Consider the following 144,179-nt stretch of genomic DNA (forward strand, 5'->3'; position numbering starts at 1 on the left):
GCCATCGGCCATAAGTGTTGGCCGATCGGCATTCTTTTTGGTTGATTGACCATATTTTTGAGTCGAGACCTTTTCATCTTCTTTTTGCAGATATTTTCTGCTAGTTGTGACAACTGGTGGGCACAATTCTCATCCTCCATACACGTGTATGGAGGGATTGCATTCAAGACTCAAGCTTGTTGAATAAGCTTGAGAATTGAAATTCTATAAGAAGGGAGCCCCCCTCCCTTTCCAGAGGTTCTGAAAAGTGTATATACAAGTTCTATATCTATCTCTCTCTATATTTTACCTCTCTCTTTTGTTTTGCTCTTGTTTGTGCTCAAAATGGTAGAATCTTCATACTATTGCACACAAACACCTAGTAGAACACCATCCTTTGGTTGTTGAGGTCCTTAGGAGTTGGTTTTAGAGTTCTTGGAGTGGTTTAAGCTCAAAAAAGGTGCTGGAGTTTTGTTCTTGAAGGTGTTCTTCAAGGGGGAGTAAACTACCTTTTAATCCCTCATTTTGGCTTAAGCTTTTAGACCTATTTGCATGTTGATTTAAGCTTAACTTTCTATTGAAAAAAGTTATAATTTTGTATGTTTAAGATGTTTTTTTAAGGTCACTTTTGCATTGGGGATTGTCTTTATTTGGCCTTGTTTTGTGCCTTTCCTTTTGAGCTTTGGAACCATCTTGTTTTGACCTTCTCACCACTGAAATCCAGAGGATTTTCAGTGGTGGAGAGGTGGTTTTGGAGTCTTAAATAGGAGAGGGACACCCCCCTCTCCTTGTGTCTCATTTGCTAATATAAATGGCTCATATTGGTAGCATGTTTGCTTAGCATATTTTGGCTTCATTTCAGCAAGTATTGGGTGTTATTTTGCCATGCTATACCTCTGTTTTAAGTTGGTTTGATAGCCTCTTACATGCATCATACACTTGTAGTGTAATCCTCTCTATTGCCTTAACATGCACCCTGCATTTGCATTATCATTCTTGCGTGTTTTGGCTCAACTCTAGGAATCTTTTAGTCTTGTTTTACCATGCTTAAGCTCTGATTTTTGTTGTTTTGGCCATGCATATACTGTTTTGTATAGCCATGGTTCAATTTAGTGCGTTAGCTTTGAGTGTCCAAGTCATTAGCATGCATTGCTTAGACCATTTTCATGATTTTGCATCATTTCATATGTGATTTTAGTCTATGTAGTGTGGCCATACACTTGCATTTGTCACCCTTTTGATGCTTTGGAGGTTTGGTGTTTTATGCCTCAAGAATGAGTCATTGTGCATGCTATCATACTTGGGCTTTTGGGATGCCATCTTAGTGGGTTTTTGAGCTTATTTTGACATGCCATAACTCTGTTTTTCATTGGTTAAGTCATGCCATGCTTGGTTGTAATAGGTGTAGCGTAACACCCCTTGTTAGCCTTGCATGCCTCATACGTTTTGGACTTTTGTTCTGGCTTGTGTTGGCTAGGTTCAAGCTTGTTTTTGGTCTTGTATTGACCTGCCTTGGGACTGTTTTGGGTGCCCTTGGCCCTTTGGGGCTTGCTTTGCATGGCCATGGTTTAAGTCCCTTTGTTAGTTTCAAGCTTTGAGCTTCCTTGCATGCCATACTTGCATTGTTTGGTTGATTTGACATCATTCCTAACATGATTTTAGAGCTTATGGTGTTATCACATATCCACGCTTGTCACTCTTTAAGTGTGCTTAAGAGTTGCATCTTTATGCTTTAGTCCTTGAGCCAATTAGCATGCATGCTTGTCTTGCCTTTTCATGCTTTTCATACCATCATTTCAGCACTCTTGGCCACCGATTTTGGGCATGACTGAGGTCTGTCCATCTTTAGTTTAAGTCCATTTACCATGTTGTTCAAAGTTGCTACTTCACATCATGCTTGCATGCTTGAGTTGCATGACATTTGCATGCTTGTCCATCTTTGCATGTCATGCATGTTTGTATGTTTAGGTTGCATTTTGCATGCTTGCTAGTTTGCATTTTGTCACATGCTTGTTTAGGTTGCATTGCATTTGGCATGCTTGTTACCTTAGCCTTGTGTGCATGTTTGAGTCATTATTGCATTCGGCATGCTTATCTTGCATTGCATAGCTTTTCCATGTTGCATGCATTGCATTGTGTTTGGTTTGGGTGTTAAACCAAACACGAGGAACGAGGGACGTTTCATACTTGAAGTGATGAAACGTTCCTCAATCCTCGGTCGCCGACACTCTTGACCCAACATGATAGAGTGTGAGGAATTTGTGTGTTTTTGTGCATTCATTCCATATTGATGTGTGCAATTCGACCTCTTTCGCCATCATGCATCAAAATGCGTGATTGATGGCTCGAAAGTCGAACACTACACTTCTTTGAGTCCCAAACATGACAAGGGGTGTAGTTGAACAACATTATCTTGCAAATGTATTGCCATGCCCTTGCTTGTCCTCTGCTGCAGTAAAAGGAGCAGTCTGCGGGAAGAGATGGCCGATCCGCTATCTGGAGTGCAGATCGGCTAACAATGTTTGGCCAATAGACTAAAAAGTGGTCGATGACCCCTTTCCCTTGGCCGATAGACATATCTTTTGGTCGATGGCCTCTCAGAGTGTCCATGAGGTGGTTCAGAAGCATCACAGAGATTTTCACAGTTTTCAGAGGTGCAAAACAGTGCAAACAGAGGCAACATGGGGCATGGCAACGGATTTCCGAGCGAAGCCGATCGAGCATGCATTTGTCCTTCTTCTCGAGGCCGTCTTAACTGTTTTGTAACTTAATTAATTTGCTTAATTAGTTAAGAGTTTTGTAATAATTAATTAGCTAGGATAGTTGATTAATTAGTTGGTTTGTATTATTTATTCGGACCCTCCGTCGAGAGGGCGAATTTTGTAATAAGTGTGCGTGAGTGTGTGAATGTCTTCCAACCCCACGTCTTTCTCCCTTTTACTTATCTGCTTTCAGTGGTTAGTTTTAGGGCATATTTTAAATTAGCATCCTTATGCTTGCATGTTTGCATTCATTCATCCGTATTGCATGCACCGGGCTCGGGGCATCATACTAACTGCATTGTATTTCAATTCCTACTTGAATACGTGTTCAACAGCATGTTATCAAGTTGCATTTCATATGCCATCTTAGAATAGCCGAGCCTATTTTAGTTGCATTGTTGCATGTGTTGCATTAGCCATCTTAACATAAACTAGGATGATGCATGATTACTAACTAGTTGTTGTTTTGGCTCGGAGTACACTGTAAGTGTTTATGCTTTAGCATCTTGCATGAGTGTGAGTGATTGCCATGATAGCATGCTCGCCATGAGGCTAACTGCTTATATGATATAACTGCCTGAATGCCTGTGGGTGAAGGTTGGATTGATTGAATTGGAACAATTCATTGAAATGCGAGTTTTAAGCCCACTTGAGAGTGACAAAATCATGTTTTCCTAAGCCCACTTGAGGGTGGCAAAAGCCATGTCTTAGCCTACTTGCGAGTAGCACTTTCAAACCATTTTCAAACAAACATGAGATGTTTTGTTCCAATTTAGGTGATCTAGTCAATACTTGAATGCTGTGAGCATCACATAGTAAGCTAGCTAATAAACTGGGATAAGAACACATGTGTTTTCAAAAACAAAATATCATGCTTAGTACAGGCTGATCTTTGATCGGGTGAGCGGGGGTGCTCATTGCATGACCTTCCCCTCTCATACCCAAGTTCCCGAGCCAAGGCAACTTTGGTGATGACGGACACGTGGCCTTAGGCACGAGTCAAGGTTTCCTAAATTTCCTCCAAAATAAAGTATTTAGGTGGCGACTCTGTATCTGGCAAAGTAGTCCATGTTTGACACTTCTTTGTAAAATCAGTTTTCCAAAACGATTTGCCAAATTTGGACTCTTTGGTGATTTATCGATCTTGCATTGTACTTTGCGAGATTAGATTCAGAACCGTGACGTTGAGTCCGAACTGTAGTGTGACACCCTTGTTCCGTAGTATGTTAATTGGTCCTTAACATGATGTGATTATGTATTTTGATATGATTTTGTGTTCCACTATGTGAAAATATGTGGTTTGAAATTTTATCTGTTCATCGTAGGAATATCTGTTTGAGTAGTCCGTTTTGGAAATTTAATTGAGGGCCTTATCGGCCACGGAACCCGAAATTGACTACGCCATTGTGGTTGGCATAATTTTTAGGGCCTACGGTGAAATTTAATTGAAATTTGATTCTGGTCAATTTAAACTGATTAAATTGATAAATTAAGCACCCCATTATTTTATATTAAAATAATTGTTAGTGGGGCTTGTTGTATATTTGCATTGCACTCCCCTTTAGCTCTCTTAAAACTCAAAATCTGAGTTAGACAATTGAGAGGGAGAGAGAGGCCGGCCATGGAGAGAAAAAGGGAGAGAATTGTGTAATTTGGGCTCAAGACTTGGGAATTCGAAGATCTAGCTCAAGATTTGGCTAGAGCTTGAGTGTTGAAGCTCTTGGGTAAGTGATTTCTTGAACTCTTACTTGTAATTTGTAAGTTCAAGGGTTGTTTGTGATCAAGAACATGTAATGAGTCGATTTTGTTGAGATTGAAGTCTTAGAACTCATGCATGTAAGAAATTACTTGAATTTGCATGTTTGAGCTTGAAACACATGATTCATGTGGAGTTTTGGGTAAAGCTCATGTTGTAGTCACCATTTGTACCATCTAAGTTGAGAATGATGAGCATCTCCCACATGCATGTACAAATCATGGGAGTATAAGTCTTGAATGTTTGAATTTGAGCATGTTGAGGATGGGTTTGAGACAATTTGGGACATGCATGTAGATAATTCATGTAATTGAGCTTCCTAATGTTGTAATCTGCATTAGTAGCATGTTAGCATGTGTAAATGTGTAATTTGAACCATTGCATGCAAGAAATGTAGATGGAAAACTGATTTGGAGCTCAAGAACACGATCTGGGAAACCCAGATTTTTGAGGTCCGCTCGAGCGGGGTAATGGCCGCTCGAGCGGGAAAATCGTGCTCCCAGCATTTTTGCAGAGTTGGATGCCCGCTCGAGCGGGACATTTCACGCTCGAGCGTGGATCTTTGTAGACGGACCTTCAGCTCGAGCGCATCTTTTGTGCAACCAGTACCTTGCAGGCCTTAAGGGTCCGCTCGAGCGGAGAATCTTACGCTCGAGCGGGGACCCTGTTTTCTGGAATTTTGTTCATACATTCTGTGATTCGTTTTCCGTTCTCTTTCACTTGTAAGCACTCTTAGGCATGTGTTAAGCATTGTAAATGAGTTAATGAGATAAGAACAAAGCCTAAAGAGGAATATGTGAATTAAAGAACGAATTGAACTGTTAGTGACCCTTTTGTATTCATGAAATGTGTAGGGTCAAGCTCCAGGGCGCATCCACAAGCCGATCACTGTGAGTAATATCAATATTTGAAAACTTGTCAATGTCCAATTGTTATTCCCCTATAAATATTATGAGTTGTTAATTGGGATTGTGGACAAAAGTTTGACATGAATGAATGGGCCAAAGGCCGTTTGACATGAATGAATGGGCCAAAGGCCGTTTGACATGAATGAATGGGCCAAAAGCCGTTTGACATGAATGAATGGGCCAAAGGCCGTTTGACATGAATGAATAGGCCAAAGGCCGTTTGACATGAATGAATGGGCCAAAGGCCGTTTGACATGAATGAATGGGCCAAAGGCCGTTTGACATGAATGAATGGGCCAAAGGCCGTTTGACATGAATGAATAGGCCAAAGGCCGTTTGACATGAATGAATGGGCCAAAGGCCGTTTGACATGAATGAATGGGCCAAAGGCCGTTTGACATGAATGAATAGGCCAAAGGCCGTTTGACATGAATGAATGGGCCAAAGGCCGTTTGACATGAATGAATGGGCCAAAGGCCGTTTGACATGAATGAATGGGCCGAAGGCCGTTTTGCCATGAATGGAAACCCGGATGGGCCAAAGGCCAGAATGTTTGGAACTACAATTACTTGACTTGCATTTCGTATAGTTATATATATTTTGCTGTTAAACAGAAGTATGAATTGGGCCCAAGGCCGTTTGGAGCATGTTGTTCTACATATTGTTATGTAACTGTTATATTTGATATTATTCACTGGGCTATCGCTCACGCTCATTCATGTATTTGTAGGTGAGCCAAGGGAAGTCCAAACCCAGCCCCAGTGAAGTCTGCTAAGAACAACAGGAGTTTTGGGAGAGTCAGCCTTGTGCCTCGCGCATGAGACCATCCTTGCCCTTTTACTATGTACCTATGTTTTGTCTTGTTGGCAAGGACCTAGTGCATGTCTGTACATAGTCTGTTATAGGTTGACTCGTTTTGGACGATCCTGTCTGTAATGAATTTTGTGAAACTGTACTTTTGATGTGAGTTATTAACGTATCTGAGTATGGTTTGTTTGATGTGCATATAAGCACGGCTCTATGGACAAAGTTTTTAATTTTGCTTCCGTTTGGCCCCCATTAACTCTGTTAGAATACGTTTAGAACAGTTTGAGGCCGTAGGTAATCTCATGATTACTGGCCGGTTACGTCCTTAACCCACGGGGGCGGGTTCGGGTCGCGACAGAGTGGTATCAGAGCACGAGTTAATAACTCACACACTTGTCCAAAAAGAGCAATAAGCGTCTAGATAAGATCTAGGATGCATTCATGTGATAAATACGAGTTTAGAAGCATTGATTATGTGCTTAAATGTTTTGTTATGAATAATTATATGTGTAAGTTGTGAACTACTTGCATTACGAATTATCTGGAAATATGTGCTCCTTAGTGTATGTGTACTTGTGTACCTTTGGTATGGAATATAATGCAAGTTTAATTAGATGGTGAGAACCAGAGGTGATGAGTTAGAGGAATCCTCTGCTGCCAGACTGGACAGAATGGAAAGACTGATTCAGGAAATGGCAGAAGCTTTGAGACAGCAACAGGAGTGGCAACAACAGTGGCAGCAACCACATCCGCCACCTCCACCTCCGGCACCACCTGTGCCAGATAATCAAAATGATGATCGGATAATCGCCCTCACCAAGGAGTTCAAGAAAATGAAACCACCACAGTTCCATGGTGGACTAGATCCCTTAAAAGCCGAAGCTTGGGTACTTGGGATTGAAAAACTGTTTGAGGTGTTTCCGTGCTCGGATACACAGAAAGTGCTTCTAGCCACCTTTATGCTAGAAGATGAAGCGAGAAGATGGTGGATGTTGATGAGGGAAAACCACAGAGATATTGATTGGGCGAAATTTTTGGAAATCTTCTATGACAAGTACTTCCCGCAGTGTGTCCGGGACAGGAAAGTGGCAGAGTTCATGGAACTCAAACAAGACAGTATGACTGTAGCTGAGTATGAGGCCAAATTTACTGAGTTGGCCAGGTTTGCACCACACGTAATTGACACTGATTATAAGAAGGCAAGGCATTTTGAAGGTGGGCTCCGAAGTGACATCCTAGAGCGGGTGAATGTCCTGAAATTGGAGACCTACATTGGAGTGCTTGACCGGGCCATCATATCAGAGGCTAATATAGCTAGACAAGCTAAGCCAACAACCGAATGGAGAGGCAACAAAAGACAAGGCTTCTTTTCGAAGAAGAAATTTCTGAAAAAGCAAAACACGGGCTCCTCAACTACCTCAAGTTCTTCCCGAGACACGACTCCCATGTGCAACACTTGTAGCAAAAGGCACCGTGGAGTTTGTTACCGTGCATCGGGAGCCTGTTTTAAGTGTGGGAAACAAGGGCATATAGCCCGAGATTGTAATCAGAATAGTGGGAAGATAGCTGCTAGCTCCACTGCATCGATTCCGAAGCCGGGAAACACTTTGAGATCTGCTACTACTGGGGATACAGTGAGACAAGGGAGAGTCTTTGCACTCGTTCCGGGTGATACACGGAATGCCAATGCCGTTGTCTCAGGTACTATCTCGATATGTAATCAGGATGCTTTTGTGTTAATTGATTCTGGATCAACGCATTCATTTGTGACATATGCATTTGCATCTAGACTGAAAAGACCCCTAGAATTGTTGCCATATTTGTTATGTGTGTCTGCTCCATCGGGGGAATCTGTGTTATGTGACTATATATATCGGTTTTGTGACATGCATATTGAGGATGCTACCCTGTATGTAGATTTGTTGCCCTTAAACTTTAGGCACTTTGATGTAATTTTGGGCATGGATTGGTTGACCAAATACTGTGCCACTATAGATTGCGTGACAAAGAGGGTTGTATTTAAACCACCAGAACAGGAAGAAATTGTGTTTGTGGGAAATGGGGTAGTACCTCCACCATATTTGATATCTGCAATGAAAGCATGTAAATTGATCAGGAAGGGATGCCAGGGTTATTTGTGTTATGTATTGACTGAACAATCCGTGAATGTTGAATTGAATGATATTCCCATCGTTAGAGAATTCCCAGATGTGTTTCCAAATGAATTACCAGGGGAATTGGTAGACAGGGAGATAGAGTTTACTATTGAAACTGTGCCAGGCACCCAACCTATTTCTAAAACTCCCTACAGGATGGCTACAGCCGAAATGAAAGAATTAAAAGAACAGTTGCAAGACCTTCTTGATAAAGGGTTTATCCGGCCCAGTACTTCGCCTTGGGGCGCACCAGTGTTATTTGTAAAGAAAAAGGATGGTACCTTACGCTTATGTATTGATTACCGGGAATTGAACAAGGTAACGATAAAGAATAAATATCCCTTACCCCGTATTGATGACTTATTTGACCAGTTGCAGGGATCACAGGTGTTTTCTAAGATTGATTTGAGATCCGGGTATCATCAGCTGAAGGTTAAGGCAGAAGATGTTGAGAAAACCGCATTCAGAACGAGGTATGGTCATTTTGAGTTTCTTGTTATGCCATTTGGAGTGACTAATGCTCCGGCAGCATTTATGGACTTAATGAATAGAATTTTTAAAACCTACCTTGATGAGTTTGTTGTTGTCTTCATCGATGATATTTTAATATACTCTAAAGATAGACTTGAACACGAACATCATTTGAGGACTGTTTTACAAATACTTCGGGAAAGAAAACTATTTGCTAAGTTAAAGAAATGTGAGTTTTGGTTGGATGAGGTTATTTTCTTAGGGCACGTGGTCAACAAGGAAGGAATTTCAGTGGACCCGCAGAAAATAGAAGCAATTGTGAATTGGCCTACACCAACTAATGTGACAGAAGTTCGCAGTTTCATGGGCTTAGCTGGGTACTACAGAAGGTTTGTAAAGGACTTTTCGAAATTAGCTGTGCCTCTTACCCAATTGACACGTAAAGGACAACCATTTGAGTGGAATAGTGAAAGAGAATCAGCCTTTCATGAATTGAAGACAAGATTGACCACTGCACCAATTTTGACACTACCTTCAGGTACGGAAAATTTTGTGATTTTCAGTGACGCATCTTATAAGGGTTTGGGTTGTGTGTTAATGCAGAACGGAAAGGTTATTGCTTACGCCTCCCGACAGTTGAGGCCACATGAGAAGAATTATCCAACACATGACCTAGAATTGGCCGCAGTTGTTTTTGCTTTGAAAATCTGGCGGCATTATTTGTATGGGGCAAAGTGTGAAGTCTACACAGATCATAAAAGCCTAAAATACTTCTTCACGCAGAAAGAGTTGAATATGCGTCAGGGAAGATGGCTGGAACTGATAAAAGATTACGACCTAGAAATTCAGTATCACCCCGGAAAAGCTAATACAGTGGCTGATGCCTTGAGCAGAAAATCAACAGGGAGTATGGCTTGCTTGCTTACTGAACAAAGGGAGATTTTGCAAGACTTTGAAAAGTCTGAAATTGAAGTGGTAGTGTGTGAACAGGGCGGATTGATAGCCGCTATTACAGCCGAGCCGGCGATTGTTGATGAAATCAAGCAAAAACAGAAAGAGGATGGGTTCCTCAGAAAGGTAATTGATGAATTTGAAGTCAGCCCAAAAGCAGAGTTCAGTATCGAGAATGGAATGTTGAAATTTCGAAACCGAATATGTGTTCCAGTTATTCCGGAGCTAAAGAAGAGGGTCTTAGACGAAGCCCACAGATCCGTATTTGCTATGCATCCGGGTAACAATAAAATGTATCGGGATTTGAAACAAACCTATTGGTGGCCTAAAATGAAGAAAGAGATTGCAGAACATGTGTCCAAGTGCCTTCAGTGTCAGCAAGTTAAGGCTGAACATCAGAAACCAGGCGGTCTACTTCAACCTCTCCCCATTCCTGAGTGGAAGTGGGAACATGTGACTATGGATTTCGTTGTTGGCCTACCTCGGACTTCCCGCGGTATGGATTCTGTTTGGGTTGTAGTTGATAGACTGACTAAATCTGCACATTTTCTGCCTGTCAAAACTACATTTACTGCTTACAGGTTGGCTACTATTTATGTTGATGAAATTGTCCGCTTACATGGAGTTCCAGTAACCATTGTGTCGGATAGAGATCCGAAGTTTGTATCTAGATTGTGGAAGAGTTTGCAGGAAGCTATGGGAACAGAACTAAGGTTCAGTACTGCATTCCACCCACAGACAGATGGGCAGTCAGAACGAACAATACAGACTTTGGAAGATATGCTTCGCATGTGTGCTTTGGATTTTCAGGGGAGTTGGGAAGATTACCTGCCACTTGCAGAATTTGCCTATAATAATAGCTTCCACTCCAGCATCGGTATGGCACCATACGAGGCTTTGTATGGTAGGAGGTGTAGATCACCTATTTGTTGGACAGAGGTCGGGGACAGAGCTTTGCTCGGGCCTGAAATTGTACAAGACACCTCTGAAAAGATCAAGACTATTCGGCAAAGGCTCAAAACAGCTCAAGACCGACAGAAGAGTTATGCAGATGTCCGGAGAAGACCTCTTGAGTATGAGGTCGGCGACCATGTGTTCATCCGTGTTTCTCCAATGAAAGGCCAAGTCAGGTTTGGGAAAAAGGGCAAGTTGACGCCCCGTTATATTGGGCCGTTTCAAATTTTGGAGAAACTTGGTCCAGTTGCTTATAGAGTTGCTTTGCCACCGGGATTTGAACAAATCCACAATGTGTTTCATGTGTCAATGTTGAGGGGTTACCTCCGAGACCCGTTGCATGTGATTGATTATCACCGGATTGCTATTGATGAAAATATGGAATATGCTGAATGGCCGGAAAGAATTGTTGACCGACAAGTGAAAGAATTGAGAAACAAATCCATTCCAATGGTGAAAGTGGAATGGAAGGAACACTATGGGACAGATGCTACATGGGAAAAAGAGGAGGAAATGCGTCTACGCTATCCACATTTGTTTCCCGACGAAGGTAAGTTAAGTTTGGAGGACCAAACTTCCTAAAGGGGGGAAGACTGTGACACCCCTGTTCCGTAGTATGTTAATTGGTCCTTAACATGATGTGATTATGTATTTTGATATGATTTTGTGTTCCACTATGTGAAAATATGTGGTTTGAAATTTTATCTGTTCATCGTAGGAATATCTGTTTGAGTAGTCCGTTTTGGAAATTTAATTGAGGGCCTTATCGGCCACGGAACCCGAAATTGACTACGCCATTGTGGTTGGCATAATTTTTAGGGCCTACGGTGAAATTTAATTGAAATTTGATTCTGGTCAATTTAAACTGATTAAATTGATAAATTAAGCACCCCATTATTTTATATTAAAATAATTGTTAGTGGGGCTTGTTGTATATTTGCATTGCACTCCCCTTTAGCTCTCTTAAAACTCAAAATCTGAGTTAGACAATTGAGAGGGAGAGAGAGGCCGGCCATGGAGAGAAAAAGGGAGAGAATTGTGTAATTTGGGCTCAAGACTTGGGAATTCGAAGATCTAGCTCAAGATTTGGCTAGAGCTTGAGTGTTGAAGCTCTTGGGTAAGTGATTTCTTGAACTCTTACTTGTAATTTGTAAGTTCAAGGGTTGTTTGTGATCAAGAACATGTAATGAGTCGATTTTGTTGAGATTGAAGTCTTAGAACTCATGCATGTAAGAAATTACTTGAATTTGCATGTTTGAGCTTGAAACACATGATTCATGTGGAGTTTTGGGTAAAGCTCATGTTGTAGTCACCATTTGTACCATCTAAGTTGAGAATGATGAGCATCTCCCACATGCATGTACAAATCATGGGAGTATAAGTCTTGAATGTTTGAATTTGAGCATGTTGAGGATGGGTTTGAGACAATTTGGGACATGCATGTAGATAATTCATGTAATTGAGCTTCCTAATGTTGTAATCTGCATTAGTAGCATGTTAGCATGTGTAAATGTGTAATTTGAACCATTGCATGCAAGAAATGTAGATGGAAAACTGATTTGGAGCTCAAGAACACGATCTGGGAAACCCAGATTTTTGAGGTCCGCTCGAGCGGGGTAATGGCCGCTCGAGCGGGAAAATCGTGCTCCCAGCATTTTTGCAGAGTTGGATGCCCGCTCGAGCGGGACATTTCACGCTCGAGCGTGGATCTTTGTAGACGGACCTTCAGCTCGAGCGCATCTTTTGTGCAACCAGTACCTTGCAGGCCTTAAGGGTCCGCTCGAGCGGAGAATCTTACGCTCGAGCGGGGACCCTGTTTTCTGGAATTTTGTTCATACATTCTGTGATTCGTTTTCCGTTCTCTTTCACTTGTAAGCACTCTTAGGCATGTGTTAAGCATTGTAAATGAGTTAATGAGATAAGAACAAAGCCTAAAGAGGAATATGTGAATTAAAGAACGAATTGAACTGTTAGTGACCCTTTTGTATTCATGAAATGTGTAGGGTCAAGCTCCAGGGCGCATCCACAAGCCGATCACTGTGAGTAATATCAATATTTGAAAACTTGTCAATGTCCAATTGTTATTCCCCTATAAATATTATGAGTTGTTAATTGGGATTGTGGACAAAAGTTTGACATGAATGAATGGGCCAAAGGCCGTTTGACATGAATGAATGGGCCAAAGGCCGTTTGACATGAATGAATGGGCCAAAAGCCGTTTGACATGAATGAATGGGCCAAAGGCCGTTTGACATGAATGAATAGGCCAAAGGCCGTTTGACATGAATGAATGGGCCAAAGGCCGTTTGACATGAATGAATGGGCCAAAGGCCGTTTGACATGAATGAATGGGCCAAAGGCCGTTTGACATGAATGAATAGGCCAAAGGCCGTTTGACATGAATGAATGGGCCAAAGGCCGTTTGACATGAATGAATGGGCCAAAGGCCGTTTGACATGAATGAATAGGCCAAAGGCCGTTTGACATGAATGAATGGGCCAAAGGCCGTTTGACATGAATGAATGGGCCAAAGGCCGTTTGACATGAATGAATGGGCCGAAGGCCGTTTTGCCATGAATGGAAACCCGGATGGGCCAAAGGCCAGAATGTTTGGAACTACAATTACTTGACTTGCATTTCGTATAGTTATATATATTTTGCTGTTAAACAGAAGTATGAATTGGGCCCAAGGCCGTTTGGAGCATGTTGTTCTACATATTGTTATGTAACTGTTATATTTGATATTATTCACTGGGCTATCGCTCACGCTCATTCATGTATTTGTAGGTGAGCCAAGGGAAGTCCAAACCCAGCCCCAGTGAAGTCTGCTAAGAACAACAGGAGTTTTGGGAGAGTCAGCCTTGTGCCTCGCGCATGAGACCATCCTTGCCCTTTTACTATGTACCTATGTTTTGTCTTGTTGGCAAGGACCTAGTGCATGTCTGTACATAGTCTGTTATAGGTTGACTCGTTTTGGACGATCCTGTCTGTAATGAATTTTGTGAAACTGTACTTTTGATGTGAGTTATTAACGTATCTGAGTATGGTTTGTTTGATGTGCATATAAGCACGGCTCTATGGACAAAGTTTTTAATTTTGCTTCCGTTTGGCCCCCATTAACTCTGTTAGAATACGTTTAGAACAGTTTGAGGCCGTAGGTAATCTCATGATTACTGGCCGGTTACGTCCTTAACCCACGGGGGCGGGTTCGGGTCGCGACATGTAGTATGCTAATGAACAAACCAGATTTTGCGCCCATTTCGCGCGCGGAGCCGGGACGTTCGGGCACGTCTATAGTTGGTCTTTTTAGGTTTATTGGAGTTCAAGTTTTTTAGCACATACCTGTCTCTTCATCCTCTCTCTCTTCATTTTATAGAGCCCCTCTCCTCGAGACTTAATCCATGCAACTTAGCTCTTCATCATCATTTTGTCAGGGCCCACCTCTCTACTGTACTTCCTTGGAAGGGACATTTTGGTCCCATCTAACGGGTTAATGCTGATTCTCCCTACACATTCGGCCCTATTTAATCGGCAATGGTACCCGTAATTCGATACTCCATGCTCTATTTCTTCGAATATCTACTCAGAAATGACGTGGGTCCTGACCTTATTCAGTCCATTTTGTTTGGGTTTGGAAGCTCTATTTTCCATTTAGATTTATCATTTGTTTGGCTTCCACAACCACCCATCACTTCTTCCTCCGACTGCATTACAACTACATTCTATCTTCCCATTGTTTTTAAATCTTTATTTTATTTTTATGGAAGCAAGCAACCAGATTCCTCAACCAAACTAGCAGACCCCCCCCCCCACACACATAGTTATATAGACATATACATATATACATCTATAAACCATGGTTCTTTCCTCTCTTTCAGTTCACTGCAATGAAGACCCACACACACACACACACACACACACACACACACATACACGCATATATATATATATATATATATATGTACATATTTCATGTATGCTCGGTGGGAATCATCACAGCATGGTTGGGGAATATAACACTGACATTCGTGTCTATATTGGCTAATGAAAGGGTTTTTTACTGTGGGCACAAATTGAATAATGAAAATGTCTATTTTGATTATCAAAGAACTAGAATGATCTCAATTTGTTATAATCTCTATGAACAATTATGAAAATTCCAAATCAATAATCCATTTCAGTGGCTTTGTTATTGGGTAAACTATCAATACGTCCTAATAGTTTGACTTAATTCCCATTAAATCCTATTGAAAATTAATTATAGTAAAATTGTTGTTAAAAATAATTTTTTGTAATGATTTTTTACATATGTTGTTGAAAATTGACAATCAGTAACTTCTTTTTTTTATTTATTTTTATTTTTTATCATGATTTTTATAAATTATCGCTAAAACCTACAACTAGTGATGTTTTTATGTGACAAAATTTTCAAACTGTCGCTGAAAATTGAAAATTAGTGGCTTTTTGTGACAATTTTTTTAAAATGTCGCTAAAACTTATAATTAGTGACATTTTTTGTGACAGTTTTTAAACTATCGTTGAAAATTAACAATTAGTGACATTTTTTAATAGTGTTTGATAAAAAACGCCATTAATTATTATAAGATATATTGGACAATAAGTCTACCTATTAGGACTTAAACATAAGTCCCCCATTGTCATTTGTGTTCTACGGTGAGGTAGTGGTCCCATGGTGGCTTTGGATTGTTGAAGGAAGTGAGGAGAAAGAAAAGGAGATGAGAATGTGGAGATAATGTGCTGTTGATAAAAGAACATGGAAGATAGATTTGGTCACCATTGTGCAATGGTAGAGAAGACAAAGAAGGAAGAATAAAAGAAAATAAAATAAAAGAAAAAACAGAAGCAACAAAAAAAAAAAGAAAAGAAAAGGATAAAAATGTTATTTTTTAATTATGGACTTAACATAAATGCTTAATTTAGTGCATGTTATACATGTGCTATTAACATAAACAGAATTCAAAACTTTTACATTTCCCTCCAAACTAGAGGGAGGTTTTTATTTTTATTTTTATCAGCAAAGAAAAGGAAAACTTTATTGATGGGATGAACAGATACAAGAAAAAACTAGAGGGAGGTTAAATATATATTTATAAACCACATGAGTAATGTGTTTTTAAGCTAAACTACAAAGGGATAAAATGTAATTAACCCAGGAATAAATGATGAGTGCTTTTATTAGCACTCCATTTATTATTTTGGACCCCCAATTTCTATTACAATAATAATCTTAAATGAAATTATTAAAGAGGGCATCAATCATTTTGAGATACCCCATCTCACAATTAAGCCCACACACCCACTAAATAATGAGATAGGGTTTATGAGAGTACCCACTTCCATCACTACCCAACTATCTTCCCCAAATCTCACCCTCAAAACCTTGAGAACCTTCCAGTGGTGATCCAGTAGCAACAATGGCAACCATTCAATTACACACACATTTTCGACAGTGGTAATGGATGGAAGTTTTTTCGACAATCACAACTTAATGAGATGAGAGAAGTACAACAATGTAAGTTTAGAGCCAGTTCATACCTTTCATGGTATTCTTAAATCAGAGTAGGTTGGCTTTGTAAGGGTAAGTCTCTTGAAAAACACGACAAAAATGATGAAAAATGTTTGTATTTTTTTTCAATACTGAACTCTTGAATATATGACTAAAATTCGGAAACACAAGCCCGAATATTGGTTATTTGTTCGAGAACACAGGTCCGAACATGGAAATTTGATACACTTTGACGAATTAAAATTGTTCACATTTGTAGGAGTTTTCGTTTTAACAAGTTTGGGAACATAGGTCCGAACATTGGTTATTTGTTCAGGAACAAAAACCCGAACATAGCTTTTGTTTGGGAACACGAGTTCGAACATTCTCAGTGAAAAGAGAGAGGAGAGAGACTTTGGGAGATTGGGGAGAAGCAAGATTCAGACTGAGCAAAATGCGGATTTGCTATCTTTGAACTATAAATACATATAGATACACACACACACATACATATTTATGTGTTGTTTTTAGGGTTTTGAGTTGATCAAATAAATAGATGGAATTGAAGGAAGATATATGACCTGATGCGAAGAAAAAAGTGAAAATTGTAGAAAACACATTCTTTACACCAATCGATTCACTTCAAAATATTTTTTTTCCACCATTATGAGAGAGAGAATAGGTTGTAGGGAGTTTTTTTTTTTTTTTTTGTTAGGAGTTTGGGAGATAATGGTTTTTAGGGTGTGGGAGTGTGCATTTAAGAGTAGTGAAATTTTCATAAGGATAATTTTGGGAGATAAAAGACATTTTAAGGGTTTTTATATGAGTGTTGCTATTAGCACCTCATAAATTATTTTGGACCCCCCAATTTTTAAATTTTTTTATTACAATAGTAACCTCAAATAAAATTACTAAAAAGGACATTATTAATTTTGCGACACCCTATCTCACAATTAAACCTACACACCCACTACATTATGAATTAGTATTTATGAGAGTACTCACCCCATCACCACCCATCCATATTCCCCAAATCCCACCTTCAAAAACTACACACCCTCAAAACCTTGAAAACCCTTTGACGACAATATTCCGGCGGTAACAGTGGCAACCATTTGACTACCTACACTTCTCCAACAATGGCAATATTCCGACGGTAACAGTGGCAACCCTTTGGCGGAATACAGCCCCAAACATTACTTATTTGTTCGGGATGGCGTTCCCGAACAAATAAGTAATGTTTGGGAATGCAGGTTCAAACATGGAAATTTTTTCACACATTGAACGGTCAAAATTGTTAACGCTTGCAAAAATTTTCATTTTTTCAAATTCAGGGAATATAGACCCGAAAATGTTCAGGAATGCAGGTCCGAACATGAAAATTTCTTAACACATTAAACATTAACACATTAAACAGTCAAAATTGTTAACGCTTGCAGAAGTTTTCAGGTTCGTTTGGTTTGTATTTCTGAAAAAATTTTGGGAAATTTTCTCTACAAATAAGTTTTTAAAAGTAATCAAACCAAACAAATTTTCCCAAAAAAAATTCTCAAAACTTGTAAACCAAACAAGTTTTCCAAACAAATCTCTCTCACACACACATCAAATCAATCACTTTTTCCAAAACTCTCTCTCAAAATAATTTTCCAAAACATCTTTTGAAAAAAAACCAAACCAAACAACTTTTCGTACTTTTTATCTCTAAAACACATCTCTCAAACACAAACCAAACATACCCTTCATTTTTTCAAGTTCGGGAATACTGGCCTGAGCATTACTTATTTGTTCAGGAATGCAAGTCCGAACTTGAAAAATTCTTAACACATTGAATGGTCAAAAGTTTTAACACTTGCAGAAGTTATCGAAAGTAGCTCAAATCCATTATTAGGTTCAAAAGTTATTCTTTTATCATGTAACTTTGATAATATTGCGGCGTAGTTTTCTGCTGAACTCACAATTTTATAATATTTACTAATAAAACCAACCAAACCAATTATTATAATTTTTTCCAGCAAGAGAAGAAAATATTACGAGAAAACTAAGAAATTATGTATATATATATAGAGAGAGAGAGCATACCAATCGTGACAATGGTAGATGAGGCAGCATAAATAGTAATCACATTAGCTCTTCTTCTTCTTGGTGGGTTTTGTTAGAGTTTTTTGGTAGAGGGATTTTTTTGGGGTGTGGATGTGCATTCAATGGGTGGAATGTTTTTACAAGGATAATTTTGATATTATTTGGAGAGGAAAAAGAAATTTTGAGGGTTTCAAAATTTGTAAATGGGGGTCCAAAATAATTTATGGGGTGCTAATATCACCACTCTTTATATTCATAAGAGTCGAAAAAAATAGGAGTCTAAAATAATAAATAAGGTGTTGATAACCGCCCTCTAAATGATAGGTATAATTTTAAATATTAATCTAGATATAAATATGATTAGATTAAAAAGTTATCGATATTTAATTAATTTAATTTGTTTTTTTTTTACCACAATATACTAGTGGACAGATTCTAAAACGATCATCAAGACAGAATCCAAATGAGTTCGACGGGGAACAACCGAAGGATCCGTTTGTTTTCCAAGTTCAACCTCTAACAGTGAGCTTCTCCTCACTAGATTCATGTTTGTTTTCCTTTTTGGCCAACGGAGTCACAGTCCCAACGGACTCTGAATCCCCTCCAATGAGTGAATTAGCATATATAGACGCAGGGGACTTGGTATTAGAGATGAAGCTATTGGTAGTACAATGTGAAAGATAATTTTGCCCATAACAAGATTTAGCCACATCAATGGTATTTCATAGTTTCCAAAATTGAAATTTGCAAGAAGGAATCTCTACTGATGGATAATGGATGAAGCTTTGCAAGAATTGAAATTTGAGGGTGATGATCGGTGTCGGTGTTGGAGCCATCGTTGGCGGTGATGATCATGGCGTGTGTATCGAAAGAAGCTCTGCTGATGGATGGATGAAGAAAAGCAACAATAGTGGGCTGATGGATGGATGAAGGCAAAGCAATACACTGTTTTAAAACCATGGACTGATTTTTTTTATTTATTTTTTGATTCTCTCATTATTTCATAATTATGTTTTATAAAAATAATTTAATATAGTAATATTTTTATAAAACATAATTTTTAATATTGAAATATATTACAAATAAATACAATTTTTCATAATCCACTGTCAATTCCCAAATTTGATAGAAATGAGACAAGGGTAGTTGTGGAATTTTACTAGTTAATTCCACTCATATCTCTCAAAACAAACATGAATTATTGTTAATCTACGGGTTATCAAATGAACACAAATTTTCTTAATTCCCTAAGTATTAATCCCTTCATTTACAGCCTTCTCACTAATAATCCTCTTACTAATAACCTCCGTCAATCTACCTTTGAAATTAAACGGACCGAAATTCCTGTGCAAAGAGCAAAACAGTTGTATTGGCTTTTAATTTTTTTAATTATTTTGACTAAAATATTGGGCTTGTTTGGTTTACTTTTAAAAGAGTTTATTTTGAATTTTTTTTAAAAAATTTTGTTTAGGTTGTTTTTTTCAAAAAATTTTCAAAATCACTTTTTCTGTCTCATCTCTCAATCTCAATAACTTTTTCTCTCAAATATATTCACTCAATTATAATAAAATATCAAGTCGTTCTAAATTTCTAAACTCCAAAATTATTTTTAAAATATACAGCAAAATAAACTAAAAAAATTTATAAACTCTCTCTAATTTTTTTATAAAAAAAATCACTCTTTCAAAATAAACCAAACACACCCGCAATGTTTGTCAAAAGAGACGCTAATATTTTTTTAGATTAATGGCAGGGACTCAATATTTTTAAATATTTTGTATGAGCGTGTAATCATATGAACCTGCAGTGTTACATACATGTGAAATATTTTTTTTCATTTTTTACTTTATCCAGCAATGATTGGTAACATCAGCGTAGCAGAATTCCAGTGAGGACAGCAGGGTTGTCTCTCTTTCCATGGCGACGTTGCAACAACATCCACATGTCTTGAACACCAACCACCATTCAACAGGGCCGGTCCTAGTCTAATTTTGATATCAAATTAGGGCTTAGATATCAAATTTTGACCAAAAAATAGGGCTCTTAAATTTAATAAAATGTTTTAGGTCTAATATTTGTTTTTTTTTTTTTTTTTGGTTTTAGGATCAATTTAAAGGGTCTCAAAATATTTTATTAGGTCCATATATAGTTTAACTTATATTTATTTATAAGTGTAGTTTGACTCATATTTATTAAAATAAAAATATATATTAAAAAAAAATGTTTGAGCTTAAGAAGAATAATACATATAATATATAGGCCCTAATTTTTTTTTAATCTTCTTTATCTATTAGATTTTAGTAGAATAAATAATTTTACCTTAATTTTTTTACCCAAGTCTTTATCAGTTATAATTGAATAATTTTTTTTTACAATTTTTTTGCTATAATATTGTTTCATTAAATTATTTTATTTATAATTTTAATAATTATATGTGCAAGTGAAATTTTTTTGGTGGTTACAAACAAATAAAAAAAAATTATAACTCATCGTTTATCATTTTTTGGGTAAATTACACTGACACCCCTGAGATTTATATTTATTACAGTTCACCCCTTTACATTTGGGAAATTACACTGACTTCCTGTTAATTTAATTTTATGTATGATGATCATTACGGTGAGGGGAAGAACTGTTATGAAACTTTAAATTTTAGGGGGCAATCTATAATGAAACTTTAAACTTCAGGAAGAAAATGTAGTTTTTAAAAAGTGAGAGGAGAAACTGTAATAAACATAAACTTGAGGGTGCCGATGTGATTTACCAATTTTTTTTTTTTTTTTTTTAATTCAATGTAACGTCTCTATTTTCGAAATTCGCCTTTAAGTCCTAAATCTCAGGCCGGCCCCGCATTCAAATGACTCACTGGAACAACCCTTTTACTCGACTACTACCACTCACAATCGCCGAACAAGGCGCCTAGTACTAGTAATCTCCAAGAACAACAACGATGAAGCTTGGATGGAGAAGAATCTGGGCTTCGTAGACTCGACAAAGGTATTCACAAAGACAGTGTTGAATTGAGTGGTCTCCGTAGAGTAAATCAGATGTACCCATGCACTACAGGCTTCGAGTCCAAGGCGATCGATTCCACAAGCATTGGACCATCACGCAAGTGGTTCACAAGGTTTTGGAGCTCAATCATTGGCACGACATTCAAGGATTGCTCAATCGTTGGCTTGGAAGGTTTGCCAGAAACAACTTTCCTCTTCTTATCAGGGTAATCTAAAAGTATCACTCCTTTCTCTCTTTCTGTTTAACTTGAATAATTTTTATTTTTATTTTTATTTAATTTATTTATTTTTAACACTGTAAATATACAAACGCAGACATTTGGGAATTACTTAAAATAATTACATATATTGGTATTTGTATGCATATATACATATTTTATATCTAGGGATTCATATAATGGCATTTAGAAATGTAAGATTTGTGACCCAGCCCCTATTTGAAAGTATTGCCTGCTATGGCTCAGGTTTTACGGATTGGGATTTCGGACTTCCAATACTGTCTGATATTGACTGATATATGACTGTATCATTGATACTGATATATATTTTGATACTGTTAGTTATTTGAAACCTTGAACCTAACAGCCTATCTCACGGGTTGCCTATTTGGGCTCCAAGCCCAAGAGGCGACTCCAAAATAGGAGTGTTATGCACCATCTTCTAAGTCAAATCCTGGACATCATTTGCATTGATGCCAATTGGAAAGGACCCTCTTGTTCTTAAGCGGGCAATTTAAATGAGCATTTTTTTCCTCTTTGTATATATATAGAGAGAGAGATAGATGGTTAGATATGATGAACACATATACAGATGAATATTATGATAATTGGAAATTGTAGGATGGAAATTAGGTTGGTGATAAGAGCTGTTTTATGTTTTGATCGCTCTTATAGTAGTGAAATGGTCTCTGTGAAGACAGTAATCTTGTTTGTCTCTAAAATTTGGTGATTAGCACCACTTTTGGTCATGGGAAGATATAATGTTATTGCATTGTTGACTCTTCCTACTAGGTGCCAAAAGCTTTTGTGAAAAATTATTAACTGGAAAGAAAGGAGAAACTTGGCTTTTAAAAGCTCTTTGTGGGGTAGATCTATGTGATTTTTTATTATGTTTATTTGAAACACTAAAGCACCATAAAATTGTGCCTAGAGGTGAGTGAATATTCCAAGTTTTATCAAATTAATACAAATTTTAATGTTAACAATTGTTTACTTGGTCCCTAGACGTTTGAAAACACAATCAATTATCCAATCAATCCATCAATTCATCAATTAAGTAGTTGTAATAAAAATAATTTGCCAGTTTCATCAAAATAGAAATCAATCAATCACGAGACTCTAGATTTGACATGGAAGCTTTATAGAAACCCCCATCTATAGGGAGAAAACAACGCTCCCGACACCCAAAGTCGATCCACTATTGAATCTAATGGGTACAAAGACAAAGTTGAAGGAACTACTGCTTCTTAATCAAGTTTATCCATAATTGAGTCCACCACAAGCTTGAACGAGCTTGATCTATGCTCCAAAGCTGCCTTGACACATCAAGTACCATAGATCCGAGTCTCATCATGAAGCTCCTTGATCCGATTTTTGTCTTCAACATCGCTGTTGCTCAAATGACCATGGTATTATAGGCATATGAAGTAAATGGTGAAGGTTTAGATGTGTACTAATTCAATCTAGGTGAATTGAATGGTTTCAAATCATTTGAATTAAAGCTCTAGATTGAAATAGAAGTGAGATTCATCAATAGTCTTGATGAACAACTCGTGAAGCAACTATAGATAGAGAAAATAAATCTAAAGCTTCAATAATTGTGATGCTTAAAAAGCCGAAAATGATGGGCTTGTTTGGTTTGTTTTTGGGAGAGTTGTTTTTGAAAAAAAATTTGGGGAGAGAGTTTAGAATTTTTTTTGGTTTGTTTGGTTGTATATTTTGGGAGAGTTGTTTTTTTTAGAGTTTGGGATGATTTGATATTTTGGGAGAATTTGAGTAGATGTGTGGGAGAGAAAAAGCGATTGAGAATGAGAGAGGAGAGAGAAAAAGTGATTGATTGATGTGTAAGAGAGAGAAAGTGATTTTAAAAATTTTTTGAGAAAAACTCAAACCAAATAATTTTTAAAATTTTTTTTTCTAAAACTCATCTCCCAAATGCAAACCAAACATACCCGATGAGTTTTAAATGTTGAAGGGCAAAATGGTTATAAATTTAGACCTCAAAACTCACTGCTAGTGCTTGAGCGCATGTCGAACGCTAAGTGAGCCCCTTGTCAAGTGCTAACCGAATGGGCTTCCAAGAGCCAGAGCCCGACCACTTGTAAAGTGCTGTGCAAGAAGGCTCAAGTGAAGCAAGGATAATGAAAAAAAATGGAAGTACAAAAAAAATAAAGTCCCAATGAACCCAAGATGGGTTGGTGAAAGTGCAAGTACGATTTGAAGTAGTGATGTACAAGGGGTTCAGATGGATCTTGCACCTGTTATCAACGAAACCAAGTATTGCATCACTTCTCAAAGAAGATCTTTCATGTGGTGAACTCAATCTTGCTAGCACAACTAAAAATCCTTCCAACCCAAAGCCTCAGAAGTACAGACTTCGGAGAATTTGTTCAACTGAAATTGCCAACTTAGCTAAAATGATCATAACATTATCAATTGAAAAACACGATGAAATGCTGTTTTTATGACTTCTATACAATTGTTTGCTAAGTTACAAAGTTCGAAATATTTAATTTCCAAGTAAAAAGAGTTCATATGAATTATTAGTATTGAAAGGGAATACGGTGTATTGAACAGTAGTTGTATGATTCTTAGCTTCACTCTTAGTTTTGTTGGTGTTTATAGATAGCAAAATCATTAAGTGGAGCATGGTTAGATCTCAACTTGTACAAGTATGACAGTCTTAGTTAAACCCCTTTTGTTTTTTGGTAATTTTCTTATATGCCTTAGGATTTCAAGTTTCTTAAAAAAAATAAAAATAAAAATAAAAATAAAAATAATCTTGTCTACATGAATGTATAACTTATCTTGATTGATTGTAAGTAATTTTGGCTTTTGGTTTTTGTTAGAGATAAGATTCGCAACGTTAATCGTATATTTGGAGATTGGTAGATGATGATATTCTGAAGACATAAGAAATTTCAAAACAATCTTCTCTCTATTGCTATAATTTTATAAATATGGTTGAATCCTTAAATTTGTTTTAAGGTGAGTAACATAGTGCTATCGACTTCCTCATGCGGATGTAGGCAATACAATCCAACCATATAAACCTTGTTTATTCTCTATTTCTCTATTTTCTTTTATTCTATATATTTCATTACTATTTTTATATTTCTACTTGGTACCAGAGTTGTCAATCTCGTCTTGTACGGGCCAGTACTTACCGTATTGGGAGAAAAACAAGATGCAATTAACCAAGTTCTGTTTCGCCTATAATCTTGCCCTAGTCCAGTGTGTTTTGGTCATACCGGAAAAATACTGGCCACAAGCATGAATCTCGTGGTATACCAGTACTCGACATACAAGATTTCTGTTATATAAAAATAATAAAAAAAGAAAAGAAAAGTAAAAGAAACAACTTGACATACAAGGTCTAACTTCTAAAACTTTTCCCTAGACTCCAAATATGCTTCAGCTGCTCACTGTTTACTGCGATCAACATTCAACCTTCATCGGCCGAAGAATCTCCAAATTTCGGCTTCAATGAAGCAGCCACGATTGAGTAGCCATAAAAATAAAAATAAAATAAAATAAAGGAAGTAGCAAGCTGGAAGAGTGAAGGATCATGGCTGTATTCCCATGGTTTCTTCCTCTCTCTCTACTTCTTCCTCTCAAACTCATATACAAAGAGAGTGTTTTTCCCCTTCCTTTGTTGCTTGATTAAAATGAACAATGAAGAAGACCCATTGAAATGTGTATGGGTTTATGGGTCATAGATTAAGGGGGTTTACCGTAATTTACCCTTATTATTATTATTGTTATTATTTTTTGAAATTGCTTCTGATGTGATTTTATCTTGCATATGTCCCCAGTAAAGAATTTAATTAGTAAAAGTGAATTAATAGAAAACAGTGCAACAAAGGTACAAAACCCTCATTGTATTTTACTTGGTGTAGGAAATAACTCAAATGGGTTCTATTGAACATAGCATTCATTTTTTTCCGCTGGATGAAGAGTCAGAAGAATTATTGTGCTTGAAGGGATATTTACAACATGATCATTAGGTTGCATGCCAAAGATAATCGAATAGACCAAACACGCAGTTTGTTTTTGAGATGCATGAGTGGAGGTATAGTTGAAGTGTAAATGCATGGAAAACTTTGTTTAGGGCTAGAGAGAAAAGGAGAGAGAAGGAAGAAGGAGAAGACTGTATATATTATTACACGTATGCTTCTTGGTTCCTTTCATAAACCTAAAAATATCAGCAAATATAGAGAATACAATATCACTATAGCACCCTCACTCAACACAAAACATAACATATATCACTATATATTTTAACACTCCCTCAAGCTGGAGCATAGAGATCGAACATGCCCAGCTTGGCAGAGAGACGCTGAAACAAAGAACGAGCAAGTGGTTTGGTGAAGATATCACCCAATTGATCATCAGGGCGAACATATGGTGTCTCAAGTTGTTGACGCAACAACAAATCGCGTATAAAATGATAGTCAACTTCAATATGCTTCGTGCGCTCATGAAACATGGGGTTATTGGCAATGAAAATAACAACTTGATTATCACAACTCATGCTCATAGGAGTAGGAACACGAATCCTAAAATCCTGTAAAAGATAATAAACCCCTAACATCTCAGAGGCGGTATGCGTCATAGCACAATACTCAGCCTCAACACTCGAATGAGCGACAACTGGCTGTTTCTTGCTATGCCAAGTAACAAGGTTACCTCCAACAAAGGTGTAATATCTAGATGTAGAACGACAGTCAGTTCGACTGTTGGCCCAATCAGCATCACTAAAGCCAGTGACAGTCAAGGAAGAAGGACGATAAAGTAAACCGTGACTTGGAGCACGTTTGAGATAATGCAAGATTCGACACACAGCATCAAAATGGGGTTCACGAGGAGCATACATAAATTGGCTAACAACACTCACAGCATAAGTGATATTCGGACGAGTGACAGTAAGATAAATCAACTTCCCAACTAAACGACGATACCGACCAATATCAGGAAACAACTCTTCAGTATCACTATCAAGTTTAACCGAGGAGTCCATAGGAGTATCAGTGGGACAAGTGCCCAGAAGACTAGTTTCAGCAAGAAGATCAAAAATATACTTACGTTGAGAAAGAAACAAACCCTGAGAGGAGCAAGCAATCTCAGTCCCAAGAAAATACCCGCAGATTACCCAAGTCCTTGTGTGAAATTGCTTACCCAAATAAAGCTTCAGATCAGCAATATCGGCGGAGTCACTGCCAGAGATGATGATGTCGTCCACATAAACAATGAGAACAATAACCCCAGTAGATGAGTGGCGAACAAAAACAGAGTGATCAGAAGTGGATCGACGGAACCCATAAGCAAGCACAATGGTACTAAAGCGATCAAATCAAGCATGAGGAGATTGTTTGAGACCATACAAAGCCTTCCATAACCGACAAATCATATGCGCATGACTAGGAACAACATAGCTAGGGGGCTGATTCATATAGACCTTGTTGAGATCGCCATGACGAAAGGCATTCTTTATATCAAGCTGATATAAATGCCAAGACTGACTAACAGCAACAGAGAAGAGAATCTGAACAGAATTAAGGCGAGCCACATAAGGAGAAGTTCTCCAGATAATCAACGCCATAGGTTTGAGTATAACCTTTGGCCATGAGATGGGCTTTAAGCCGCTTAACAGTACCATCAGGAAGATACTTAACAATATAAATCCACTGACAGCCATCAATAGGTTTCCTAGAAAAAAGAGGTGTAAGTTTCCAAGTCTGATTCTGATGAAGAGCACTCATCTCCTCATTCATAGCATGTTTCCAACCCGACATCGACATAGCCTGCTAATAAGATGGAATAGAAAGACAAGAAAAGCTATATGCAAAGGAGTGAAAGCTAGGGGCAAGACGAGCATGAGAAACAAAATTAGAAATAGGATACTGAGTACAAGTATGTTTACCTCGACGCAATGCAATGGGTAAATCATCATTAGATGGCACAGGTAGAGGAGGGGCAGGAACCTTGGATGGAAGATGAAGTAGCCGGGCCCAAAGAAACCACACGACGGGCTTGGGACCGCTGATAAACCTGTAGAGGAGATAACGGAGAAGATTCCAAACCGACGGAAGATGATGGGGGAACAAAGGGCACCGGAAGAGTAGGAGCTGGAACGGATGTCTCTCCCTCACAACAAGAGATAAGATCCTTTGACAACTGCTGACCAAATGAGGAGAAAAAAGAGATGGACTAAAAAAAGGTAACATCGGCACTAATAAAGAACCGATGAGACTTAGGATGATAACACCGATAATCTTTCTGTGTACGGAAATAGCCGACAAAAATACATTTGCCAGCACGGGGAGATAATTTATCCAGCCCCGGATCAAGGACATGGACAAAGGCCACATAACCAAAAACACGAGGAAGAGGAAAAAAAGAACAATTGGGGTGAGAGAATGGAGATTGCAGATTATATAAAACAACAGAGGGCATGCGTTTAATAAGGAAACATGCAGTCAACACAGCATCACCCCAAAATGGTTTAGGAACATGCATGTTAAACATCAAGGTCTGGGCAACATCTAGCAAATGTCGGTGTTTCTGCTCAGCAACACCATTTTGTTGGGATGTATGAGCACAACTAGTTTGATGGATAATACCACGAGCATCACAAAAATCATTCACAATAGATTGCACATATTCTAAGGCATTATCAGACCGAAATATCTGAATGCGTTTCCCAAACTGAGTAAAAATTTCATTATAAAACTTAGAAATTATTTAGGGCAAGTCAGAACGTTGCCGTAATAAAAACAATCGAGTCATCCAAGAATAATCATCCACAAAAATAATAAAAACCATTCACAGTGGAAGTGCGAGAAGGACCCCATATGTCTGTATGGCCTAAATCAAAAGATGTTGACACATGACTAATACTACGACTAGAAAAAGAATTACGGTGATGCTTGTCGAGCTGATACGCTTCACATTCAAGCTAAGACAAATGGCATAAACCCGGAATAGCTAACTTAAGTTTGGCCAAGGATGGATGACCTTGATGGAAATGCCATTGCAAGGGAGACACGGTAGCACTCAAAACAGCTGAACTAAAAGGAGGAGAACCAACCTTGTCCAAAAAATATAAGTCATCCTTCTCATGCCCAAACCAATCATCTTCTTGGTCTGGAGGTCCTGTAAAACACAAGAAGAGAGAGAAAAGGTTACAGAACATTGTAGAACTTTAGTTAACTGACTAACAAAAAACAAATTAAAAGGAAAGGACGGGACATAGAGACTAGAGGGTAAGGAGAGAGATGGAATGGGCTGAAGAGTGCCCTGGCCACTTACAGGTCAGGAGGATCCATTAGCGAGTATAATATTGCAGGTAATAGGACGAAGAGTATGAAAAAGAGAAGAATTACCAGAAATATTAGAACTAGCGTCGAGTCTAAAAGCCAAGGTTGAGGGGATTGAGCCATGCATGCAATATTACCTGAGCTAGCTAATGTAGTAGTAGAAGATGAAGGAAAAGTAGTACGAAGAGAATTGACTATCTCAGTAAGCTCGCTAATCTGTGTGGTGAGTGCATCATGAGAATCGGCTGGGGAAGCACTTGCTCCAGAGGGAATTGAAGTCGACGGAGAGGATGGAGTATCTATAACCTGATTCACATGATCAGGTTTACCATACTTCTGCCAACACCAAGGTTTAGAATGACCCAAGGCACCACAATGAGTACATTTCCGATCACCCTGAGATACAACACCAATACCATGGCCACCACCACCATGAGAACTATTAGAATAACGACCACCATGAGAATTACGTGAACCAGTATGGGATCCACGAGAATTAGTGCTGCCAAGAAAATTACCTTGATGAGGCCCTCGATCACTACTGTTAGAGATCAAGGTAGAAGAGGACAAGGGCTGAGAAGAACTAGACGTGGAAGAAGCCTGTCCCAAAGAAGAACGCAACAATCGAGAATAGACATTAGTAGCAGAAGGTAAAGTCTTACTGGCGAGAATTTGATCTTTGAAACCTTGTAGATCAGAATCTACGCCCATAAGTAAGGATGTCATCATAAACTCCTCCCAATACTTATTTTGTTGAGCCAAATCAATAGTAAAAGGTTGGTGCTGCAATAATTGATCCCACAAAGTCTTCAGGCCACTATAATAGTCAGGAAGAGGACGGCCAAATTGGCGGGTAGCAAAAATCTGTTCATACAACTCATAAACTCTAGAGACATTACTCTGATTAGAAAATGACTCAGCAAGGGAGTCCCAAATGGTCTTAGAGGTGTCACAAAATTCAATGGTAGTAGCAACATTAGGCTCCAAACTATGCCAAAGCCATCCCATAACACAGGAATCCTCCCTCAATCAATCATCATAACCTTTATCATCCTCAGCAGGTGGAAGGTCAGTAAGAAAATGCGACTTCTTCTTGCCACGCAAGGAAATCTCAAAGGTATGAGCCCAAGCTAGATAATTCAGACCGTTCAATTTCTTAGTGGTAATAGACTTGGGGAACTCATCATCCTTAGTTATGAAAGATTTCACATCATGTTTTGGCTTAGCCATGATATGGAGAACAACCAGCAGATGCGAAGGGAAAAAAACAAAACGCAAGGACAATCAACCAACAAGAACAGAGTGGAGTAAGGAAATTACCAACCAACAGTAACCAACAAGTAGCCAAACAACCCAAAGGAAGAGCCAAAATGATCAGCCGAGGCCAAAATAGGGGTGCCGAACAAGGCAAATCCACCAGAAATCGCCAAAAATTGACCCAGCAGCAACACGAAGCAAAAACAATCGCAAAGATGGCTTCCTAGGGCTATTTTGACTCTTAAGAAAGAGGTTTCAACAAGCAAAAACTCTGGGTAAGGAGCTTTATCGCAAATCAGAAATATGGCACCATTAAATCGAAAATCTTTCAAAAATAGAAAACTCACATTAGATGGTCTAAAAAAAATCCACAAAATCATCGTTGAGATCAGAAGAGAAACACGACCAAGAAGGGGTCACCTTGTCCATACAGTCTGTGATGTCATGCTGACGCAATCGTACGGAAGATGACGTCAGCACATCGTTGTCACCTCAAAGGAATTGCGAGTAACTAAAGAACACTTTGATAAGGTTGAATTGAAGCTCTGATACCAAGTTGAAGTGTAAAAGTACGGAAAACTTTGATTAGGGCTAGAGAGAAAAAGAGAGAGAAGGAAGGAGAAGACTATATGTATTATTAAACGTATGTTTTTTTGGTTCCTTTCATAAACCTAAAACATCAGCAAATATAGAGAATACAATATGACCATAGTACCCTCACTCAACACAAAAAATAACATGTATCACTATATATTCTGACATGGTCATTTTTTTCCCATTTTCTGCACATCCATTACTTTTGCCTTAGGTTTTATAAGAAAAAGAATACTTTCTTTCAACTGTTCCAATAAGACATTTTTAGATTTTGTGTACTAAGGTCTAAAATGTGTTATTGGAATAGTTGAACTAACATTTGTTTGGTAGATATGATAGAAATGTGACTAAAAATATAATAAATAGTAACTTTTGTTAGCAAAATATGTTTTCTATTTAACACCCGCACATCTGGAAAATATTGGTTTTTTGTTTTCTTCAGTGAACAAAGAAAAATTGGAATGCAAATAATGTTGGTTTTTTCTTTTTTATTTTTGTGTACCACTATTGCTTGATATCATAGACAATCTTATTTCAATGCATATTAATTTTTTTGGGTACATGCAAGGTTCTGAAAAGCGGTTGCGGTCTCCGTAACGGTGGCGGTGGTGCAATTGCAGGGTGCAAAGGCTGTAGCGTAACTGTTGCGGTAACCGGAACTGTGAATTTGTTTTTAATTTTTGCACAATTTAAAAAAAAACTTACCGATACGTATATATTTATTTTTCAGGATCATATTTATTGGGTTTTAAATTAAACTTTGATGAATTTTTGATAATTTTTAAGTATGATCCAATATATTTCATATTTTTAAATCACTATAAAATGAGTTTTTTTATTTTTTTTTTATTTTACATTTTATTTCAATAATTAATGACTTTATATGTCGTAAATCCATATTACACTTGTGGCAAAAATTTCTTTTATTGGACTTAGATGTATAAAATTATTTTTAATGATTATACTTGTGGAAACATATGTAGATTTTAACTTAAATAGTTTTAAAAAAGTATACATCCTTAATGGAAGAATCTGACAAAGTACATAACATCATAGCACAATTCACAAATAACAGAGATTACATTTTACATAATGTCTATGAAGCATGGACACTCCAAAATTGGTGCCATGGTGATATTTGACGTGGACATGCCAGGGACAAGAGGACACGCCGGGGACATGTACGGGATTCAGATTGTTGAATTTGATAATGTTACTACTAAAATTGCATAATGTCACCACCAAAATGAGTGACGTGGTGCATCTTGGGATTCAGATTGTTGCGCTTGATTGTTGTTACTACCTTCACCCCACCAAAATGAGTGACGTGGTGCATCTTGGGATTCAAATTGTTGAGCTTGATTGCTATTACTACCTTTACCCTATCTAGTAGGAAATATGTAAGTAAATGTTGTCATCATATCATCCCTTTCTGTTTGGTGCATTGGGAGAAAAAATGGATATCTTGGCTGGAAAGGATCAACATACTCTTCTTGGGCTTGTAGATAATTTGACAAAGTGTATCCTAGACGACCATGTTGTTGAGGGGGGCCAAGGGTAATTTTGTTGAGGTGGGTAAGGATAGTTCTGGCTATCACTACTATAGGATGGGTAAGGGTGATATGGATAACTCTGACTACCATCAAGTGAATCAAACTATTGTTCTCTGCTTCTTATTCTTCTTTCATCCCTACGTATATCACTACCACAAAACCTCGTAGGTAGTTAGGGTAAAAGGGCAACAGGTTCTTCAACATGATAATGTTCTCCAATATCGCATAATTCAAATCCTCCAATAAAATCTTCACTTCCTACACCAAAACTAGTACTATCACCACCATTGTCGCTGCTACCGTCACCGTGAGAAGTGCCTCCACCGTCACCACCATCACGTTCATCGGATGGTGTTAAACCACCACTATTGTCACTTTGAGTTGGAGTAGGAGTTGAGCTTTGAGAAGTGCGTTAAGCTTGATATCTATGGGTGCCACCGCCATTGTTTCCATCGCTGCCATCGCTATTGCCGTCGCCGCCACCAACACCACCACCATCATCATCTGAGACCAAATCTAACCATTCAGAATTATCAATACCATCTAGTAAAGGATTTTCCCTTCCTTCTATCCATGGACTTATTAGATCCTCTTCAAATATGTAATCCAAGTTAATAGGATTAAAGCTCCTATCAATCTCCACTTGGCTTCTTCTTTTAACGTCTTTCAATTTTAATCTCATATTGTAGGTGATGAAGACTAATCTTTGGATTTTCTTATATTTCAATGTATACCTCGTCTTCGTTTGGATGAGACTAAAAGTAGTAGTTCAGTGAGATGATGTGGTGGTTTGACTTGACACTTTCACAGTTATTTTTTGAAGTTCAGGAGCACAACTACCATGAACAATCCACCACTCAGCTGCACAAAATTATATTACATTAGATATAAGTCAAAATAAGATAGAAAATTATTTAAGTATTCATGTATTGTAAATTCGTAATTTTGAAAATAAAATATGGATTTGATTGTTTCCATGCTTTTTTGTGCTAAAGGAGTGCCAAAAGTTTCCTGTATATCTCGAAACAGCAACAACTACAATTTGGACAATCATTACAAGTAACATTTGCAAAAGTAGATTATTACTATTACAATGTAAATATTTGGTACGCACTTGATTTGTTGCTTTCACTTGAGCATCTATATTAGACTCTAATCTGGTAATTACTTTTTTAAGTTCATCCACCACTTCTCTTATTATTTCATTGGATGAGGTAACACCATATTAGAATTGAGGATTTAAAAAATATCCTTCAAAAATAAAAAGACAATGAATAATTGGAAGTAAATATACATGTTATAATTGACATCGTAACACTTATCACTTGCATGCAAATCTTGATACAATTGAAAAGACCATCGAGGATTAATAATTTTCCAATACTCGGTATAATAGCGGCAATCTCTTTTATTGCCAACTTTGCTCTATCTATAGCTTCATATATGAAACCCATTATTGGCTTTTCATCCCCATCAACCAACCTCATTACTCTGACTAGTGGTTCATGAACTTTACAAAGCTCTGTTGCTTTCTGTCAAAACGCCTTTCCCAAAATAATTTTTTTGACCTTGTAAGGCTACCCAGTCTTTACCTTCCCCCATCTAGAATTCTTTCACTCATCACTATTAAACATAGCTCTCAATTGTTGTTTATATCTAACAATACTCTCATTGGCAATAAAATTTGTAGCAAATTGAGTGATGGCAGGTCGAATCAATTCTCTATCTCCAGTGAATTTTCTCGTAAATCCACCACCCATCCACTATTATAAATGAAATTGGTGGTGGTTTTATCATCTTCAATCACCTTTGCTACACTTTTTTTATTGGCTATGTCTTTTAGCATGAGATCGATACAATGTGCCGAACAAACTGTTCAATATAAATGTTTCATTTTTCTCAAACATTTTGCCGGCAACTTTCAGTGCAGGTTCATTATCAGTCACCACTTGAACAACGTATTGCTCTCCAATTTCATCAACAACTTTATCTAACAACCCAAAATAATATTCAGTAGTCCTACTAATAATATTAGAGGTATCAATTGATTTGTGAAATATAGTACCTCTATTACAGTACACTAAGAAGTTGATGGATGTGTTGCCGAGTTAGATTGCTCCAACCATCACACAAGATGGATACACTTCTCTTAGCCCAAATTCCCTTGAATGATCCTATCCATTCTGTCATTTCATCATGCTCCATGCCCAAATATACTTCAAAAACTTCATAACCACTAGGACCCTTTACTCCTGGCCCTACTTTAGTAGCAACATCAAGCATGGGTTGTGTATACTCTAAATCAACTGCATTGAATGGAATACGATTATACAGTATAAACTTGGACACTGCCCGTCCCAATCTCTCCCTTAACTTCTGTAAATTCATTGTAGAGATTTTTTGCTACTTTGTACTCTTGCTCTTTTGGAGGTCTACATCCATTGCTCTCAACCTTGCTTTAGGAGCATTGGGCTTAATCCAATTACATCCACTCCCATCAGTTTCACGAACGGATTGTGATCGACGAAAAACATTAGCAATACCTGACCCTTTTGGGATTCTTTCACCACCACCCCCTACACCAGAACTACCACCTGTATCGTATTGTGATCCATGATCTGCAGCACCTTGTCTAAATTTTTGCTTTTCCTCCCATTGTTGTTGTGAACGAATACTTGCTTGTCTAGCCCTGGTCATATCTGGATTAGAGTCAGAGTCATAATCTCGATGATCTACAAAATCTTCTTCTTCATCCTAATCATAGAGATCATCTCCCCTAATATGTGCTTCCAATTCAGCTTTTCCCTTTTGTTTGTCAACTTTACTCATTTTCGTATCTTGTAAATGTTTCATCATTTCTTGCATCACGTCTCTACTAACATTAGGACAAGAATGCCCTTGCCCCGTTTGATGTGCTAAGTGTTGTTTTAAACGTGTAATCCCACCTTTAATGAGATGTTCACAAAATTTGCAAATAATATGATGCATAGTGCCTTGAACTGGAGTTCCAAATTTCCAACCAATATCATCACTTGGGGGTTCATCATTGGCGCCTTTTTGTTGTGGCATTTTCGAATTTGAATTCTGCATCATTGATACATTTTTTAATTTATTTTAAATGTTTACAAAATTATTTTTGAGCAAAACTTTAACTAACTAAATAAAAAATATTTAAAATTATTAAATGAAATGATTGTAAAAAAAATGCAACCACTATTTATATATTTGGATTTTACATGCTAATGTAATCATATAAAATTTAAAAAATAAATTATAAAGAATTTTTTTTGAACTATTGATTTTTTTTTAAAAAAAAGATATTTTTTTAAAAAAGAAATTTTGCCATAAAAATTGTTGTCACAACTCATTACAATAACAAAATAAAAAAGGGAATTTTTTTTAAGGTCCCTGGTATTAAGATTTTATAGCATAAAGGACACAAAATATTTTCATAATGTCTAAGGTCCCTCAACATCGATCCAGACAAAATTCAACCCAGAGAATTTCTCTGGACTTCCCAGAGATTTTTTCTCCAGAGAAAATTTCTCTGGACCTCCCAGAGATTTCTATCCAGAGAAATTCTCTATTTCTCTGTACTTCTTAGAGAATTTCTCTGGATCTCCCCGTAGATTTTCTTTCTAGAGGAATTTCTCTGGACTTCCTAAAGAATTTCTCTATGTTTTTGACCAATTTTCTCTAGTTTGCTCATAATTTTCTTTGTGTTTTTGATCAAACCAGACTGTAAGCCATTTAGACAGCAACAAACTTGAGAAAATTGAACAACCACCATTTTGAACAATTTTCTCGGAGTACCAAAGAAATCCAGAGAAAATTGTGCAGAGAAAATTTGTGTGGCTTTGTGTGGCTCTATCCAGAGAAAATTGTGTTAGAGAAAATTTGTGTGGCTTTATCTAGTGAAAATTGTGTTAGAGACAATTTGTGTGGCTTTGTGTGGCTTTATCCAGAGAAAATTGTATAGAGAAAATTTGTGTGATTCTATCCAGAGAAAATTGTGTTAGAGAAAATTTGTTTGGCTATATGTGGTGTGGCTCTATCTAGAGAAAATTGTGTAGAGAAAATTTGTGTGGCTTTGTCTAGCTCTATCCAGAGAAAATTGTGTTAGAGAAAATTTGTGTGGCTCTATCCAGAGAAAATTGTCTAGAGAAAATTTGTGTAGAGAAAATTTGTGTGGCTGTCTAGCTCTATCCAGAGAAAATTGTATTAGAGAAAATTTGTGTGGCTCTATCCAGAGAAAATTGTGTAGAGAAAATTTGTGTGGATTTGTGTGGCTCTATCTAGAGAAAATTGTGTAGAGAAAATTCGTGTGGCTTTGTCTAGCTCTATCCAGAGAAAATTGTGGTAGAGAAAATTTGTGTGGCTTTGTGTGACTCTATCCAGAGAAAATTGTGTAAAGAAAATTTGTGTTTTTGATCAAACCAGAGAAAATTGAACAAAGAACAGTAACATAATAAATGTGGAATGTTCAACGGATAACAAAACAGTAGGAATGGTCTTACCATAGCATTGCCCCATCGAAGCCGAAGGTTCTTTGACTCTTCTTGAGTCGCGAAGCTTCCTCTTGATTCAGATTTTGTTCTCTTGAATCAAAATGAAAACCAGGCTCGGGAGGTCGCAAGCCCTGTTCGCAGTTGTTCAAAGTTGCTCGTAGTTGTTTGCAGAGCCCGAGAACATTGACCTAGGTCAATCTTGCAGCAGTTGGGTTGTCATCGAATCGAGTTCTGTTTGTGGATTCTCTTGTCAATCGACCTTTGTAACTCGCCTTTTGCCCTAGATCTGAGTTCGCAATTTGATTGCGATCTGGATTCAACTTCGCAGATTGAACTCAGACAGCGATGAAATCGACTCCGACGACGATGGTATTTGTGGTGGTGGTGGTGGTGGCAGTGGCCATTGAAGAGAGTGAAGTGAGGTTTGGATTTAGAGAGAGAGAGAGAGAGAGAGAGAGAAGGTAGAGAGAGAGAGAAATGAGGTTTGATGTGAGAGAGTCAAATTTCTCTGTGATATATGAGTGTGCGGTGGAGGGACCTTTGTCACGCCCCAAGCTCCGTGACAACGCCGCATACTCATTTAAGTGAGCATGCAAGGCTAAGAGTCCAACACATAACCAACAATGTAAAATACTCTAATTAAATCCTAAATTATCATAATGCTAAAATCCATAAAAATTGATTATTTTTATCATATGAAATTATCCACCAAGTCCACTAATAAAATCCATTAACAAAACAATAATCCAAGTACTTAATTCAAAGTCTCACTTTCGGCACTCCCACATGTAAAAAATCCCGCGCAGCTCTACTCTTCAGAATCTGAAAAAAAAAATAAGGGCAAGCTAGAAAGCCCAGTAAATAACCATCACTGCTAGCTGGATCAAGTATAAAAAAATTAATAAATAAATCGATAACCAATAAATATAAATTTTTCTACAGTTCAATAAATGAACAATTATTTGTAAGATGGTTTCATAGCTAAAAATAAACAATGTACAATACATTTTAAATGAAAAGTCAACAAGATAATTCAAAGTAATTCATTGTTCAAATCGATGGTTCGATATTCAGATGGTTCAATGATTTGATTCACAAAACCCAAGTCTTAATAACTACGGTCACTTAGCCCGTGACAAGGCCCAGAACCACACATAGGCCGGTGGTAAAGCCCCAAAAGACATTAGTTTCTGTGCCAATAAATAACCCCCATTGGCTAGGGTCCAAATCGTAGTCAGACTAGAGTGATGTTCAAAATTCAAACAATAGACAAATTTTAAATAAATCATTCGATATTTTCAGAATAAACGTTTAGTACAGTTTTCAGAATAGTTCCACAAAATATTCAAATAATTTTCATAATAATATTCGATGTTGTTTTATACTTGACCCATATTTTATTTTAAGAGAACAAGAAGGCTATAAATAAATACTTATAATTTTAAACGATTCAATAGGAATAAAAAATGTACCAACAGTGATAGAGGGTTACTTACCTCAAACAGCTAAACTAATATTTCCCAAACTAATCTCAAATACACTCCACCACTTCAATCGCACGAACCTAATAAATATAACCTCAAACAAATTAATATTTTTGTGTCTTTCACATATCTACAAGAACCCACCGCATATATGAGATGCTTTAATATACAAGAAATATCAAATCAATTCCCTTAATTTAATAGTTAAACACACCTTATCTAATGTACCAAATTCTATTGCAAATAATTTGCACTGTTTCCAATAACCCATACAATTTCACATACATGTTGCTCCATGCATCCAAACTCTCAATATTTAGGTATCCACACAAATTTCCTTCCCAAAACCATCTGACTACCTATTGACCCCTGTACATAACATAATAAACAATTGATCCCTTTACATAAAGTAAACAATGGGGCAAAAATACCTCAGTCAATTGGGCAATCAAGAACATTCAGTGGCTTCAATTTCCAACTGTCGTTCCTCCTAAGGATGCACTACGCAGTCGTGATAAAAGAAATATGAAACCCCCTTTTCCCCTCTTTTTATTTATTTATATATATATATATATATATATTTTAGGGTTATTAACCTAATTTCTTAAAATTACAAAATTACCCATCTCAGTAATAGAAATTATCATGCCACCTCATAACTAATTCTTGATATTACTAAGTGACCCATATAAATTAATGTAATTACCAATCTATCCAAAAATAATAATATTCAAAACTTGGGTTTTACATCATTCCCTCCTTAAAAGAAATTTCGTCCTCGAAATTTGACATACCTGAAGTCTCAAAAAGTTGTGGATACTTTCGTTTCATTTCATCCTTGAGTTCCCAAGTTGCTTCTCTTTCTGAGTGATTACTCCATTGAACCTTAACATAGTGGATGACTTGACGCCTCAAAACCTGTTCCTTCCTATCAACAATTCGTATAGGGTGTTCCTCATATGTCAAATCCTCCTTAAACTGCAACGGTGCATGATCAATCACAGGACTAGGATCTGGTATATACTTCCTTAACATTGAGACATGAAAAACATTATGAACTCCAGCTAGTGAAGGTGGTAGAGCAAGTCTGTAAGCTACCTCTCCAATTCGATTTGAAACCTCAAATGGTCCAACAAATCTAGGACTCAGTTTACCACGAACACCAAATCTCATTACTCCTTTCATAGGAGACACCTTAAGAAACACATGGTCTCCAACCCCAAACACCAAATCGCGTCTCCTGTTATCTGCATAACTTTTCTGTCTACTTTGTGCAGTGCGAAGTCGCTCTCTAATAAGATTGATCTTGTCTACTGTTTGTTGCACAATCTCAGGCCCTAACAACTTTCTTTCGCCCACATCATCCCAACAAATAGGTGATCTACACTTCCGTCCATATAAAGCCTCATATGGTGCCATCTGAATGCTCGCATGATAACTGTTATTATAAGAGAATTCCACTAAGGCCAAATGCTCATCCCAAGAACCTCCAAGATCAATAACACAAGCCCTTAACATGTCTTCCAAGGTTTGAATAGTTCTCTCTGACTGTCCATCAGTTTGAGGATGAAAGGCAGTGCTAAAATTCAAACTAGTACCCAAAGCTGCATGCAAACTCCTCCAAAACATAGATACAAATCTGCTATCTTTGTCCGACACTATGGTCATCGGAATACCATGCAACCTCACAATCTCTTTGATATACAGTTTTGCAAACCTCTCTAAGGAGAACCCCACCTTAAAACCTAGAAAGTGAGCGGATTTGGTCAATTGATCAACGATAACCCAAATAGCATTGTTACCACCTTGGGTCCTAGGCAACCCTGTCACAAAATCCATGGTAATATGTTCCCACTTCCACTTGGGAATAGGAAGAGGTTGTAACTTACCTGCAGGTTTATGATGTTCAACTTTCACTTGTTGACATACCAAACATTGAGCAACATACTGAGCAATTTCCCTCTTCATATTATTCCACCAAAAGTTTCTCTTCAAGTCTTTATACATTTTAGTGCTCCCTAGGTGTACCGTATATCCTGAACTGTGAGCTTCTTTCAAGATTTCTCTCTTGAGCTCCAAATCATTAGGCACACACAACCTCTCTCCGAACCTCAAGGTTCCATCTTTATACATACAAAATTCCATTTGTAGCCCTATTTCCATTTCAGCTTTAAGTCTTTGCAACTGAGGATCTCTTCCTTGAGCATCTTTAATTCTATCAATCAATGTGGGTTGAACCCTAAGGTTTGCCAACTGCACTCCATGGTTATGCCATCTAATCTCAATATTCAACCTCTGCAAGTCCTCCAAGATATTCTTTTGGTCAATGATCAAGGTAGCCAAATTACTCGGGGTCTTTCTACTCAAGGCATCCGCCACTGCATTGGCTTTTCCTGGATGATAATTGATAGTCAAATCATAGTCCTTTAATAGCTCCAACCATCTCCTTTGCCTCATATTCAATTCTTTTTGAGTGAAAATATACTTCAAACTTTTATGATCAGTGAATATCTCACATTTCACCCCATACAAGTAGTGCCTCCAGATTTTCAATACAAACACCACGGCAGCCAACTCCAAATCATGCGTAGGATAATTTTGCTCATATGGCTTCAACTGCCTAGACGCATATGCCACTACCTTATCATTTTGCATCAGGACACAACCCAAGCCCATCTTCGATGCATTACTATAGATGGTAAAACCTTCATCTCCGGACGGAACTATAAGTACTGGAGCACACACCAATCGACTCTCTAGATCTTGGAAACTCTTCTCACAATCATCAGACCACTCAAATTTAACCCCTTTTTGTGTTAAACGAGTTAAAGGCATAGAAATTCGGAAAAATCCCTCAACAAACCTTCTATAATATCCTGTTAAACCCAAGAAGCTATGAATTTCAGTGACACTAATAGGCCGATTCCACTCCACCACCGCCTCCACTTTCTTGGGGTCAACAGGCACCCCATCTTTAGATATCACCTGACCCAAAAATGATACACTCTCCAACCAAAATTCACACAACTTTAATTTAGCAAGTAACTTCTTCTCCCTTAATATCTGCAACTCTATTCTCAGATGTTCTTCGTGCTGCTCTTTACTCTTCGAGTACACAAGAATGTCATCAATAAAAACTACCACAAACTGATCTAAGAAGGGTTTAAATACTCTGTTCATTAAATCCATAAAAGCTGTAGGCGCATTGGTCACCCCAAACGGCATCACTAAAAATTCATAATGCCCATATCTAGTTCGGAAGGCTGTCTTAGGTATATCTTCCGCCTTAACCTTCAACTGATGATAGCCAGAACGAAGGTCAATCTTAGAAAAGACTTGTGCTCCTTGCAACTGATCAAATAGGTCATCTATCCTAGGCAAAGGATATTTATTTCGGATTGTCACCTTGTTCAACTCTCGATAATCAATGCAAAGGCGAAAACTACCATCCTTCTTTTTCACGAATAAAACGGGCGCACCCCAAGGAGAAACACTAGGCCTAATAAAGTCCTTATCTAGTAACTCTTGTAACTGTTCCTTCAACTCTTTCAACTCTGCTGGAGCCATTCGATACGGAGCCTTGGAGATAGGACCCGTACCGGGTATCAATTCAATGGCAAACTCAATCTCTCTATCTAGTGGCAACCTCGGTAACTCTTCAGGAAAAACATCGGGAAATTCCTTCATAACTAGAATATCCTCTAACTTTAATTCAATCTCATGGGTATTGTAGAAATTTAATGTATAAAGAAAAATAGAGAATTGTATTATTGATTTATGTATGTTTTTTTTGATACAATGATTCATGATTCCTATATATAGAAGAGGGTGAGTGTGTAGTAGGTAAGGAGTAGGTGAAGTGGAGGTGGTAGTGGTGTAGTGGGTTAGGTTTAGTGGAGTAGGTGAGGTGGTAGTGGTGTAGTGGGTTAGGTTTAGTGGAGTAGGTTTGGTTTAGTGGAGTAGGTTTAAGTGGGTGAAGTAGGTGGAGAGTAGGTGGATTTTAACAGCCCCCCGCAAACTCAAGGGGGATAGGAACTAACCAACTTGAGTTTGGAGAAACAAGAAAATACAGAAAAATAAAAGAGGATAAGAGACACTGTATGGTCGTGTCAGACCATTGGTGAAGACACTGGATGGTGGTGTCATAACGTTGTAGAGGACACTGTATGGGGGTGTCATAACCATGTAGAGGACACTGTATGGTGGTGTCATAACGGTGTAGAGGACACTGGATGGCGGTGTCAGACCGATGTAGAAGACAGTTTATGGGGTCATGTCGGACCGTTGTAGCAGACAATGTTGTGACAGTTTACGGAGTCTTGCTGGACCCTTGTAGAAACTAACCGGAATCAATGTCGGGACAGTTTACAGAGTCTTGTCGGACTCATAAAGAAGCTAACCGGAATCAATGTCGGGACAGTTTACAGAGTCTTGTCGGACCCTTGAAGGAGCTAACCGGAATCAATGTCGGGACAGTTTACAGAGTCTTGTCGGACCCATTGTAGAAACTAACCGGAATCTATGTCGGGACAGTTTACAGAGTCTTGTCGGACCCTTGTAGAAACTAACCGGAATCAATGTCGGGACAGTTTACAGAGTCTTGTCGGACCCTTGTAGAAACTAACCGGAATCTATGTCGGGACAGTTTACAGAGTCTTGTCGGACCCTTAAAAAGTCGCACCCTCAAAAGGTGTGCCCAATTTTTCAAAAGGCGTGCCATCAAAAGGCGTGCCCAATCCATAAAAAGGCGTGCCATCAAAAGGCGTGCCCAAGTCATAAAAAGGTGTGCCTGACATGATGGCGAGGCACGTGGGCGCCTTGGCTTGCGCGCCCGTTGGTCGGCTGTCGGCAAGTGGCGCGCGATGCGCGGATCGGCCCTGGCTATTTAAACCAAGGTTGAGGCAGAGGCTGAGGCAGACAAAAAACTTCTGAAAATCCTCTGAAAAAACTCTTCCTTTGCTGAGAGAGAAACTCTGTAATACTCTGTAACCAACCCGTCTCTGAAACACTCAGCAACATGGCCTCTTCTTCCCGTCCAGCTACCCAGAACATGGCCTCCTCTTCCCGTGGGCTGCTCACGCTCTTTCCAGAACTGAACGAGTACACAAGAGAAATAACTGGTGCGGGAGCCAGTGAACCTCAACCAAACACCTCTGGTTTTGCTCCGTTGAACTTTCCGATGCGGTCGGTGGAGCAAAAAATGGCGGTGCAAACTGATATTGAGGCCAATCAGTATACTCTGAAGTCATGTGTGGAAACCATGACTGCGGTCACAAACTTGTCGCACCGGCTGCAGAGCAGGACAAATGAGGTGCAACAGTTAAACTCCCAGCTGGCTCTGCTCCAACGCATGTATAAGGATGCGCGAGCAGAGATAAGTGTGCTAAAGACAGAAAACAAGGAGCTGAAGCGGAAGGCCACCGTGATGTTCCGATTTGGAGGTCCACCGTATGCTGTAGTGGAGGAGCAGGGAGGAGGCAACTTGCTTGGTGGTCTAGGAAGCACGGAGGCAACACCGTCAAGGGCCGCACAGGACGGAGGCAAGAAGAAGAGACCGGCGGCAGAGTAGATAAGAAAAAATCCCGCCTGTGGATGTGTTGTTTGTTTTTGTTGTTTGTTTTTTTTTTTTTTTTTTTTTTTTGTAAAATTGTGATCGGGGTTGATCCCTGAGATGAATAAAATATGGTTTGTTTTGCAAATTTGTAAATTGTTTTTTTTTTTTTTTTTTTTTTTTTTTTTTTTTTTGAATGGAAAAATTATGTGTTGGAAAAATAAAAATAAAATGAAAGAAAACAAAGGAGAAAGAAAATAGATAAAAAAAAAATATTTATAGATAGATTATATGAAAAATATCAGTGTGATTGTTTCAAAATAAAGTGGGGTATTTAAAAAGGAGGAAAAGTGATTTGGAAAAAATAAATAAAAAATAAGTGATTTTAAAATCAAATGGAGGAGAGTTTGAGTAATAGAATATAATAAAAAGAGATATATATATATATATATAAAATAAAGAAGGTGGGGAACAACATGATAAGGGTGTATTTTAAAATGATAAACAAAAGAAAGTTGAAGACAACATGATACCGGTGTGTATGAATGTGATAATGAGAGTGAAACAAACTTGGTGAGTGTGATTAAATAAATAAAAGAAGAATGGGTGTGCTTTCCTTAGTGCTCCTCTCTCTGCCTTCAAAGTCGAGATTGGTCTCTCCAAACGAAGGCTCAACATTCAAATCATTGTAGTCCTCTGAAAAGGTTCTAACCATGTGCCACAAAATTGGCCCCACCATTATTTGCCTGATAGATAGATGGCTGGAAGCCCTTGACAACACCAGCACCACATATGGCACCAAGGCACTGCATCACTATGTAGAAAACAGCCCTTGTTAGGGACAGCTTCCTTGCCAGAAACAATCCAAAGGTCACTGCTGGGTTAATATGTCCTCCTGAGATACCAGCAGTGCAGTAGACAAGGGCAAAGATCATACCACCAAAAACCCAAGCAATCCCTTGAATACCCACAGAGGCACACTTGGTAGGTGCCCTAACAACACCCATGACAGTCAAATTACTATGCATTTAGAGGCCATGAGGTGTACCAAACACCATTCAAGGAGGGGAAGAAGAGAGGGCTGAGAAGCTTGATCAGAAGCAAGTTGGCCATAGGAAGTCCATTGATACATTTGGACAGAGGACTTCACAGTATAGAGTTGTCACAAGGCATAGATGGACTGGTAGATATGAAGCCAATCTATGGGACAACAGTTGTAAGAAAGTTGGAAGATGCAGGAAAGTGAAGGTATGTGTACAAAATTCCAGCGGGCAGCGAAGGCAAGGTTGCCGGCCGGCTGCCCGCCGGTGAGAAAAACAAAATACGGGCCTAAATCTTATGGCTCTGATACCATGTAGAAATTTAATGTATAAAGAAAAATAGAGAATTGTATTATTGATTTATGTATGTTTTTTTTTTGATACAATGATTCATGATTCCTATATATAGAAGAGGGTGAGTGTGTAGTAGGTAAGGAGTAGGTGAAGTGGAGGTGGTAGTGGTGTAGTGGGTTAGGTTTAGTGGAGTAGGTGAGGTGGTAGTGGTGTAGTGGGTTAGGTTTAGTGGAGTAGGTTTGGTTTAGTGGAGTAGGTTTAAGTGGGTGAAGTAGGTGGAGAGTAGGTGGATTTTAACAGGTATCTCTCACAGAAGCTAAATAGCCCTCGCAACCATTCCTTAACAACCGTCTAGCTTGCAAAGCTGAGATTACCAAAAGAGGAGTGTTAACTCCACTACCCACAAAACAAAATTCTGGTTGATTAGGAATCTGAAATACTACCCTTTTTCCTGGACAATCAACAGAAGCATAATTGGTTGCCAACCAATCCATTCCAAGAATTATGTCAAAGTCCCGCATATCTAAAACAATTAAGTCTACAAGCAATTTTCTGTCATCTATACTAACCACACGAGATTTGCAAATTAAGTCAGCAACCATAACACCTCCTATTGGGGTTTCAACACATAAGTCGATCTCTCTAGAGACACATTTCCATCCATGTTTCTCAACAAATCCCATAGACACAAATGAATTTGTAGCGCCAGAATCAAATAACACATGTGCATAAACAGAAGACACTAAAACAGTACATGACACCACCGTGTTGGAAGTCTGAACATCTTGTTGCGTGAGTGCGTACACTCGACCCTGAGTCTTTGGCTTATGACCTCCATTTTTCTTTTGACTTCCTGAAGACCCTTTGTCTGTTGATGCTCCTTTATTTGTCCATGTTTTCTGTTCAATCTCATGCCCCTTCCGGTTAGGGCAATCAGCTATCCTGTGCCCCTGTTGCCCGCAAGAGAAACAAGCCCAGTATTCCAACGACACTCACTATCCCGATGGAATCCATTACACCTAGAGCATTGTACCCGATCATTCTTCTTATCAACACTACTACCCATAGTTCGACTTCCCCAACTCCCAACCGAAGAAGTGTTTTGTCTCTTAGCATTGCCCTTCGAGCTGTTAGTTTGGAAGTTGGAAGAACTAGGCCTCTTCTTATAATTCTCTTCTTTCTCTTCTTGGGCTCTAGTGAGGCCACTCTCAACCAACAAAGCCTTATTCAACACTGCTCCAAAAGTAGGTAACTCGAAAGGAACCACCTGTTGCATAATGTTCGTTCTTAGTCCACCTTCAAACTTTCGTGCTCTGCTATCCTCATTTGCTTCAAATGCTGATGCAAATTTAGACAACTTCGTAAACTCAGCTTCATATTCTGCAACCGTCTTATTCCCTTGCTCTAACTTCAAAAATTCCCTCTGTTTTTGTAGACGAACACTCCTAGGGAAGTATTTCTCATTGAATGCATTCTTAAACCTTTCCCATGTATAGGGGTTGGCATCATGCTCGTGTATGCGCTTCTCCACCTGCCACCAATCATTAGCTATCCCTTGTAGCATAAACGTAGCATAGGTCACCTTCTGATCATCCGTACACTCAAAAACGTGAAACAACTTTTCCATTTTTGTCAACCATTTTTCAGCCTCCAAAGGGTCTGTGGCTCCGTCAAATGCCAAGGCTATCTTCTTAAACTTAGTAATGTTACAACGTGGCCTTGGTTGTGGCCCAACACCTGGCTGCATCCGCTGTTGTTGCTCCATAAGTCTAGTCAAGTTAATCCCTATGGTGGTTTGTTGTTGCACCACCCCGGCCAACGTCTGAAGCACTTGAACCATTTCAATTGGATTGGGGATTGCAGCTTGTTCTTGTTGTCCCAACTCTTGCCCTTGATTTCCTCCGATTGCTTGAGAACCACTACCATTATTAGTCACATTCCCTCGCCGATTGTTACTACCAGTCCGTCGATTCATTTGACCCTGACGTGTATTCCTAGCCATATTTGCCAATGTCTCCTCATGTTCCATCGCAACCTAAATGCATCAATAATAAAACCTCATCTTATTCTATTCTTAAGCTCCTAAAACATAAAATAAAATAAAATAAAATAAAATAAAATAAACATTATATCAAATTATAAGCGTTCCCAATCCTACATCTACCCAATCTCACCACTATTCTATACCAGCCTTTAAAATTAAAACCTGGCTTAAATGAGCATGCAAGGCCAAGAGTCCAACACATAACCAACAATGTAAAATACTCTAATTAAATCCTAAATTATCATAATGCTAAAATCCATAAAAATTGATTATTCTTATCATATGAAATTATCCACCAAGTTCACTAATAAAATCCATTAACAAAACAATAATCCAAGTACTTAATTCAAAGTCCTACTCTCGGCACTCCCACATGTAAAAAATCCCGCGCAGCTCTACTCTTCAGAATCTGAAAAAAAAAATAAGGGTAAGCTAGAAAGGCCAGTAAATAACCAACCATCACTGCTAGCTGGATCAAGTATAAAAAAATTAATAAGTAAATCGATAACCAATAAATATAAATTTTTCTACAGTTCAATAAATGAACAATTATTTGTAAGATGGTTTCATAGCTAAAAATAAACAATGTACAATACATTTTAAATGAAAAGCCAACAAGATAATTCAAAGTAATTCATTGTTCAAATCGATGGTTCGATATTCAGATGGTTCAATGATTTGATTCACAAAACCCAAGTTTTAATAACTACGGTCACTTAGCCCGTGACAAGGCCCAGAACCACACATAGGCCGGTGGTAAAGCCCCAAAAGACATTAGTTTCTGTGCCAATAAATAACCCCCATTGGCTAGGGTCCAAATCGTAGTCAGGCTAGAGTGATGTTCAAAATTCAAACAATAGACAAATTTTAAATAAATCATTCGATATTTTCAGAATAAACGTAGTACAGTTTTCAGAATAGTTCCACAAAATATTCAAATAATTTTCATAATAATATTCGATGTTGTTTTATACTTGACCCATATTTTATTTTAAGAGAACAAGAAGGCTATAAATAAATACTTATAATTTTAAACGATTCAATAGGAATAAAAAATGTACCAACAGTGATAGAGGGTTACTTACCTCAAACAGCTAAACTAATATTTCCCAAACTAATCTCAAATACTCAACTCCACCACTTCAATCGCACGAACCTAATAAATATAACCTCAAACAAATTAATATTTTTGTGTCATTCACATATCCACAAGAACCCACTGCATATATGAGATGCTTTAATATACAAGAAATATTTTTGTGTCTTTTACATATCCACAAGAACCCACTGCATATATGAGATGCTTTAATATACAAGAAATATCAAATCAATTCCCTTAATTTAATAGTTAAACACACCTTATCTAATGTACCAAATTCTATTGCAAATAATTTGCACTGTTTCCAATAACCCATACAGTTTCACATACACGTTGCTCCATGCATCCAAACTCTCAGTATTTAGGTATCCACACAAATTTCCTTCCCAAAACCATCTGACTACCTATTGACCCCTGTACATAACATAATAAACAATTGATCCCTTTACATAAAGTAAACAATGGGGCAAAAATACCTCAGTCAATTGGGCAATCAAGAACATTCAGTGGCTTCAATTTCCAACTGTCGTTCCTTCTAAGGATGCACTGCGTAGTCGTGATAAAAGAAATATGAAACCCCCTTTTCCCCTCTTTTTATTTATATATATATATATATTTTTTTTTAGGGTTATTAACCTAATTTCTTAAAATTACAAAATTACCCATCTCAGTAATAGAAATTATCATGCCACCTCATAACTAATTCTTGATATTACTAAGTGACCCATATAAATTAATGTAATTACCAATCTATCCAAAAATAATAATATTCAAAACTTGGGTTTTACAACCTTAGACATTATAAAATAATATTGTGGATCTCTTCCATTACTAAAAATGGGGGGACCTTAAGACTAATTTTCCCTATAAAAAATATTTATAATTAAATATTAAATGAAATGATTATAAAAAATATGCAACCACAATTTATACATTTGGATTTTACATGCTAATGTAATCATATAAAAATTAAAAAATAAATTATAAAGAAAAAATTCATACATAGTTGTTTTTTGGGTTTGAATCACTTAAATATTTGTTATCTTTTTGAATAACCTGCAAATAAAAAAACAAAATAACAATAATCAATAAAAACTGACATATATTAAGTGTATTAATATAATTATAGTTGTTATGATTTTTAGATATTATAAATAAAAAAAATCAATCACTAATTATTATATATAAAATGCTAAAAGTGCTTAGCTATATATATTTTAAAATTAAAATTGCTAAATATATCACCATAAATTTTTTTGCTTACAAACTAGTTGGAGATCATTAATCAAAAAAAAAAAAAAAAAAAAAAAGAGCCAGTTGGAGACCACACAAACAAAAACAAAACAATATTAAACATCTTCCAAAGGCTGCCAAGCAGCCGGCAGCCGGAGACCATTGTTAAAAAAAAAAACAGTTGTAGACCACACAAACAAAAGAAAATAATATTAAATATCTTCCAGAGGCAGCCATTGTTCAAAAAAAAAGGAAGTAGAACAAAACTTTTACTTACATAGTCACAGGTTTAACACAGGTTCTTCATCTCCTTACAGAGGCAGCCAATATTATTCATCTCTTCTTCATCTTCAACATAGGTTCCTCATCTATTCCCTCTTCTTTTTCTCTATTTCTCACTCTTCCGTATTTCCTCCTCTCTATATCCCTCTTCCCATGAATTACTCTTCTTTATTTTTTTATCATAAACTCAGTTGAAGATGGTTGAAAATTTGTGGATCTGAAGATCTAAATCTTAATTGGAGTTTCTAAAGACTAAAGGCTGTGGATCTATTTTGAATATTATTGAATCTCACTTCAAAGTGGTTCACAGGCTTCAAAGAACTAAAGACAAAATCTGTACAAAATTTGTTTAACCATAAAGGTATGTACAAAATCTGTTGAATATATATATTTTTAGATTTTTCTTTTGTTTTTTCTTTTAAAAGAATCAGCTCAAAAGTGGTTCACCGTTATGGCCGCTATGATAGCCACTACGGCTGACACACCTATGAATCTCAATCACACTGCAAAAGCGGGAGTAACACATGGTGCTTACCGCCACAACCGTTACGTAATGGCCGCAACCGTTATGTAACACCGCATTTTGAAGCATTGGGTACATGTAAGAATATCATGTAGTTTATCTAAACTGCTATGCGTTGCCTTAACTTTTTGGGGGCATAATAAAGTTTTGCCAAATTAAAAATATGAAAAGTTGCTTTTATTGAGGAATTTAAAGTAAAACTTAGATGAAAACATGCCTCTTGTTTCTAGATACCAGCACAATGTTTCAAAATGCAGTGTTACGTATCGGTTGCGGTGGTAGGCACCACGCGTTACCCCTGCTTTTGCGGTGTGATTGAGATTTATAGGTGTGTCGGCCGTAGCCATTGTCGTAGTGGCTGTAACGATGCTGTAACGGCCTGTTACGCACCGTTACACACTGTATTGAGCTGATTCTTTTCAAAAAAAACAAAAGAAAAAGCTGAAAATATATATATTCAACAGATTTTGTACATACCTTTATGGTTGAACATATTTTGTCTTGAGTTCTTTTCAGCTCGTGAACCACTTTGAAGTGACATTCCATCATATTCAGAATAGATCCACAACCTTCAGTCTTTAAAATCTCTCCAATTGAGATTCAGATCCACAAATTTTCAACCATCTTAAACTGAGTTTCTGACAAAAAAATAAGGAAGAATGGTTCATGGGAAGAGGGATACAGAGAGAAAAGGAAATACAGAGGAGTGAGAGATAGAGAGAGAAGAGGGAAGAGATGAAGAACCTGTGTTGAAGATGAAGGAGATGAATAATATTGGCTGCCTCTGTAAGGAGATGAAGAACCTGTGTTAAACCTGTGACTTTGTAAGTAAAAGTTTTGTTCGACTGCCTTTTTTTTTTGAACAATGGTCTTTAGCTGCTTGGCTGCCTCTGGAAGATAGTTAATATTATTTTGTTCTGTTTGTGTGGTCTCCAACTGGCTTTTTTTTTTTTTTTTGAACAATAGTCTTCAGCTGCTTGGTTGCCTTTGGAAGATGTTTAATATTGTTTTGTTTTTGTTTGTGTGGTCTCCAACTGGCCCTTTTTTTTTTTTTTGAATAATTCTCACTGGTCTGTAAACAAAAAAAATTATGGTGATATATTTACCAATTTAATTTAAAAATATATATAGCGAAACACTTACTTTTAGCATTTTATATATAATAATTAGTGATTGATTTTTTTATTTATAATATCTAAAATTCATAGCACCTATAATTATATTCATACATTTTATATATGTTTGTTTTTATTGATTATTATTATGTTTATTTGCAGTTATTCAAAAAGATAACGAATACTCAAGTGATTCAAGCCTAAAAAACAACTATGTATGGATTTTTTTCTTTATAATTTATTTTTTAATTTGTATATGATTACATTAGCATGTAAAATCCAAATGTATAAATAATGGTTGCATGTTTTTCATAATCATTTCATTTAATATTTAATTATAAATATTTTTTATTTTGTTATTGTGATGTGTTGTGACAACAATTTTTATGGCAACATTTTTTTTTTCAAAAATATATTTAAAAAAAAGAAAATCAATAGTTCAAAAAAAAAAAAAAAATCTTTATAATTTATTTTTTAATTTTTATATGGTTACATTAGCATGTAAAATCCAAATGTACAAATAGTGGTTGCAATTTTTTTATAATCATTTCATTTAATAATTGTAAATATAGTTTAGTTCAAGTTTTGCTCAAAAATAATTTTGTAAACATTTAAAATAAATTAAAAAATGTATCAATGATGTAGAATTCAAATTCGAAAATGCCACGACAAAAGGGTGCTAATGATGAACCCACAAGTGATGATATTGGTTGGAAATTTGGAACTCGAGTTGAAGGCACTAGGCATCATATTATTTGCAAATTTTGTGGACATCTCATTAAAGGTGGGATTACGCGTTTCAAATAACACTTAGCACATCAAATGGGGCAAGTGCATTCTTGTCCTGATGATAGTAGACACGTGATGCAAGAAATGATGAAACATTTACAAGATAAGAAAATGAGTAAAACAGACAAACAAAAGAGAAAAGTTGAATTGGAACCACATATTAGGGGAGATGATCTCTATGATGAGGATGAAGAAGGAGATTTTGTAGATCTTCGAGATGATGACTCTGACTCTGATCCAGAGATGACCAGGGATAGACAAGCGAGTATTCGTTTAGAACAACAATAGGAGGAAAAGCAAAAAATTAGACGAGGTGTTGCAGGTCATGGATCACAATATGATGCAAGTGGTAGTTCTGGTGTATCCATCTTGTGTGATGGTTGGAGCAATCTAACTCGGCAACACATCATCTTCTTAGTGTACTGCAATAGAGGTACTATATTTCACAAATCAATTGATGCCTCTAATATTATTAGTAGGACTGCTGAATATTATTTTGGGTTAGATAAAGTTGTTGATGAAATTAGAGAGCAATACGTTGTTCAAGTGGTGACTGATAATGAACCTGCACTGAAAGTTGGTGGAAAAATGTTAATGAGAAAAATGAAACATTTATATTGAACAGCTTGTTCGGTACATTGTATCGATCTCATGCTAAAAGACATAGCCAATAAGAAAAGTGTTGCAAAGGTGATTGAAGATGGTAAAACCATCACCAATTTCATTTATAATAGTGGATGGATGTTAGATTTAATGAGAAAATTCACTGGAGATAGAGAATTGATTCGACCTGCCATCACTCGATTTGCTACAAATTTTATTGCCATTGAGAGTATTGTTAGATATGAACAACAATTGAGAGCTATGTTTAATAGTGATGAATGGAAGAATTCTAGATAGGGGAAGGCTTACAAGGTCAAAAAAATTATTTTGGGAAATGAGTTTTGGTAGAAAGCAACAGAGTTTTGTAAAGCTCATGAGCCACTTGTTAGAGTATTGCGGTTGGTTGATGAGGATGAGAAGCCAACAATGGGTTTCATATATGAAGGTATGGATAGAGCAAAGTTGGCAATTAAAAGAGATTGCCGCTAGTACACTGAGTATTGATAAATTATTGAAACTTGATGGTCTTTTCAATTACATCAAGATTTGCATGCGGCTGGTAAGTGTTACGATTTCAATTATAACATGTATATTTACTTTCAATTATTAATTGCCTTTTTTTTTTCCTTGAAGGATATTTTTTAAATCCTCAATTCCAATATGGTATTGCCTCATCCAATGAAATAATAAGAGAAGTGATGGATGGACTTAAAAAAGTAATTACCAAATTGGAGCCTAATATGGATGCTCAAGTAAAAGTAACATATCAAGTACGTACCAATTATTTAAATTTTAATAGTAATAATCTACTTTTGCAAATGTTACTTGCAATGATTGTCCAAATTGTAGTTGTTGATATTTTGAGATAAACAGGAAACTTTTGGCACTCCTTTAGCACAAAAAGCATGAAAACAATCAAATCCAGGTTTTATTTTCAAAATTACGAATTTACAATACATGAATACTTAAATAATTTTCTATCTTATTTTGACTTATGTCTAAAGTAATGTAATTTTATGTAGCTGAGTGGTAGATTATTCATGGTAGTTGTGCTCCTGAACTTCAAAAAATAGCTGTGGAAGTGTTAAATCAAACCACCACATCATCTCACTGCAGTACTTTTAGTCTCATCCATACAAAGATGAGGAATAAATTGAAATATAAGAAAATCCAAAGATTAGTCTTCATCACCTACAACATGAGATTAATATTGAGACACGTTAAAAGAAGAAGCCAAGAGGAGATTGATAGGAACTTTAATCCTATTAACTTGGATCACATATTTGAAGAAGATGATCTAATAAGTCCATGGATAGAAGAAAGGGAAAATCCTTTACGAGATGGTGTGGATAATTCTGAATGGCCAGATTTGGTCTCAGATGATGATGATGGTGGTGGTGGTGTTGGCGGCAGCGACGGCAATGGCGATGGCAGCGATGGAAACGATGGTGGTGACAACTATAGATATCAAGTTCGACGCACTTCTTTAAGCTCAACTCTTACTCCAACTCAAAGTGACAATAGTAGCGGTTTAACACCATCTGATGGAGGAGGTGAAGATGGTGACAGTGGAGGCACTTCTCACGGTGATGGTGGCGGCGACAATGGTGGTGATGGTACTAGTTTTGGTGCAGGAAATGAAGATTTTATTAGAGGATTTGGATTATGCAATATTGGAGAACATTATTATGTTGGAGAACCTGTTGCACCTTTTCCCCAACTACCTACAAGGTTTTGTGGTAGTGATACGTGTAGGGATGAAAGAAGAATAAGAAGCATAGAACAACAGTTTGATTCATCTTATATTAGTTAGAGTTATCCATATCACCCTTACCAATCCTATAGTAGTGATAGCCAGAGCTATCCTTACCCACCTCAACAAAATTACCATTGGACCCCTCAACAACATGGTTCTCTAGGATACGTTTTGCCAAATTATCTACAAGCCCAAGAAGAGTATGTTGATCCTTTTCAGCCAAGGTATGCATTTTCTCCCCTAGTGCACCAAATAGAAAGGGATGACATGATGACCACATTCACTTCTATAATTTCCTATTGGATACAGTGAAGGTAGCAGCAGCAATCAAGCTCAACAATCTGAATCCCAAGATGCACCATGTCACTCATTTTGGTGGGGTGAAGGAAGCAACAACAATCAAGCTCAACAATTTGAATCCCAAGATGCACCATGTCACTCATTTTGGTGGGTTGAAGATAGCAGCAACAATCAAGCTCAACAATCTGAATCCCAAGATGCACAACGTCACTCATTTTGGTAGTGACATTATGCAATTTTAGTAGTAACATTATGTAAAATGTAATCTCTGTTATTTGTGAATTGTGCTATTATGTTATGTACTTTGTTAGATTCTTCCATTAAGGATATATACTTTTTAAAAACTATTTAAGTTAAAATCTACATATGCTTCTGCTGGAAATTGTGTTCATGCATATAATATGATAGTGGTGTTGGTGGTAGATAGTGGCATGTATAGAATATGATAGTGGTGTTGGTGGTAGATAGTGGCATGTATAGAATATGATAGTGGTGTTGGTTGTAGATAGTGGCATGTATAGAATATGATAGTGGTGTTGGTGGTAGATAGTGGCATGTATATAATATGATAGTGGTAGATAGTGGTAATATATAATATGTAAGTGGCATATAATGGGTTATGATGATGTTTGTAATATCTCCTATATAAGGAGTGTCATTTGGTCTTGTAAGATAAGAAGTTTTGAATATAACAGAAATATATTCCTTCTTCCTCATATTTTCGGAGTTCTTCTTCTTCATATTTTCTAAGTTGGTATCAGAGCAACAAAAAACACAGCAGCCCTAAAACCGTCATAGCCATGTCGGAAGTCACGTCCGGAACCACTTCAACCCCTGCCGCTGCCATTCCGGTGAAAACGTCCAACTCTCACTCTGTCCAAATCACCACCATCCGCCTAAATGGTGATAATTTTCTCCGCTGGTCACAATCTGTCCGGATGTATATCCGTGGGCAAGGAAAGATCGGTTACATCACTGGTGACAAGAAGGCTCCTGCTGTTAATGATCCGCTGTTCGACAATTGGGACGCTGAAAACTCCATGGTTATGACATGGTTGGTCAATTCCATGGAGGAGGATATAAGCTCTAATTACATGTGCTATACTACTGCACAAGAATTGTGGGATAATGTTAGTCAGATGTATTCTGACCTAGGAAATCAATCTCAAGTTTTCGAATTAACTTTGAAGTTGGGAGAGATTCGTCAAGGAGATGATTCCGTCACCAAATATTTCAATTCGTTGAAAAGGTTGTGGCAGGATCTTGACATCTTCAACACATACGAATGGAAATCGGTTGACGACTGTAACCACCACAAGAAAACTGTGGAAGACAGCCGTATTTACAAGTTTCTTGCCGGCCTCAACATTGAGTTCGATGAAGTGCGAGGAAGAATTATTGGCAGACCTCCTCTCCCATCCATTGGCGAAGTATTTGCCGAAGTCAGAAGGGAAGAGGGCCGAAGGAGCGTCATGCTTAAGAAAAAAGGTAATGGTGAATCAATTGAAATTTCTGCTTTAATTAGCGATGCTGCGGCCAACAAGGCTGCAAATTACCAGCGCAGGTTTGATGATAAGCCACGGGTCTGGTGTGATTTTTGCAACAAGCCTCGCCATACACGCGAAACGTGTTGGAAGATTCATGGCAAACCTGTCAACTGGAAAAGCAGCAAACAAGGAGAGAAGAATCGTGGCTTTCCTACCGCTAATGAAGCCGATTCAGGTCCCTTCAACAAAGAGCAGATTGATCAACTCTTAAAGCTGATAAAATCCAACTCCTCAACCGGTACTCCTAGTGTTTTGTTGGCACAAACAGGTAGAAATCCTAAAGCCTTCTCTTGCCTAAACTTCTCTCCGTGGATCATAGATTCCGGTGCCTCCGATCACATGACTAGTTTTTCCCATTTATTTAGTATCTATTTCCCTTGTTCTGGTCATGACAAAATCAGAATAGCCGATGGTAGTTTTTCACCTATTGCAGGAAAAGGATTTATTAAACTAACTGAGAAAATTAATCTCAATGCTGTTCTTCACGTCCCCAACTTAGCCTGTAACATTTTGTCTGTCAGTAAACTATCTAAGGATTCTAATTGTCGTGTTACATTTTTTGAATCCCATTGTGAATTTCAGGACCAGAACTCGGGGATGATGATTGGACGTGCTAGGATGCTTGAAGGTCTTTACTACTTTGATGAAGTACCTGTTAGTAATAAAAAAGCTCAGAGCTTTAATAGTACCAGTTCAATCTCTATTCGAGAAAAATAATGCTATGGCACTATAGGCTAGGACATCCTAGTTTTCTTTATCTGAAACATTTATTTCCAGAATTATTTAAAGGGATTGATTGTTCTTCTTTTCATTGTGAAAGTTGCATTTTTGCAAAATTTCATCGCTCTACTTATTTGCCAAAACCTTACCAGGCTTCAAAACCTTTTTATTTGATTCATAGTGATGTTTGGGGCCCTTCTAAAATCATTACTCTTTCTGGTAAAAGATGGTTTGTTACATTTATTGATGATCATACCCGCTTATGTTGGATTTATTTGATGAATAAAAAATCTGACGTGAAAAATTTATTCACAAATTTTTACAATATGATTGAAAACCAATTTCAAACCAAAATTGGTATTTTACATTCTGATAATGGAACAGAATATTTCAATGAGCAGTTGGGTGAGTTTTTGGAAAAAAAGGGGATTTTTCATCAATCTACATGTCGGGATACCCCTCAACAAAATGGCATTGCAGAACAAAAAAATAAACATCTACTTGAAGTAGCACGTGCTATAATGTTTTACATGCATGTTCCTAAATATTTATGGGGTGAAGCAATTTTAACAGCCTCTTATTTGATAAACAGGATGCCTACAAAGGTGTTAACATACAAAACACCTTTTGATTGTCTCAAAACTTTTTTTCCTGACACGAGGTTGTTTTCTGATTTACCCGCCAAAGTTTTTGGATGTACTGCCTATGTTCATGTTCCCAGTCAATTTCGTTCAAAACTTGACCCCCGTGCTATAAAATGTGTTTTTTTGGGTTATTCCTCAAACAAAAAGGGGTATAAGTGCTTCGATCCTCCAAACAAGAAATTTCATGTGAGTATGGATGTGTCATTTGTGGAAACAAAATCCTATTTCCCCAACACTTCTCTTCAGGGGGAGACAAGTGGAGTAGAAGACCGTTTTTGGGATATTTCTATCCCGCTCCCCAATGTCATTTATCCTACACAAAAACCACATCTGTCTGATAATGATCACTTAGGAGAACCAAGTTCTATGGTGCCTAGTCAAGAAGATTCTTGTTTAGGGGGAGAAGTACTACAAAATGATCTAAATCCTGAGCTTCAGGTTTATACTAGGAAGCGATTTCATCTGAGGAATAATGACCCGAACGTCCATCCTAATGACCCGAATGTCCACCCGAGTTCTGGCATCGAAATTTTAGGTAATCCTATTCCTTCTATTTCCGACCTTGATGTACCTATAGCAATTAGGAAAGGTGTTCGAAATTGCATTAAACATCCTATTGCAAATTACCTCTCCTATCAAAGACTGTCTAAAAACCATAGAGCTTTCACATCTAGGATTTCACACTTGTTTGTTCCAAGGAATATACAGGAAGCATTGGATGATCCGAATTGGAAATTAGCAGTCATGGAGGAGATGAATGCTTTAAGGAGAAGTGGTACTTGGGAGATAGTTGATCTACCCAAAGACAAGAAAACAGTTGGGTGTAAATGGGTGTTTACGATAAAATGTAACGCAGATGGAAGCATTGAGAGATACAAGGCGAGACTGGTAGCTAAAGGCTTCACTCAAACTTATGGGATCGACTATCAGGAGACGTTTGCTCCTGTTGCTAAAATAAATTCCATCAGAGTACTGTTATCTCTTGCAGTAAATTCAGATTGGCCTCTACATCAACTTGACATTAAAAATGCATTTCTCAATGGTGATCTTGAAGAGGAGGTGTTCATGAGCCTACCGCCGGGATTTGAGCAGAGACTTGGAAGTGACAGAGTATGCAGATTGAACAAGTCATTATACGGACTCAAACAATCACCAAGAGCGTAGTTTGAACGCTTTGGGAAGGCAGTTATCAGTTGTGGCTTCTCGCAGAGTCAAACAGATCACACAATATTTTATAAACATTCAAAAAATAGTAAAATTGCAATTTTGATTGTTTATGTTGATGACATCATTTTAACTGGTAATGATGAAGCAGAGTTAGCAGCCCTCAAAGAGAAACTCGCAAAAGAATTTCACATTAAGGATCTGGGAGCCCTCAAGTATTTCCTCGGAATGGAATTTGCAAGATCCAAGGAAGGTATATTCGTTAATCAGAGAAAATATGTTCTTGATCTCCTTGGAGAAACAGGTATGCTTGGTTGTAACATGGCGGAGACTCCGATCGAGCCTAACTTGAAGTTACAAGCTGCTAAGGCTGAAGAAGTCAAAGAGAGAGAACAATATCAGCGACTTGTAGGGAAATTGATTTACTTGTCTCATACGCGGCCTGATATTGCCTTTGCAGTCAGCATGGTAAGTCAGTTCATGCACTCACCAGGGGCAGAGCACTTTGAGGCCGTTTATAAGATCTTAAGATATTTGAAAGGAACTCCAGGGAGAGGCTTACTATTCAAGAAACATGGACATCTTCAAGTTGAAGTATACACAGATGCAGACTGGGCAGGAAGTGTTACAGACAAGAGATCAACATCCGGATACTGCTCCTTTGTAGGTGGGAACCTAGTTACATGGCGGAGTAAAAAACAGAATGTGGTAGCTAGAAGTAGTGCAGAAGCAGAGTTCAGAGCTGTTGCCCATGGAATCTGTGAAGTAATGTGGATTAAAAGAATTCTTGAAGAATTAAAGCTTTCTCACCCGACACCTATGAAGGTCTATTGTGACAACAAAGCAGCTATATCTATAGCTCATAATCCAGTTCTACATGATCGCACAAAACATATAGAAGTGGATAAACATTTCATCAAGGAGAAAATCAATGCTGGCATAATCTGTATGACCTACCTTCCAACAGGTGAACAATTAGCTGATGTGCTAACGAAGGGACTACACAAGAAGCAATTTGATAAGCTGACTAGCAAGCTGGCTATGGAAGATATCTTCAAACCAGCTTGAGGGGGAGTGCTGGAAATTGTGTTCATGCATATAATATGATAGTGGTGTTGGTGGTAGATAGTGGCATGTATAGAATATGATAGTGGTGTTGGTGGTAGATAGTGGTATGTATAGAATATGATAGTGGTGTTGGTTGTAGATAGTGGCATGTATAGAATATGATAGTGGTGTTGGTGGTAGATAGTGGCATGTATATAATATGATAGTGGTAGATAGTGGTAATATATAATATGTAAGTGGCATATAATGGGTTATGATGATGTTTGTAATATCTCCTATATAAGGAGTGTCATTTGGTCTTGTAAGATAAGAAGTTTTGAATATAACAGAAATATATTCCTTCTTCCTCATATTTTCGGAGTTCTTCTTCTTCATATTTTCTAAGTGCTTCCACAAGTATAATAATTAAAAATAATTTTATACATCTAAGTCCAATAAAAGGAATTTTTGCCACAACTGTAATATGGATTTATGACATATAAAGTCATTAATTAATGAAATAAAATGTAAAAAAACTCATTTTATAGTGATTTGAAAATATGAAATATATTGGATCATACTTAAAAATTATCAAAAATTTATCAAAGTTTATGTTATTATCCAATAAATATGATTTTGAAAAAAAAAAAAATATGCGTATCGGTAAGTTTTTTTCAAATTGTGCGAAAAATAAAAAAATTCGCAGTTTCGGTTACCGCAACCGCTACAGACCTTGTACCAACCGCTTTCATAGGAAGAGAAAGGGGCCACTAACATGTTGAAGTCTACGAAAAGAACATTGGTTGCAGGATTATTTGAGGTTTTTGTAATGTTAAGGTTTCAACTTGTAAGAAGCTAAAGAAGTTGAGTTCCCATGAAATTGAAAACTTGGAGTGCTTGGCACAAGGAAAAGAGACTTTGAGGTGTTTTTTACCTACACAAAAATCCTCTTACAAGCAGACTTGTAATCCTTCAACAATGAAGCATTATATAGTTGATATGCACTAAAAAGCATGAACTCCTTTTTTTATTTATTTATTTTTAACTTGGACCTTGTTGTGATGTGTAAGATGCACTGGTCCCATTAGAATTTTCCCCAGTGACATTATTGTCTACAATTGTTATTTTTCTGGTAGGTGTAAGCCTGATGCTGAAACTTACAATGCCCTCATCAATGCACATGGTTGAGCTGGTCAATGGCATTGGGCAGTGAATATTATGGAAGATACGCTTCGGGCATCTGTGGGTACTCTTATTCCTTATCAAACTAGTGCTTGTAATGTTTTTCTTTTCATGCTTAGATGTTATCTTTGGAGAACGTAATTTTTGTTATTACTTGGAAACTTCATCATTTTGGGTTCATTTCGATTATTGCTACTATCATGATAACAATTTAACATAGTTCACCTCTTTCTTCATTATATCACTTGTAATATTCTTTATGGATTTTTGTTAGTATAAATTTTGATAGTTCAAGTCATGGTTTTAAATCGTAGTGTAATGTTAGCTGGAGTCTTAACTAATATATAGTAGGAATTCACAATGGGAAAGGCTACCGTGTACACCCAAGAAGGGTGTATATGGTATGCACACAAAAAAGTATAACTTTTATCACAAAATGTATAACTTTTTGCTTATCACAAAAAATTTAACTTTTTTGTTCATCACAAAAAGTATAACTTCAACTTTAGGATGTGCACCATAACTTCACCATTCATAACTTTCACCTCAAAAATCATGACTTCCATCACAAATATTCGCAACTTTGTTTTTACAAGTGCACTTTTTAGGGGGTGCATATTGTAGATTTCCCATTGGAGACTAAACTCATAATTATTTTTTTGAAGTACTAACACATGCCAAAAAACTCATTGATAAATATGTTCTAAACCTATTTATCACAATTTGAATGTATAATGATTTTTAATCGATGTTGTGGAACCTAAAAACATTTTTGTTCATAAATGATATTGAATTTTATGTTGTTTAAGGTCAAAAAGTGGAGAAATTCATCTAGTAAGGAAATTTCAGTAACTAGAATAATTAGAAATGCTACTAGAATGGAAAGTTGTAAAAATAAAACAACACGAAGCCAATTCATCTTATAAGTTACAGCACACAAGATATTGAAGAGAACACATGGTATATAACACTAAATTTCCTAAATAATATTTATATATAAAAAAAAATCATTGCCAAAAAAAGAAAGAAGAAAAAGCACTTGAAATCAAGTACATCTGTGGATATGAAGCAACTAGCCTTAACACTAAGAAGAAATACCAATATCAAGCTTGAACTTTGAAGTTTCGAGCCCTAATGGAGTAGATTACAATATTTCGAACAAGTAGAGTGCAGCTGCAGAGAGGGAAAGGAAGAAAAAGGAGTGTAAAATGTGATCCATATAGCATTTGGGTGTGTTTATGTTGACTGTAGCTGTAACGGCCGCATTGGCTAACTAATGGCCAATACAGCTTGTTAAGGTACCGTAATGGCTGATACAGTGTCACTCTTTCTTACTGCTAATATATTACCTTGTAACTAAATCAGCCTTCAAATTCCTGTTACATAATGGCTGGTATGTTATGTAACAGGCGTTATGTAAAACCATGGTTTAGATGCTTAGTTATTTATTAAATTTTCGATCTACTGGTACATATGGCTGGCACAAAATATAGTTGCAAATTATGATCATTCTAGAACTTCAGGTGGAGTTTTGGAAGGATTAGCTCTAATTTTTGCATGATCTGATTTAAATTGACAGGGTTGTTGAAGGAAATCAGTGTGGTTTGTGGGAACAAAAGATTTAATTAGTTTGAAAATATGTTTAGTTAATTTGGAGTAGTGTCTATTCTTTGTATGTAGCACTGGAAAGGGAAGAGCCTATCAGAGTTTTGATAAATAAGTTATTATTTGAAAAAGTCAGTGACTTGAAAAGTGAAAAAATAAAATAAAATAAAATTGGTCAGAGTCCTCTCTATTACAATATATCACTTGAATTGAAGGAATTGAGACGTAGATTCTTTAGTTGGAGAAGTATTTCAACTTGTCAAATAGTGTTTTGTTTATTTAATTTTTCTAGTGGGATGTGACATCTACAGATCGTCATCATGTTAGAAATATACCAACTCAGGAACTAAGATACATTCAGATTTACTTTATACTTGACTTGTGCTGGTAATTTTGCGAGTAATTTACTTTTTGAGAGAAATTATGAAACTCCTACTCAGCACCACTTTGCCTTGGAGGTTGCGTCATTTTTTATCTGCCTAGTTGCCTTGGTGATCTTAATTGAATGTCCCTTGCTGAATTCTATTGCAATCCTAGGTTTCTTGCTGCTTAAAGGTTTTGAATGCATAAAGCAATTTAGTTAGTCATGGTGATCTATGGTTATGTGGTTATTGATTATAATTGTTATTTAGGAATGCGTGAATTTTTTATGTTGTTCTAGCATCATGCATAACTATTCTATTAACAATTTCTATCTTGTTTATTCTTATTATGGAATATTATCTGTCATCATTTTATTTGTTGTCATTATCTGAAATTCATAATACGTCTCTGATGCCATCTTTCTACAGGATAGATCTTTGATTTTTATTTGTATAATTTATTTGTGCAGTTTCTCCAGTCTCTGAGGCCATCATTCTACAGAATACATCTGTGACCTTAGCTTATTTAAGTTATTGTGCAGATTCCTCCTAGTCGATCAACACATAACAACTTGATCAATGCATGTGGATCTAGTGGAAAATGGAGAGAAGCTCTGCAAGTTTGCAGGAAGATGACAGTGAATGGAGTTGGGCCTGATCTAGTGAGACACAATATTGTTCTGTCTGCTTACAAAAGTGGAGCTCAGTATTTGAAAGCCCTGTCCTATTTTGAACTAATGAAAGGGACAAGTATCCGTCCCGACACCACTACCCTTAATATTGTGATACATTGCCTGATAAAGCTTGGACATTATGGGAAAGCTAATTGATATTTTCAATTCAATGAGGGAAAAAAGAGCAGAGTGTCATCCTGATATTGTGACATTCACTAGCGTGATTCATTTGTATTCTGTTAGTGGATGGATTGAGAACTGCAAGACTGTTTTAACACCATGATTGCAGAAGGTTTACAACCCAACATTGTTTCTTATAATGCTTTGATAGGTGCCTATGCTTCACATGTTATGAGTGAAGAGGTCCTGTCAATTTTCAACAAGATAAGGCAAAATGGTTTTCGACAAGATGTTGTGTCTTATACATCTTTGCTCAATGCGTATGGAAGATCTGAGCAACCTGAAAAGGCCCGGGAAATATTTGACCTGATGAAACGAAACAATTGGAAGCCAAATGTGGTAAGTTACAATGCACTTATAGATGCCTATGGATCTAATGGGTTTCTAGCCAAAGCCATTGAAGTGCTGCGTGAGATGGAACAAAATGGGATGCAGCCAAACATTGTCTCAATTTGTACCCTCTTGGCTGCCTGTGGGCGTTGATTGATTCCATACTTTCAGCTGCTGAAATGCGATTGCGTATAACTCTGCCATTGGAAGTTACATGAATGTGGGGGAGTATGAGAAAGCTTTGAAGTTATATAGATCTATGAGGAAAAAGAAAGTTATACCTGATTCTGTTACTTACACTGTGCTAAAAAGTAGTTGTTGTAGGATGTCAAAGTATGATGAAGCTCTAGAATTTCTTAGGGAGAAAAAATTCCCTTGTCCAAGGAGGTGTACTCATCTGCGATCTGTGCCTACAGTAAACAGGCAAGGTTTTGGAAAACTTATCTCTAAGTAATCACTTACATGACTTGAAAGGAATCTCATCTGTATACAAATTTTCAGGGTCAACTCACTGAAGCAGAATCTATGTTCACCATGATGAAGATGGAAGGTTGTTGTCCTGATGCTATTACATATACCACAATGATACATGCATATAATGCTGTGGGTAAGTAATTTAATTATCTGACATTGACTAGAAGGATATACATGATAAGCTAAACTTAAAGAGTTCTCTAATTGCAGAGAATTGGGAAAAAGCATCTGCAATACTTTTGGAAATGGAAATGAATGATGTCCAACCGGATGCTATTGCTTGTTCATCTCTGATGAGTGCTTTCAATAAAGGATGCCAACCAGCCAAAGTATTCTCTTGCAGAGTCTATGCGAGACAAGGACATCCCCTTTAATGATGTTACCTTCTTTGAAATGGTCTCGGCCTGTAGCATGTAAGTTCAATTTGTTTTAGCCCAGCCCAAAAAAAAAAAAAAAAACGTTCAATTTGCTTTCAATCTTCTGCCTCAAGTTTTAAGCTTAAATACATTGTATTGCACTCTCTCTCTCTTGAATATGCCTGACTGTTCCAAGATCTTGTGTTTCTGTTCTTTGTGCTGTTCTTGACTTTGCATTCTATTCTGAACGAGTAATGCTAAGGATCCCAAAAAAATAAAAAAATTGTACACAATACTGTTGTGTAGAATTTTTGGTATTTTTTTTGGAGTCTCTAGCATTTTTTATTCTAAACTCCATGAACAATAGTTATGACTTGCCATTTGCAAATGTAAATAATTCTCTTCATAGTGTAATGGCAAATGTAAATAATTATCTTTATAGCGTAATTTGAGTAACCTGTAAGAATCCTGAAAACTTTTCTGTATATGCAAAATTCAATGTATCAAAGATTACAATCAGATCGTAGATTATATAGCCCTAAATCCTAAACCAAAAAGGAAAATACAAATACAATTATGTCTCTAACAGGACTCTAACTTAATAACACAATCATGCCTCTAATAGGACTCTAATTTGTACAAAACACAAATTAAGGAAAATACAAATACAATTATGTCTCTAACAGGACTCTAACTTAATAACACAATCATGCCTCTAATAGGACTCTAATTTGTACAAAACACAAATTTATAATATTCTATTATATTCTAACACCCCCGCTCAAACTCAAGGTGTTTTAGCAGAAAACACTGAGAGTTTGCTAAGAAGAAACTGAAACCGAGCGGTAGTGTGAGATTCAGATGCAGATTCGATCTCAGAAGGCATCCAGAACATCAGTTTCAGAGTCAGAGACAGATTCAGATTCAGATTCAATCTCAGAAGGCATCCAGTTGACTAATAGATAATAAACTGACAGATAACTGAGAAACATATAAAACGGACGGAATAGAGACTGCAGACACAGCAGACAGTATAACAGACCCAACAGATATAACTGACTCGACTGAGAATCTAACTGAAAAGATGAAAGTGCAACGGGGGAGGTAGACTGAGGAAGATGCAGGCGTTCCACCACATAGAGATCTCCAACTCTACGGCCGGTCCCAATCTGCTTCTTGGATACCCGATCCTGAAGAGGACCCAAGCAAACCTGAATGAGAAGAGGTGAGAGCGGAGGCAGATGGGGATGACTGAGAGGTGGACAAGATATGCTGAAGTTGTGCAACCTGAGCACTCAAGGAAGCCAAGTCAGGATCAGAAGCCGGAGCAGATGAAGTATAAGCAGCAGGAGGGTGAAAAGTACTCGGAGCAGGACCTCGGAATTGTGGCTGAGATGATTGAGCAGACTGACGGTTCTTCTTAGGACAATTGTACTTCCAGTGACCCTTTTGATGGCAGAAAGCACACTCATCTGATGCTAAGGGCCCCTTTGTGGGTTTGACAGAAGACTGGGGCGGAGACGCAGATGGAGGTGCCAATAGGGGTGGCTGTGTTAAGAAGACTGAAGGAGACACAGTCTGATTGGTTGTTTTGAGACGTGTTTCTTCGGAAAGAAGCTCACGAACAATAGCATCCACAGAAGGGAGAGGAGAACGGTGAAGGATGCCACCGCGGATAGCCTCGTACTGAGGAGAGAGAGCCGTTAAAAATTGCACCAAACGACCCTCTTCCCTAAACTGCACATAAGCATCGAGGGCTGTAAGACGAGGAGGTTCCATAAGAGCAAGCTGATCCCAGAGACCCGTCATCTCAACATAAAAATCCTGAATAGATTTATCCCGCTGACAAGCATGCTGAATAGCGGACTCTAACTCATACCGTTTGGCAAAGTTAGACTGTTGATAGACACCAAATAAGTATTCCCACACCTCTTTGGCAGTAGGATATTTGGAGAACATCATTCCAATGCGATCTTCTACAGAATTATGAAACCAAGTCAGAATTTGAGCATTGTCACAATCCCATGTGTCACAAGCAGCTAGATAATTGTCCTGTTTTGGATCCAAAGGACGTGGTATAGACCCAGACACATAACCCCATTTTTTTCGACCCGTAAGAAAATTCTTCATAACAGTGGACCAATAACCATAATTGGCACTGTAGAAATTTAATGTATAAAGAGAAATGATTGTATTATTGATTTATGAAATTGATTTATGCTGTCTATTACAAATGGTTCCTTATGTAGATGTAGGTGTAGGTGTAGGTGTAGTGGGTTAGGTTTAGTGGAGTAGGTGAGGTGGTGTAGGTGTAGTGGGTTAGGTTTAGTGGAGTAGGTGAGGTGGTAGTGGTGTAGTGGGTTAGGTTTAGTGGAGTAGGTGAGGTGGTAGTGGTGGTAGGTTTATTGATATATTTTAACAGCCCCCCGCAAACTCAAGGAGGATAGAAACTAACCAACTTGAGTTTGGAGAGAGGAACAAAACAAGAAAATACATAAAAATAAAAAAGGATAGGAGACACTGTATGGTCGTGTCAGACCATTGGTGAAGACACTGGATGGTGGTGTCATAACGGTGTAGAGGACACTGTATGGGGGTGTCATAACGTTGTAGAGGACACTGTATGGTGGTGTCAGACCGATGGAGAAGACAGTTTATGGGGTCATGTCGGACCGTTGTAGCAGACAATGTTGTGACAGTTGTTGTGACAGTTTACAGAGTCTTGCTGGACCCTTGTAGAAACTAACCGGAATCAATGTCGGGACAGTTTACAAAGTCTTGTCGGACCTTTGTAGAAACTAACCGGAATCAATGTCGGGACAGTTTACAGAGTCTTGTCGGACCCTTGTAGAAACTAACCGGAATCTATGTCGGGACAGTTTACAGAGTCTTGTCGGACCCTTGTAGAAACTAACCGGAATCTATGTCGGGACAGTTTACAGAGTCTTGTCGGACCCATAAAGGAGCTAACCGGAATCAATGTCGGGACAGTTTACAGAGTCGTGTCGGACCCCTAAAAAGTCGCACCCTCAAAAGGTGTGCCCATTTTTGTCAAAAGGCGTGCTATCAAAAGGCGTGTCCAATTCATCAAAAGACGAGCCATCAAAAGGCGCGCCAGACACGCGGCGATGCACGTGATCGACAATGCGCGTGTCGGCCGCTTCGTCAGTGTCGATATAAACCATTGCGGAGGCTGTGGAAACCAGTCTGAAACTCTCTGAACATTGTCATTCTGAAACACTCGGTAAAGACTTTGTATCCAACCCTTCTCTGAAACATCTGAACAATGGCCTCTTCTTCCCGTTCAGCTACCCAGAATACGGCATCTTCATCCCGTGGTCTACTCACTCTCTTTCCCGACCTCAATGAGTCAACAAGAGAGATAACTGGTGCGGTGGCACTGGAACCTCAACCAAGCGCCCCGGAGTTTGCTCCGTTGAACTTTCCGATGCGGTATGTGGAGCAAAGAATGGCAGTACAGTCGGATGTGGAGGCCAATCAGTATACTTTGAAGTCATGTGTAGAAACCATGACGGCGGTCACAAACTTGTCGAACCGGCTGCAGAGTAGGACAAATGAGGTGCAGCAGTTAAACGCCCAACTAGCTCTGCTCCAACGCATGTATAAGGATGCGCGAGCAGAGATTAGTGTGCTAAAGGCAGAAAACAAGGAGCTGAAGCGGAAGGCCACCGTGATGTTCCGATTTGGTTGTCCGCCATATGCTGCAGTGGAGGAGCAGGGAGTAGTGATCGTGCCCAGTGGAGTGGGAAACACGGAGGCAACACCGTCAAGGGCCGCCCAGGACGGAGGCAAGAAGAAAAGACCGGCGGAATAGGCGAAGAGAAGAAAAATCCCGCCTGTGGATGTGGTTGTTTGCAGAAAAGAAAACAAAGCCGTTGTTGTCGTGGGTGTTGGATTTGCGTTTTTTTTTTTTTTTGCTGTAAAATTCTGATCGGGGTTGATCCCCGGCATGAAGAAACAACAAGTTTGTGGAATGATGGATTTTTTTTTTTTTTTTTTTTTTTTTTTTTTTTTTTAATCGAATAATAAAAAAAAATATGGAGATGGTGATGAAATGATAAGCATGATGATGATGAATATATAATAATGAATAAAAATAATAAAGGATGGAGTGGGGAACAGGGCGAATTGAGAGCACCAATTAAGTTTTATAATAAAAAATAAAATTTGGGCGGTGGATGGGTGTGATTAAAAAAGAAAAGTGAATTGGGTGTGCCCCTTTCTCTCTCTCTCTTACGGAAAAATGGTGAAAAGGAAACAAAATGTATAAACTAATGAAAAGAAAGCAAAATATATATGTGTGTGTGGGGTTTTGGATTCTGAGTATGTACATAATAATAATAATAAAATGAATGAGGAGAGAGAGGGTTTTATGTTTAAAGAAAAGAAGAGTGGGTAGATAATAGTAAAATAAAAAGAAACGAAAAGAGGGGACAAAACCCATGTGATAAAGTGGAGAGAGAGAGAAGAGGGTCAAGTCCCTCCTGTGTCTTTATGCTTTATGATAAACTTGGAAACAGAGGAAAGAAAAGTCCGGGAAAGGTGAAGGTGACTTGATGATCTGTGGCTTGTCTAATAATCCTCCATAGCTTTTGCAAGTCTTTAACCTCTTATTGTAAGGGTTCTCTGGTTTTGCAAGATCCTCCAAGCACCTCACATTTGCCAGAGAAGTGAATGACTGTGACTTTCCCTGAAAGTGCTTTGACAACCCTCTCTTGAAGGGTAATTGTTGCATAAGAGAAGACATGTCATGCAATGGGCCATTTTCCAGTTGGCCAGAAGCCACAGATGGCAAAGGGGGTGAAGAAGATGCAGAGATTGAAGAGAGACTCGGCGCTGGTCGTTGGCGGTGGACATGGAATTTGTTAGCAGCAGCAACAAGAAGATCAAATAATTTGTGGCAGCGGAGTGAATGTATGTGTAGAGGTCCGGCGGGCGGCCAAGGCGAGGCTGCCGCCCGCCGGTGAAGCGGAATTACTAGGTTCTCAACCTTGCTCTGATACCATGTAGAAATTTAATGTATAAAGAGAAATGATTGTATTATTGATTTATGAAATTGATTTATGCTGTCTATTACAAATGGTTCCTTATATAGATGTAGGTGTAGGTGTAGGTGTAGTGGGTTAGGTTTAGTGGAGTAGGTGAGGTGGTGTAGGTGTAGTGGGTTAGGTTTAGTGGAGTAGGTGAGGTGGTAGTGGTGTAGTGGGTTAGGTTTAGTGGAGTAGGTGAGGTGGTAGTGGTGGTAGGTTTATTGATATATTTTAACAGGCACCAGTGAGCCTACAGCTGATAGCCTGAATTTTATCATCCGACATGATGATACTAAAGAACCAAGAAACTTGAAACTTTGGGATCAAATTATAATTTCTGAGAACCTTGGGTAAAAGAGTAATAACCAGACTACTTCTTCTTCTTCCTTCTTTTTTTTTTTTTTTTTTTTTTTTTTTTTTTTTTTGAACAGAATAACCAGACTTGTTGACAACCAGTTTAGAGATACCAAAGTTAGTATCAGATGAGTCAAGATATAATAAACCAAGAACCAGATTTTCCAAAATTCAGTAACTCAAACAAAAAGTTTCTAGAAGTCAAGAACTAATAGCTAGAAATCCCATGTAGAGAAAGAGAAGCACTGAGATCACTTCGAAGCAACCAGCAGATGCGACAAAGCAACCAGCAAAGTAGCAACAAACCACAGACAGAGCGAGACGAATCAACCCAAAATTATATAAGAACCAGTAAGCAGACCTTTGTGAGGAGAGAAGCAGACCAGACCATCGCGCAAGGCACGAAAGAGGCAGAAACAGACAACCAGCAGGTTGTGACGATGGGTCTTGACCTGAACCCAGATGGATTGCGACGAACAGACGAATCACGATGGATGGGTTGATTTCGAACCAGACGAAAACGAACAGAGATGGTTGCTAGGGTTTCGAATCCGTCAGATTAGGGTTTCGAACCAAGCTCTGATACCATGTAAGAATCCTGAAAACTTTTCTGTATATGCAAAATTCAATGTATCAAAGATTACAATCAGATCGTAGATTATATAGCCCTAAATCCTAAACCAAAAAGGAAAATACAAATACAATTATGTCTCTAACAGGACTCTAACTTAATAACACAATCATGCCTCTAATAGGACTCTAATTTGTACAAAACACAAATTAAGGAAAATACAAATACAATTATGTCTCTAACAGGACTCTAACTTAATAACACAATCATGCCTCTAATAGGACTCTAATTTGTACAAAACACAAATTTATAATATTCTATTATATTCTAACATAACCATCTTGCTGATATATCACGACATCATAGCCAAATGGTATTTGTGTGATTTAATATGATTCCAAAGCCTGGCTACATCAGATCTATTAATACTAAACATAGGTTCACATATCTCTCACACATTTATTGGATGCAAGGGATACTAATTGTGAAGATACACACACTCCCCCTGTAATGCCCCAAATTTTGAAAAGATTAATTAGGCGAAAACTAATTAACCTATGTGAAATTTGAATAAGTAGAAATCCATTTCTCTTACTAATTAAACTCACAACCTCCAACTATTTTAATAATGAAATGAAAGAAATGAGGGAAAGGATAAATATTCATTAACTAACCATTTGATTTATAGAACCGGGATTAATTACATGGCAAAATGACAAAAAGGCCGTTGCCTGAAATTAATACTAGGTATACAATCTTCAGTCCAAAAGGTGAAATTCCTCTCTAAGCTTAAGATGCCGGTCTCCGATTCAAACCTGAAATGTAGGGGGTGAGCAAAAAAAGAATGTGCTTTCCATGGATCCATAACTATGCGTATGCATGCAATGACAGTCACATAAGAGAATATATTAAGGGTTGAATTAAACCATATCATTTCTTAACAATTTTTCCAACGCAACCGAGACCGGCAACATTAGCCACTCATAACACAATCATCATTTCTAAGGTTTATTCACAAGTTGTCTTCCTTCATCCCTGAGATACAATATCGGGAATACTCGGAGGTTACGATCCTCAGTCCAAATTCTCGGGCTCTAACTGGTGGATAGTCTTCTATTACCATCCCATCAAGCATTTCTGTCAAACTATGCCAATTGGCAAACCTAACCATTCATTTTGTACAAATAAATGATTAACAAGAAGCAAGGATAAGGGAAGGCAAGCCCTAAAACTCCACTCAAATCTATCGCAACAATCCTGACCAAACGAACATATAGCGGTCAACCGCTCTTCCCACCGGCTGGATAATGATGGAGAAATTGTAAAACTCATCAAGAAGAGGAGTGCCTCATCACGAGAAATTTAGTGTACATAAAACAGAATGTAAAGGACAAGTCAACCATCATGGAGATGCAAAAAACAATCTAAGAGAAAAGGAGAGAAAAAAAAGGGGGGGAAATATCAAATTTGAACAATTAATTACTGATCAATGAGAAACTTTATAAATATATTAATAATTAAAATTGTAAACTTTTTCATGCATATGTAATTATTTTTTCAAAATCTCACTAAGATGTAATTACCCTCCAAAATAACAGGTCTTTAATAGTACATTAATCTATTTAAAAAAAAAAAAAAATCTGGTATGAAACCAAAATACTTGAAGGTTGCTTAACTTTTTGGGTTGGGGGAAGGTGGGAATGTTGAAGGGCGTCCTATCAAGTTTCAAAGCATCTCAACCCATTTTTAAATGGCCATACGATGAATCCAAGCAAAATCAACCTCCAACAATGTATGACGTTGTGAATTGAAAATCTCCCTTGGACATGGATTGATAGAGATAAATCTCTTTTTGCTAATTTTTTTCCTGGACTAGACAACTGGAGAACTTGAGCCCTTGCCATCAAGGTTGAGGGACCAATGAGGTACCACAGCCTACTAGGCTGGCAGTCTCTGGAATGATACATTTTCTAATTGTATCGTAGATTCTTGTACTGGGCTATTATTTGCCAAGACTGACATTTGAATTTTGTCTGAAGGCTACAAGATTGGAGGACAACAATGGATCTGATAAAAATGATGGAACCTTGATTCCCTGTTATTTCAGTTGGACTTCTGAATCAGCTTCTGCATTTTATTGGAAAATCTGGGAAGATTGAGATTATGATGAAGGTAATTGAACTATTTTTTTTAAGTATGGAAAATATTATAACAATGCAAAGCTCAAAGATTGCCTCTTGTAAGTAATTCAGTTTTTGTTTTGCTCTAATTCTTTTTTTCTTTTTATTTCATGTATGTTCAATCAAGAAGTTCTATAAGCACTGTTAAGTGTCTGATGATTTTGTTTAGCATATTTAGTCATTTTTATGCTATGCAACAGGAATCCTAATTAGGTTATTAGAATTCAAATTGACCTCTCAATGTTGTGACAAATTTCTTCTGGTTTTTATCACATTTGTAGTTGTTCTATAAAATAGTAGCAACTGGTGCAGATCAACTTCTCTACTTATTCAATTTTGTTGAAGAATCTTTTGGCTGCTGTAAATTGGAGGAAAATGTTAACACAACTGCATCAAACTTCAGTTGTGCTACCTTTTATATCTCGTAATATGGGAAATAATGCATGTCTTGTTTCTTGAATTTACTTCAACATAGTGCTAATTGTTTGAATTTCTTTTAATGGATTGGACTATTACGATTAGTCCTCCCATGTGATAAATGTGGGTCCCGCACAATTATTAGATTGGTTTATACATGTATTTAGGTTAGGATAGTAGAGTCCGGAATCTACTAGGAAACCTAATATGTGTAGGATTTAGTTATTTAATTGTATGGATCTAGGATTTTCATGGGTAGACTATTATAAATAGTCATGTGGATTGTAGGTTTTTCCTGAAAGAGATTGAGAGAGTAGTGAGAGAAAAAATAGAGATGTAAGGGGTGAGGGAAAAAAAACACTGTGAGGGCACTGGGATGACTAAGAGTTGAACTACCCTTGAGCATGGGGTTTGGGTAGTGTGTGGGTTTTGAGTATTTTGGCCATCTCACATGTATTTTTTGTTTTATTCACAGTGGAACTCCGTCTCCCATGGATGTAGGTAGTTTGAGCCGAATCACGTAATATGTGTGTGATTGATTTTTCTCTTTGGTATGCACATGGTGTGTTTCCGTTCGCGTTGGTGGGATATGGTATAATCTCAACATGGACAACATTTCAAAGTTATAAAGCATTGATGCAATTGTATCTGTAAACAAAACATATCCTAAGTTTCTAGGTTAAAGTGTAGAGGTCTGAGTGTCTAATTGCTGTAGATTGAAGATGTTCAATGTAGGGATGGCAATTTGATCCGTCCCTGCCCCTCTCTCCAATATTGGTGGATTCCCACCATTTTTTTTTCAAATTAGGCTCAGGTTCAGTCAGATTTTTAAAGAACAATTGAGGGGATAAGGGTCCCTCGCCTTGTTTAGGTTCTATAATTTTATAAGTTTACCCCTACAATTATTTAGTATTAGGAAAATACCTGAAGTGTATATATATATAATCTTTTAGGTTTAGGGATTTCATTTTAGCCTCTCACGCTTTCTCTCTGCACTTATGTGAATTGTAAAAACAGCAAGTGTAGTTTTCCATACTTCATTGGAACACTGTGGTGGTGGGGTGGAAGGGGCTGGTGTTGATTGGGGGTGAAGGGGCTGCATTCCATGGCAAAAATGTGTTTTTTTTTTCTTCCTCTGTATATATGTTTTTTTTTGTTTTTTTGTTTTTGGAATGTTCCTCGTTCTCATATTTGCCGAAGAAGCACTGGCTCTGTGGCCTCATTGTTGCTGAGCTGGTCAATCTAGTAAAGATTGAAAAGAGGGTTTTCTTTTACATTTTCTTAGGATTATGGATGGGGTAGGGAAAACCATTCTCCATTAGGGGGATGGGATGCTCAAAATATTCCCATAAGGGATTGGAGTGGGGATCGGGGAATGTAACATACTAGGGGATTGGAGATGGGGAATAGGAAATCCGGCCCCGCCCCACCCCGCCCCGTTTTTTAGCGAATTGGAGATGGGGAATAGGAAATCCGGCCACGCCCCACCCCGCCCCGTTTTTTAGCGACTATGCAAATTATGCTTCAATCCAATCTTACATAAAACTGCTTGAGCATTTTGCATTAGTTTAGGACAGAGCATTTTGCATTAGTTTAGGACACATTATGCATAAAGTCATCAAGTGTTTAAACATATTATAGATGAGTCAAGTAAAAGTAAAGTAGTCAAAACTTCTCACACTTGGTTTATGTGAGGGTATGCGAAAGGATAAAACGTCAAAAATACTAAATCTGAATATCACATGATTAGTTTGTTTGCATTTTTGTAATGTAGAGCTGAAAATAGGAATTAGAATATCTTAGGTTAAGGTAAATACCTTATATTTGAGAAATCACTATTTTTAACGTCTCTCAAAATTTTCGGATTTTGTTCTTGGATAGGAGAGTTGATTTTTTAGTTATTTGAGTTTTCATTGTTTTAATATTTTTACGAATTTAAATAAAGGGTAAGTAGTTATTTGCATGTAATATCTTAGACATATACTTGAATGATGTGTAGTGAACATTGCTTTGCAAAGATCTAGGGAGGTCTGCTCGAGCGGGCACATGCACTTGGCATACATGTTCTGGGGAAAGTATGCAGGCACCCTTTGTGGAGATACAAAAAGCTTCGCCCACTACCCACTCTACATCCCTTGAGCAGCCATGCAGGATTTTACCCAATTCATTTCTTGTTTGGATATCACCTCCAAAGCTGATGTAGAACAAGATTTTTACAATTTTATGATTTTGGAATTAGATTTTGACTAGGATTTTGTTATTTAGCCTAAAGTAGCCTAGAAGATCCGAAATAGGATCGCAAGTGGAGGCAAGGTGATGGAAGTTCTACTTGATATTTGATTATGTCGGACCCATCATATGTAGGATTGACCTGTCGATGTGCGAATTAGTTAGGTTTCCTTTTATGTATCAATTTTAAGTTTTTGATTTTAAAATTATTTGTTCTACAAGTATTATGTTTAATTTAGCCATGTAAGCCTATGGGCATAAGGGAGATTTATTCATTCACTTAATAATATTTTCGGGAAATTCTATTTCCACCCACCTAATAAACTCAGAGCAAATCTTTTCTCAATACACATCCCTATTAATTTAATTATTAAGTAATTATCTCAATCCACATCTTTAAAATTACAAATAAATCCTCCACTCATAACATATAAACACACTTTACCTCTAAATACACACACACACACTTCAATTTACCCCAATTTACGTTTCTACTTCCACCACTTTGACTAAAGTGTCTTGGTTCAAACAGGAAGAAGAAGAAGTTCAAACAGGAAACAAAAAAAAAAAAAAAAAAAATCTGCACTTTCCTCACCTCCATTGAAGATTTCAAGAGCTCCATTGAAGATCTACTAAACAATGTTGAAAATCTTGTTTAAGGTAAGAAATCTTTTAATTTTATTATTAAATTTATCATTTTGTTATTACATTGACAATTTTCGGATCTCTCTTCACTTCATTGGCATAAAAGTATGTTTATTCCGTAGGTGTAGATCTCGGCACTTGGTTTGCGAATATTGTGTATAATTTCGGCCAGTAATTCCGGAAAAAATACATAATTTCGTTCTTTGATTTCCGAATTTATTATATATGTTCGGTTCAATTTTTTCGAATAAATTCAATAATTTTGGTACTTAATTGTTGAAACATTTTTTTATGTTCGGTCCTGAAGTACCGAATGGGTTTTTTGTTTTGTTTTGTTTTGTTTTTGGTAATACATGATATAGAACCAAGTTAACATAGGCCACCAATATTTGTTTTACATTAGGTTCTTTTCCAACAATTTTATTTTATGGGTATGTTTATGTATTTATTTTTTTTTTCCAAAATTGAATGCATAACAGTAGAAACAAAAATCTGTGCAGTATTGGTATTTCCACATGATATTGTTAGCTTAGTAGCTGAATTTTGTTAGCTGAATTTCCACATGATAAATTTTGTTAGCTAAATAGCTGAACAAAACAATTGCATTATATAGATTATTGAAGCTTGAGTTATTTTGCCTTTGGGGTTTGTCATTTCAAAGCATTGAAATTGGTGCCAAATTTGGTCTTTGGTTGTATGCTTATAGCTACAACAAGTTTACAATCAAGGGCATGTAGAAAGACAAGTGATGGGCAGTCCTTTGATTGTTTGAAAAATGATGTCGGTATTGATTAATGGATTATAATTGCGTATTAGATTTCATTAAGGTGGCATGGTTAGGCTACTTATTACCTGCATTGATGTGATCCTTTTATGGGAGTGCTTATTATGTTTCATTATATTGGGTTGATAAGAACAACTTTTCTTATGCAGATGGATGTCGGTCCTAGTGAACGTCGGTCAGTAACAGCTTCGAACAGAAGACTCTGTGAATTAAAGAGACGTGGACGTGGACGTGCTCGAGTTCATGATGATGACATGCACATTGCCATGGATGATGATCCTATACGTGGTGCACCAGTTATAGATGACATTGCTATGGATGATGACCCTACTGGTGATGATGCTGACATTGTTGATGAAGATGTCCTTACTCAGCCATTTCCGGGAGGTCCAATTGATCCATCAATCCTCAAAAGTTTTAAAAGTCATGTTGCCGCAACTATTTGGAATGGTGCTGATGAAACGGGCCTTTAAAGTGTGATAATCACTCATCTAAGATTCGTTCGTGGCCGTGGTGGGAACAAAGAAACAACGCTACATTTGTAAACATTGTGGAGATGTCAGGACTTGCACAATTAGCTCATTGCACGTACCACTTTGTCAATAAAATTGTAGTGTCTAGTTTTGTTGAGAGATGGCAACTGGAGACAAACACCTTCCATTTGACTGTTGGAGAGATGACTATCACATTGGACGATGTCGCCACTATCCTAGGCCTTCCCATTATAGGCAAATCTATTAGTGTGCGTAAGTTGTCAGAAAGGCGGGCCATTGCATTAGTAGTTAATACCTTGGAAATTGATGAGTAAGACGTCAGACATGAGATATGTAGTGCTGGAGGTAATTCAGTGAGGCTTGAGTGGTTGAGGGCACACTTTTATAATGTCACAGACAATGATTCAATGGAAAGAATTGCATGTGCAGGTAGAGCATACTTGCTATTTTTGTTGGGTTGTACACTTTTCAGTGACAACACTTGTACTAGGGTCCCTGTTGTTTATTTGAGTTTGTTGTCCGAATTGACGATTGTATCTTTATATGCTTGGGGTGCTGCTGTATTGGTGTACTTATATAGACAGTTGGGGTACACTAGCAGGTCCGACGTGAAACAAATAGCCGGTTACATGACACTCCTTAAGGGATGGATTTATGAGCACTTTCGTGGATTCCGGCTACACTTGAATATGAATTACACTCGAGACATGCCACATGTTTACCGTTGGACTTCTTGGAGAGAGTCTGGTGAAGAGACACAGTTGCAGGCTTTTCGAGAGGAGCTTGATAGGTTGGGTGTACATGATGTAAGTTGAAAAGTTTTTCAAAATTTGAAACTCTATATCACACAAAATTTACAGTTGTCATATCTTACAGTTTTTATTGTTTGTAGGTTATTTGGGACCCGTACTAGAGTTGTAGAGATGTCCATCCATGTCATCTAGTTACGTTCTATCATGGTTGCCTAAAGTGTTTGGAAGTAGTTGAACCATATCACCCTGATAGAGTGTTGAGACAGTTTGGCAGAGTGCAGACAATCCCTAATCCACCACTATGCATGCTTCTCGAGGAGCCACAGCTCCACGCTACAATGTTATGTATGCATACTTATGGACATCATTTGGGACGCATGGGACAACCATGTGTTATCTGATCGGAGGAGTACACTGGTATGGCAACCTTGGGATTGTGTTCCTGGTTACACAGATTGGTATCAAACCATTACCCATACGTATGTACAAAACCCAGTGCGTCGTTCTCAAGTGGACCCGAATATCCATCATTATCAGTATCCTAGCCAAGACGCACATGTATCTTTTTTTTCATTTACATTGCAAATTATTTATGTACACTGTTACAAGTTTGTATATAATGTTTTATTTGTTCTCATAATGCAGCGTATGTCACAGATACATTAGATTACTCATCCTTTCATTGAGGCTGGCTATGAGGACAGTGTTCAACATGCTGATTGGCTTTACTACGCGATTGATGCAATCGAACAACTTCTTCAAGATCAGCACATTACTGAATCTGCGCCCAGCACATCCACTCAGGGTCGGTTTGCACCCAGCTCTTCCACTGCACATCGTTTTGGAGCACATTACACTCGCCGGTCACGTAGTTAATAGTAGTTCATAATGTTAGCACAAGTAGTTTCTGATGATGTTAGACAAATATTATTATTATCTTCGGATATGTATTTTTTGGATTATGTACAAGCACACATGTAGTTTGTGATGGTGTGGATGGATTGAACTACTATTTAGTATATATATATATATATTTACATGTTTAATCTTATTACTTTTTAACAGCATTGCACTTGGTTAATATTATTTTCATTACGTTTTGTGTTCAGACATTGTAAAAATAATATGACATCCATTCTATAAATTAGAGAACTATAACGCATATAATATTCTATTTTTTTTTTTAAAAAACTGACCATTACAAAATTCAATGGCAAAATAATATCTACCTCGTTACTCTATGCTAGTAAATCATAAAAACTAATGTCTTAAACCTGTCATTACTACTCTGTAATACCTTAATCTATGTCAACTACATGAAATATCTCTCGAGTAGCTACATTAGGTCCTATGTTGTCTTTGAATTTTTGAACGCGGCTAACATATGCATTCTCTCATTCTGACGCACAAGGGTGATGGTGAACTCGCCAAAGCACAACAATGGAAGGAACTGGATGACCGGCTTCCAAAAACACCTGCACGTACATCCAAAAAATTACATATCTTTACCAAATACATAAAATTTGCAATTACACAAATATTAGACAACAATGTTTGGTTATTTTCATAACTTGTACCTGCACAAAATGATTTCCATTGACAAATCCAATGGCAATCTCGCGACGATCAACTAGGGTTACTGGCGGCGATCTCAAAGGTAAGAAAGTAAGACACTGTTGCAATGACAAGTGGTACAAGACTACATTATAAAATGATGTAATAAGATGCCCCATGTCAAACATAGTCATCCAATGATCAAAGCCTGGGCTATTTTCAAAATATGAAAGGATGTGTACCAGCTCCTTAACCCTCTCATGTGACCCATATAGTATGACGTATTCATCTCTGTGATTATTCAATTCAAGTAGCAGATCACGCCTAACTTGCACCCAGTCATTCTCTCCAAGACCAAGTAAACCTGCAATAGCTCTAAATCCACAATTCCCATCACCATCTACATTCTTCATCAACTTTATGAATGGTATTAACATAGGCAGGAAGTCAGCAGCATATGCACTCGGTAAACTTGTTCTTGTACGATATGTCTTTGTCTTCACATTCCGCTTCTTCTCATGCACGTTTGAAGCTCTCTTTTTCTTTGATTGACTGGAAGCTAATGTGCTCTGGCTATCATGCTCATCGTCAACCCACTCAAATGCACACGGGTCACGATGACAAGATATATCAGTTGTCTTATGTCCTCGACGTGGATTAGGTTTCACATCGGGCTCAATAAGAAAAGTGCTCGTTGGATTTGCAATTTCCCTCAACTTCTTCAACATATCCAATTGCGTGGCAATATCAGACTCTTCGAACCGCTTCAAAATCAACTCAAGTTTTGGGATACAAGTCAATTCCAACTTTTGTTCCTTCGAATTATGCACACATATAGTAAGGCGCGTCCAATGTACATGTATGCTACTGAGTGGAATAGGACGGCCTTGTCTTATGTAATTTGCAATCTCGTGAGCACAAGGTAAACCATATGTGCGCCTAAGAACACACCCACATGTTGCGACATCAATTCCAACTGAATTTGCTCTCTTACTCTCTGCCAACACGTACTCCAATGCACTAATAGACACATTACCCCGGAGCTCTCTGAATTGAGAAGGTTTGAATTGATGTTGTACAGTTGTCAAACTCTTCTCGAATGATACTTTAACTTGAATGTGCTGCAACTCAAGTAGACATTGTATTTTTTCAAATGAAACCTCAAATGTCGTTTGACTTGAACCTAATTGCCTCTTCAATCTAGCATGAGCACTCCCAACCCTGTTCATATGGATGTAAACCAAAATAGTCAAGCATAATAATTAAAAATAGCAATATGATTTATAATAAATTAAAAAAAAAAAAAATCTTACCGATTGGTTGTAACATTGCCAAAATGCATACACATGTCTGTATGTACCGCAATGAATTTTTCTTTATATAGATTTAACCAACTCACAGTAACATACTTGATTGCCTCTGAATAGTTACTGAAATCTTTATGTAGTGTTGCAAGGTGATCATTGTATTCCTCTTCAGTCGATGACAATATCAAATAGTTCCATGCAGTGTTAAACTTGTCCCATTTTTCTTTTGTCTCAAACATTTTCTTGCATTTTGTCAATACATTCTTATTAATATGCCAACGACATAACAAATGTCGAGCATTCGGAAAGGTGTTGTCAATGGCATTCATCAAAGCAAGTTCTCTGTTTGTGACAATGACTTCAGGTAAAACACCATCATCCATAAGATTACGCAATGTTTGTAATGCCCATGCATAATTATCAACCCGCTCAGTTTGCAAGTATGCGATAGCCACGGAGAATGTCATATGAGTTGATATTACTCCCACAATTTCAAGAAGAGGAAGCCGATATCTATTCGTCTTATATGTGCAATCCATAATCAACACACGAGGGAATGTACGAAGCAAATCCAAACTCACTGGATGTGCCCAAAACAAGTCTGTGACAGTCATAGAGCCTTCCTCACATCGATGACGCTAAATGTACTTATGTTTCGTTAATTCACCCAGCAATTGTTGCATCTGGGATCTACCAACTTTCTGTAGAACCCTACATCGATGTCGTACATTGTAAACTGTCTTCATTGTGCTCATATTAAGGGCATCCCTCTATTTGAGTGTAATGAGTATCTCTTTTGGTCTTACTAGGCTCTTTGACATATCAACTAATAGCGACTTTTCATTAGCTGACAATCTCCCCGCATATGAATGTCCTTGGAGATGCTCCACAGCTGGATGATTATGTAGCCCGCAAACTACATTCAATGTCAATTCATCGTTTGTTTTCAACTTGAATGCCCTCAAATCAAATGGACATTCGCACTTCTTCGTACCAATTTGTCTCAATAAGTCTTTTGGGCCATCTTTCAACTTTTTACTCAATCTATACTTCCCACTCCGCTCACAAGCAAGATAAATTCTTGGCCTCTTACGACCACCACCATAGTCCGACGTCCTTATAATAATAACAAAGCCATTTCTCCTTCCAATGTCACGTACCCAAGTGAGCAATTCATCTTTGTTGTCGAAAACTTATATACAATGTCACACAACTTTCATAATAACAAACTAAACAAACTAACTAATACCTGTTAAAAATTTTATGAACTTACAAATTTTATGTTAAAAATTACCTGTTTAGCTGTAAAATGATTAGTACAATCCACCATAATATCCGATCGAACCTCAGGTTCTTTAGTGCATGCCATCTGAAGAGGAGGGGGAAAATTTTAATTTAGTTCTACAGATCCGAAATAAATAAAAAAATTCGGCCATAAAAAAGCGAAAATAATAACAAATTTCGGCCCTCTAATACCGAAAATATTAATTTTATTCGGAAAGTTACAATTGAACTAAATTAAAAAAATCGAAATTCAAGTAACGAACTATTCATATTATTTCAGTGTTTGATTTCTGAATTCGTTTAAGAAATTTGGCACTGCGTTGCCGACTAAAAAACGAAAAAAAAAAAAAATACTACACGATTTTACCTTCTCATCACTGATTTGGCTGTCACCATTGCTTGAGTTTAAACTTCCATAGGTTTGCAACTCTTCCATATCAAAATCAAGTTAAAATTGTTGAATTAATAATTAAATGATGTTAATAATCGAGTATAAACTTAAAGATTAAAATAATATGGAAGATGTTTTGTTTGCAAATAACAGAGAAGAGTACAGAGTGTGTAAGAAGCAAAGTGACTACAAAAGAAAAATTAGGGTTTAATTTTTTTGTTTCAAAAAGTGTATATTGAGATATTTTTATTTCTAAAAGATGTGTATAGAGAATTTATATATATAATATTAGGAGTGTTGATCAATGGCTATTATAGTAATTTTTAATTAGGATATACTTGTCATTAAATGTATTTTTCATTAAGTGTGTTCCCTGAGTTTATCAGGTGAGTGGAAATAGAATTTCCCAATATTTTCAAGTAGTTTCTATTGTTTTATTTTTTTTTGTTTTGCTCGAATCCCATGTTTTTCTTAATCTAGGAAGAAGAAATTTTCAAATCACATGTTCTAGATTGAGTCTTTCCAAAAAAATTCCGCACTTGCATTGTCTCTTCAATCATTGGTTATTGGATACAGAGGTTGGAGAAAGGATATGCTATAGGGAGGAGGCTGATTAGGTAAGAGCCACATGCTGTGGAGATTGAATGCACGCAGAGATTGTCTGACTTTTTTGTTAGGTGAACCGAGTAAGGGGTTGTAATTCCTAGCATCTCAAGTCTTGTAACTTCTTGATTTCAGTGAGGGATTTTGGGTTGATTGGGATTATGATTTTTTTTTTTATAATAAAAATTGGGGAGTGTTCTCTTTGACGTTTCCACATAAAATCTTATTCGTATTTGTTCTTTATATTTTTCGTGTGTTAAATATATTTTATTGCTAATGAATATTGAATTTGAACTTAATAATTACATGGTAAATCAAAATTGGCTGATGGTTTTTTAGTTTAGCCTATTCAGAATCACCCCCTAGGCACAAGCACCCAGTCTGCGATTTCAAGTCTTGTTGCTAAAACCTAATATTAAGTGATTGTTTTATGATTATATCTATATGTTCCAAATAAAGTAAATTGTGGCCTAATGTTGTGAATGGATATGAGGTATAGTTTTTTGCTTTGGGGTTTTATTTTTCATTGCTTGGTGTGATGTACAAGTTTGGGATGTAAAGTATGAAAATGTAGGTTTAAGTTTGAGGCCAGGTTTAAGTTTAAGGCCAGACACTTCATGGAAATTATAAACCCTCATTCTGCCTTGGTCATATTCTTGAAGATTTACATGATTTTGGTTTGTTAAGCTCGCATATTGTGAACTTTGAAAATTTGTCTTGAGAGTATGTCTTGTTTTGTGCTGTGGTGTTTTGTCTAAGTATAAGATCCATTCTTTGTTCCTTGCTTTGTGTGTTGAACCTAGGCCGTCTATCTTTACTACCTCACACCTAGGTTACACCTTTGAGCCTCTTACACCTAGACCATTAAGTGTCAACACCTAGGATCATCTTGGATCCATCTTGGTTGACCTCCACCTTCACCTTTGCATCTTGGCCGAGATGTGCATCATCTAGGCTGAGATGTGTATCATCTAGGCATCCGAGATCTTTGAACCTTGTAGCCTTGTTTTATACCTTAGCCAACACCTAGCAATCTTGCCTTGTTGTACACCTTAGCCAATACCTAGCAATCCTGTTCCTTAACTTGTATAACCTAGGCCGATGTGTGTCACACCTAGGCCGAGGTGTTACTCCTCTTAGCCGAGGTCTGGAAGACCTCACTTATCCTTTGCTTGTCCGAAGCCTATGTTTTGATCTAGGGTCCTTGCCTTGTCAGAGTGCCCATGCCACCTTACTTGTTGTATACACGTTGACCTACTCTTGTCTTTTTATTCTGGCACTTTTGTGAGGAGATTGATTAGATAGTGCCATGTGTCCCAGTAGTGAGTATTAGTCAGTAGCAGTTGAGAAACCCATATAAATTGCCATATCTTTGTCTTGAAGAGAGAGAGAGAGAGAAGCTCTAGGAAGAAGAAGAAGTTCTTAGAGTGGGAGAACTAGATTTCCAAGCTTGATTGCAAACCTTGAATCATTTGATTTGTGTTTTGAGATTAGATTCTTGATCTATTCTTGTTGCTTTTTACGTTAATATAATCACATTGCATGATCTAGCATGATTCATGAGCTATGCATTGATTTAAAGTTTTGTTTTAAAAATAAAGATGATATTCTTGTGTTCTTAAAGAAAAGGTTTGTTTTGATCCAAAAGTTTGTATCAAGTTCCATATTTTTGAACTCATATCATGAAAAGTTATGCTTTTTAGCATTCATGTTCTTCAAGAGGAAACCCAGATTTCCAAACTTCACTTCCCTAAGTGCAGTCATCGAGACCCACTCTTGTCCAGACCTCACACCTTAGGCCAAGCATTGCTTCTCACCTTGGTCTACCTTGCATGATCACTTGTACCTTAGTCTACCTTGCATGCACACCTAGGCTGACCACGGTACACTTTTGCTGATGCTTTGTAACATCTCGGCCAGGTACACCTTTGCTGACGCTTTGTAACATCTCGGCCAGGTAGACCACACCTTGGCCCAGACCTCTTGATTTGGCCCAAACCTCCTGATTTCACCCAGCTAGGCCATTTCGGCCCAGTTCATCTCTGTGCATCTATTCCTAAACCTGGTTTGTACCCATCATGCTTTTCTGAAAAGAAAAACATTGATTTAAATCCCAACACATGTTTTGCTTTGTTTTGACTTAGTTTTGGAAAGCGATGCCGAGATCTATGTTACTCATTTGAAGCTTGTTTTGAGAGTGCATTGCATAACCATCTTTGAGCATCTCTTCTTGTTTTTTGAAATGCATTCAATGGATTTTACCATGTACTTGTAGGTCTTGGATCTTTGCCTTAATCTCCTTGATCGAAGAGCTATTGTGAGTGGTATTTTTAATAAAGTTATGTTATAATATTTTGATAAAAGCTTTGCTTTATTTTGGAAAAGTATTTGATCAAACATGAATAATTATCTCGTAGTTTTTGTATCAAGTATTATGTTTGTTTTGATGACATTCTTAAAAGGTCCTTAGTGCTAGGGGATTTTAATGCAACTAGTACCTTTGTTTGAGATATCTCCTTTGCCACAGACGGGTGGGCTTGTCTAATTGATCCTGGGTCGATTATTTCTTTATTTTGTCAATGAATGTCATCCTTTGTATTATGTAGATGTTAGTAAACATTCCTTGAAGTTTTGAAAGCCTTTGATTGATGAACTCGGTTCATCATTTGATTTTGTTACAAGCTATGATATGTATTATTTTGATAAAATCTTAGATATCATTCATTCAAACCATTATTATTTATATCATTCATTGAGTTTTCTGCTCACTCCTCTCCATAATATATATGTAGGTGATGAACAAGAAGGCGATGTCGCCTAGACTTTGTTTGGAAGATTGTTTTGGTTTATGTATTGCAGCATCTTGAAGATTATGCTTCTTAGCTTTGTAGATCCTTAGCCTTGTATGTTTGAGCTTGAGAAGCCTTTTGATCAAGATGTAATATCAAGTTTATTTCATTTGTATTCAAGTTGTAAAGGCATGTTAACATGTATGTCACTTCATTTAATCTATACACAACTCTTATGGACTAATTATATTTAAATTCATTGTTTTCGCACATGTATGCCCCATATGTATACTCTGGTTGTGTGAATATTTGTAAGTTGGCCTTCGGTAATCTCGGATAACTGGCCATCACGTCATCATTCCATTAGGAGCGGAATGGGGTCGTGATAGAAATTAACCAGAAGGTTAAGTTCGTACCAAATACAACTCTCTTGGCACCTTGGACGGGTAGCTCTCAATGCACCCAAAAAATTAAGTTGGGCACTCTATTACTTGCAACACCCCAATTGAAATTTTAAATATTTATTTATTTGTTTAGACGCCCCAAATAATACCTATTATAACCCTAAAAATAAAAGAACCCTAGAAATTCTACTTTCTATACCGAAAGTTTAATAGCTTTTTCATATGGACACTCTGTGCCCAACAAATTATATACGTTCGGAAACTTAATTCTGAACCTGTGAAGTTTCTTCGGATACTCAGTACTGAACAAATTAACTATGTTCGGATACTTAGTTTCGAATAATAGAAAATTGGTTGCAGCATTTTCATTTGGATACTTAGTGCTAAACAACTTTTATATGTTTGGAAACTAAATTTTGAACCTATGAATTTTATCGGATACTTAGTTCTAAATAAATAGAAAATTTGTTGCAGCATTTTCATCTCGATACTCATTATCTATAAAGCATAGGTACGAGTATGAGTACTGGTATTGGTACGATACAGGTACGACAATACGGTAAAATCTATAATTTAAAAAAAAGTAGGGTATGATGTAGCTCGACTTTTCGTGCTCCTTTGGGATATGACTAGCCTTACAGTTCAGACTCTCGTGGTTCTGAATTTGATTCCACAAGTGCAATGTGAAATAGTTAAACATAAAAGAGTCCAAATCGGGCTAATCTTTTAGTAAATTGATTTTGAATAAAAATGTAAAAAATAGATTGCTTTGCCAGATACAGAGTCGCCACCTAAATATTTTTTGAGTAATTTAGGAAACCCGTGACTCGTGCCAAAGGCCATGTATCTATCATCACCAAGATTGTCTCGACTCGAGAACTTAGGTAAGAGAGGGGAAGGTCATGAATTGAGCACCTCACTCGCCTGATCAAAGATTGGGCTCTATTAATCACGATGTGATTTTTGTTTCCATTATATGCTCTTGTTTCGATATATTAGACTAACTTACTATGTGACGCATACAAGTATAGACTAATTTGCAAAAGTTGAAACATTTGATTTCATGTTTTGTTTGAAAATTGTTTTTGACTACGCTCCACTTGAAAAAAGTGAGTTTGTATGTACATTAATTAATGTATTCCAATTCAAGCAACTAGCCTTCATCCACAGGCATTCAAACAGATATAACACTTAAGCATTTAGCCTCATGGTATCATACTAGACATACACTTATGCAATATGCTAAAGTAATAGAGCTTACCCTAATTCCTAAGGCGAGCTAAAAGTGAGAAAATAGTTGGAAAAATGCATGATCCTAACTAAAGAAATATGGCTAATGCAACACATGCAATATGCAATTTAAATAGACTCGGCTATTAACATGGTATATGAATCAATTTAATAGCATGTGGTTTAAAAATGTATTCAATGAAGTATTTAAACGACAATGCTTGCTAGCATGATGAATCGAGCCTAGTGCAGGCAAGACAATGGATGCAAATCACGAGAAAATGCTAAACAAAATATGACGTGCTACACTATCCATCATAAGCGGGTAAATAAAAGGGAGAAAGACGTGGGGTTGGAAGACATACACAAATATTACATATTTGCCCTCGCGCAGGAGGGTTCGAATAAATGGCCTAGCTAATTAATTACCTAATTAACTAACTATTACAATACGCAAAATAAATTAGCTACACTAAGTGATTAACTAATTTACTAATTATTACAACACTACAAATTAACTAACTATTCTAGCTAATTAATTAAATACAACACATAACTAGCAATTCTTGCTACTTATTACAGTACCGAAAATTAGGGAATTGAAATTAACTAATTAATTACAAATCCACCATTCAGCGGGTCCTGAGGATCAATGAAAGGACTTACGTATGCAAGCGGATTTTCTACCCAAAAATGCCTCTGTTTTGCTGCCAAGAGGGTTCTGTTTTGCAGCCAGAAACTTTCATTGTTTTGCCTTAGCCTCTGCTCTACTCTGTGAAGAAAGTGGCACTGCTTGGCTGAAAAAAGGTGGTTGGCAGGCTAGAATTGGTGGCCAACTGCCCACTAATAGTGGGCTACCGCCCAGTAAAGGTGGCCTGCCGGCCACTAATGTTGGGTTTCTCTTGTTGCAACAGAAAACAAACAGAGCATAAACAGAGCATCCTCGGGAGATGTTTGTCCACCCTACCCCTCCTTATTAAAAAAAGCTCAACGGAGTGGTAGGCTCGATTCGCAAGCCATCAATTGATGTAAATTCATTGCGTGATGACTTATGAACCGAGGGATACAATTTTAATAAATGCACAATGAAAGACTCATAAACCTCCTCCCTATCGTGATATTGATCGAGGAAAGCGGTTGACATTGAAACTTCAACCATTTTCATCACTAGTTAGTATGAAATGCTTCAAGACTTAACGGGTTCAATTAACGTCCAATTGAACCGTAAATTATTTTATTATCTTACGCTATTTTATTCCAATTTTAACACCTCTTTTAATTACCTTTCCATTCATTAGTCATTTTAGTGCAAAATGAGCATTAAGTCCACTAAAACAGGGAAGTGTCAAACCAAGTGTTGTTTTAGGCATGGGACAGAGACCATGCAGTTGGTAATGAAACCCCAAAAGAGATTAAACCATCAAGCACAATGTCACCCCTCAAGCTTAAACATCACTCTTTTTGAAGCAACTCTCAAAACAAAGAGAAAAAGCCAAGAAATGAGGGAGATTGCAGAGATGCTTAGAGGTGATCATGAGTATGGAATGCTTGAAATAAATACTATCAACTTAAATACGTTGCTGTCTAATGCCTAAAACACCAAACCTATATGGACCATTACACTACAAGCATGAAATATAAAGCATAAATGAAATAAACACAAAAAAACAGTCCTAAATTAAGCTAAAATAGTGCCAGAATTGAGGTAAAAATAGCTAAATGAGTAAGCTAAAAATGGAGAATTTAAGCTAGTAAACAAGCCAAAGTAGGGGTGGCTAACCCCTCCATTTTTGGGACTTCAAAACCACATTTTTAGCGTCTGAAAAACTCTGAAAATCAGTGGTAAAAAGCTCAAGAAAAGTTGATGAAGAGATGGGAAACACAAGGGCAAAAGTTTAGGAGATAAGGTTCAAAGAAAGGTGATTAACCCCTCCATATTTGGTAGTTTTAAACCACAAGTTTCAGCCCATAAAAATAGTGTCAAAACAGCACAAAAATAGTAAGAAAAGATAAGAAAGAAGTAGTGTAGAGATGCCCAAAATTATATCTCTTAAAGCAAGGTAACTCTTTTGTTAACAAACTCACAAATTCTCACTCTCAAGGGTTGAGATTTGAGCTCAAAAACCTCGGCAAGAAGAACTAAATTTTTGGTTTAGGAAATGTAGAGAGAGAGAGTGTGTAGGTTGCAAGAGAGAGAGAGAGAGAGAGATTTTCAAGAATTTGAGTTTTTGAAATTTTTTCTAACCTTAAAAACATGAGGGAAGGTCATCTATATATAGAAAACCATGTGCCTAGGTCGGAAATATCTGTATATATACAACTGGTGCAGTGCATGCACCTGTGAGGGATAGCTGGCAACAAATATCTTTTTTTGAGGCCACTAAAAGGAGGCAGTGTGCAAAGAGATATACCTATTTTAGTGAAGGCTACACATTTCTATCTTAACGGATTGATACCCAACTTCTTTCGCAACTAGTTTTCTTCCCACCCCAATTTCCTTCAACTCCAAACCTCTAAATAAGATGTTTTTAAAGATTTTCAAAGATTTCACATCCCTTTCATTTATTTCCACTTTGTCCTTACTCGGTGTTCCGAAAAGTGCAAATTTTAAACGAAATGCGAGCCTCGAAACATTGTAGAAACATTTCGAAAAATATTTTGAAAAAGAGGGTTTTAAGGTCTAAAATAGTTTTGGTCAAAATGGGGTGTAAGGTTAGGATTTAGAAGCTCTTCTTGCTGAAGAAATTGAACGTTTGTACATCATAACTTTCATCATCGAGTGATCAACCTGAGGCGCCCAAATCTTAAGGGCAGTCAAAAATGGAGTGTCTCCCTCTTTGACAAAGCTCAAAGTCATAAAATGACATGAGTGAATGTCAAAGCCCGAAGATATCCCATTTTGGCAAGGACGTAAGACTTGGGCAAACAAACAAAATGCAGATGCAGTTAGTTGAACCCGAGGGCTGCCTATGTATCTCGTTGCAAGGAATCAAATCAGCATAGTTTAGGGGCAGAATGCAAAATGATATACAATGTAACGAAATCATGCAAATGATATATACAATGCAATGAAATCATCAAACCCCAAGCAGTGCAAAACACACGAATACCATAAAGGAATGGAGATGCAAATCAAACTACGTTTTATATAGAAAAGAAGTGGGCACAGCCAAAAGACATCTAACACAGGCTAAGTGCCTACATCCTCAACACTGGCCTCAGCGCAACATGGATGCTTACACATAACAGAATCATGTTTCAACGTGAAATGGGTGCGGGCACATGCAAAACTATGTTTTTCGTAAAAAGGGTACAAGTAATTGGGTGGTATGATATAAGTGAGGAATGATCTGCTAGGGAAAGATAATGATCCTAAATGCTGAATACAACAAGACAAAGTACGATGCAATGAATGCAATGGATGTAGTGAATAAAAGGCGTAGGTCGAATCACATCTTACTTAGAAAAGGCATGGATACAAAACAGACTATGTCTAGCACATAAAATGTGTTGACACCATCAATACTGGACTCAGCGCAGCATGGGTACTTATCCATGACAGAACCATGTTTCAACGAGGGAAAGGTATGAGAAAATGCCAAACTAAGTTTAACATGGAAAGGATGTAGGTGATAAAATGGTATGATATAATGGATGCGTTGGATAATGTAGTAGATGAATAGGGTGACATACTCCAACCACACTGGAATCATGAGAGGAAGGGAACACTCAAACCACGCTGAAATTGTGAAAAGAGGTCCTGAGAAAACCACTCAGGGTTGCGTTCCATGTGTCCTGAGAAAAATTCCAAACACGTTGAAATCGTGAGAGGAAGGGAACATTCAAACCACGTTGAAATCATGAGATGAGGTCCTGAGAAAACTGCTCAAGGTCGCATTCCACGCATCTTGAGAAAAATTCCAAACACGTTGAAATTGTGTGAGGAATGGAACACTCAAACCACACTGAAATCGTAAGAAGAGGTCTTGAGAAAATCGCTTAGGATTGCGTTCCACGTGTCTTGAGAAAAATTCCAAATACACTAAAATCGTGAGAGGAAGGGAACACTCAAATCACGCTAAAATCGTGAGAAGAGATCCTGAGAAAATAGCTCAAGGTCATGTTCCATTCGTCTTGAGAAAAATTCCAAACATGCTGAAATCGTGAAAGGAAGGGAACACTCAAACCACGCAGAAATCGTGAGAAGAGATCTTGAGAAAACCGTTCAGGGTCATGTTCCACGTGTCTTGAGAAAAATTCCAAACACGTTGAAATCGTGTGAGGAAGGGAACACTCAAACTACGCTGAAATCATGAGAAGAGGTCCTAAAAAAACCGCTCAGGGTTGCGTTCCACGCATCTTGAGAAAATTTCAAACACGCTGAAATAGTGTGAGAAAGGGAACACTCAAACCACATTGAAATCTTGTGAAGAGGTCCTGAGGAAATCACTTAAGTTCGCGTTCCACGCGTCTTGAGAAAAATTCCAAACACGCTAAAATTGTGAGAGGAAGGAAACAATCAAACCATGCTGAAAATTTGAGAAGAGGTCCTGGGAAAATCGTTCAATATCGCGTTCCATACGTCTTGAGGAAAATTCCAAACACGCTGAAATCGTGAGAGGAAAGGAACACTCAAACCACACTGAAATCGTGAGAAGAGGTCTTGAGAAAACTGCTCAGGGTCACGTTCTATGCGTCTTAGGAAAAATTCTAAACACGCTGAAATCGTGTGAGGAATGGAACACTCAAACCATGCTAAAATCATGAGAAGATGTCTTGAGAAAATCGCTCAGGGTCGCGTTCCATACGTCTTGAGAAAAATTCCAAACACGTTGAAATAGTGTGAGAAAGGAAACACTCAAACCACCCTGAAATTGTGAGAAGAGGTCCTGAGGAAACCGCTTAGGGTTGCGTTCTACTCGTCTTGAGAAAAATTCCAAACACGCTAAAATTGTGAGAGGAAGGGAACACTCAAACCACGCTGAAATTGTGAGAAGAGGTCCTGAGAAAATCGCTCAAGGTTATGTTCCATGCGTCTTGAGAAAAATTTCAAACACGCTGAAATCGTGAGAGGAAGGAAACACTCAAACCACGCTGAAATTGTGAGAAGAGGTCTTGAGAAAATCGCTCAGGGTCACGTTCCATGTGTCTTGAGAAAAATTCCAAACACGCTGAAATCGTGAGAAAAGGTCTTGAGAAAATCGTTCAGGGTTGCATTCCACGCGTCTTGATAAAATTCTAAACACGCTGAAATAGTGTGAGGAAGGAAACACTCAAACCACACTAAAATCGTGAGAAGAGGTCCTGAGGAAACTGCTCAGGGTCGCATTCCATGTGTCCTGAGAAACACTCTGAATGTGCTAAAATCATGAGAGGAAGGGAACACTCAAACCATGGTGGAATCGTGAGAAGAGGTCCGGAGAAAACTGCTTAGGGTCACGTTCCATGCGCTGAGAAAAATTCCAAAAGCGTTGAAATCGTGAGCGGAAGGAAACACTCAAACCACGCTAAAATCGTGAGAAGAGGTCCTAAAATGATGTGATAGATGCACAAAGTATGATGAGTTTGTGTGATAGATGCACATGATATGTGTGACAAGCAATGTAGTGGATGATGCTTAGGAAATGCAATACACAAACAAAGCGGAGCTTTAGAAAGCACCCCATGAGGTGAGTGGCGATGAACCACTCTACTCTGACAGGGAACTCCCCCTTGTGTTCTTCGAACTCTTACTTTCAACTCACAGTTCAAAGGTCCTCAAATACTGGCAAGGGGTAACACCTGCATGCAGAAGCCACGGATGCCGCTTTTTTTTTTTTGGGATCATATTCACAGCTTTCCCTATTCTCTAATGGGGTGACAGACTAGGTTGGTTCTGTATCCAGAATTGAGGCGCATACACACTACCTCTACCTATGGGGCTGCCATACAGATTTTAAGCCGAGGATACAACCTCGGGTATTTAAACCAGATTTTAGTCTCAGAAATTCCAAATCTTTATGTTCCTAGGCATCACCATTCGAACTCTAGTTTCCACCGTCGTAGTTGGTTTCCTAGGAACTCATTGGAAACCCAGCTAAGATGCCTTTGATAGGGAATGGTGTTCAGGGAGAGCACTTTGATCACCATTCTAACTTGAAACAGGCTTGAACTTGAGATCCTGGAAAAATGACAAGGCCTAAAAAGGTGCCTTCGGAATGCAATCCCGGAAATTGCAAAAGTTGAAACAATCTCAAATGCTCCAATTTTCCCTCTTTTCTTTCGTTTTTGCAGTTTGGAACCTATGTAGCTTCAAATAGGTCCTTGTTCTATTGCTCTCTCTTTTAATCGGGGTTGGACCTTGGAGTTTATGAAAGAAAGAATCCTATTTTGCACATCATGATGGAAATGGCACGACACTCTGAGCACAAAATGATTTATTTTTGCAATTGAAACCAAGAATGAGTTCTTAACTAGGTATTGAGCCTAGCACAAAATATGACTCAACAAAGGAAGAACAAAGTGAAAACAACGTAAACACATCGATTTACGCCTACCGAAATCAAAACGACTCAAAACAAGACTCGAGACAAAAAAAAAAAAAAACACAACACTTGGATGTTTTCCACCAGTGGGAGACCTCTCAGTTCACGGGAAGCCCATTGCTTCTCCAGGTAATGTTTTCTACCATTTCTTATTTATGGCTCTCACATCACTTTGGCCCTCAATCTCTATTTTCTCTCATAGCCATTTCCTTACTTTTTCTCTCAGCGCACATCTCTCTATTATTTAATCTCTCTTATTTTTATCCCTTCTTAGGTGTGGTTGATGGATAAGCTGGAAGTTGTGGACCCTTGCCCCTAGTACTCGACTAGATTCTATTTCTTCCGCTAGCGGATAGTTGACTTTCCCTTAAAGGAATGGTGGTGCAATTGGATGTGCAGCAGATCTGCAGCTGACATAGCCTGGCGTTGCCCCGGCTTAACTCGACCTAGATAAGCTACAGCATGTCTCATCGGCCAGGTATACAATTGATTGGTCTAACACATTACGTTTTATACTTTCCCATTCCAGTTTAGACACCAATTTAGGTGTGATCAAACCCGTCCAGATGAGGGGGTCAAACATCCAGCTTCATTTTTAGTCCGTGCTTTACACTTGGCTCGATACCTCACTGCTTGGAGAATGTGAGAGTTTTTTGGCCTCTGCTGTTAGCTTCAGTTGTGCCCTTTTTGGCGAGTACTTGGCAATGGGGAAAAGACAGAAAACCTAACTCGACCGTGCCCCTAGTTCATCATTTTAACCATTTTTTTTTTTTTTGTTTTTGGCATTCTGCTAAAACAATTTTGACCAACATGATAGTTAGATTGGCATGCTTGTTCGAATTTCTACTTTGAAATCGTGTAAGTCAAGTTGTGAGCACTGAAATTTTTCCTTTTTTGGGTCCAAGAAATGGTCCAGTTTTGGAAAAATGAAATAATTTTCAAGAGAATTAATCAACTTCACTAAAAAACCTCAAAACTGTTTGCAAATGGCCACTACCCGACCAACGAGGAATTAACTCTTGAGATGCACAACCTCAAATTTGAACTTGATTTGTCTTGCTACTGAATCTTCTAATAGAATAGGACAATCAATTTTGAATGAAGATGAGCCAATTTGCACATGGATAGGATAGTCACGTTTGAATAAGGATCAGCTAATTAACATGGATAAGACAAGCAGTCTGAACAATGGTTGGGGCCAAACTTCATGATGAAGTTGCCTATGTATCTCAAACATGGGAATCAGGACTTACGTAGTTCCTGGGGTTAAGTTTCACTCGGGTATTAACACTCTCCTTTTGCGCTCTAACTTTTGCCAATGCCGCCCTTTCGGGTTGTCAACCTTGCGAGCTATTTTTCCTTTTCATTTTTTTTCTTCTTCTTTTTCTTTGCTTTTTGCTTTGTTTCCATTTTTTCATTTTTGTTCTTTTTCTTTTCCATGCTTTAACTTTTGCCTAGGTTACCCTTCTATTTTTTCAGCCCAGCGAGCCTCTCAATGTTGGAGAATATTAACTTGTCCATGTTGATCAGTTTTGAGATCTCTAAGTCATTTGAATCCAGGAGAATGGCTGCTGTTCATTGATGATGTAGGAGGCCATCCAATTAGGTCTAAATTTTCCCTTAGTGTTGTGAATAGCAACTCGATTGTCCTTTAGCAAAAATTTTCTTCTCTCAGTTTCTGGGATTTGGCTTTCTTGCTGATCTCCATTGGCTTGAGAAATGACCCAGTTTTGAATTTTTGAGCGTATCTGACCTTTTTGTCCCTAGTTCAAGGGCTGCTTCTAATCCAGCTATGCAAGCTTCCTTTGATGACATCTGACCTTCTTGCCCCTAGTTCAACGGTTGCTTCTAATCCGACTATGCAAGCCTCATACTTTGGTTGACCGTTTGAACATTCTGAATCAAAGTTTGAAAGCAAAGGGATCGACTCTTGAGGTCGAGAGTGATCCTATGCTGTACAATCTCAAGATCAATTCCAAGCATGTCTTCGTGGGACCACGCAAAAATATTTTTGAAATCTTACAATAAAGCGACTAGTCGCTCATGCTCTTTTGAAAACAATGTAGAACCAATTTGGATCAAGCTAGGATCCTTCTTAATACTCACATTAACAGAAATGATCTTAATCATTAAGGGCTTAACATGCTTCTGTTCCTCTCAGTTGATCAAATTTTTGCAAATCTCGAGAAATTCCTCCCTCTTTATTTTCACTACAGTTTTGGAAACAGTTTTGAAAAACTTTGGTCAATGCAAAGATTTAAAGGCACAGAGAAGTAGATGAAAATTACTGTCGTTTCATTTAGATCTTTTGGCTTAATTGGTGTAATGGTAGAAATAGACGCAAAAGAAAGAGTGTAAAAGACAAACACAAAACAAGAAAAAGATGTCCGAGGTAGCACCTCGAAATCACCAACCTCTAACACAACAAGACTGACTTAATACAACGAGACTGACTCAATAGCCAAGACTAACTCAATACAACAAGATTGACTCAATACCCAAGTCCAAAAGTACAATAAACAACATTTTCAAAGTGGTAAAACAGTGCGTGCTATCTACCATATCTGGAGTAAAATGAGCACCATCAGCAGGTGGTTTATCCCCTATCACATAGTCACATTATCCCCCAAGTTCATCAATCCAGCATCGATAGACTTTGTAGGACTTGATGGAGTGATGACCTTTTTGTCAATCAAATCTTGAATTTCATGGTGACGACGAAAACAATCGTTAGTGTCAGGGCCGGTTTGTTGATGGAAAGCGTAGTACTTAGCATCATTATACTTGGCTGGAAGGGGATTAGGGAGAGGCCGATGGTCTAGGGGTTTGAGATGGCCTTATCCTATGAGGATTTGGAGAGCTTTGGATAAGGTCATGACAAGGGGATTGAATGTGCGATTACCAGTCCTAACAAGATTGACAGAAGGGTTGGCAGGTGTTGCTTGGGTTTGGAGATCTCCGAGGGTGCAGGATTGGAGCTATAAGGGGTGTTTCTAGTATGACATTCTTTCCCCTGGCTTGCCCCTCGATTAAAAATGCTCCCATCCTGAGCGACAAAAGTGTCATCCATAGTCTTTGCAACAACTGCAAGCACTTGCTGTTTGTTAAGCCCTTTGACCTTCAAAGCCTCAATAGCCCATTGAAGCTGTTCATAAGGATGAATACTTGCCCCGGCCTTGTTCTTGCGACTTGCTTTAGCTTTGCCAAGGGATTGGGTGACTATATTGAGGTGAGGCCCATTTGTTGTTGACATGTGATCACCTAGACTCGAGATAACTTTAGGTTGGCCCATTTCAATTGCAGCTCGCCTCGAGATTGGGGAGCCTTTTGGCGTGAAATTTCTGCCATGTGATGTGGTCGATGATGCAGCCAAAATTCCAAAGGGTAAATCTACCACAATTCTCTGCAAATCTTCAATCATACTCATCAGCTCAGAAAGTAGTGGGTTCATGGGTTTGAGATGATTGGGGTTCAAGTGCATCCATCATACACAAGTTCATGCTTTCTAGAATGAACGCCTCAGGCTTGTGTAAATAGGCCGGGGTGATGTATATGCTAGGGTTGTAGTTGGATGGTAGTGTATGGATTAGGTTGAGGTGTAAAGGTAATGGGTTAGTGGTGGCCTGAGGTCTTTTTGGTGGAGATATGATCGCTTTGTCAACAAGATCCTGAATCTTATGGCAGAGGCGAATGCAGTGGTTTGTATCATGACTGTGTTGTTGATGATAGGCACAGTATTTAACGGGGTTATGTCTTGGTAGAAGAGAATTTGGAAGGGGTCAGGATTGTAGGAGCTCTAGGTGCCCTTTTTTTAGTAGTGTTTTCAAGGCTTGAGAAAGAGCCATGTAAAGAGGATGGAAATTTCGGGCTTGGGACCGAGTTGAAGTGGTTATGGGATTGGTGACAGTGTTTACTTCTGTGCATTTCGCAGTTGTGCCACCACTGGTAGTAGCATTAGAACGGTGAACAACATTCTTCCTCATAGGCTCGTTATTTTTCACAATGATCCCTTGTCTGATGGCATCCTCGATTTGAACCCCCATTTCTTGAAGCTCTGTAATGGTAAATAGTGGTAGAACAATCATCTTTTGCAGCAACTTGCCATGCAGATTCCGAACAACCATTCTTATATGATCCTTCTCGGAAGGTCTCGTGGTCATCATCGAGGCTTTGGCACTCCATCTTGTCACAAACTCAGAGAAACCCTCCTTCGGCTCTTGATGGGTTGCCTCAAGATCACGAGTTGTGACCTCAATCTATGTATTGTAAGAGTACTAAGCAATGAAGGCTTCGGCCATCTCCTCCCAATTCTATTTGACGGAATCTTCTAACTTAGCATACCAAATGGTCGACACGACATGGTGTGACCAAAGACAGATATCATCTGTGGTCTAGTTAAGCCCATCAATCGCAAGATATCAGAAAATAATCGCAAGTGGACCATCGGATCACCAGAGCTGTCAAAACAATCAATATGCAGCATCTTAAATCGATTTGGCAATGTAATTGTAGAATTATTGTATCCATCCTCTATGTTCGGGATGGAGTTAACCCCTTGTGCTATCTTGAACAACTTCTCTAATTTGTTGACTTTGAGCGCAGTTGGATCGACTTCAACTTCAAATGGTGCCTTGGTCTGAAAAACCAGTGCTTTAGAAGCTTGTGTTGGGATTGGCTCTGTTGGATTGCCCTGGTTTTCTTGGACATTGGCAGTATTAGCAGTGGCACCAGGCACAGGGATAGCTGCGGTAGGTACATGTGATGTAGTGGCCACTTTGGTTGCGGTTGCTATTGCTGTAGCCTGGTTATAACCTTAGCCCGATGGGCCGTAACCTCGACTTGATAGACTGTGTCATGCTGTAGTGTCTCGACTGTTTGTTACAGATGATGTATCAGTTCTTCTATATTGGCCGGGGGATACTGTGCCATTGGAATAGGTGATTGGTCTTGTGCTGGATTGGAAGTAGATGACTGCTCCTGAATTGGGTTGGATACAGGTAAGCCGAGAGGTGACTGGTGTAGGAACTGGACATGTGAATTCTATCTAATCCCCTTCGCCCTATAACTGGCAGCAACGAAGCAAACATTGGTTGCCCCTAAACTAGGTCCCCGACCTTACAAAGTCTATCAACACGAGTCCAGAGTACCTAGGGAATATCGGAGCCTTCTGAAACTATGGTTCCAGGACTACCTTGCAAAAGAGAAAACAGACAACATCTTAGCCCTATTTCACTAGAATAGATATGATCACAACTGAATGAATGTACTCCTCACTGCATTCTGCCGCACAAACTAATACCAATTGTACCATTGATAGGAAGCACCCTTGTACAGTTTCACTGCAAAGCACATACTAGGTAAAGAGAGCCAAAACACCCCTATGAGGGGATAGGGTTACCCTGCCCTAGGTTCATCATGAACTAGGATTCACTATTTCAATGAAGCGGTTTCACGCAATCTAGTATTCGGGTGAGCATCCTGTCCTAGTTTGGAACAGTCTCTATGGCTTTTCTATATGTAACTAGGTCAAATGGTCAAAAGGGTACCTCGGCAAGATTACCTAATATACCTCTCACACCTAACACCGAGAAGTGAAAGGAGGATCAAATAGTACAATAGTAATTTAGATCCAATGGTTGTGTTCCCAACATGGCAGAGCCCACGATCGGTCAGCCTTTTGGCAAGCATTTGGACAAGCCTCTGGCAAACCGTCCAGGAATTGCAGATGGCAAACACAGTGATTTAAACGCACCAATGTAAATGCAAATGCAAAGAACATATAAGTGTAGATAAAATTTCACATCATGAAGTTTAGATCAAGTTCTCTAAATCCCCAGCAGAGTCGCCAGAAACTGTAGCTCGACTTTTCGTGCTTCCTTTTAGATACGACTAGCCCTACAGTTCGGACTCTCGTGGTTCTGAATCTAATTCCACAAGTGTAATGTGAAATAGATAAACACAAAAGAGTCCAAATCCGGCAAATCTTTTAGAAAATCAATTTTGATTCAAAATCTAAAAAATGGACTGTTTTTCCAGATACAGAGTCGCCACCTAAATGTTTTTAAAAAATTTAAGAAACCCGTGACTCGTGCCAAAGGCCACGTGTCCGTTATCACCAAGATTGTCTCGGCTCGGGAACTTAGGTATAAGAGGGGAAGGTTATGAATTGAGCACCGCATTCGTCTGATCAATGATCGGCTTCTACAAATCATGATGTGATTTTTATTTACATTATATGCTCTTGTTCCGATTTATTAGACTAACTTACTATGTGACGCACACAAGTATAGACCAATTTGCAAAAGTTAAAACATTTAATTTCATGTTTTGTTTGAAAATTGTTTTGACTACGTGCCACTTGAAAAAAGGGAGTTTGTATATACATTAATCAATGCATTCCAATTCAAGCAGTTAGCCTTTATCCACAGGAATTCAAACAGATATAGCACTTAAGCACGTAGCCTCATGATATCATGCTAGACATGGCAACAATCACACTTATGCAATATGCTAAAGCAGTAGAGCTTACCCTAATTCCCGAGGTGAGCCAAAAGAGAGAAAATAGTTAGAAAAATGCATTATCCCAACTAATAAGATATGCCTAATGCAACATATGCAATGTGCAATTTAAATAGGCTCAATTATTAACATGGTATGTGAATCAATTTAATAGCATGCAGTTTAAATACGTATTTAACGAAGTATTTAAATGACAATGCTTGCAAGCATGATGAACTGAGCCTAATGCACACAAGACAATGGATGCAAATCATGAGAAAATGCTAAACAAAATATGATGTGCTACACTATCCGTCATAAGCGGGTAAATAAAATAGAGAAAGACGTGGGGTTGAAAGACATACACAAATATTACATATTTGCCCTCGCGCAGGAGGGTCCGAATAAATGGACTAGCTAATTAATTACCTAATTAACTAACTATTACAATGCCCAAAATAAATTAGTTACACTAAGTAATTAACTAATTTACTAATTATTATAACACTACAAATTAACTAACTATTCTAACTAATTAATTAAATACAACACATAACTAGCTATTCTAGCTAATTATTACAATACCAAAATTAGGGAATTGAAATTAACTAATTAATTACAAATCCACCATTTAGCAGGTCCCAATGATCAATCAAAGGACTTATGCATACTGTTTTGCAGCTAGAAACTTGCACTATTTTGCCTTAGCCTCTGCTCTGTTCTATGAAGAAAGTGGCACTGTCTGGCTAAAGAAGGTGGCTGGTAGGCTAGAATTGGTGGCTAACTGTCCACTAATAGTGGGCTGCCGCCTAGTAAAGGTGGCCTGCCGACCACTAATGTTGGGTTTCTCTTGTTGCAATAGAAAACAAACAGAGCATAAAAAGATCATCCTTAGGAGATGTTTGTCCACCCTACCCCTCCATATCATCAAAAAGCTAAAGGATTGGTAGGCTTGATTTGCAAGCCATCAATCGGTGTAAATTCATTGCGTGATGACTTATGAACCGAGGGATACAATTTCAATAAATGCACAATGAAAGACTCATAAACCTCCTCCCTATCATGATATTGATCGAGGGGAGCAGTTGACGTTGAAACTTGAACCATTTTCATCAATAGTTAGTATGAAACGCTTCAAGACTCAATGGGTTCAATTAACATCCGATTGAACCCAAACTATTTTATTATCTTACTCAATTTTATTCCAATTTTAACAACTCTTTTAATTACCTTTCTATTCATTAGTCATTTTAGTCCAAAATGAGCATTAAGTCCACTAAAAGAGGGAAGTATCAAACCAAGTGTTGTTTTAGGCGTGAGAGGGAGATCATGCCGTTGGTAATGAACTCCCAAAAAGGATTAAACCATTAAGCACAATGTCAAACCTCAAGCTTAAACAACACTCCTTTTGAAGCAACTCTCAAAATAGAGAGAAAAAGCTAAGAAATGAGGGAGATTGCAGAGATGCTTAGTGGTGATCACTCTTTTGTTAACAAACCCACAAGTGCTCACTCTCAAGGGTTGAGATTTGAGCTCAAGAATCTCAGCAAGAAGAGCTAAATTTTTGGTTTAGGAAGTGTAGAGAGAGAGTGTGTAGGTTGCAAGAGAGAGAGAGAGAGAGAGAGAGAGAGAGAGAGAGAGATTTTCAAGAATATGAGTTTTTGGAATTTTTTTCTAACCTTAAAAACATGAGGGATGGTCATCTATATATAGAAAACCATGTGCCCAGGTCAGAAATATCTGTATACATACAGCTGGTGCAGTGCATGCACTTGTGGGGGACAGCTGGCAGCAACTATCTGTTTTTGATACAAGTGGCTGGCAGGCCACTAAAAGGGGGCAACAAGCCACTAGTGGTTAGCCAGACAAAATTTTCTTCTAGGCTTGACTTCGAATGGGCATATCTCCTTCATCCGAACTCGGTGATAGGTCATTCTTGCGTCTAAATTGAAGCACCAGAAGTATACTTTCCAATAGTAGTGGCCTCACATCTAAATTCGAAGTGTACAAAGAGATATGCCTATTTTAGTGAAGGCTGCACATTTCTATCTTAATGGATTGATGCCCAACTTCTTGCCCAACTAGTTTTCTTCCCTCCCCTCCAATTTCCTTCAACTTCAAACCTCTAAATAAGATGTTTTTAAAGATTTTCAAAGAGTTCACCTCCTTTCCATTTATTTCCACTTTGTCCTTAGTCAGTTTACCGAAAAGTACAAATTTTAAACGAAATGCGTGCCTCGGAACATTGTAGAAACATTTGAAAAAATATTTTGATAAAGAGGATTTTAAGGTCTAAAATAGTTTTGGTCTGAAATAGTTTTGGTCAAAATGGGTTGTAAGGTTGAGATTTAGAAGCTCTTTTTGCTGAAGAAGTTGAATGTTTATACATCATAACTTTCATCATCGAGTGATCAACTTGAGGCGCCCAAATCTTAAGGGCGGCAAAAAATGGGGTGTCTACATACGGGTACGGGTATGGCTTAGTACGCTTGGAAAAAAAAATTATTTTTAATTTAGAGTAATGCAAAAATTAATTAAATGGTTTAATTTGTTAAGATCCAACTTATAATTAATAGTTAATGTCAAAAGTGAAGGTATAAGTAAAATTAAATGTCAATATATTAAATAACTTACGAACCATAATTTAATTTTAAAATCATGCTATGCATAAAACTAAAAATAAAAAAGAAGTCTAGTGAAAGGAGTTTCATCTCTATAGTAGAAGAAAATATTGTTTCAACTGAGGTACGCCAAAAATTAAGAATAAAAAATTTGGGTACGTGTGCAGAAGTACTATACGAGGTACTATAAGCCGGTAAGTACCCGGTACGAGTACGACATGTTTTTCGAAGTACCCATGCTTCATAGCTCGTTATATATGTTCGGATACTAAATTCCAAATCTATCAAATTTCTTCAAATACTCAGTGCCGAACAAATAAAATATGTTCGGATACTCAGTTTTGAACAATCGAAAATTGGTAGTAGGTTTATCATTTGGATACTCAGTGACGAACAAATAAAATATGTCTGAATACTCAATTCTGAACAAATGAGGCACGTGCTGATAGTCAATTCTAAAAATATTAACTTGCCTTAGTTCCAAACAAAAACTTTTGGTAGTTAAAATACTAAATGCTTACCATTCTTATCATTTATAGTATTTAATGTTATAAACACATTGAAAACACTTAAAACAATCTTTATCACATTTGAAACGCTTCATTAAAAGTACTTAAATTACAACATCAACAATAACAATCTTCTTGAAAGCTTCTATATGAGAATTGTAAACGGTGTCCCATCCTGTAGCACATGGGTGATGATTCATTTATCAATTTGTTGCTATTGGTGGAATAGGATGACCCGACGTCAATTACAAAATCATTGCCACCCACATTAGTCCTCTTTGTAACAATTACAAAATCATTTTTCTTTCCTATGTCACGAACCCACCAAATTAATGTTTCTCGACTCATGAATATCTACATATAAAAAAAGAATAACAACTAATATTCATAGTGATAATACATATTACAATTACTAATTTGATGTACGTAACATACCTCATGAGTGATAAATTGTCTAGTAAAATCCTTTATACATTTTGTTGAAGCCTTATTACAACGTGTAGAAATATCATCCTAAAGCATAGTATGAGAAGATAGAAAATTTAAAAGTATGGAAATACAGAGCCGAATATTTTAATTTTCCTTGGATACTTAATATTGAACAAATTCAATTTGTTCGAAAACTTGTTTCCAAACATACTTAATTTGATTGGAGATATAATACCAGATAGTATTTTTGTTTGAAATTGGAGAGTGAAGAAGTTAGAAAATTAAATGTCTAAAAAAATAGAACCAAACATATACAATTTGTTTGGATATTAAATACTGAACAATGACCCTTATGTTAGAAACACACTACCGAATATATGAATTTTGTTTGGAAACAAGTTTTCAAAAAAGCGTAATTTGTTCGGTATTGAATTTATGAATCAATTCCGTAAGCAAAACAACGAAAAATGATAAACTGTAGACACCCCATTTTTGATGGCCCTTACGACCTGGACGTCCTTGCAGGTACACCTGATGATGAGTCTGTTTGCTCACCGAGTGCAGTCCTCAACGGAACGCCACAACTTTGAGCCTTTCAAACCCTGTATCGATTTTGTCTCATTTTTGGACCAGGCCTTGATCTTTCTAGCCTGCAACCTTTGGTGGCCTGCCAGCTATCTCTAGAGGTTGCCGGCCATCACTTTTGGTTTGCTGGCCATTAATGTGGCTTGCCGGCCACCAGCGTTTTCTGTAAATATTTTATGCCAGCTGTGCTAGCTGTTTGCACATATGTTTGCATCTATCCACACATGGAGGGTTGGATCTGCTTGTATAGATTTCATGTTTTCTATATATAGGGACCCCCTCTCTCATGTTTTGAGGTTGGAAAATTTTAGACTGAAAAATTCTTCTCTCTCTCTCTTTACAAATTCTCTACACTTTTGCTTACTTACACTACACTCTTGCCTATACTTCCTTAACCAAATCCTCTCACCTTTGAGCTAAGGTTCCTTGAGGCCTTCTTGGAGCTCTTAAAGTTGGTTTTGGCTTGAATTGTTGCCTAGAATCATTCTTCTCTTCAAGAGGTATAATACTTGCTTTATTAGCTTCTTTTGCATACCTGTTTCTCTATCTTTTCAAACTGTTTTTGGGCTATTTTTGAGCTGTAAAAACTCTATTTTTATGGGTTGAAATTGGTGTTTTTGGCCATTTAAGGTTAGGGGGGTGGCTCACCCTTTTTGATTCCTTGTTTGTAAGGCCATTTCACATTTGTTTCCCATTTTCAAACCATCTTTTTTTGGGCTTTTAAACATTGATTTTTAGAGTATTTTCAGTGGTGAAAATCAGGTTTTGAAGTCCAAATTTGGAGGGGGTAGCCTCCCCTCTTTGTGTCTTGTTTGTTAGCCTAGTTGGTGCCATGCTTTAGCTTATTTTTCTAGCTTGTTGTAGCTTTATGCTTTAGGCTCTATTTCGGACTATTTTAACTCTGTTTTGTGTTGGTTATTGCATTTGAGTTTTATATTGCATAGTTGTAGTGTAATAGTCCTCACAAGCTTGGTGTTTTAGGCCTCTAGACACCACTTGTTTGAGTTGATTGCATGTTTTTAGTGCTTTTCACACTTAATTTCAACACTAATCATCTCTGCAATCTCCCTCCTTTCTTGGCTTTTAATTTTCCTTTGAAAGTGGTTTCAAGTTACTTGTTTGCATAAGCGTGAATTTGAGGTTTCATACTTATTGGTTTAATCCCTTAGGGGGTTCATTACCAAAGGAATGATACTTCTTTTATACTTAAAGCAACTTGTGTCTTGAGCCCTCTTCCCATTAGAGGACTTAAATTCACCTTTTGGACTTAATTGAATTAAAGGATGATTGGTAAAGTAAAATGAGTAACTAAAACTTAGGACTAAAAGTGAGCAGGATAATAATTTGTGTGTTCAATCAGACGTTAATTGAACAAAAGGAAAATTGGGGCATTTCATATTCAAAGTGATGAAATGTGGCAACTTTCCTAGGTCTCTATTGCCCTTGATCATGCATGATAGGGTGATGGTTTTGTGTGTTTTTTTTTTTTTTTTTTTTTTTTTTTTTTTTTTTTTTACATTTATTGAGTTTCCATATCTTCAATCACAAGCCATCATGAAATGAAATTGCTTGAGTTGGTGGTTTGTGACTTAAGCTCACCACTCCTTGGATTTGCTCATGAAAAGGAGGGGTGAGTTGTGCAAACAATCTGTGAGAATACCCTTTTTTTGCTCTATTTGTCCTCTGTTGCAGCAAGATGGACCTGTGCATCAGTGGCCGGCAGGCCACTATCCATGGCTAGCAGGTGGTCGGCACAGCACCATTGATGGCCGGCAGGTGGCCGGCAGTCTTTACCAGTGGCTGGCTAGTGACTGATGCAAACCTCAGCAGAGTATTGGTAAGGTAGAGCAAAATGGTTTTGGTGGTGTTCAACTCCGCAAACAGAGGCTTTCAGGAGCAAAACAGATGTCTTTTCGGGTGATATCCGAGCATGTGCATGCACATCTTCCATATCCCGAGGCAGAGTAGTGGTAGAGTAGTTAAATACTTTGATTACTTAGCTTACTTGCATTTGTGTAATTTAATTAGCTTACTAGTTAGTTAAATTCAAAGTGTTGTAATAATTAGTTAATTAGTTTACCTATTTATTTCATTCGGTTTTGTAATAGTTAGCTTAATTAACTTAGCTTTAATTAGTTGCTAGTTATCTTGGCTTTTGGATTGTCCTTCGTGAGAGCGTAATGTAATAATGTATATGTCTTCCAACCACACGTCTTTCTCCCTTTTACTTAATCGCTTTCGATGGTTAGTTTAGGAGCATCACGTTTCAATTAGCATACCTTATGCTTGCATCCATTTATTTTGTATTGCATGCATTATTGTTCGACACATCATTGTAACTGCATTGTCATTTTAATACTTCGATGAATACATGTTTAAAATGCATGCTCACAAATTGTTGCGAATAACATGTTAGGTGGCCGAGCCTATCTTAGTTGCATTATCGCATGTATTGCATTAGTCACTTGGCATAAGTTAGGTTTTCCTAACTTTGTTTTTCTTAGCTTGGAGTACTAGGTGAGTTTTTAATTCTTTAACATACTTGCATAAGTGTGAGTGATTGCCATGTCTAGCATGCTTGCCATGAGGCTAAGTGCTTACTTGCTAAATTGTTTGAATGCTTGTGGATGGTGGTTTATTGCTTGAATTGGAACAATTCAATGAATGTACATTTTAAGCCCACTTTGTTGAGTGACAAATTCGCAAACTTTAAGCCCACTTGAAGTGGAAAATTCAAACCCTTTTCGCAAACAAACATGAAATTGAATTGTTCTAATTCTTGCAATTTTAGTCTATACTTGCTTGTGCGCATCACATGGTAATGCTAGCGTAATAAACTGGAAAAAGAGCATATAATGTACATAAAAATCATATCGCGATTAGTAGAGGCCGATCTTTGATTGGGTGAGCGGGAGTACTCAATTCACGACATTCCCCTCTCGTACCTAAGTTCCCGAGCCGAGGTAACTTTGGTGATGACAAACACATGGCCTTTGGCACGAGTCATGGGTTTCCTAAATTTTGCCAAAAATAAAATATTTAGGTGGCGACTCTGTATTTGGCAAAGCAGTCCAATTTTGGCATTTTTGATTCAAAATCGATTTTCCAAAAGATTTGCTAGATTTAGACACTTTGGTGTTTATCAGCTTCACATTGCACTTGTGAGATTAGGTTCATAACCACGGGAGTCTGAACTGTAGGGCTTATTTTCGAGCTTCCGAAAGAGGGCGCAAAAAAGTCAAGCTACAGTTTCTGGGAACTCTGCTGGGGACTTAGAGAACTTGACTCGAACTCATGATATGAAATTTTATCTACACTTATGTGTTCTTTGCATTTACATTTGCATTGGGGCGCCTAAATCACTGTGTTTGCCATTTGCTATTCCTGGACGGTTTGCCAGAGGCTTGCTTGGAAAAGCTTGCAAAAAGGCTGACTGGTCGTGGGCTCTGCCACGATAGGAACACAACCCTTGGATCTGGACTACTGCTGTACTGTTTGATCCTCCTTTTACTTCTCGGTGTTAGGTGTAAGAGGTATATTAGGTAGTCTTGCTGAGATACTTTTGACCATTTGGCCTAGTTGCATATCGAAAGCCGTAGAGACCGTTCCAAACTAGTACACGTTGCTTACCCGAATTCGGGATTGTGTGAAACACTTTGTTTGAATAGCGGACCCTAGTTCCTGACGAAACTAGGACAGAGTAACACTACCCCCTCGTAGGGGTGTTTTAGCTCTCACTTAACTGGTATGTGCTTTTAGAGTGAAACTCTACAGGAATGTGCGTATCAGTTGCAAGTTTGGGTATCAGATTTGGGGGCTGAAGTCAATATTGAGTGTAGTTCTGCAGCTTTTGATTACAACTGTGTGTTGTTCATATCTGAGCTGAGGTGCTGTGTGGTTTTTGATTTTTGTTTTCCTTTTGCTTTATTTCTTTTTGCAAGGTAGTTTACCACAATTGCTTCGGATAGTTTGGTTACCCCCCAAGCACTCTGGACACATGTAAGGAGACTTTACAGATCCGGGGATCTTGTTACGGGATAGCCTATGTTTGCTTCGCTCCCATCGGTTACGAGATAGAGGACAGTTAGGCACAATTTGCCAGTTCTACAATCAACTGCATCCAGTCAAGGGCAATCTTCTACATCTAGGCCAGCAAGAGATCACTCGCCTATTCAGATGACTCAGTACCCTGCAGCTAGTATGAAGGACTTGATCCGTCATTTTCAACAAACAGTGAAAACCATGCAGCAAGATGATGTCCGCCAAGCTGAAGTTACAGCCCACCAAGTGGAAGTAATAAACAGGTTGTAGCAATAGCAACCACAGCAAGCAGTGGCTTCGGCTTCCCATGCACCTCCAGTAGGTATCCTGGCACTTGGAATCACTGCTAATGCTCAGGTTGAAAATCAGGGCAACCCAGTACACCCCATCCCACCGTAAGCCTCCAAGGCACCAGTGTACCAAATTGAGCCTCCATTTGAATTCGAGGTTGACCCTATTGTACTGAAGGTCTACAAGCTAGAGAAGCTTCTCAAGCGCGCACAGGGTGTGAACTCAATCCCTGAGATCGAAGGTGGATATACTGACTCTGCAGTAACTCTGCCGGACCAATTCAAAATGCCACACATAGATCGGTTTGATGGCTCTGGGGATCCCATGGTCCATCTGCGGTTGTTCTCTAATATTCTGTGGCTGATGGGCCTTACTAGACTTCAAAAGTTGTCGCTTTTTGGCCAGACCCTGTCGGGTATAGCGGCTATTTGGTATGCAAAGTTGGAGGACTTTGTGAAGCAGAGCTGAGAGGAAATGGATGAGGCCTTCATTGCACAATACTCATACAACACACAGATCGAGGTCATAACCCGTGATCTTGAGGCAACCCGTTAGGAGCCAAAGGAAGGCTTCTTAGACTTTGTAACAAGGTGGAGGGTCAAGGCTGTGATGATGACTACTAGGCCATTCGAGAAAGTTCAAATCAGGATAGTGGTCAGCAATCTGCAAGGGAAATTACTGCAAAATATGATTGTCTTTCCATTGTTCACATTCACCGAGCTCCATAATATAGTGGTTTAGATTGAAGATGCAATGAAACATGGGTTAATAACTGTGGACTCGCCATTTTCCGCACCTCGCCTTTCGGAAAGGGTTTGAAAAGAAGGCCTCACAGTTCAGACTCCTGCGGTTCTGAATTTAGTCTCACAAGTGCTATGTGAAACTGATAAACACCAAAGAGTCCAAATCCGACAAACCTTTTTGGAAAATCGATTGTGAATCAAATAATGCCAAAATTGGACTGTTTTGCCAGATATAGAGTCGCTACCTAAATATTTTATTTTTGGGAAAATTTAGGAAACCCTGACTCGTGCCAAAGGCCACCTGTCTGTCATCACCAAAGTTGTCTCGGTTCGGGAACTTAGGTACGAGAGGGGAAGGTCTTGAAATGAGCACCCCCGTTCGTCCAATTAAAGATCGGCCTCTACTAATCATGATATGTTCTTTATAAACATTATGTGTTCGTATTCCGATTATTAATCTAACTTTACTATATGACACACACAAGCTAGTATAGACTAGTTTGCAAGACTTGGAACAATTTAAGTCATGTTTGTTTTAAAAAATGGTTTGAATTTGCCACCTCAAGTGGGCTTAAAGTTTGCGGATTTGCCACCGAACATAGTGGGTTTAAAACATGATTTTCCATAACAAAGTGGGCTTAAAACGCACATTTATTGAATCATTCCAATTCAAACAAGCCTTCATCCACAAGCATTCATGCAGTTTAGCATTTAAGCACATAACCACATGGCAAGCATGCTAATCATGGCATTATGGCAATCACACTCATGCAAGTATGCTAAAGCATAAAAACTTATCGAGTACTCCAGCCAAAACAGAAATTAGTTAGAAAAATGCATGATTCTAACTATACAAGATGCCTAATGCAGCACATGTAATAATACAATTAATAGGCTCGGCTACTAATATGGCATATGAATCAATTTGAACAACATGCGATTAAACACGTATTCAAAGAAGATATTGAAATGGCAATGCAGTTTGAATGATGCGCCGAGCCTCGGTGCATGCAATACGAATGAATAGATGCAAGCATGCGATATGCTAATTGAAATATGATCCTTAATCTAACCATCAAAAGTGGGTAAATAAAAGGGAGAAAGACGTGAGGTTGGAAGACATACACACAAGCATGCACACTTATTACAACATTACGCCCCTGCAAAGGAGAGTCCGAATGAATAAACTAAGTAGCTACGCTAAGCTAAGCTAACTATTACAACACAATATGAATTAACTAACTATTCTAAGCTAATTAAATATTACAATGAGCTAAACACTTAACTAACTAATTACAAAGCAATTAACCTAATTAATTACAACATGAATTAACTAGCTAATCTACTTGAATAATTACATCACTTGCAAGAATTAGCTACAACTATCTAAGCAAAGCAACTAAATGGCCCCGGGAAATGAGGGATGTGTGCATGCTCGGTTTCTCCACCCGAAAAGCCATTGCTCTGCTGCTGCAAGCCTCTGTTTGCATATTTAAACACTGAAAAGGCTGCCCACTTCCAGAACACCTCCACTTACCAACCCATTGTGCAATTTTCATTGGTGGCCGACAGGGGGCATGTCGGCTACCAATGGTGGCCGGTTGGCTATTGGTGGTGGCCGGTCGGCCACTAATGACATGAACTTCTCTTTTGCTACAACAGAAAGCAAACAGAGGCAAAACAGTGTATTCTCAAGGGTTGTTTGTACTGTTACTCTCCTTATCATCAGACAAGCTTAAAGGAGTGTAACTCTTGGCTCTCAAACCACCAATCAAGCAATTTCCATGCCTGATGGCCAAAGAACCAAGTTTGTACAAGTTTAATGAGTGCAAAACAAGACTCAAAAGACCACCACCCTATCATGCATAATCAAGGGTGATGGTGACCAAGGAAAGTGGCATATTTCATCACTTTGAGTATGAAATGTCCCATTTTTCTTGTGTTCGAATCAATGTCCAATTCGAATACATGCAATGCAACATGAAAAATGCTTATCTTGCCTCTTTTACTTGTTCATTTTGTTCACTCATTTTACTTTACCAATTCATTCTTTAATCGATTGAGTTCTAAAATGAGTGTCTTCTAAAGGAAAGAAGTGTCAACCAAGGGGCAATTTAAGGCATAAGAGAGATCATGCCGTTGGTAATGAACCCTCAAAGAGGATTAAACCATTAAGCATAACCTCAATCTTAAGCTTAAAGGATCCCAAGTTTGAAACAACTCTCAAAAGCAAATAAAAGAGTGAAGCAAAGAGGGAGGTTGCAGAGATTTTAAGTGCTGAAATGGAGTGCAAAACAACACTAAAACATGTTATTGACTCAAAACAATGATGGTAAATGCCTTAAAACACCAAGCTAGTGAAGGAATTAACACTACAACTATGCAAAACAAGCCTCAATTGAACTAACCAGCCCAAAACAGAGCCAAAACAGGTTATTTTAAAGGCAAAAACATGCTGGATTAAAGCTAAGTTAACCTAGAGAAACATGCTAACATGTGAAGCTATCTAGGCATGCAAACAAGACACAAGGAGGGGAGGCCAACTCCTACAATTTTGGAATTCAAAAGTTGATTTTTACCGCTGAAAAACCTCTGAAATTCAGTGGTAAAAAGGCCCAAAAAAGTTGATTTGAAAGTGATGAAAAATAGCTCAAAAAGCTTAACAAGCTAAGAAGCAAAAGGGATGGATAACCCCGTAACACAAAATAGTCTCAAACCACCATTTTTAGGTCATAAAAATAGAATTTTTTACAATTGAAAACTAGGCCAAAAATTGTTTGAAAAGATGCAAAACAAGTGTGCAAAACAAGCTAACAAAGCAAGTAGTATACCTCTTGGAGCCAAAGCACAAAATAGGCAACAATTCAAGCCACAAACACCTTTTAGAGCTCAAAGAGGGTCCTAAGTAACCTCAGCCCAAAGATAAGCAACTTTGGTTAAGGGTTGATAGGCAAACTAGAAGTGTATCTCTACTTGTATGCACAAAAGGGCAAGAGAGAAACAAATCTAGAGAGAGAGGCTCCCCAAAATTTCCAACCTTCAAAACAATAGATAAGGTCCTCTATATATAGAAAAATGAGAGCTCACGCCGAAAATATTTACAAAACAGACAGCTAGAGGAAAATATCTACACAAAAAGTGACTTTTTGCACTAATAGCCGGTCGGCCATCACTGGTGGCCGACCAACCACCACTGATGGCTGACATACTTCATCCTTGGTGGACATATGGCCATCAAACTCCACTTTTGGCCGACACATGGCAATCAAACATCACTAGTGGCCGACAAGCAAAAACTGGTTTTTAGCCCCAACTTCAAATAGGAATATCTTCGTCGTCAATTCTCCTTTCTAGGTCATTCTTGAGTCTGAATTGAAGCCCTGGAAGTCTTCTTTCCAATGGTGGCTTCCCCACGTCAAAATTCTAAGTGTGTAAGAAGATATGCTCGTTTTAATGAAGATTGGTCAGTTTCGGTCCGACTCGGATTTAGGCTTAACTTCTTCTCAGCTAGTTTTCTTCCCTCTTCTCCGATTTTCTTAAATTCCAAACCTCTAAACAAGATGTTTTAAATATTTTTTTCAAAGAGTTCACCTCTCTTTCATTTATTTCCACTTTGTTTTTGCTCGGTTTACTAAAAAGTGCAACATTTAACGAAATGCGAGCCTCGGAACATCGTAGAGATATTTGGCAAAAATATTTTGACAGAGAGGGTTTTAAGGTCTAAAAAAAACATTTTGGTCAAAATAGTTTTGGTCCAAAAATAGGGTGTAAGGTTAGGATTGGAAGCTCATTTTGCTGAAGAAATCGAACCTTTGCATAACATAGCCTTCGTCTTGCCTTCATCCTCGAACAATCAACCTGAGGCCCCCAAGTCTTAAGGGTAGCAAAAAATGGGGTGTCTACAATAACCAATAAAAAGGAGCAGCCTAAAAGGCCTTTTACACACAGTTCCAATGCAACCACGAGTGGAAGCACAACTGCACGGCCATCTGATGTGAATGTTGTCACCACTACAGCTAAAACTGCCAACTCTTTCACCAGTATAAATCCACAAACCTCAAACAACCAGGTCTAATCTCAAACGGTCTTTACCCCTCTATATATGCCTTTATCCCAAGCCCTGAGGGTGCTGATCAAAAAGGGGCATCTTAAGCCATTAGAACAACGCCCACTACCTGATCTTCTCCCACCAAAACACAACCCGACCAAATACTACGCTTTTCACTAGCAGCACAGTCACGACACTGACCAATGCTATAGGTTGTGTCATGAGATTCAAGATCTCATCGACAACAAGGTGATAGCACCACCCCAAAAGCCAAATGTGACTACCAACCCTCTCCCAGCCCATAACCAAGTTCCCTTTACCTCGGAACCTAAATCTAATACATACACTGGCCATCCCATATGACCCCAGCATATACATTACCCTTTCCCACCTACCCAAACCAGCCGTGATCATTCTTAAAAGCATAGACTTGTGCATGATGGACATGTCCACACCTTAGCCTGAACCCGTGGTGGTGACAGTGGCAGAAGAAGGGAGGTTGGCCTTGGAGGAGGATGCCAGTCCACTGTCTGAGTGCTCTGAGGATTTGACTGAGGGGGTGTATGACCAGTGTTGTTACATTGGGCCAGTTGATCAAGCCAAGCCCAAAGTGGTATTGCCAACAACAACAGAAGTTAGTGTGGTTAGAGAGGATGGCCCAAGTCAATGTTTGGATGATCTAGCGGAGCTAGAGGAAGACTTAGACAATCTATAGTTCTATAATGAGCAAGATCAGGGAGACGTACAGATTGACTGGTTTAATCTAAATGGGTCAATAGACAACTCCGGGTGGCTTGGTGATGAGCCTAACAAAGAGGAGGAAACGCAACCAAAACCTGAAGAGAAAGGAAACAGAATAGTTGAAGTGGCCAAAATGGCTGAAGAAAAGGGGAAATTGTCGGAGAGCACCGGTATTAAGAATTTAGCTCAGGAACTGGGCGCTGTGAGCATCGCAGATATAAAATAGGAAGCCGCTTTGAAGCGATTTGTGCAAGAAAGGGATCAACATAAACAGGAAGCTGGAAAAGCCCAACACCTTATGGGGGATACTTCTGATAAAGGAATGATCAGACCGGAGCCGGACAACTGTTTGTTGGCTACTAGAGGTGCATGGTGGGAGGACGATGATTTGCTTTTGGCTCACACCAATAAGGATTGGGGTGAAGACCTGCCAAACAACACCTAGTACTCTGAAGAGGTCGACTATATGACGAGGAGTGGGCGGTATTTCAAGCCCTGGCACTTGGGCCAAGCTGAAGCCTCTGAGAAAGATAAAGAGGTAGAGAAGTAGAGGGAAAAACAGTTAGAAGAAGAAGCAGTGCTAAAACAGTTGAAGAAGATCTAGGTCGACATTTCAATCTGGGGTCTGCTTATGGCTTCTCGAGTGCATCGACAGGCTGTACTATCAGCGATGGATAAAGCCAAATTGTCCATTGGCACCGCTCCTGAACAACTCATGGGGTTAGTTTTCTCGGGAGGCGCTGTGCCAACTTTAACCTTCTTAGACAAAGAACTGCCGCCAGAAGGCTCAGCACACAATAAACCTCTATACATATCAGTTGAGCATAGAGAAAAGTGGGTGCCAGTGGTATTGGTTGATACAGGGTCGGCTATCAACGTCTGCCCATCTCACATGGCTTACGCCATCAGTTTGAAATCAGCAGATTTCGTGCCAACCAGCCTAGGTGACTCGGGCGTTTGACAACACCAGTAGGGAGGTGATGGGCACAGTACAGATTAGAGTTCAAGTGGGCCCAGCTCAACATGATATTGAGTTCCATTTCCTGGATGTGCTTTCCACTTTCAATCTATTGCTAGGAAGGCCCTGGCTGTACCAAGAAAAAGTTGTCTCCTCTACCCTCCACCAAATACTGAAATACCCTCATGGGAAGGGGGTGGCTATTGTGTTCAAAAATTCATCTTTACGTCCTCCGCTAGAGGTAACTACGCTTGTGCTGGAAATTGTTCATGGTGAGGAGGATGTATTCCTTTTAGGGTTTACCCTAGCTGAGGCCCAAGTAGTGCAAACCATCTTGGCAGTGGAGGAGGGCCTGTATGTCAGGGCCCAATCAATCTACTTCATGAACAAGCTCCAACATATGCCAGGAATGGGGTTGGGCAGAAGTGGCCGAAAAGGCGTCACTGCATTGGCCGATGTGCCACATAACCCGTATGCCTTTGGTCTTGGCTATATGCCCACCAAAGAGGATTGGGTTAGGAAAGGGAAAGAGATAGCGGGCAGAGCCAGAGCTAAGCAGACCGGAAAGCGCTATGAACTTGTGCACAGACCAATCTGGGGAACTCGGAATGGTCATTTTGTTCGGGAGGGAGAAGACTTCCCATTTTGCGGTTTCTCCGAACCCTGGTTCAATTCTAAGAAGCAGCGTGTTCCCAGCTTTGAAATCTTCTTTGACTTGCAGCTGTAAGACAGTGATACAGAGGAACAGACTGAACTGACTATTGAAGCTGAGCGGAGCATAGAAAGTGACCCACACAACAGCGAACTTGAAGTAGGGGCAACATTGGCATGTCTCTTTTCGGATTCTCCGATCGACTCAAAGATCTTGGGAGATAACCTGACCATTTCCATGATCGGGAATCAACTGGGTGTGAACCCTTCTAGCAGCATCTTGGATGCATATGACGCCACATCCCGCATTTGGCAGCTGGAGAAGGGCTACCTGTCTAGCAGTTCTAGGTTGGGTAGTGAGCCAGAATCTGATTCCACAGAGTCTGTGGAGTCGAAATCAGATTCCGACACTTCTGAGTTTGAGTCCGGTATTCCTGGGGGTGATAACCCGGATGCCAAGGTCTTGTCTAGGTCATCTTTCCCCTTTGCTTTTGAGTTAGTTGTAACCGAAGAACTGGATGAGCTGGACTTGATGAATGAGAATGCCATTGTAGATTCTAAGTATTTCTTTGTGCTGCTTGTTTATTGTATTGATCATGATTTTCAAAATTTTGATGAAAACAATGAGGAAAGAATTTCTTTGGTTTTGAAAAATTTGATTAATTAGGGGGAGGATAGGTTTGCAAAACCCCTTACTAATGAAATCATTACTTTTAATGTGCGTACTGAGAAGAATCTGCGTCAGGTCCAGATCAGGTCCACGTTGTCTTCGGAGGAGTGCGAGGGTTTAGATGCTTTATTAAAAGATTTCAAAGATATTTTTGCGTGGTCCAACAAAGACATGCCTGGAATCGATCCTGAGATTATACAGCATCAGATCCCTCTTGACCCCGAGGCTCGACCCCTGAAACAGAAGTTGCGAATAATACGCCTGGATTAGGCTTTCAAGATTAAGGAGAAGGTCACCAAGTAGATAGACGTAGGGTTTTTGCTAGTATCTGAGTATCGCACTTGGTGGGCCAACATCGTTTCAGTACCAAAGAAAGAAGGCTGAATTCGGTGTGTGTGGACTTTAGAGATTTGAACAAAGCTAGTCCGAAGGACGACTTTCCTCTGCTGTACATCGATGAATTAGTGGACTTCATCGCAGGCCATGATTTACTCTCTTTCATGGATGGATTTTCCGGGTATAACCAGATTCTGATGGCGCCCAAGGACAGAGAGAAAACTGCCTTTACTACATCGTGGGGAACCTACTGCTACAGAGTGATACCATTTGGGCTAAAGAATGCCGGGGCTGCCTATCAAAGGGCTACAACCACAAAAAGGTTGAGGTGCATGTGGACGACATGATTGTCAAGTCCAAGGAAAGAGAGGGCCACTACACCCCCTTGAAGAAATTCTTTCAACGGATCAAAGAATACAGACTGAGGTTGAATCCACAGAAGTGTACTTTCAGTGTAACAGCAAGGAAAATGCTAGGTTTCTTGATTACACAGAGGGGCATCGAGGTAGATCCTTCCAAAATCAAGGCCATCCTAGAAATGCCACCACCAAGGACTGAAAAGGATGTGCGAGGCTTTCTGGGTAAAGTGCAATTCATAAGACAGTTTATTTCAAAATTAATCTTGACTTGTGAACCACTATTTGGTCTCCTGAAAAAAAGAAAGAAGTTCCGATGGGATGATCGATATCAATTCGCTTTTGATCAGATCACGCAGTACCTTTAGAATTCACCTGTGCTGTCATCGTGGGAGCCGAGGAAGCCTTTGATTTTGTATCTATCAGTAACAGACACAACAATAGGATGCATGCTTGCTCAGAATTCTGAAGATAGGATGGAGAAAGTCATCTATTACTTGAGTAAGAAAATGCTGGAATATGAGACTTGTTACTCCTCACTGGAGAAAGCTTGCTTAGCCTTGGTATGGGTTACTAGGAAGTTGAGGCACTAGTTGTTATCTCACTCCGTAATTCTGGTTTCGATATTAGATCCCATCAAATATCTCTTCGAGAAACCAACGTTTATGGGTAGGCTAGCCCGTTGGTTGCTTCTTCTTTTCGAATTTGATCTGAAGTATGTCACTCGCAAGTCAGTCAAGGGGAGAGCAATAGCGCAGTTCCTGGCAGATCACCCAATGGAAGGAGATGAAACGGTAGAACACCTATTCCCAGATGAAGCTATTCTGCATGTTGAGGAAGAGATTTGGACAATGTACTTTGACGGAGCGTCTAATTAATACGGTTATGGGATAGGTGTGTTGCTAATAGCACCAAACAATTCCCATATGCCTTTAGCCTTCAAACTCCGGTTCAAGGTATCCAATAACGAAGCAGAATACGAGGCTTGTATTGCTGGTTTGGAAGCCGCCCTAGAACTAGGGGCAAAAAGGTTAGATGTTATTGGGGACTCAAACCTAGTTGTGTCTCAAGCAAAAGGAGACTGGAAGGTCAAAGAAGAAAAGATGAAGATTTATCAATAGACTTTGGATGTTCTGATTCTTAGATTTGAAAAGCTGACCTTCACGCATCTACTAAGAGAGAACAACAGGTTCACTGATGCCTTATCAACTCTATCTTCTATGCTAGACGTCTCGCTTGGAGTCTGGATGCGTCCGATCATCATTAAGTAGAGATATACACCGGCCTATGAGACTATTGCCGCAATAGATGAAGCGGAAGATCAAAACCCTTGGTTCTATGAAATCTGGAACTTCTTGGAAAAGGAGGTTTATTCACCAGAGGCAAATGCCAAAGATAAAAGGGCAATATGGCGGATGGCCATTCAATTTATTATCTGTGGAGGTAAACTATATAAGAGAGGTCATCTGGGAATGCACAAGTTATATAATGAAGAAGAGGAGTCAAAGCGCCTAATCGAGGCCATCCATGGGGGAGAGTGCGGAGCACACATGAATGGAGTAATGTTAGCCCGGAAGATTCTCAAGCAAGGTTACTACTGGTCTACTATGGGGGAGGATTGTATCGATTTTTTTCGACGATGCTACAAATGCGAAATTCATGCGAATCGCATGAACATCCCACCGTCGAAGCTGTACAACATGACTTCACCATCGCCTTTCTCAGTCTGTGGAATCGACGTCATTGGCGTAGTCACACTGAAAGGGTTGAATGGGCATGAATACATTCTAGTGGCAATTGATTATTTCACAAAGTGGGTGGAAGCTCAGTCCTATGCAGTGTTGAAAGCAGCGCATGTGACTAAGTTCATCCGAAACAACATCATTTGCCGATATGGAGTCCCAAACAAGATCATTTTAGATAATGGCTCACACTTCAACAAAGAAGTGATAGATTATTGGAGAAATACAACGTGGCTTTCCATAAGTCATCTACATACTGGCCACAAATCAACAGAGCTGCTGAGGCTGCCAACAAGAACATCAAGCATATTCTATAGAAGATGGTTGAGACCTACATGGACTGGCTAGACAAATTGCCATTCGCACTCTAGGGTTACAGAACTTCAATCCGAACTTCGACTGGGGCAACTTCTTACTCTCTTGTCTATGGGATAGAAGTTGTTCTGCCAATCGAAGTAGAAGTTCCGTCAGTGCAGGTTATGGCTGAGTGTCAAATAGTAGAAGCTGATTGGCAACAGAGCACCTTCGAAGAACTGATGTTGTTTGATGAGAGAAGGCTGAAAGCATTGTACCATGTTCAGGGCTATCAACGCATGATTGCTAGGGCTTTTAACAAGAAGGTTAACTCCCAGAATCTCAAAGAAGGGGATTTGGTGTTGAAAGACAACCGAGCTCCCATCCATGACCCTAGGGGCAAGTTCATACCCAATTGGATTGGTCCTTACATCATCAAAACTATCTGGTCGGGTAGAGCTATTATTCTCATGGACTTGGATGACCTAGAATTTTTCCAACCGATCAACATGGACAAGTTGAAGAAATACTATCCCTAAGAGGCTCGCTAGGCGAAAAACTCGGAGGGGCGACCTAGGCAAAAGTTAGAGCACAAAAAAAGAAAAAAATGGAAATAAAGAAAAACTGAGTTCGCAAGGTTGAAAACCCTAAAGGGCGGCCTTGGCAAAAGTTAGAGCTTAAAATGAGAGTGTTAATACCCGAGTGAACCTGAACCGAACTACGTAAGGCCTGATTCCCATCTTCGGGATACGTAGGCAACTTTATCCTGAAGTTCGGCCGTACACACCTCTAATCACATGTCTTGTCCATGTGTCTAATTAGGTCATCTTTGTCTATTCTTCATTTGAGAGTTCGATTTTGATCTTTATTCTGAGAACTGGTTACAATGCTGAGCAGTGTTATTCAATCAAGGGGTAGTCTGTGATCTTTGGAATCGGGGTTGTACATGTCGAGGATTGATTTCGTGTGTGTCAAGTGGTGATCCTTATCGAAAATAGTTTTGAAACGTTTTCATAAAAGTTGATTTTTTGCTCAAATTTTATCTTTTACAACTTAGACCATTTTTGGACCAAAAGGAAAACTTTCAGTGCCACAACTTTAATTCATTGATTTTAATACAAAGTTCTCCAACTCTTGATACAAATCAAAGTTGCTTTTATTATATTCATAAAACTTGAAAAGTAACGATCAAAGTAATAAACTAGGGGCATAGATGAGTTAGGTGTTCCTGTGCCCCCCGCTCGTGTTTTTGAAAGCTTCTGAGGCCAAAGTGGGTCCGATTTGTGCTTTATCCTCGAGCCAAGCCAGGCACTTGCTAGAAAGGGTGCAACTGAAACTAGGGGTAGGAGCCAAAAGCTCTCCTGTCCTCCAAGCAGTGAGGTACCTAGCCAAATGTGAACCTCGGATGGGGAATGAAACTGGGTACTCTACCCCCTCCTCTGGACAAGTCTAATCATGTCCAAACTGACGCCTGAATCGGAACGGAAAGTAGAATACACAGTGTGAAAGGCCGATCAGCTAAATTCCAGGTTGTCAAGTCATGCTGTAGCTCATTTCGGTCAGATTAAGCTAGGGACAATGCCAAGCAATGTCAGCAGCAGACCTATTGCACATCCAGTGGCACCACCATTCCTTATTTGGGAAATCTATAAGTTGTTGGCGGAAGAAATAACCTTGAGCTGTGTACTCAGGGCAAGAGTCTACTACCTTCAGCTTATCCATATGCCACACCTGGGGAGGGATGAAAGAAAGGAGGGATTAAAGAATAGACAGATGTATGTTGAGAGAAAAGTGAGAAAAGGGCTTTGAGAGAAAAGCAGAGCATGAGTGTCGAGTGATGTGAGAAACACATATGAGAAATGGTGGGAACATTACCTGAAGAAGTAGTGAACTCTCTGCGAATTTGCTAGTCTCTCGCTGATGGAAGATGTCTAAGCCCATCAAAGTCTCAGCTAGTATTAAGCCAATGCAACTCTTGCCCTCTTTCAAACCTTGGGCCATTTCAACTTGTTGAATGCTAGACCCACCAAAATTTGGGGCAAGAAGAAAATGTGCCAGCATACACAAGCAAAGGGTGTATTGCTGAAAACTCCGCCAAAAGGAGATTACCTCGGTCACCAACGTTAGAAAACCAATGAATTAGACTGGGAATATCTAGCTCTCCATTGTGGACCAAGGATTGAGCCTCGTGTAGAGTGAGCCTGCACATTCGTCCCAAAGCCTGGATGTGGCCCAAACGGGGCTGAGGTATGATTTCCTCATTGCACCGGGATTCCATTAACGCCTGAAATTCTTTGATTGTCGGGCATATCTCTTGTCCCCCGAAGCTAAAGACGTGTGTAATCGGGTTCCAGTATCTAGTTACAACATGAAGGAATGAAAAACAAAGTGGTAAACGGCTCAGCGAGAAAAGAGCATTTATGCCGAAACCTCGAAAATTCACCTTTTCCGAGCCATCTAGAGTCGTAATCCAATCCGAGAGTTTTTCGGCAAAAAATGGCTTCATTTGTGAAGAATTTGCAACTGAAATGAATAAACCACGTAGCTTAAACCTTTTGTAGAACATAAGGCAGTGAGTGGAGGCCAGGTGTCAACAATCTGGAGGTCCTGCACACTGATGGCCGGCAGGTGGCCGACAAGTAGCCGACAAGCTGCATTGATGGCCAGCAAGAGGCATTTGTGGCCGGCAAGGCACCTCTCATGGTCAGCATGTGTCCGGCAGCCCTTATTTGTGGCCGGTAGTCTCTCACTCTCACCTGCTGTCCTCCTTTGTGCTGTGAATGGTGAAAGCATGTGTTTTGTTTTGATCTTCGAGCCTCTTAAGGTCTTGTTTTGAGTCCTTTTTGGTTTTAGTAGGTTTGTTGATTTTGTATCTATGTTATGTTATTTTGTTTATCGAGTTGTATATTGCTTTTTATGTCAGTCATTGGTTGGTTCATTACCCGATTAAGATTTTTTTTCAATCAAGAGTGCTCTTGACCAATTTGATTGCATGTCCATTTCATGCTATATGGTGTTCATGATGCAAAATACAACACTTTTTCGTAAAAACTAGTTTTCATTTCGATCATGGTTGTTTTTACAAAAACGGAGTACAAGTTTTTTAAAGCAAATAAAACCTGTCTAAAGCTATACAAATGTGCTAACACTATAAAAAGAAAAGAAACTAAGCAAAAATAAAAAAATTAGCGTCAATCGACTCAGGCTCAAGAGGTCTTCTTCGTCCTCTTTCTTGGAGGGGTGGACTCTGGGGCATTGTCTCCAACCCGAGCTGGCGTCATCTCTACTCTTCACCTCAGAGCTCGCCTCGGCATTGCCTCTACTTTCAGAACCTGAGTCGGCGTCATCATCTCCACTCTCAGATGACTTCGAATGCTGACTCGCTGCATGCTCAGAGTCCCTCGTCTTAGCATCATTATCACTCAAAATGGGCTCTGAAGGGCCACTCTCATCTCGGGTACCCCTAGCTCGGCCTCGATCACGTGCTGGAGCTTGTCTCTCTCTCCTCTTGTTGTTGAAGGAGGTACTACTGGTGCTGGTGCTGGTGCTGCAGCTACCACTGGTGCCATCGACATGGGTGGGATCTAAAAAGACAGTTGTCACATATCAGTTACAACATGTGTATCAGATGCAAACAAGATGTGTAGAATGAGTTACAACATGTGTATCAGATGCAAACAAGATGTGTAGAATGAGTGTATGCAGAAGTCAAATACAGTGTATGAATACAATGTGTGAGTGCAGTGTGTCCGATGCAGTGTATCAGTATAGTTTGAGAAGTTTTCGGTTGAAATGTCAGTGTCAGTGTGTCAGTGGAAATTTGATACCTGGAATGTAAAACTGAAGAAATTACCTGAATACCATAGAGGTTGAGCAACGCCTTTCTCCTCTATACCATCCCCATCAGGGAGGCTATCAGCTTGAGAGCACCTCCTTTATACTCGATGGATGCTTGCAAATGCCATTTTGAATGATCAGTGTTTGTAAATGAACATATCTAAAATGGAATATGGAGTGCAAACATAAAGAATTGTCTATACCTAAGTCGGGCCTTTGACCCCGACAAGCTCGTGTCCTGTCGCTGCAAGCTCAATCGGGAACTGATAAGGCTCCCCAGTATGCTGCCAGCATGTCAGCACAGTCAGAAGCTCTAGCCAATCAGTCCTCTCCTTCGCTCAAGAAGCCCCTCTACCATGAGCCCTACTTGCTCGGGTCACTCTAGTCCTCTCTCTCACGGTAGGAGCTCTAGCTTCCTCATCTATACGAGCACCGGTTAGAGGTGGCATTAGATGCGTTTGAATGAAGGTTGCATAATCTCCCTTTGCTCGGAAGTAGTCGGCATCCAAGCCTACCATAAACTGGATGACCTCCTTAACAGATAGGCCATCTACATATCGCATGGACTCTGGTGGAGCCATTGGGATAATCGGGTCAGGCAGGCCCACGATCTGGCTCACAAAGCGCTCGCCCAAGAACCAAGCTTGATAGACTGGGCCCTCGAGTAGAATGCGGTAGTGGGACGTGGCCTAAGCCCTAGCATACTGGTCTCGGACCCCCACTGGCATCATCGCCTATGGCTGCCATATAATCTGCAAATAGAGGTTGTACAGATGATTAATTACTGTCAGTTGCTAAATATGAATTAGAACAGTGATAAAGCAAAAATGATTGTGCTTCGGGTTACCTCATGAGCAGCCACGGTGTCGAAGTAGCGGCGAAAGAATGTAAAAGGCTCGCGGGTCCTACGCTAGAGCCGGCTGTTATACCACCATGAGTAGGGGACTATTAGGGGAAGCTCCTCTACAAGCTCTAGGATGAGAGTCAGAAAGTATGCATAGACCCATAGCTGAGGAGAAAATGCGGTGATATGTGATCAATACAATATGAGTAGATGTAGAAAGTGCAAAGCAAAAAGCACAGGTGTTGCACAAATGTAAAGCAGAAAATGTAAAGTGCTAGGAGATAACTGAGATGTGTACCTCCTAGGCTCACTAGTAGCCTTCGATCAAGTCTCCTCTCAGATACGAGGTAGAGCTCATATATCCATAGAGCATGGCGAGGCCAGCTCCGCTCCAGCCGTAGAACCATACCCGAGGAAGGGTCACTAGAGCGCTGAGCAGATATAGGCCTACAGTGTTCCACCTGTTCGAAAACAAGGTGGTATCGAATATGAATATCAGGAAGCCCTTGGCATACTGCTCTATCTCTTCCACTGTCTCGGGCTCGCTCCCTCTGAATCGCTTAGCGAACCAGGTGTATCTCACCATGCCTGTCCGGTATATTGGTAGATGTGCTCCTAGCAGCTCGAACCAGGCTGCCTCCCACCCCTCCATGTCTGTATCAAAAGGGATCGGATCACCCCCTATCTCTAAGCCAGTGATCATAGTGAAGTCATAGGAAGTCATCGTCATCTCCCCTGTAGTGGAAAAGTGGAAGGATATGGTGGTGTCCCACCACCTCTCCACCAGTGCTCCCAAGAGAAGACTGCTCGCCGTGACCCGTGTCAGGCCAAAGCAGAATAGGCCAAATCTAGCCTCCTCTACGATGTGACAAACTCCAGCTGTTAGCTCGTCGAATCTCAGGTGGTCGTAGCATCGTACCCTCTGAAGGCACGACCCTCGCCCTGTGGCAAAGAACAGTTGGATCAGATAAAACAGTGATGATAGTATGGTCGAATAAAAGGCAATGTAAGAAATGCAAGTAAAGAAAGGTAGGAATGCATAAAAACAAAGTTCATACCTGAACGACAATAGCTAACAGGTGGAAAGCTGGCTCCTTTAGCAAAAAGTCCTCTAGTACGCCACGAGAAAACTCAGTGAAACGTCTAATGCCTCCAGAGGCAGGCAAGATATGTGTCTGCGGATGATATCTCTCCGGATTGAAAGGCCGTACCCTCAGTAGTAGCAGCTCTAGCTCGGCTTCTAGCTTTAACTCTGCCTCCACGTCTGCCTCAAGGTTAGCTGCTGGCTTTACTATCTCGGGAATAGGTGGAACTACTGGAGGAGCCTCCGAAGGAGCTCTGTCATGAGGAATCTCATCCGCCATCTGGAAAATGGATGCGAAGTGGGTGAGAAGTGAAGAAAAATGATAAACTTGGAAAAAGTCAACCCTAATAGAGAGAAAATGGAATAAAAAGTCAAAGCCGGGAAAAGTGCACAAAACCCGAGAGAAACTTGAGGGGAACAAGCCTAGAATGGTGGAAATGAAGGAAAAAACACCAAAATCAAATTTCAATCTGTTCAAAGTGAAGGAAATAAAGAGGGTTTAGTGAATAAAGTTCACGTGGGGTGTTGGAAAACGCGTAGAAAACGCAAATCTAGAGAGAAGGAGTGTCCAAAGAGAGTGAGAGAAAGATTTCGGCCCTAGGGAAGTAAGGAAATGAAGTGTTGAGTTGTATATTTAAAGACCCGAGGCTAAATGTCATAATTGCCCCCGAGCGGCCATCATTGGCCGGCAGGTGGCTGGAAAGGCTTATTGGTGGCCGGCAAGGCTCACCAGTAGCCGGCACCCGGCTGGTGGCCTCTCATTGTGTCCGGCAGCTTCCCCTGGAGTCTTGATGCTGTTTTGTGTCCTTGGTTTCCAAGAAATGAAGGGATTGTTCACTGTTGGGTTCAGATTGTCTCGACGAAAGTTCAAAAACTGTGTCTTTGGTACGCGATGTTCATCACTTGTCGACGTGAATGAGGTGTATCCTTTCAATATATTGTAACTCTTTCAAGAGGTAAATCGGAAGTTGCTACTGAATTTTTTTTTTTTTTGTGGTCAAATTATGCTTTGGTACTTTTCGTAGAATATGCATTTCTGATACATTGTTGCATGGAACGTTCATTTCACCTTGTGGCATAATATATGCATTTCACATATATTGTGGCAGATATGCATTTCATGTGTATTGCATGCGTGTCTCGCATCATGTTATGAGTTATGCATAGAATATGCTCTCACTCTTGTTTCATGCATAGAATATGTTCTCACTCTTGTTTCACGCATAGAATATGCTTCAGTTCTTGTATCATGCATAGAATATGTGCTTCGTTTTTGTTTCTTGCATAAAACATGCCATTGTATTTCAGTTGTTTGCCTTGCATAGAACATGCATTCTTATGGTATCACACTTGTTAACTTTCTTTTTCATTCATGCACAATATTGTATGTACGGTTCGTTCAGAGGAGTATTGGTAAAAAACATTCAGGTGCGCCAGGTGTTCACACCTCATTCTCTTCTCTCACGTGTAACGCGTTAAGATTGCAAATCGGTTAAAAACATTCGGGTGCACTTGGTGTTCACACCACCCTCCCTCCTCTTGTGTGCAACACGTTAGGATTGCAAATCGGTTAAAAACATTCGGGTGCGCCTGGTGTTCACATTACCCTCCCTCCTCTCGCGTGCAACGTGTTAGGATTGTAAATTGGTTAAAAACATTCAGGTATGCCTGGTGTGAACACCATCCTTTTTTAATCAATTAAAAACATTTGGGTGTGCCCAGTGTTCACACCACCCTTCCTTCTCTCGCGTGCAATGCTTTAGCATTACAAATCGGTTAAAAACATTCGGGTGCGCCCAATGTTCACACCACCCTCCCTCCTTCTGCGTGCAACACGTTAGGATTACAAATCGGTTAAAAACATTTGGGTGCGCCTGGTGTTCACACCACCCTTCCTCCTCTCGCGTGCAACGCGCTAGGATTCCTTCTTGGTTAAAAACATTCGGGTATGCCCGGTGTTCACAACATCCTTTTTGGTTAAAAACATTTGGGTGCGCCTGGTGTTCACACCATCCTTTTCAGTTAAAAACATTTGGGTGCACCTGGCGTTCACACCATCCTTTTCGGTTAAAAAAATTCGGGTGGGCCTAGTGTTCACACCATCCTTTTCGGTTAAAAACATTCGGGTGCACCCAGTGTTCACACCACCCTTCATTCTCTCACATGAGACGCATTAGGTTCTCGGTTGAGACCTCAGGTGTCCCCGACTGTTACGTCGCCCTTCGTCTTTCTTGCATGATGTGTAGTTAAGCTTCCATAATTTTCTTACATCATTTCTACATGAAATGTGGTCTGGTTTGCGATTCCCACGCGTAGCATGTGTATTTACTTACTTCTTTTCATGATTGGACTTGTTGTACCTTGTTTTGGCTTGTTTAAATGTGGCATTTTCTTTGCATTGCATTTGCATTCAAATGTTTCATTGCACAGCCTCATTGCATGATCATAAGTTATATTCTTGCATGCATATCATTTGCATCGCCCTAGAACTACGCTGGTTTGATTCCTTGCAAAGGGATAAGTAGGCAGCCTACGGGCGCAACCATTTGTTTTCTGTCTTGATTGTTTGTCCAAGTCTTACGGTCTTGTCAAAATGGGTTATCTCTGGACTTTGACATTCACTCACGTCATTTCATGACTCTGAGTTCTGTCAAAGAGGGGTAACCATAGATACCCCATTTTTTACGGGCCTTACGACTTGGACGTCTTTGCAGGTACACCTGATGATGAGTTTGTTTGCTCACCAAGTGCTTGAAGTCCTCAGCGGAATGCCACAACTTTGAGGCTTTCAAACCCTGCATCCATTTTGTCTCATTTTTGGACCAGGCCTTGATCTTTCCAGCCGCCAACCTCTACAAATTCTTTACACTTTTGCCTACTTACACTACACTCTTGCCTATACCTCCTTAACCAAATCCTTTCACTTTTGAGATGAGGTTCCTTGAGGCCTTCTTGGAGCTCTTAAAGTTGGTTTTGGCTTGAATTGTTGCCTAGAACCACTCTTCTCTTCAAGAGATATAATACTTGCTTTATTAGCTTCCTTTGCATACTTGTTTCTCTATCTTTTCAAACTATTTTTGGGCTGTAAAAAAATCTGTTTTTATGGGTTGAAATTGGTGTTTTTGGCCATTTAAGGTTAGGGGGGTGGCTTACTCTTTTTGATTTCTTGTTTGTAAGGCCATTTCTCTTTTGTTTCCCATTTTCAAACCATCTTTTTTTGGGCCTTGAAACACTGATTTTCAAAGTATTTTCAGTGGTGAAAATCAAGTTTTGAAGTCCAAATTTGGAGGGGGTAGCCTCCTCTCTTTGTGTCTTGTTTGTTAGCCTAGTTGGTGCCATGCTTTAGCTTATTTTTCTAGCTTGTTGTAGCTTTATTCCAGCATGCTTTAGGCTCAATTTCAGACTGTTTTAACTCTATTTTGGGTCGGTTATTGCATTTGAGTCTTATATTGCATAGTTGTAGTGTAATAGTCCTCACAAGCTTGGTGTTTTAGGCCTCTAAACACCACTTGTTTGAGTTGATTGCATGTTTTTAGTGCTTTTCACACTTAATTTCAGTACTAATCATATCTGCAACCTCCCTCCTTTCTTGGCTTCTAATTTTTCTTTGAAAGCGATTTCAAGTTACTTGTTTGAATAAGTGTGAAATTGAGATTTCATACTTAATGGTTTAATCCCATAGTAATGCTACCACTATTCTTGCAATTTTAGTCAATACTTACTTGTGCGCATCACATAGTAATGCTAGCTTAATAAACCGGAACAAGAGCATATAATGTGCATAAAAATTATATTATGATTAGTAGAGCCTGATCTTTGATCGGGTGAGCAGGGGTGCCCAATTTATGACCTTTCCCTCTCGTACCTAAGTTCCCGAGCCGAGACTGTGAGAACCCGAATATAAAAATTAAGTAAATAATTAAATAATAATATTGCAATCTCAAATATTTTGGTGGTGAATTCTAAGGTACAAATTAAATATTATTGGAGGATCTTTTAATTAATTTTAAACCTAAAATAAATTTATGGTGAAAGTCTTTAATTTAGAGACAAGGTTTATTATGAAAAAAAATAAAAATAAAAAGAGAGAGAGGAGGGGGTGACTTGAGCTCTAGACCACAAGGTTAATATATAAGACTCCTACCATTTGAGTTGCATGTAACTTATACATATGTTTTGCATATTTATCTATTTATTTGACCTATGTGTGCCCACCACTAGTATAAAATAAAATAAACACAAACCCTACTCTATTATTTGTTCACCACATAGGGCAACAGCAGCAGCCACGGGAGAGGGTTAGAGAGAAGGAAAAAAAGAAGAAGATGTTGCAATCAAAGAACTTTTGGGTGTGTTGTGTTGTGTGTGATCATCAAAGGTTAGCCCTCCTTGGTTTTCTTCTCTTCTTTTTGTTCTTCATCCTTATTCTATAATTATTTTGTTCATTGATGGAGAGGTTGTAGGTTTATGTATTGTGTATATAGATATCCTATTAAGAAACTTGAGGAGCTAAATTTATGTGTAAAGATTGGGTGTAATTTTCAGTCCAAAAATTCTGTACAAAGTCACAAATTTTAAAAATCAAGAAACCATATCAAACGGATGAATTTTAATCTGAAATTTTTACAGTAGATCAATTACATATTGAATTGCATATCTGAATTTTTTCATAATTTTTGGGAGTCAAAATCCATATAAATTGAGGTATTCAAATCTGTCCAGGAAACCAGTCCGAAACAGTAAATTCGGGAGTGTTGTTCTCTTTGGGTATAAATCCAAAAATTATCAAATTAATGTCATTAGAACCGGTTACAAGTCTAGTTTTGTACGTTTTTGGCCTTGCATTGATTGCTCGTGTATATTAAGAGAACCGTCAATTTCTTTAAAGTGCTGCAGAAAACAACCTGTTTGGATATAATAAATTGTAGGTAATTATTTTGATAAGAAAATCAAGTGAAACCAATTGGGTTTGAAACTTAGGATATATTAGATCATATCTGGAGGTTATTGGAATTTTTTGAATAGCGTGGAGTGGGTTTTGTAATTTTCAAAGTTAGCGAATAGGTTGGGAAGGCTTGTTTGAAATTCTGTTTTATCTTAAAGTCACAATTAATTAAGTTTTGACCGGAACCCATGTCTTGGGTGATTTTAAACATTGAAGAATATGAACTTAGGTAATATTTAGGAGTAACGGTGAGTTGGGTTGAGCCGTGTTAGTGCGCTTTAGTTTGGGGTTACTCAGTTCGTATTCTTTAGTATTTTTAAATTAGCAGTGACGTATAGTTTTCATATTGGTTCAGGGCACTAGTTGGACTTTCATACTCTATTCGAGGATTACATTATTTCGTTCCAGGTGAGTAGTTTCATGCTACGTATTTTAATAAATGTTTCCCTACCCTAAATTGTTGGAAAATCAAATTGTTGTTTCAAGACTAAACTGCTTTGATAAATTATTATATTATCAATTGAATCAAATTATTTCTGAAACATGTGTGAACTTGGCATACTGTAAACTATTTGTTTTGGTCTCATGTTTATAATGATGAACCACCATGTTTTGCAAAACTGATGTGTATTGATTATTGGGACCATGTGTGTATTTAGTCCAGGGAAATTATTCCACTGTGTGTGGTGACTCTGGCCACTAGGGAACAGATCCGGGTTGGGCCGTGATGACTCTAGTGCTCAACGATTGTAAGGAACAGACCTTTAAAAACAACTAGGTGACCTTCAATCGGATCGTCTTTGAGAAAAGGCCCAGGTGCCACCCTGAGGATGACTCTTAGTTCGGTATTGGATCCAACGGGGCTTATAGCCTGAGAAATGTGTGGCAGATTATTTGTTTTTCTTGGTACCTAGAAAATTATTGGTGTTCATGTTATAATCTGTTTTAAGTGGAAAATGTCGTTTATCATGTTCTTGCGAGACATGAGTATTTTAAGTGTTGATTTGTGGAACCTTCTTTTTGAAACAGATTGTATTTACCAAACTGTATGCCAATCTAGTTTCTGCGATATATAACTTATTTTGGAATTGAACCCTGTTTTCAAAACTGTATTTACTATCCATTTTGCTACTCACTGAGCTATCAGCTGACTTAGTTGTTTACTATTTCCAGGTGTTAGAAGGACTTAGAGTGGACTCATGGCGTAGCGGGGACTCAATTGCATGGACCTCTAGGGCATTCCTTTAGTTTAGAGTGTTGTGTCAAGTTTGTGCATATTTATATTTATTCTTATCGAAGTTCATTTAGGATTATTTTTGATATGTGGGTTGTTTATATCCCATAAGTTTGGATGGTTTTTTATTACGGTTGATTTTGCCGTTTATAATTGTGACATGTCTGGATTGAGTTTTGGTTATTTATTATTGGACTATTGTTCAGTTGTTCAATGTGATTGGATTCGTGTTTAGGCTTACGTGTGCCTTGGGCTAAGTCCCTGTGGGCCACGGCCGGTCATGCCCGGATTTGGGGTGTGACAGAGACAATTTTGGTGATGACAGACATGTGGCCTTTGGCACGAGTCATGGGTTTCCTAAATTTCTCCAAAAATAAAATATTTAGGTGGCAACTCTGTATCTGGCAAAGCAGTCCAATTTTGACATTTTTGATTCAAATCGATTTTTCAAAAGATTTGCCGGATTTGGAGTCTTTGGTGTTTATTAGTTTCACATTGCACTTGTGAGATTAGGTTCAGAGCTACGGGATTCCGAACTATAGGGCTTATTTCTGAGCTTCCAAAAGGGTGCACGAAAAAGTTGAGCTACATAAACATTAAATGAAAACTTATTTTATCTACAGAAAACTATTTAGAAACATTTTTTTCATTGTCTATTGTTGATTTCAATATAAAATAAAATGAAAAATGGTGGATTCAAGTAAATAGGGTTAAGTATGAAGATGCAAAGTGAAGAGAGTAAGAAGAGAAGTAAGAGAAAAGAAATATTGGGGCTAATGGTGAAAGGGGTGTAAAACACTTTGATCTACACTTTTCTAATGTCAAGTACTTTTTGGTTATTTTCAATAGGGACTTCATGGTAATAAAAAGGTTGCCTTAAATTGGGGTGCCCAACCTAATTTTGGGGGTGCAAGTAGAACCGCCTACGTTGGACTGATGGGACCAACATTTCATTTTTTCTTTTTATTGTTATTCTTAATGAAAATAACAGAAAGGTAGACGAAAATGATAATGTAATTAAATATTGTTGCATTCCAAGGAAGTTTTCTGTAGTTATTTAGTAAAAAGTGAAAAAAAAAAACTAGAAAAACTCCCGAGATATTGATTTGTGATTATGGTTTTTTTATTTTAGCAAACAAATAACAATCCCAATCAAACAATCAATAACAACAAATTGGCACAACAATGTAACGTAGAAAAAACCACAATCGGAGAACCTCCAATTTTGACAAAAAAACCATGGGCTAAAGTCACAAAATAATCCACTAAGAAAACAATGGAATTACACACGAGAACCCTCAATTATCTAATGAATCCATGCCCGAATTGAATCGAACCCAATGTGCCTCTTCCATCACTGTTTGCACTTGGGAATTGTCTTGCTTAATGTTTAATCCACAATGCCGATGTTGAATCCAAGACGATGAACCACTCCAGAATCCACCAAGGGTTTAGGTCCAAATTCTCCAGAATCCATCGAAGAACACCTTTATTTTGTGAATGAAATAATAAAAGTAAACCCCTTGATGATGTCAATACCAAGCTCATAGATCCATTGATCACTCTCAAATCATCAAGGAAACCAATATATAAACACCTTCCAATATAGAAAATCTTGGTAGCTTTCTTCTCTGAGAATTTGAACGAGTTTCTAAAAATAGAAAACAGCGCACTTTATACTAAACAAAGCCACAAAGACCACTCAAATAGTGTGAGTAAAGGTGGTGTAAACATATAGGCTAACTGCTCAAGCACAACATCCAATGCTCGAGCGGTAAAACATGTTTTTCTAGAAATTCAAAATGCAAGCATAGATACTAGATGAACCATTTCACCGCTTGAGCGCACAAAAGACCACTCAAGTGGTCAAACAACTTTGACTTCTTCTTGGCTTTGAGGGCGCTGCCCCCCAACCTCGCCTGGGTGCTGCCCCCTCGACCCCCGTGAGTTGACCAAGCAGCTCAATCCCCGTATATAGTCAACGAAGTGGCAAACAAGGAATGCTCAAGATACGAAATATCAGCACAAAATGCTCTACATAGACACAAACTCGGATTGGATTCGCATTTAAACACTCATAGCCTCACTAAAACAAAAGACCAAATAAAATTACAACTGAAAAGAGTTTTGTCAAACAAGATTGCCAATTACAAAAACCTAACAAAAAGCATCCCTGTTACATCTCATTGTTTTAAATTTTTGGTGCATGCAACAATACCTACAAAATTTTCATGCAGGTACTGCAATGGATGGAGGATGCAAGAATTCAACCATCAATTGGGATGTATCGCGATATTTTGTACTTTTCACAAAATAGTGGTGGGGCTAAATATGCTGTTGTCATGCAAGAAGGAGTTGGTATGCATACTTTTCCTCTTATAAATTTACAGGAGATGTGGTTTATTTAAAAAAATATTTGGTCTCATATAATGTTTAGGAAGTAGCAGTAAAACATAATTGTTATTACACTAGATGTAATAGATAGGCTATCTCGAAGCTAGTTAATATGTATTTTGTGTTATCCAAGAGGGCTAGTTTAAGACTCTGCATTTGTACAGGACTTGAGAAGTTCATTATTATGGTTCTGATCTTAACAATTCTAATTTTTTAAATTTTTTTAAAAACTGTTATGCATATTACAATTTTCAATTTTTTATAGTATAGTAAAAGTTTCAACCTTCGCATATAATCTATTGGAGAGAAGCATAGTAAATCTAATCATGGTAATTACTATAACCACAACAAAAATTAATAGCATGATCAAAATTGAACCTTGCCATCCTTCTAATAGTTACCAACCATGGACTATACATACGCCAAATTTTCATTGTTGTGTTATTTGTGCTATATATTTTTGTCCAATTACTTTTGTAATTTCTAAACTGTAATTGAACTGCAAAATGAATTTCTACTGTTTTGATAATATTCCTTCCCTTGTGCTACTCTGTAACCTCTCTAATTGTTTTGGCGTCACTACACAATTGATAAAAATCAATGGGAATTTTACTTGCAGAACCTGAAGTCTTTAAAAAATATTTTCAGATTCAGGCAGAACAAGGAAGGTGTTTCACGAGGGCAAAAATACCTCTATTTAACTCTGCCTTGATGAGTTGTAGTATTAATGTCTTTGTAGGCGATTGAGGGGTGCTTTCTCTATCTCTGAGTAATTCATAGTTGCATTTTCTTTCAGTAAATTATGAATGCTATCCAGAAGTCCCCATATCATTTTCATTTGTGATTTGTGCAAGTGTTTTACTTGAGACTCTTGAATATTTTTCTATGCTAGTGGCATTTAATGATTTGACAGAATCCTTGAAGAGAAAATTTGGGGATGAAATTTCAACAAGCAAGCTGCATGATTCTCCCCTTCCCACTATCACATTGACTGAAACAAATTGTGAAGCAGCAACTGTAACTTACAATCTTAGCAGTCTGCAGCATGGTAGTCTGTGTAATTGTTGAAGAGAAAATCCAAGAATCAAATTTCAACTAACAACCTGAATTCCCTTCTTCCACCTCAGGATTTTTATTGAAAAAAAAAAACCTGCAAATTCCCCCTACTATATTTGCATCTTCAGACTACTTTTGGGTCTCAACTTCTGAGATACAAAGGTAGGGGTTTTTTATTTATTTATTTTTTTATTTTTCTAATTACAAAGATCAGAGCTTGCCATCCTAGAAATTGTTTACCACGAGATCAGGTACTCCCTGTATACTAGTGTGCAGATTGTGATAGTAAAATAATAGATGTGTATTGTTTTTTTTTTTTTTTGCTCTAGACAAATGGATATATGTATACATGTTTGCATAGATACTTGTAATTCTAATCTGATAACACACATGGGCTATTTCAAATACCATATTTGTGAATATTCTAATATATCAGTGAAGCAAAGATCCTTTGTCAAGATACTATTTCTAAATCTAACCGATAGAATTGTGAGAATGTTTCTTCAATGCTACAAGACCAGCCCATCACATAGCCAGGTTAAACTCATAATTCTTGACGAAAAAAGGTTTTGAAAATTCTGTGATATTGTTGGGTTTGATTAGTAGTAACAGCATGATTGGACTTTTGTTTGTTTTGTCTATCCGAGTGCATGCATGTTCTGGTTGTTGCAATGAGCGCCATTGTAGAACTAGTTTTCTACATGTGTTTAAAATTTTCCTTTATGTAATTGTGAATACTTATATAACATGTTAGTAAATAAAAAATTGTGAAGGTTTCGTGGAATAATCAGAAAAAACTAGAATTGCACAAGTGTTGCAAAATTAAAACCAATAAAATCGGTTTAAAATACAATTATCATTCTCAATGAAAAAAGATAAAAAGAAAAAGAAATATCAATGATTTGTTGTACAAGCCAGGTAGCAGAAAATGTTTTCAAACTTATTTTTAAGGTCACAATTAAAGACAAGAAAATGAGTCATTTTCCATAAAAGCAAAGCTATAGAAAGAGTCATATTTGGGGCTGCAACAAGGTTATTTTTAAAAAAAAAAATTATTATTGGTTTTTTCTTGTGTGAAAGGAAACAGAATTGTTGTTTGAAATTTGGTTAATAAAGCAGTCATAAGGCATTAGGACACTTGTACACAAGAAAAACTCTTTTTTGGGTGTAATAATAATGAATTGCATGATTTATGTGTAAAAGCACCACCAAAAAAGAGAGAGAGAAGGGTATACACTTGCTGATCCAAAGTGCTTCGTTGTCTCTGTGCTTTCTGTTGTGCTTGAACCACATTAATTTGATTCGGACTGATGAAAATCTCTTGAGTTGGTTGCTAACTTTGATAAAAAAAAACTGGAATATAATTATACTTTCATTGCTTTCACTAGAACTAGAGTTATAAGGAACTTTCACTTTTCTTTTTAAACTAGTAAAGCCGAGACAAGGTATCGAAACAAGGGGAAAGAGCAATTGCACTATTAAAGTGTCCTTCGCAGGCTTTAACATTTGAAACTAGAGTTGTTACTAAGCTAGAAGCCACATCCATATTCACGTCGAGGATTGTATGAATAATAGATGCTTGTGTTTGTATTTAAATTTTTTCATGAAGTTGGTGATTTCATTACATAAATGATTGTTTAAGATTAGACCAGTACATTGGCAAGATATTTAAATGAAGATTATGTATAATATGATTATCAAATTACTTGTAGGAGTGGTACTACATCCCCTAATATATCACCTATATTTTAACCTCTAGTGAGGTGGAGGAGAGAAAGAATAGAGAGAGATAGAGAGAGAGGAAGGATTAGGAGTGAGGAATGAAATCCATTCCACATCATTAGAGGTCTATTAGGGATACCCAATTAGAAGTCTCAAATATTCTTCTTGTAGGGTCAACTATTTTTTACCCAACTTATTTTTGGGTTAGGGTATGTGTCTAGTAATTGACTAAACCAAAAAAACAAAAAAGAAAAAGAAAAGGTAATTGACTAAAGACTTCCATGATAGGTTCATATGTGTACGTGCTAAAATGATATTGTGCAATGCTAGAGAGTCATACTTTTAGATTGACAAATCTATACACAATGATATACCAAGGGAATTGGGCCTTACATCATTGAATGTGTAACAAATCAATAATTGACACATATAATACTACATCATTTTGGGTATTATTGTGGGAGTGTTTTGTGGGTCTTAAACATTTTCTAAAGATATTCCTTCTAGGGGTAGTTATTTGGGGGTAATGCTGTGGTACACACTTTTAAAAGGGTGTGTATCATTTGTAATGCAAGTTATGTTATTTCTGAGTTTGATTATCACATATAGCATAACTCATAACCAAAAAAATTAAAATAAAAATAAAAATGAATTATAACTAAAAAACCTTAAATCTCCAAGACATTGATTTATGATTATTTTTAAATTTTAAATAATGAATAACAATCCAAATCAAACAATCAAAGACAAATCGACACAATGATTTAACGTGCAAAAAATCACAATTGGAGCACCTCCAATTGTGATAAATAAATCATGGGCCAAAACGCAAAAACAATTTACTAAGAAGATAAAAAAAAAAATTACACACGAGCACTCTCAATTACCTAGCGAATCCATGCTCGAATCGAACTGAACCTGATGTGTCTATTCCATCACTATCTTTACCTCGGAATTGTCTTGCTCAAGTTGAATTCACAACGCTGATGTCAAATCTACGATGATGAGCCACTCCGGAATCCACCAAAGCTTCAAGCCCGAGTTTCCCGGAATCCACCAAAGAACAACTCTCGCTTTTATAAATGAAATAATAAGAACAACCCTTGATATTTGACAATCTGTAGTTTGTTGATCAATCGATCACCTACTATAGGAAACTCATATAAAATACCCTCCAATAGAAATCACTTTCTTTCTCTCTAAAATTATGGATGGCTTAAATCCTAAAAATAGCGAACTGCACACTATATAGTAAGCTGAATTGCAAAGACCGCTCAAGCACACACTTCACCACTTGAGTGGTGTAAGTAAAGGCGGTGCAAAACATATAGGCTGACTGCTCAAGCGCAACTTTCACTGCTTGAGCGGTAAAACTCACTTCCTAGAAGTTCAGGCGCTCTGCAAAAGTACTGGATGATGCCCTTCACCGCTCGAGCGCACAAATGACTGCTTAAGTAGTCAAACCACTTTGGCTTTGTGGGCGCTTCTCCTCGACCCTGTTTGGACACTGCCCTCTGGACCCCACGAGCTGACTGAGCAAGATCACAAACTTCTCTACATTGGCACAATTCGGGTTGGATTAGCATCTAAGCATTCACATCTTCACTTAAACAAAAGAGTGAACAAAATTATAACTGAAAGGACTTTTGTCAAACGAGATTGCCAATTATAAAAACCTGACAATAACCAAACATCACGTGGTGTTTAACCTAACAACTCTTGGATCATAACTAAAATAATGTCATAACCAACATTATAATGTGTCATAACTAACAATATAGTAGGTCGTAAACAAAGACACAGTTCATAACCAAAATTGATAGAATCTCCTTAAATTATATATACTATTAATCTCATGGGCGTATCTATAGCATTACCAACAAATTTTTTTTTTTTTTTGGAGGAACAACCAACAACAACTAAAATATTAAATAGGAAAGTCATTCACAGACTGATCCAAGTCATGTGTTGACTTAATAGTTTATCTACTTACCTTAGACACACTAAGAAAATTAAAAAACTTATTATTGAACCATATATCTGCAAGTATAGTTGCAGAAGAGTTAAGGCTAAGAGAGTTAAGTTGGTCAATGATTGCCTTTTAATGAAATGGTGGTGGAGGTTTGGAATTAAGAATAAAACACTTTGGAGATGAGTTCTATGCATCAAATACAAGTTTGATGAGGGTAGTTGGATGTCTACACTTAGCTCCAATAGTAGTAGTTCTAAAATTTGGAAGGATATAGTAGCAAGCACTGAACAGAATAGTAGTCTTTTGAGGTTCTTTCTAGAGAATTTCAAGATAAAAGTTGGCAATGGTCATAGAGTGAAGTTCTGTTGTGACAAATGGTGTGAAAATGCTTGTCTAAAAGAGGAATTCCCACTTCTACATAGATTGGTAGTTAATATGGAAGAGTCTTTAAATTCAATGATGGCAAAGAAGGAGGTTGCAAGAGAGTGGGTGTTTCAATTCAGAAGGGAGCTTTATGATTGGGAAGGGGTGGAGGTTACTAGAATGTTAGCCTTTTTAGAGCCAACTCCTGCAATCAGGTCAGACACAAAAGATATACTAGTTTGGGCAGCCTCAAAAATAGGTATTTTTATAGTTTCATCTGTGTATAAATTTATAGCAGCTAGATTTGATAGCCACCTTTCAACTAGTATATTGGTGTGGGTGAAGTACATTCCCTCTAGAGTTCAATTTTTTGGTTGGCTTGCTTAGAAGGGCAGACTGAAGACAACAGTTTTCCTCCTACGAATTAGTGTTCTTACTACCAATGCATCAATCATTTGCATTTTTCTGCAAAATTGAGGATGAGTCACTTAATCATGTGTTATTGTGTTGCCCAGTTGCATGGAGAGTTTGGTTAGAGATGTTAAAGTGGGATGTGCAAGGTGCATTAACAGACTCAGTGGAGGCACTTCTTAATTGGTGGGCAGGGAAAGGCTTAGCAAAAAGAAGAGAATGATGTGGAAAACATTATCGATTATTGTGTTGTGGTCTCTGTGGAAATATCAACATGAATGCATTTTCAAGGATACTAATCCAAATGTGGTAGGTTTATGTGACCTGATAAAAGTAAGGATTGCTCTTTGGTTCAAAGAAGTATTTAAGGAACATCACTTCACAGTTCATGATTTCCTTTTCAACATGAGGCAAATTAGAAATTTTTTATGTAGAGGTAGAAGGTGAGTGGTTTAAGGTAGCCAGTTTGAGCCAGTGTTGTTGTTTGGTAGCCCACTTGTGGGTGTTGTCTGGTATCCTGTGTTTTTATTTTTATTTTTGTCTCGGTTGGTTGGTGTCTTACCAACTTGATTTGGTGCTAGCAAATGATTGTGCTAGCTAGATAGTGGCAACCTAGTTGGGATTGTCTAGTTTTGCCGTGATGCTCATTGCACCTTCCGTGTTTACTGTTTGATGTCCTATGTAATAATTCAATTATCATCAATAAAGTTTCTTTTTTGCTGATAAAAAAAAAAAAAACAAACTATAGTTGCATAAGACCAAAAGGTTTAGACTCGATTACATAACTGTTGGCCATATATTTTGTATCAGCCAATCACAGCCTGACACATGGCCTATCAGGAGTAACTTGAGGAATTAGTAAAGGTCTCCAGTCATTAGAGGACACGTGTCAAATTATATCAATGGCAATGGATCTATGAAGTACTGGAACAATCGAAAGGAGCAAGGTGATGTAGCTAAACGTTTCTTGAATATTTAAATTCAAATTCAGTAGGGAAGCCCAACTGCAAAAAATGGCTTAGTAGAGGCAAAATGGTTGAAACCATGTCCCATGATCATGGATGTTGCTTCAACGATTATCATCTACTTCAACAGTTATCAGCCACTTTGACTATTACTACTAGAGCATATAAATAGAGGAGAAAGTTGATAGTGGAGGACACCAGAACTAGATCCAAAAAGCATTTTATTTTACTTTATATTTTTTTCTAGTTCTTTACTTTTCCAGTTATTTATTTTCCAGTCCTTTACTTTCCCACACTGCATTTAAGTTTCTTAGGAGTAGTTCTAAGTTAGTATGTTCATGCTGTAATCCCTTTTGAGGCTATGGAAGTGCGAATATACATTTGTAAACATCAGTTTACTTAATAAAATTTATTTTTAGACAATGTTCTCTCCCTCCTTTTACTTTTATGATTAGTTCTTCTGAATTTTCTCATAAAATAAGCCAACCAATGAAATTCTTCTTCATTGAGGCTAAAAGAACTTCGAAGCAATTGTCTGATAAATTGGTTGGCATTTATTATTTCTGTAAAGTACTTATTGATCCTTGCTGGCACACTCTATATACATTTTTAACCCTCGAAAGCCAAAAAAGCCAACATATATTTTTTGGCACGCCTAGTGGGACTACCATTATAATGGCTAAACATAGGAAACAAGGAGAAAATGAACACCTTGAAGGTGTAGAAGGAGATCTAGAAATACATAATCCAGAGGATAATGTTGAGCCACATCCTGTAGATGTGCCTGTTTCAAGGGATCCTACACAATTGGTCGAAGAGATCAGTATTTCAGGATATGCAACACAAGTCAAAAATGTTGGACAAGGCCAAGAAATTGGACCTTTAATTGTTCCATTTGCCCAACCAGCAAATCCATGGGGAGGATTGGTTGATGTTGTGGGACAACAATTAATGCATACAATGAGAAGAGGGGAAACATTCTTTTTGGATCGAATGAACTCCTATCAACCACCTGTCATTAGATAGACTGAAGAAAATATAAATTTACTTCAACAAAGATTGGCTCAAGATAAATAGCCTATGCAAAGTAATGGACAAAATAATGGGCAAACTGGCGGTCAAGCTAATAATCAAAATCATAAGAGACCATCACCTGTGCCTCAATTATGGTACGAAGCTCCTCCCAGACCACTAATGAGTCAGAGCATGCCTTTGTTTACTAGTGAAACCATACACATCAGTGGATCAGGGTTAACACAAGGAAATGGCATTCGAGTGTTTTCAAATCCCATATTTGAACCTATGTCTGGCACTCGAGTATTCACTAATCCTATGTTTGAACTTACACCCAGGGGGTTGGAAGGAATTCCTACAGTTGGAAGAGAAACAACTCCTGTTCCTCCTCCAGTGGTTCCCTTCGCAGCACCTTTTGTAGGGCAAATGCCTACCCTAAGGGGACAACCATACCCTCAACATTAATCAACACAACAGGGAAAACTAGTCCCAAATGTGCCCTTACAGAGACCAAGAAGACTTTAGGCACAAGGCGTTCCTCCAAACCGTGTGTTTGCTCTTCCAATAGTGGCCCAACCAGCACAAAATGTTGTACCTAGGGACCAAATTGTTGACATTGTTAGAGAAATTTGTAGACCTATGGCTCAGGGGGTTCCAGACCCTTGTCTACAAAAAACCTTATCGAGAATGGATAGATAGGTTACAATAATACCCAAGGGGGTATAAGATACTAGACTTTGCCCTCTTTTATGGAAATGGAAATCAGTCAACTATTGAACATGTTGTAAGATTTACAGGGCAATGTGGTGAATTTACTAACAATGACTGCATGAAGTTGAGACTCTTTCCAAATTCTTTAACTGGGGCAGCCTTTGTGTGGTATACAAACCTTACGCCTGGTTCTATTCAGACTTGACAACAAATGGAAGAAGTGTTTCATGCCTAGTTTTTTCAAATAGAGCTTGAAGTATCTATGGTAGACTTGGCAAGGTTGAGCCAAAGGCTAGACAAGAATGCTACTCAATTCATTGTCAGATTCAAAAGAGCACGAAACAAATATAGGGTCATATTGCCTGAACCTGAATTTGTGAGGTTAGCCCAAAATGGGCTAGAGTTTAGGCTTCGAAAGAAGTTTGACTCAATAGAGTTTCAAGACCTAGTAGAACTATCTTATAAGGTCACTGAATATGAGACTCTCCTTGAAGAAGAACAAGAACGTGGTAATGTATCGTAGATGACCTATTACAGGCACCCTAACTTTGAAATTGATGCTGCAAAGATCATAGGAAAGGAGCCTATGACCTACGAAGCATTAATTCAAAATGATACAACTATTGATCATTAATTTAAAAAGAAGGATCTACATAGGAAGTATTCTTTTGATTTATTAAAAGAAGATGAAATATTTGATCATTTTCTAGCAGCACAGTTTTTAAAATTGCCTAAGGGGTTAAATTCCCAACTTCAGAAGAAATTAAAGGCAAAATGTACTATAAATGGTATAACTCTTGGTCTAACTTAACTAAAAACTGTATTGTTTTTCGAGATAGGATTCAAGAGCAAATTCGGAAAAGAAGGTTAAAGTTTCGTGCCAAAGCATAAAAGGCAATGAGAATTGATACAGTTCCATTTCCTGAGATTAGAGAAGCAGCAACCAATGTTGGTGTGCCAAACTTCCTTACCCATGCTGTGGAAAAAAGCTGTTTAGAGCTGGATGAAGTCGATGTGCAGATGCATGTTGCTAGTCAAGCAATCTTTAGGAAGGCAACTTAAGGCTCACCAGCAAGTGGAAAAAGCATTGTAGGCCAGGAGGATGGCTCCAACAAAGAAACCAAGACTCTGGATGATGATTCACTCGAAACAATAGTGATGCAGCAGATGTGTCCAAGGTGCAGATTGAGTTACAAATGGTTGAAAGGGTTTCCAATCGATAGGAAGCAGTATTACAAGGATATGCAGAAAGAGCGTAGGGCAGCCAGTACCTACAAGAAGGTTTACCCAAGTGGTCCTATGTAACAACATCTTTGGCTATGCCACCAGAAGCCAGGAATCAATCAAGGGGTAAGTGGCCT

At 38.2% G+C, this 144,179-nt stretch overlaps 3 protein-coding genes and 2 long non-coding RNA genes across 11 annotated transcripts; 2 read left to right on the forward strand and 3 right to left on the reverse strand.

The window, feature by feature from the left end:
- Positions 1-21,164: 21,164 nt before the first annotated feature.
- LOC145789151 (uncharacterized) lies at positions 21,165-79,729 on the forward strand. 7 transcript variants are annotated; one of them, XR_014346200.1, is made up of 10 exons: positions 21,165-21,560; positions 61,164-61,269; positions 63,647-64,783; positions 64,862-64,967; positions 65,045-65,247; positions 73,206-73,338; positions 76,525-76,652; positions 77,571-78,721; positions 78,808-79,225; positions 79,313-79,729. XR_014346200.1 is itself a non-coding variant. In XM_082898390.1 (9 exons), exons 7-8 carry the CDS (start codon positions 76,632-76,634, stop codon positions 77,892-77,894), a joined length of 345 nt encoding a protein of 114 aa, XP_082754516.1. In that variant the 5' UTR covers positions 21,165-21,560; positions 61,164-61,269; positions 63,647-64,783; positions 64,862-64,967; positions 65,045-65,247; positions 73,206-73,338; positions 76,525-76,631; the 3' UTR covers positions 77,895-78,721; positions 78,808-79,729. The 7 variants fall into 7 exon arrangements, 1 of the variants encoding a protein (XP_082754516.1); XR_014346203.1 differs by having other exon boundaries at positions 63,719-64,783; positions 78,808-79,729; XR_014346199.1 differs by having other exon boundaries at positions 21,165-21,549; positions 78,808-79,729.
- On the reverse strand, positions 47,465-49,709 carry LOC145804130 (uncharacterized). Its single transcript, XR_014345747.1, has 2 exons — positions 48,291-49,709; positions 47,465-47,614 (listed from the first exon to the last, which is right to left on the reverse strand). It is a non-coding gene; the product is annotated as an uncharacterized LOC145804130 (long non-coding RNA).
- Positions 79,730-80,061: 332 nt separating the features above from the next.
- LOC114310236 (uncharacterized) lies at positions 80,062-80,634 on the reverse strand. The gene is made up of 3 exons (XM_082896786.1): positions 80,464-80,634; positions 80,245-80,340; positions 80,062-80,142 (listed from the first exon to the last, which is right to left on the reverse strand). Exons 1-3 carry the CDS (start codon positions 80,632-80,634, stop codon positions 80,062-80,064), a joined length of 348 nt encoding a protein of 115 aa, XP_082752912.1.
- Positions 80,635-80,737: 103 nt separating this feature from the next.
- On the reverse strand, positions 80,738-82,142 carry LOC145803503 (PKS-NRPS hybrid synthetase cheA-like). Its single transcript, XM_082896787.1, has 3 exons — positions 81,535-82,142; positions 80,890-81,442; positions 80,738-80,794 (listed from the first exon to the last, which is right to left on the reverse strand). The coding sequence occupies exons 1-3, from the start codon at positions 82,140-82,142 to the stop codon at positions 80,738-80,740; spliced, it is 1,218 nt and encodes a 405-aa protein (XP_082752913.1).
- A 48,062-nt stretch (positions 82,143-130,204) lies between these two features.
- Positions 130,205-132,395, forward strand: LOC145804463 (uncharacterized). The gene is made up of 3 exons (XR_014346205.1): positions 130,205-130,409; positions 131,332-131,384; positions 132,150-132,395. It is a non-coding gene; the product is annotated as an uncharacterized LOC145804463 (long non-coding RNA).
- The last annotated feature ends 11,784 nt before the right edge of the window (positions 132,396-144,179 follow it).

This window comes from Camellia sinensis, chromosome 12 (assembly GCF_055761805.1).
Source record: "Camellia sinensis isolate YWXY chromosome 12, ASM5576180v1, whole genome shotgun sequence".
In the NCBI taxonomy this organism is placed as follows: domain Eukaryota; kingdom Viridiplantae; phylum Streptophyta; class Magnoliopsida; order Ericales; family Theaceae; genus Camellia; species Camellia sinensis.

What these genes read in the sequence shown, in the direction of transcription:
- LOC145803503 (XM_082896787.1), bottom strand. Translation starts at nt 82,142, where the DNA reads ATGACTGTCACAGACTTGTTTTGGGCACATCCAGTGAGTTTGGATTTG. An exon ending in GGCAATGTTACAACCAATCG is followed by an intron (nt 81,443 to 81,534) that starts GTAAGATTTTTT and finishes CCATATGAACAG; the next exon opens with GGTTGGGAGTGCTCATGCTA. An exon ending in CTTTTCTTATTGAGCCCGAT is followed by an intron (nt 80,795 to 80,889) that starts GTGAAACCTAAT and finishes TGAGCATGATAG; the next exon opens with CCAGAGCACATTAGCTTCCA.
- LOC145789151 (XM_082898390.1), top strand. Translation starts at nt 76,632, where the DNA reads ATGTTGAAAATCTTGTTTAAG. An exon ending in TGTTGAAAATCTTGTTTAAG is followed by an intron (nt 76,653 to 77,570) that starts GTAAGAAATCTT and finishes TTTCTTATGCAG; the next exon opens with ATGGATGTCGGTCCTAGTGA.
- LOC114310236 (XM_082896786.1), bottom strand. Translation starts at nt 80,634, where the DNA reads ATGAAGAATGTAGATGGTGATGGGAATTGTGGATTTAGAGCTATTGCA. An exon ending in ATGAGAGGGTTAAGGAGCTG is followed by an intron (nt 80,341 to 80,463) that starts GTACACATCCTT and finishes TCATTGCAACAG; the next exon opens with TGTCTTACTTTCTTACCTTT. An exon ending in ATGGAAATCATTTTGTGCAG is followed by an intron (nt 80,143 to 80,244) that starts GTACAAGTTATG and finishes ATGTACGTGCAG; the next exon opens with GTGTTTTTGGAAGCCGGTCA.